Source organism: Castanea sativa, chromosome 1 (assembly GCF_040712315.1).
Source record: "Castanea sativa cultivar Marrone di Chiusa Pesio chromosome 1, ASM4071231v1".
Taxonomy (NCBI): Eukaryota; Viridiplantae; Streptophyta; class Magnoliopsida; order Fagales; family Fagaceae; genus Castanea; species Castanea sativa.
In genome coordinates this window covers 57063028-57207206 of record NC_134013.1, presented here as the reverse complement: position 1 = coordinate 57207206, position 144179 = coordinate 57063028, and the positions used below count along the sequence as shown (strand labels likewise).

General features: G+C 35.0%; 9 protein-coding genes and 1 pseudogene across 15 annotated transcripts; 3 read left to right on the top strand and 7 right to left on the bottom strand.

Moving 5' to 3' along the window:
- Window positions 1-3485, bottom strand: part of LOC142639718 (amino acid transporter AVT6A-like) — a 4181-nt pseudogene extending 696 nt beyond the window's left edge.
- Window positions 3486-15697: 12212 nt separating this feature from the next.
- Window positions 15698-17313, bottom strand: LOC142630550 (uncharacterized). Its single transcript, XM_075804550.1, has 3 exons — window positions 16537-17313; window positions 16006-16255; window positions 15698-15831 (listed from the first exon to the last, which is right to left on the bottom strand). The coding sequence occupies exons 1-3, from the start codon at window positions 17311-17313 to the stop codon at window positions 15698-15700; spliced, it is 1161 nt and encodes a 386-aa protein (XP_075660665.1).
- Window positions 17314-21260: 3947 nt separating this feature from the next.
- On the bottom strand, window positions 21261-21722 carry LOC142630535 (uncharacterized). The gene has a single exon (XM_075804527.1). The coding sequence runs from the start codon at window positions 21720-21722 to the stop codon at window positions 21261-21263; it is 462 nt and encodes a 153-aa protein (XP_075660642.1).
- A 10469-nt stretch (window positions 21723-32191) lies between these two features.
- Window positions 32192-70720, top strand: LOC142613822 (uncharacterized). 3 transcript variants are annotated; one of them, XM_075786335.1, is made up of 18 exons: window positions 32192-32458; window positions 32538-32682; window positions 33782-33900; window positions 37152-37197; window positions 38906-38978; window positions 39100-39157; window positions 51861-51956; window positions 54739-54856; window positions 54932-55198; window positions 57493-57594; window positions 57773-58130; window positions 58228-58341; window positions 58874-59502; window positions 59615-59811; window positions 60687-60909; window positions 65206-65325; window positions 66483-67256; window positions 67404-70720. In XM_075786335.1, exons 2-18 carry the CDS (start codon window positions 32587-32589, stop codon window positions 70470-70472), a joined length of 6459 nt encoding a protein of 2152 aa, XP_075642450.1. In that variant the 5' UTR covers window positions 32192-32458; window positions 32538-32586; the 3' UTR covers window positions 70473-70720. The 3 variants fall into 3 exon arrangements, with proteins under 3 accessions (XP_075642450.1, XP_075642457.1, XP_075642464.1); XM_075786342.1 differs by having other exon boundaries at window positions 32533-32682; XM_075786349.1 differs by lacking the exons at window positions 32192-32458; window positions 32538-32682; window positions 33782-33900; ... (5 more) ...; window positions 54932-55198; window positions 57493-57594 and having other exon boundaries at window positions 57868-57886; window positions 58020-58130.
- Window positions 70721-72031: 1311 nt separating this feature from the next.
- On the bottom strand, window positions 72032-76486 carry LOC142613844 (amino acid transporter AVT6A-like). The gene is made up of 6 exons (XM_075786359.1): window positions 76012-76486; window positions 75462-75904; window positions 75139-75291; window positions 74356-74559; window positions 73263-73728; window positions 72032-72619 (listed from the first exon to the last, which is right to left on the bottom strand). The coding sequence occupies exons 2-6, from the start codon at window positions 75889-75891 to the stop codon at window positions 72481-72483; spliced, it is 1392 nt and encodes a 463-aa protein (XP_075642474.1). The 5' UTR covers window positions 75892-75904; window positions 76012-76486; the 3' UTR covers window positions 72032-72480.
- Window positions 76487-91872: 15386 nt separating this feature from the next.
- Window positions 91873-102480, top strand: LOC142622395 (WPP domain-interacting tail-anchored protein 1). Of its 2 annotated transcripts, none has more exons than XM_075795848.1 (5): window positions 91873-91983; window positions 94818-95405; window positions 95864-96855; window positions 97520-97717; window positions 102057-102480. In XM_075795848.1, exons 2-5 carry the CDS (start codon window positions 94841-94843, stop codon window positions 102231-102233), a joined length of 1932 nt encoding a protein of 643 aa, XP_075651963.1. In that variant the 5' UTR covers window positions 91873-91983; window positions 94818-94840; the 3' UTR covers window positions 102234-102480. The 2 variants fall into 2 exon arrangements, with proteins under 2 accessions (XP_075651963.1, XP_075651964.1); XM_075795849.1 differs by having other exon boundaries at window positions 91904-91983; window positions 94806-95405.
- Window positions 102481-103525: 1045 nt separating this feature from the next.
- LOC142643832 (uncharacterized) lies at window positions 103526-107197 on the top strand. Of its 2 annotated transcripts, XM_075818554.1 has the most exons (7): window positions 103574-103897; window positions 104008-104069; window positions 104174-104257; window positions 105777-105831; window positions 106224-106359; window positions 106697-106747; window positions 106826-107197. In XM_075818554.1, the coding sequence occupies exons 1-7, from the start codon at window positions 103606-103608 to the stop codon at window positions 106923-106925; spliced, it is 780 nt and encodes a 259-aa protein (XP_075674669.1). In that variant the 5' UTR covers window positions 103574-103605; the 3' UTR covers window positions 106926-107197. The 2 variants fall into 2 exon arrangements, with proteins under 2 accessions (XP_075674676.1, XP_075674669.1); XM_075818561.1 differs by lacking the exon at window positions 106224-106359 and having other exon boundaries at window positions 103526-103897; window positions 106826-106913.
- A 1500-nt stretch (window positions 107198-108697) lies between these two features.
- LOC142622936 (F-box/kelch-repeat protein At3g06240-like) lies at window positions 108698-111954 on the bottom strand. Its single transcript, XM_075796505.1, has 2 exons — window positions 110657-111954; window positions 108698-109090 (listed from the first exon to the last, which is right to left on the bottom strand). The coding sequence occupies exons 1-2, from the start codon at window positions 111812-111814 to the stop codon at window positions 109076-109078; spliced, it is 1173 nt and encodes a 390-aa protein (XP_075652620.1). The 5' UTR covers window positions 111815-111954; the 3' UTR covers window positions 108698-109075.
- Window positions 111955-122571: 10617 nt separating this feature from the next.
- LOC142630502 (uncharacterized) lies at window positions 122572-123099 on the bottom strand. Its single transcript, XM_075804500.1, has one exon. It carries the CDS (start codon window positions 123097-123099, stop codon window positions 122572-122574), a length of 528 nt encoding a protein of 175 aa, XP_075660615.1.
- A 2462-nt stretch (window positions 123100-125561) lies between these two features.
- On the bottom strand, window positions 125562-138549 carry LOC142622935 (zinc protease PQQL-like). 3 transcript variants are annotated; one of them, XM_075796503.1, is made up of 21 exons: window positions 138215-138547; window positions 135911-136157; window positions 135713-135838; window positions 135292-135429; window positions 135072-135206; window positions 134683-134940; window positions 134445-134582; window positions 134286-134355; window positions 133963-134176; window positions 133593-133698; window positions 131932-132165; window positions 131595-131759; window positions 131358-131507; window positions 131182-131273; window positions 130597-130678; window positions 130354-130437; window positions 130155-130271; window positions 129955-130065; window positions 129597-129677; window positions 126540-126734; window positions 125562-126166 (listed from the first exon to the last, which is right to left on the bottom strand). In XM_075796503.1, the coding sequence occupies exons 1-21, from the start codon at window positions 138421-138423 to the stop codon at window positions 126089-126091; spliced, it is 3030 nt and encodes a 1009-aa protein (XP_075652618.1). In that variant the 5' UTR covers window positions 138424-138547; the 3' UTR covers window positions 125562-126088. The 3 variants fall into 3 exon arrangements, 2 of the variants coding, with proteins under 2 accessions (XP_075652618.1, XP_075652619.1); XM_075796504.1 differs by having other exon boundaries at window positions 135911-136152; window positions 138215-138521; XR_012841986.1 differs by lacking the exons at window positions 125562-126166; window positions 126540-126734; window positions 129597-129677 and having other exon boundaries at window positions 130155-130257; window positions 138215-138549.
- Window positions 138550-144179: the final 5630 nt, after the last annotated feature.

Genomic DNA, 144179 nt, shown 5'->3' with positions numbered 1-144179 from the left:
AATGTTGAGTCTTCCTTCCTAAGCTCTCTTCTCTTCTTGAGGTGTGTTAAGAAGGGATACAAATGCATACCCTCCACTATAAACAAATTTTGCAACTCCATCAAGTGTTCCAGCATAGCCATTGACAGTCTTTCCTTAACAAAAGAGGGAGAGGGAGAGAGTGACACTATTGCTAGCCCCAAAATGAGTGCCCCAGAGTCCCAGACATATATTGCTATAGATTGTGAAACAAACCCAACCCATCATCTACATAATAGAATACTGCAACAAAGTTATGTTTATTCCTAAAGTAAGATATTCTACTATAGAAAATATATAAAAGTAACTTGCCACAAATTTAAGCTTCAAGAAAAAAGATGAACATACTTGAGACTTATGGAAGCAGGAAAGATGAATGCCAGTAGAACTCCAACAGTTGCTCCAGTGAACTCAAAAGCTACCCATATGGTGGGTATAAATATTGCACCCAAGAGAATAATTACAAGAAGCCCCATGCTGATGATTGCAAATCTAAAGTTGTCTGAAGCCAAGGGCCTGGCTGAGGAGAAAAGGAGACCATCCAAGTTGAGCCTCAATGGAAAGAAGGCATGGGAAATACTAGTATGATATGGCCAGAGTAGCTTATACGAACAACATCGTTAAACAGAGAACTGTAGGGGACACCAAGGTCAGTGTCAAAATTGGAAAGCAACTCAGAAAGAGTTCAATCACCAAAGAGAAGGAACCCAAACAACCCCGTCATTACGTAACCAGTGACGCAGAGAGCAAGTGAAGTCTGTACAACTCCTATCATGTGTAGAGAATCTTCAAGTTCATTCTCAATTGTGTGAACTGCATATATTCAACAAAGTTTATTACAACACTAATGTGATGAAAGCTAAAAGCCAAGATGTGAGAAGCTAGGTTACAGAACCAGACCTCCCAACTCAATAGACCTAGTGTATCATCCAAGCATTCTGCCTTTAATATATCACCCTAGATTAATAGAATTCATATGAATGGTGTTGAATGCATGTTATCCTCAGAAGTCAGAGGACAAGCTTTGTTTTATAGTCATTTTGTATGCACAGAGGAATATGTAAAAATTTTTGCAGGACCGTGATAAAAATACAAGATGTTTTCTGCCTAAGTCTAAAACATGAAAGAAGGGTCCTTGAGCACTCCCTGACCCCTAAAATCATTATTTTCAACCCCAAATTATATGTTTTCTGAACAGAATATAAACCTATATGTTTGACATTTTATCCAAAACAACAAATGAGGGACATATGAGCTTTGTTTTAATTTTCTTTTCCCTAACACAGACCATATACATTACCAGGGAAAAAACCACCATATGTCAGATCATATTATTTGGATACAAATCACAAGCCACGAGTGTACTATCACTTGTGCATAAGGAGAGAGTTGGCTTCTTACCATTGTAGTGGCAGACATAAGCAAAAAGCAACCACAGGGACAGCAGTGAAGATATCACCAAAGGATGCCAAATCAGTGACACTTGGAAACAGTGTTGGGGTCTCTATGCTTCCCATTATCAATTTGTAAATTGTTACTCCAATGACAACAATAAGGAACAAAACTGCCAGAGAAAATGATATGGCTGATGAAAATCTCAATGAATCTGCAGCCAAAATTAATGAATATCATTAGTGGTAGAATCATTAAGGATGAACAAGGAAATTAAATCTTATACCAACCAATACGCTTAAAGCATATCAATGACACAAATATTGCCACAGTTAAGACAATAAGAACAAAGGCACATCCAGTCCACCAGTGTTCCCCAAACCACTCTTCTAGAACACCAGAATGATGAACCCCACTGGAAGTGGATCCCGAAAGCAAATCCTCTGGGCAACAGAAGTACCATCTAGATTAGTTTGGTAATTTACAAATATTTGATATAAGGAAAAATGTAAGGTAATCTACTAGTCCTACCAGACGCTGCTAAATAATGGTGTATTAAGACTAAATTAAGGAAAAGCATATAGGATAAAGGAAAGCACTGAAGTTACACCAATTATTATTATCAAAAACACGATAAGAACACCAATGTTGTTGATGATAACACAGACTTGAAGCAATATTTTCCCAATCCCTCCAAAGGCATCACCCATCAAATCCCCATAAGAAAGTGCTGCCCCAGGCTTGCTAAATCTCACCAACATCTCAATCGATGCCTCAGTCAAGAATGCAGCAACTATAATCAGAGCAACACCAAGGACAAGACCCAACACTTTCAATGTGGCAGGCAAGCTCATAATTCCGGAACCAACGCATAGTACACACCAGATTGAAGACAGAACCATGAAAGGAAGCTCCATGAAATCTACTATACCTAGCTTCTTCATCCTGACTTGTGGATAACAAGGGGCTCTCTCATCACTAACCGGTTCCTCTTTTTGTGAAATGTTATCAAGACTTTCAGTACAGCAAAACCAAGATTGCAGCTCACAGATGTTAGTTTTGATAACCCAATAAACAAAATTTAAAACAGAAATAATTGGTTAATTAAAAATATGAATGAAAACCCAAATATTTCTATAAAATCTTGGATCAAATCTTGGTAATCACATTCCAAAATTCACAAGTTCTAAACAAAGTGGTATAACTAGTATAAAAATTATATATAAAAAAAAGGACTTTATTTACTAAATACAAACGCCCCACAAGGTTTTTCAAGGACTATACTTGAACACTACTGCTTTGGCAGTTGTCACTAAAAGTATCAACTTGAATTAAAACTTAGTAAAACCTCAATTTAAACCTCTTTTGGTATATTTGAGGCCCATAAACAGAAATGAAAACTTTAATACACTCTTTGAATTTTTATAAATAACCAAAAATTAAATTAAAAAAATGGTTACTGCAAAAATTATAAAAAGCTAAAGAAGTCTGAGTAAAGTTGAGTTCACACTGACTGAAATAAATAAAAAAGACTGTCAAATATCAATCAGTGTAACAGTTGAATACCCAGAAACAGACAAAGACCAATTGAACTAATTATGATGAACATAAGACGAACACAGTAATAAGTGACTAGAAAAACAAATATGTAGTACAAGACCAAAATTTGATGGAAAACAAATTCCAATATGACAGTGAAGTTTGGAATTGTGTTCAACTGTTATTCAAAGAGACACATATATGTGAGATGTAGTGACAGTGTAATACCCATTTGAGTTCTGGCCAGAAGGTGAACGCGGGTACGAAGTAGACTCTGTACTGTGCTGTTCCAACTTCCTAGTTCCATGTCTTTTGTTTTTGTTGTGAGGAGTGAGGAGTGAGGAGTTGGGATGCATTGGCTGGGACCAAAGAATGAATGAAAGAAGAAATGAAACAATAAATATAACTCCAAGCCATTGTCTTCAACACATTGCAATTCAATGCAATTAATGATGGTTCAGAAAATCCTTCTCGTTTCTCAAAAAAAAGAAAAAAGAAAATCCTTCTCAAAAAACAAAAAGAAAGACAGCTCAGAACAGCGACGGACCTGCACTAGGGCAGAGGGGCCATGCCCCCAAAAAAACTAATATATGTATATAAGCTAAAAAAAATAGTATAAAAAAATTAAAATTGGCCCTTAAATATAAATATATATATATATTTATTTATTTCTCTCCTTCTAAAATATTTTAATATTGACCTATAAAAAAAATAAATAAATAAAATTCATGTCCCTTTAACTACAAAAATAAAATTTAAAAATAAATATAGACTAAACAAAAATCGCGGACAAAATAAGAAACACTTATTTTGTATGTTATACTTTGTTGATATGTTTTATAATATGAAATGTTTAAAAAATACTTATTTTGTATGTAGTATTTTGTTGAATATGAAATAGATGTTAGTTTTTATTTTCATAATTTTTTTTTTTTTAAGCTTTGGTCCCCCCAGGTGTGAATCTTGGTTCCGTACCTGGTTCAGAAAATCAAGAACTAGTCTTCGCAGAGACTTTGATACGGTACATGACATGAGGAGATGTTAGGAAAGGTAAGTGGCAGTAAAAGAAGAAATAAGTCTTCTCATAAAAAAATAAAATAAAATAAAATTTTAATTACAAATTGGAACCTATAACTTTTCTCTATTTTCATTTTCATCTCTAGTTTTTTTTTAAATTTTTTATTCATTTCAATTCTTTAACTTATCATTAACTTATGACTGTTTTAAGAGTTTTTCAAACAGTAAAGCGTCTTGTAATAATTGTTAGGTCATATTTTCTATATAATTGACTAATTCTTTAACAAAACATACTTTATTTGTATTTGGGCAAATCTAAATTGGGTTTAGTGTGTGTTTGGATACCGCTTATTTTGCTGAAAACTGAAAACAATAAAAAAATATTTTTCGATTACTGTTCATTAATGAAATCATTGTGTATTTGCCTAATTGCGCTGGATAAAAAAAAACAAAAAACAAAAACGCAAAGCAAGAATTATAATTCATATCCAAACGCGTCCTTAATATATAAAGAAGTATGTTGTTCAAACATATTAAGTGGTATCATTAAAGATATGAAGGTTGATCCAAGAAACAAGTGAAGAAAATCTGTTTCATTAAGTTTTGACAGAAGCTCGACAAATGCTGCTATCGAAGTTTAATAGTGAAGCTTAACACAAGCTCAATCTATCGAGATCTATGATTTCAAAATTTTCAAGTTTGAAATTCAGCCCATGATGACTTGGATAATTAGGATTTTTTTTCTCACAACTCTAATCATATATAAGACTTATTTTAAAAGTCATCAAGTACGAAAATAGAGACCTAGAACTCATATACTCTATGTAAAGCTACCGTGTTTGTATACCTTAGGGCTTTGTAACCAAGTGCTTCCTAATTTTCATTGTTAATGAAGTAAAGAACTTTACAACCAACAACAATCATTCAAGTTTCTAGAGTTAGTCATGTACTGGGATCCATACAATATCAAGTCCAATAGGGTATTGGAGCAAAAGTTCAACTGGAGGTTGGTATATTGGGATAGGCTAAGGTAGTGGTAAGATTCCTCAGACTTGTTACTGCTTAATTATTTATTAGTGAATTCTTGGGTATGGTGACCTTAAATTCACCTAGTGAGGTTGTTGCCTTACGAAAGGTTTTCCCCATTTTTTAACAAATTACCGTGTTAATTTATTTTCCACTACATATTAGTTATTTGGTGATTTTTTGGTACCTCCACAATTTGTATGTAATTTGACCTAATTAATCAACTTGAGTAATTGAATTAATTAACCAGGATCAATCTATCTTAACCCAACAATAATTAAATAAAGGATCGAAACTAATGTTGCCTACACTAAAAAGAAATTTATTAATATCTTAGTATCTTAGTAAACGAGTAATTATCATGGCATAAATCATATTATCATTTCTAAAAAAAAAATTAGGGTAAAATATCATTTTCGTCCATAAACTTTCATAAAAGTTCGTTGTTCACCCCTAAATTTTCAAAAGTTTGTTTTCGCCCCTAAACTTTTCAAAACGGTTTACTTTTCGTCCGGTCTATATGCGTTAGTTTATGTCCTACGTGGCCAAATGAAGTGTTGACATGGTATCTAACTCAATGGAGTCAATTTCGTACCGGATATCGTTTCATTTTGATCGAAGGAACGATATATTTCGGTACCGGTCAATACCGGTGTACCGTTTCGAAATTACTGTTTTACACACACACACACACACACATATATAAACTAAATATTTTTTAGAATATAATAAAACATTACAAATTTTATTTACATTATATATACAAATTGATATGACAATTAATGTGATCGGTAATGTCAATTAAAAACATAATAAATAAAATTAAAATCATTTTTTATTAGTAATACTTTAATTTTAATAGTTATATAGTAAAATTTGTAATATTTTTAACATCAAATTTATTTAGATGTGTCACATCCACAACATTTTCTAAAATACTTTTACAACCAATCATAGGTGATTATTTATTATTGGTTTTAATTTAAACCGACCACTGAAATTACTTTTTTACCCCACCAATAAAAATCCATAACAACCTAAAACTTATAATTTATTGTGAAAATGTTGTAAATATAATATTTTTATTTTGTTTTGGTACACGGTATCCCAATTTTCAACTACTATCTGCCAACAAATTGTTTTTAATAACTCAACTTTTTTTTACATCCACTCATCGTCTTTTACTTTTACAATTTATCATTCTTTATTTTTATCTTGATTTTATCTCCTCCACATGTTTACCTCCACTAAGTCTTATCTCATTTCAAATTTCAAAAAGCAAGTCATCTCCTTACTTTTGGTCAGTCATCACATGGGCACCCGAAGCAAAACTCAAACTCTTTGAGAAACAGTACAAACATGAAAAAAAAAATGAAGAAGAAGAAGATTAGAGGAACACAAACAAAGACGATGCAGACACCACAAAGCAAAATGAAAGCTAAGCAGAAAAAAGACTGAGATACAAAAAAGATGCATCGGATCATGAAATTTGTTGAGAAATTATCTTAGGTGAGTGAAAAATTACAAAGGAATCTATGTTTTTGTTTCGGGCCAGTATCCCTTTTTCAGCTGAAATCCGGTATTTCTACCAGTATAGTCGAAATGCTCCCAGTACTGCCAGTATTTAAATCGGTACGAAATGAGGACGTTTTTGTACCATTCCAGGCACCGGTACAAAAAATATTGTCCGTATTGGCTGGTACGGTACAAAACTAACTACCTAGATTTGACTTGTACCATAGTATTTTATTTAAGAAAATCTGGATACATGGCCCAAAGTTATTGGCACTTAAGGAAAAAGATAATATGACAAAATTACCCTTCTCACTTTAGGGTAAAATCTAACCTTTCTCCAAAGCCATGAAAACCCAACGAGTTTTTTTTTCTTCAAAATAACACTAGTTTTCAAACAATTTCGTTAGTTAGCACATTTTCAAAACTATTTAGGAAACTAACATCTTAAGTGTAATAAACTCGAATTTGGTATGCTAAATCGACTATAATGAACTCGATTTCAACAAACTCGAGTCCATTAGACTCGTTCTCTGTCATATTGAAATCGAGTCTTATGGACTCGATTTCTTTTAAATTCCCAGCACTTATACTTCATCACAGTAGCAACTACACTTCTTCCCCTCTTCACTCACTCCATCACAGAGCCTATCTCTCTACGTCTCTCACTCACTCCATCACAACAGCAACTACAATCTCTCACTCATAAAGACAGAAACCCACAAAGATAGAAACTAAGAAGAATAAACCCAAACCACAAAGACAGAAACAACAAACTAGAGAGATCAAACCTAGGTGGCGATGGCAAAGGTTCTAGGAGGCGGCGGTGTTTGAACCCAAGCGGAGGTGGCGAAGGCTCCAAGCGAAGGTTTTCCTCTGATTCATTCATTTTCTTCTTTGGGTCTTTGGGTTTGTTCCTTCATTTTCTTCTCAGGGTCTTTGGGTTTGTTGATGGTTTGATTGAGAGACGTAAAGAGATAGGCTCTGTGATGGACTGAGTGAAGAGGGAATAAGTGTAATTGTTGCTGTGATGGACTGAGTGAGACACTGAGTGAGAGAGACGAAGAGATAGAAGGCTGGGAATTTAAAAGACTCGATTTCAATATGATAGAAAACGAGTTTAATGGACTCGAGTTTCATGCCTACGTGGTGTTGATATCGAGTTCAGTGTATGCTAAATCAAGTTTATTACACTCGATATGTTAGTTTCCTAAATAGTTTTGAAAATGTGATAAATTACGAAATTGTTTGAAAACTAGTGTTTTGAAAGAAAAAAAAAATCCAAAATCCAAAACCCAATGCCCAACGCCCAACGCCCAAACCCCCATAGCAGCAACCTCAATCAACGACTCCAAGGTGGTGACTAGACCGTGAAATCCCCACCCTAAACCAGCTAAAGGTGACCCCAAATCGTTAGGTGATTAACTCTCCATGGTGCGAAGCATGTTTAACGAAAGTGGAAGTGGTCTTCATGTTGTTTGGATCTGTCAATCTATCAACTAAGTCTAGGAAAATACTGAAATTAGTTCAAATCTAGAGTACTCGCATTGTAAGTTCTCCAATTCTTCTGACTTATTGCGGTATGTCCTTGAAGTGTGCAAAAACATTCTAAAGCTTTGTTGGTGCTTGTTGGCTGGCAGAAACAAGATTTGACAAAATCAACCCCATACCGACATACAAGGAACTAAAGTGATGGACTAATGGCACCTTAGTTATTGAGCAACTAAGTTTTCATGAAAAAAAAAAAAGTCACATAAAATCAAAGATGAATTTCCTAAAATTTTATCCAAACTTTTCACAATGACAAAAAGATTTAGATCAGCCATGCAAAAATTAGTGTCGTTGATTGTCGGTTTTGGGGTGGGGATTTCATGGTTGGGGACGCCGATTGGGTTCGCCGGTTGAGGTTGCCATTGTTAGGGTTTAGCGTTGGGATTTCTTAGTTGTGGAATAAGGTTAGGTTTAAGAGGGGCAATTTCCTCGGATTTGTTTTTTCCACGTGTGCCAATAAATTTGTGCCACATGTCCAAATGTTTTATAAATAAAATAGTTTGGTACAAGTCAAATACCACGCCAACACTCCATTAGGCCACATAGGATATAAACTAACAGATAGAAACAGAAGGACGAAAAATAGAACATTTTGCAAAATTTAATGACGAAAAACAAACTTTTGAAAATTTAGGGACGAATAACGAACTTTGATTAAAGTTTAGGGACGAAGATGATATCTTACCCAAAAAAAAAAACATATATATATATATATATATATATATATATATATATATATATATATATATGCAATCCTATTAGCTAACAAGCTGCACTTAAGTCTTAAAAAATAATTTTTTTTTTAAAAGGAAAGATTAAAACAACAATTATTTCTACTATTGATAAATAAAACATAAGATTTTTTTTCTTTAAAAAAGAAGAAGAAGATAACACATCAACATGCTAGCAAATAGCAACAAGTGTTACGAGCTCATCGAGGAATCCATTAAAAGAACAAAACAACAGTGCCTCTTTTTTGATAAACAAAAAAAATAGCAGCACCTCAAATCCTTCATAAAAATACATATTTAGAGTTCATCCATATGAGAAGGGTTATGAAATAATGCTCATTTTGGAATAGTTATGAAATAATGCTTATTTTGTTCCATTTCTTCTTAAGCATTCCAAAGTAACACTTATTCCTTCAATGAAATTGAGGTAAATACCATTTTTATCCCTGTTCTAAAAGAAAATAAATAAAGGTGAATGATATTATAGTAAAACTATTTTTTTTTTCATTATTTTTTAAAACTCCCAAATTCAATAGAGAATATGATGTTCTACTCCAATCCATTATTTTCAACACTCTTAAACATAGTGTTACCAAATTTTTGAGTGGATTTTGGATTCAAATTAAAACTTTTTAAATCAGTACACTTGTTCCATATTATTTAAGAGGGGATGTTGTGTGCTGTATAATTTATTCTACATTCTCTTAAAAGTTACCATGTCTTTTTAATAAAGTTTGTGGTATGTCTTTATGTTAGAATTTTATTCTCGCTCCCTTGTGTGAGTGTGTGTGCTTGTTTCTAAAAAAAACATTGTTTAAACAAAAAATAGAGATGCCATGCAAAGAAAGTGTTTGGTCAAGACCGTCCCAACCTAGAGAGAAAGAGAAAGAGAACCACATGTAGATCCTTCCTAAACCTTCACACACACACACCCACCTCCCCCCACCCTTTCCTCCATAAAAAAAACCCTATATTACAATTGCAACCATCCTCTTCCAAAACCCTAGGCTCAAATCAAAATCCTTGCAACAATTTCCCCCAAAATACCCCAAACAATACCTCTTTTCCCGTCATTGATATCCCGAACCCTTGTCCAAAAATGGCTTGACCAATGACAACCACAATGGTACTGGTCTAAGAGCACTAACTCAAGAAAACTGATATTTTCATTATCATCTAATAATGAATTGTGAGGTGGAGATTCAACTAAGATATGTCCATTTAAGGGTGGAAATTCATGTTCATGTGTCTTGTTTTTGTTGTATTGACTCATATTAGTATTTAACTATATAGTTCGGCATAAAACACGACATGTTTATTAATCGTGTCAAGATCCATCGATTTTAACACAACCTATTTATTAATCAGATTAATACGACAAGACTCACATAAGCTTTTTAATAAATAAGTCATATTAGGGGTGACACAACCCATTTGATGAATAAGTCATGTCATCACATTAACACGTTTATTTGACAAGATTAACCTATTAGTAGTTTTCATATTTTATAGAATGTATGAGTAAACAATTAAATTTCAACACAAATTCACCAACAAATAGAATACAATTACAACTATAAACTTTGAAAGGTAAATTAGTAAAACTGACTTTTAGTAAAACCAAACGGCATGAAACGGGTTTGTGCGTCAAACTCGAATTGACCTGTCTATTAAATGGATCAATTAATGTCAACTCAGATTTTACATGAACTTATTATGCTAAACTCTAATTTGCTAATTTTGTATCATGTTTGTATGTTGTGTACACTAGGGGACTTAGTGCTGGTTTGGTTTAACATTTTTGGGCAAAAAGTCAAGGTAGCATTTTCAAATTGGGGTTTTAGGGAAAGCTAGGCATTTGGTAAAAACTTGCAATAATGTTTTTTGTCCTAGTAAACGTAAAAAATCACATTTTTGCAATCCAACGCAAGAGATACGATACAAAAACACAAAGATCATAGTTGGGATTTTTTAGAGGAGTTGGTTTGGTTCTTGGAAGATGTTTGAGCATGAGCATGTTCGTGTGAATGAAATTAGAGAAAAGGAGAAGCAAAAAGAAGATAATGGTAGATGCTAGAGAAGATAAAGGTGAAAGAAGATAAGGTTATAGAAATGTGTGGTTGAGAAAAAAAAATAAGTAAAAATAATAACTAAATAAAGAAAAATAAAAAGTTTTAAGTAGGCCAAGGGGTTTACATGAATGTTGGATAAGAGTACGGAGAAATTCTAAATTAAAAAAAAAAAAAAAACTTAAGGAAATAAGTTTTGTCATTTAGGTAAGTTACACATCAAAAAGAAATTTTAATATGTGCTATCAAATACTCAACTATTTCAAAACTCATTTTTTAACGGTTTTTACCAAGATCCCTACTTTTTAGTTTTGAGAAAAGCCCAAATTCATAAAGCACTAATTAAAACCATGACCTTTTCAAAAATTTCAAAAATCACAGTTACAAAATATCATCTCATAATATGTCTCATTGTGATTAAATAACTTATAGTAACTTATTTAATTATGTCTCATTGTTAGTATATAATATTAGTTTTTCAAAATATCATCTCATAATATGCTAATATTATTATTTTTTGGCTAGCCTCATTTTTTTATTATTTTTTCTTTGTGTGATGATGCTCTTTCTTTTTTGAGTTTAGTGTAATATTTTTTTTCATCACAATTTGGTTTAAGTGTATGTTCAATCATATTATACAGTTGAGATCTACCAATATATATATATATATATATATATATATATTTTAGAGAGTTTCAAGTTTCAACCTATTACGTCCATTCCTAATATAGCTTTTTATCATCAGACCAAGACACTAACCGGATTTTGGAATAGGCGGGGATTGAACTCCAGATCTCTTATTCAACCATTAGAGATTTTTTACCAGTTGAGCTAACTGGAACCCATAAAGCAAATTGAAATATGATATAAAGAATATGAACCAAATATGTAGTTTACTTTTTTTATGTTTTAATTTTGTTGAATTACAGTTGTAACCTCATTTTTATTTTTATTTTTTAGTAATAAGAACTATCTAGTTAGATTAGAGATATTTTTGACATTTTTTTGAAATGATAACTAACTTTCCTAATCCTAATCTCTCTCTCTCTCTCTCTCTCTCTCTCTCTATTAGGGGTGTCCACGGGTCGGTCCGGGTCGGGTTTGTGCCCAACCCGAGACCGACCCGATAGAATTGGGTTGAACAAATATTGACCCACCGCCGACCGGCGAGGGAGTCGGATCGGTGCGGTCGGTTTTGCACCGGAAGCACGGTCGGTTCGGTCGAAACCGTCCATGGTGAAAAATCCTGCCATAATTGTTGATTTCAGGCGAAAAAACGTCAAATCCGACGGAGACTCACCGGATCTGGTGAGATCTCGCTAGAGCCAGTGAGATCTCACTAGATTTGGACAAAATATCACTCGATCTACTTGATAAGTCACCGAAATATGAAAATCTGGTGCCAAAATCTGAAAATTTGAAGTCGAGATCTGGAAATTTGAGGCCGGAATCTGGAAAATACCACCGAATTCTGGAGAAAGTCACTGGAATCTGGAAATAATTGCTGGAATCTGGAATTTTTTTCTAGAAATACCTAGTACATCGGTCGGATCGGGTTTTTTCGGGTTCTGGAGAGGAAAACCGAGACCGATCCGCCGCCTTCGATTTTTGAAACAACAGACCCGCCGCCGACCGGTGACTTGATCGGGTCGGACGGTTTTCGGGTCAGATCCGGTCGGATTCTTCGGGTGGGTCAGATCTCCGGATTGGATGGACAGCCCTACTCTCTCTCTCTCTATATATATATATATACACACACACACACACACAGCTAGAGCTGAGAGAAAATCCGATTAGATTTCAAATTGAAATTCAATTAGAGTCTAATTTTGCGCTGCATGTCCCATCAAATCTAAATTTTAAAAATTTTGAGCCAACTGAGTTAATTTTTACAGTTTAATTTTGTGCAACGTGTCCCATCTAATCTAAGTATTTTAATTTTTGTACCAAGTAAGTTAATTCAGTATAAAAAATGAGAAGTTCAATATAAATAAACCATAAAAAAGCTAATCATATGTCTAACTCTATATATAAAATTAGAGTAAAAGAGAGTTTAAATGATTTTATATTTATCAGCCATTTTTTGTATAACTAAAAATAATTCAAATTTATAAGTTATTTATGTAATATACCATGACTATATACGGTCCATTACTAACTAGGTAATATATATATATATATATATATATATATATAACTTAGAGAAAATTCAATTAGAATCAAAATTAGATTTTGCTTTTGTTAACTTTACATAAAAATTAAAAATTATAGATTTTTGCTGTTATTTTTTCTCTAAACTAATAAGCATATTTTTTATACTGTTTCTATTAAGATATTTTGTATGCAGAGATCTTGAACCTAAAAAATTGTAATTGTGCTTAATGTTCTCATGCGCTTATCCCCATTCAATTTAGGAGATACTATTGGATCAATCTATTCTTTTTATTTTGTGTTGTATTTAGTAAAATTTCATGTACAATGATTGTTATTTGATACCGTATATGTAGTATCCAATAATGATTTTCAAAATTATGTACATAATAACAATGTAATGAGAAATTTGGCATAACTAATATTATATATGAAAATTCAAGGAAAACCCATTTTAATACGTGTAAATGTTCTAGTTGAACTAATGTTCTATATGTTTAATAATTGAAGCTAACATCAATAACACCACTTCAATTTATCATTCTCATGTGTATACATGTTACCTAACCTTGCTGCCAGCTTCTGGTACTCCTTGTTTAGCTTTTCCTCTAGATTCTAGTGTGCCATCGAATTGGTTTGGTGTGTTGATATTAATGTTAGAAGAAAAATGCATAAATGAGTTTGATGTTGGGTTTGGTGTGGGGTTAAGAGGAGCAATTTCCCCCCTCCTCATCCCCTGGCTTCATCCCTGATTATAAGACAAAGTTACGAAGGTCACAAACTTGCTTTTGAAAGCATTTGAGTCACTTTTTTATTAGTCATCGCCATTGTAACGGTTTCAGAGAAGTACATTTCTTGATTAGTCATCAAGATACAAGACCCAAGTTTCTCGTACTCATGAGTCCGAAATCTTACAATTTTACTTGATCCAAGGAGATTCGGCCATGATCAGGGGCGGAGGTAGTAGGGGACGAGGGGAGGCAATTGCCCCCCCCCCCCCCCCCCCCCTTGACTCCATGAAAACAACCCCATAGTACTATTACTAAGATACATATTCAAATATTCTTAAGCAATTGACCCCTCTAACATAAAAGCAAAAAAAATCAAAGAAGCAGTCCTTAAAAGAAATAGACACCGAAATATAATAGAAAACTTCCTTCACCCACCAAACCAACATATCATTTTTTTAGAATTTACTTGTTACATTTGTTACCTTTGTCACTATTCAAGCATTTGAATTTTTTTTCTTCTCATAAATTAATATATATATATCATAGATTCCTAATAGTAGTTAAACGAATAGTGAAATGCAGTTAAAATTGTTTAGTCTTTTAGATAGAAATAGGATGAAGCTTTTTACTTTTTTCTTTTTTAGAATAAGACAGGATGAAGCTAAATTACCTAATAGCGAAGAACAATTCAAGATAATCTTTTTTTTTGTCATACAATTCAATTAGTGGGTCTCATATATATATATTAAAAAAATATTTAATCTTCTTATATTGTACCAAAAACCTAGAGCCTCCAGCCCTTCATTATATTTTTCTTCTCCTCTATCTCTTGACTTTTTAACGGTTTCAAAATATGAAAATTTTGTTATAAACTCAAATTTTAGATACTTAAAAGGATAGATACATAAATGTTGAATTCTACATATTTTAAGAATCAATCAAGATGGTGAAAAATATATATAATTTTACAGGCATTACTATTTACTATACTCTTAAGACTTTCAGATTTTTAAGTTTATTTTAATGAATCAATTAAATGTCTAAACTTTATGTATTTACATTACTCTCTTCTTTTAATTGTTAATAATTATGAACTTATTTTTGTTTCTATATTTAAATGATACAAAACATATACTTGTAATTACATTTATTTACAATTGTTTATTTATTTTGTTATTGTTAATTTGCTGTTGATTAAAATATTTAGAATATTTTTTTCTTTTAATCTTGCCCCTCTAAACTGAAATCTTAGCTCCGTCACTGGCCATGATGTTGTCAACACTCAATACCTTGGAATGAGATTGTTTTATATTGCAACAATTTCAACAAAATAGTTATATATTGTTTTATATTGCATCAAAATTTTTTATTACAACAAAACTCCGTTGCAGCGAAATTGTTTTATATTCCAACAAAATTCTATTGCAACAAATTTTTTGTTACAATAGTTTATTGCCACAGACTTTATTGCAATGGTGGGCAATGTAAGTTTTTCATCGTAAGAGGGGTTTATTGCAACAAAAAATTTTGTTACAATAAGGCTTTTTTCTCGTAATGATTACACATTTATGTCTAGCTGGTATCTTGTGTAGAATTAATTTTTAGGACAAAAATTATTAAATTTTTTTTTTTAGGAAAAGCACACACTTAATATTAATTAAACAACAATAGAGTTTACATCATGAAGAATTGCTAATTCTAAGAAACTAGGACAATTCTCCATCCACATACACTGATTAACTATGCCCTTGGAATACTTTGCTAACAAATGAGCTGGGGTGTTTGCATTTCGTTTTACATGAGAGAAATAAACATTATGGAATTTTAGAGAAGCTGAGCTAATACCCATAATCACCGCATCAATCGAGGCCAGAACTGAGGAAGAATGATTCAACGCCCTAGAGACAATTAATGAGTCACCTTCAAGAATGAAATCGGAAAAACCAAGTTGCTTCGCGAACTATAAACCAACTTCAACAGCTTTCGACTCTGCTTCAAGAGGTCCCAGTGGTGCATATATTTGTTTGCACATTGCTGCTACGAACTTCCCATTCCACTCACAGATTATGACTCCAACTCCTACTGAATTCAGTTCTGCAAACACAACCCCATCCACATTGAACTTGAAACTCAATACAGGTGGCGGAATCCATCTCTGAGTGTGCTAAACAGACATCTGAGTATTCGGTAATAATTCAATAGCAGCCTGATATGCCTCCAGGTACTGTACTGCCCATTGAAGAAGCAGTCTTCCATTTTTTCACATACCTCCATGTCGAATATCATTTCTGTTACTCCACATCGCCCACGCACAGGTCAACACTAGTTCAATATTTTCCGGTGAACTCATCTCATGCATCATTAAACACCATAACATCTCCTTGAAAGAACTGAACTGATTTATCTCATTGGGAAAAACCAGTTTTGACGAAGACCAAAGTTCCTTAGCTCGGGAGCATTTCCAGAAAAAATGGATTGAATCCTCATCCTCCATATTGCATCCATCACATATAGCCACCTGCAAAACACTTCTTTTAACAAGGTTAGTTTTAAACGGTAGAATATCTCGACAAGCCCTCCAAGCGAAGTGCCTTATTTTGTGGGGCACATTGATCTGCCATAAATGTCTCCAAAAGCACCTTTCTTGGCTGAATCAGAACATGAACCCGAGGATGCAAATAATGACATTTGAGAAGCAACCCAATAGGCATTTTTCACTGAAAAAATTCCATTAGTGCTTCAAGCCCAGATTTGTTTGTCTTCAGCCAGATGAGAACTTATAGGGATTGCTTTTATGACCTCTGCTTCATGCTGCAAAAACAAAGCATCAACGGCATCAACCTTCCATGAAGCTTCTTCCTTTTTTATCAATTCTCTAACCTTCATATCTTGTGGCATAAACAACCTGGGAGATGAAACCATAAAAGTTGAAGGCTTAGGCAGCCATCTATCACCCCAAATCCGAATTTTCTCACCATTACATAGTCTCCACCATAATCCTTGTTTAACTAGAGGTTGAGCAAACATAATACTCCGCCAAGTAAATGATGGATTATTACCCAAAACAGCCTGTGAAAACTCACTTGTAGGGAAATACTTAGCCTTTAAAACCTTGTACACCAATGAGTCATGACTTTGTTGCAGTCTCCACCCTTGCTTTGCCAATAAAGCTAAGTTGAACTCCTTGAGTTTTTTGAAACCCATGCCACCACTACTTTTCAGAGCACACAATTTTTCCCAACTCATCCAAACAATTTTCCTCTCATCATTTCTTTGTCCCCACCAAAAGTTACGAATCATACTCGTCAAATCTTCACATAGAGAATCAGGCAATTTGAAAACACTCATAGTATACGTCGGGATTGCTTGTGCCATAGCTTTTATCAATACTTCTTTCCCCGCCTTAGGCAATAACTTTTCTTTCCAACCAGCAAGCTTCTTACTTAATTTTTCCTTAATTGAATTGAAAATGTTTCTCTTATTTCTTCCCACCAATGATGGCAAACCAAGATATTTTTCATGGTGTTTAATCACTTGAGCCCCAAACCTATCTTTGATGATTTCTTGAATTTCCATAGAAGTGTTTCTACTAAAAAATAGGGATGTTTTAGCACGATTTAACTACTGCCCCGAAGCACACTCATAAACCCTCAACACCCTTTGAAGGGCATCACACTCCTCCAAGGAAGCTCTACAAAAAATGAAACTATCATCAGCAAAGAAAAGATGAGATATTTTGGGACCCCTATGACAAACCACAACGCCCCCCAACCTTCCATTCTCCACCTCTTTCTTAATAAGAGCAGAAAGTCCTTCCACACATAACAAGAAGAGATAAGGAGATAGCGGATCATCTTGCCTGATTCCCCTACTTGGAACAATATACCATTTAGGTTTACCATTAATCTTCACAGAATAAGAAACAATAGTGACACACTTCATAATCAAAGCACACCATTTATCATTAAAGCCCAACTTCTGCATAATTTTTTCCAACCATATCCACTCTATTCTATCATAAGCCTTACTCATATCAAGCTTTAGAGCCAAATCACCCACTCTTCCACTCTTCTTATGACTAATATGATGCATCATCTCATAAGCTACAAGAATATTATCAGTGATTAACCTACCATGCATAAATGCACTTTGGGTATCACTAATAATAGATGGAAGTACTTTTTTCAATCTATTAGTAATGGCTTTTGAGGCAATTTTATAAACCACGTTACAAAGATTTATGGGTCTATAATCAGTCACAGATTTTGGCTCTTTACATTTAGGAATAAGGACAACATGTGTATGATTAAAGTTTGGTGGAGTGATACCTAAATTGAGGAAGGCCAAAACAGTTGAAGTGACCACAACGCCAACTTTAGACCAAAAGTGTTGATAAAACAATGGAGGCATGCCATCCGGTCTAGGGGACTTCAAAGGGTACATTTGCTTCATAGCATTTTTCACTTCAACTTCTGTAAACTCCCTTACAAGTGCTTGATTCATCCTAGGAGTGACTTTAGGTTGAACTGCATCTAGAATATCTTCAAACTCCATAGGATCACTACTAGTAAAAAGCCTTTCATAGTATTGCAACATCATCTCCTCCACATGCTCATCTCCCTCCAACCACCTACCATTCTCATCCAACAAACCCTCTATGAAATTCTTTTCGTACCTTGCAGAAGCTTTCTCATAGAAAAATCTAGTGTTTCTATCCCCATTTTGCAGCCAATTAATTCTTGATCTTTGCCTCCACATATCATCTTCCTTATCCATCCAACAATTCAACTCAATTCTAGTGTTCTTTAAAGATCTTATCAAATTCGGTGTTGAAGGTTGCAGCTCTAACCATTCTAATTTTTTCTGTAATTCAGCCACTGTTTTACCCACATTACCAAATTCTTTGTCATTCCACCCCTCAAGTCTAGCACGACAACTCTCCAAACATCTATTAAGAACATCACCTGAACCTCCATGCAAACCATCATCCCAAGCTTCCTCCACAATAGCCTCACATCTTGGGTCCTTTAACCTCATTAATTCAAATCTGAAAACTCTACCCCTCCTCTTTTTTCTTGGTTTTGCAAACAACTGAAGTATAAGAGGGGAATGATCTGAAGCCGAAGAGGAAAGATGAGTAAGCTTAGCCATTGGGAATAAATGGAACCACTCCACCGTAGCCAAAGCTCTATCCAACCTTTCTCTGATTTGGGAACCATCCTCTTTTTGATAGAACCAAGTAAATAATGGCCCCGTAAACCGAACTTCCTTAAGACCACAACAATTAATGGTGTCAACAAAATACTTCATTTGCTGTCTTTTTTATTACTTCCCCCCTCCTTTTCATCCATGTTAGTAATTTCATTAAAATCTCCAACTGCTAACCACGGCAAAGAGGATGTCCCATGCAAGTATTTGAGTTTTTGCCATGACTCCCATCTCTTGTAAGTATCAGATTCACCATAAAAACCTGTAAGATGCCACCAACCAATACCATCCCCCCCATCTACCCATGCATCAGTATGTGAATGAGAATAAGTCTGAATATCAAGCCTAAGCTCTTTCTTCCAAAATAAAGCTAAACCACCACTACTTCCCCTACTAGGTAGGGGTGGCAAAATTTGACACGACCCGTGAACCCGACACGACACGATACGAAATTAGCAGGTTATGGGTTGAGGCTTAATGAGTTCGTGTCATATTCGGGTTGACACGACTAACCCGTTTAATAAATGGGTTGGGTTAGTGTTGAACACATAGAACCTGTTTGACCCATCTGACCCGTTTAATTAAATGATATTTTACCAATATACCCTTCAAACTCTAGGTATATAAACTTATTAGTTGTTGTGATTTATTTTCTTTGACATATTGTGATTGATTATTTGTGATATTGGGATATGCTTTAATTTTGAATGATTATTTGTGACGTAGTTACTCGTTAGTTCTGAATTTTATATTAAAAATATTTATTTGTTTGTTTTTTCATTAATTTTTATTTTTCATTTTGATAAAATCTGATAAACAGGTCGACACGACTGACCCGTTTAATAAATGGGTCGTGTTAGGGTTGAGAAATCTTGACCCGTTTAATAAACAGGTCGGGTTAGTGTTGACCTATGTAGTCGAATACTCATGACTTGACACGACACGAACCCGACACGCGAACACGAATTGCCACCCCTACTACTAGGCACAATAAATCCGTTTTTATATTTACACCAATCACGGACTTTTAGCATCCACTCCAAACCAGACTTTGTCTCCATTAAAAAGACAATGTTGGGATCTTGTTTATTGATTACCTTCTCCAAGGCACGAACTGTCCAATGGTTCTCAAGCCCTCGGCAGTTCCAACTCAATGGACTCATAATGCACGGTGGGTTGCGTGGCAACCTCCGCCGATGTAATCTGATCAACCCCAGAAAGAGTATGTAAACCTTCATTGTTACTCACCTTAGCTTTCTTTTTTGTATGTTCTGCCTTCTCTGTTTCACGTGAAAGAGCCTTGCTACTCCTCTTTGGACCAAGCATATTAGGAAGATGCAAGTCCAATGATGACCGTGGCTTAAATTGAGCCCGCTTCCAAGTTCCCTTCTTGAGTCCAACATCTCCATCAATAAGTAAATTAGCTTCCTTTGAAGTGGGATTTTTAATCATAACCCCATCTGATCCACTAGAAGATGGGTTGTGTAAGGTGATACTCCTACTCTTAGATCCACTCCTTTTGGGCCTGACTTTAGCCGAATTACTGCCCACTTGCCCACTGCCTTTTCTAACGTTAAAATCACAGTCAACTTCTTGAAGACACGAAGGAACAACTTGCTTACCTGTTGAAACACGGTTACATGCAGTTAAGTCTTCCTCCATCACCTCAATATCAATCAAACCCAAGTAAATATCTGTTTTATCCCTCAACTGCTCCACTCGGATAGATTTTAAATTCGAAAATATCGATTCAGATTGGATAGCTTGATCAATCTCAGAAATTATCTCCTCAAAATCAGAAGGTAGTTTCCCAGTGGATAATGCAACCGTTCCTACCTTCGTAGCCGTGTCTGTCACAGCACCACCCTTGGACGGCCCACCAACAACACCTCCACTGATGACTGGACACCGGTTCTCCTCCAATGCTACGCTCATATTAGTAATCACCGGGTTTACATTCTCCTTGTTCGACAGCATAGACAACCTTTCTCGGCTTGGACCCTTTTGCGAAGCCACCTCTCTTCTCTCAAAGTTGACATCAGTATTTGCAGCAACATAGTTCTTACAAAAACCTACCTTCAACCATTCACCATAAGGAAGAACTTGCTGATGGTCAACTTGAAAAGAACAAACTCTAGCCTCATGACCAATTCGACCACACTTGAAACAGAGCCCCACTAACCTTTCATATTTAAATCCAATAAAGACCTTATCACCTTCAGGAGTTGCAACAACACCACCTCTGCGTAACGGTTTCTCTAATGGCAATTCAACCTTTACTCTTAGAAAACGTGCCTGATCAGATGCAAAAGCTTTCATATCAACCTCCACAACCTACCAATATCTCTCCCAGACTCCACAGACAATAGATCAAAAGGAAGCCCCCAAATCTGTATCCACATTGTTATTGAAGTAAAGTGAACAGAATTTGCAGTCATACCCCGCTCCCACCTACACAACACCAACGGATGATCCTCAAAACTCCAAGGACCATTATCTAACACCCACTTCAACTGGCTTTCCATGGAAAATTTAAATTGAAATATACCATCTCCAACATCAACTATACGGACATCAGAACCCATCTTCCACATAGATCGCCGTAAAGCCTTGGCAGCATGTTGGTTAAAAGACCTATTTGTGAGAAATCTCCCCAAAAGACTGAGAGAGCATTCTTCCAACAACCTATCTCTATGCACTGTTCCAACCCTAATAACCTCTCCTTCATCTTCCATCAACTTAATGTTTTGTAGTTTTTCCACGAAATCTGAATCCATAGTTGAAAACGTAAAATTGAAAGAAATCTAATAAGACTAGATATCAGAGAAAAGACCAACACACTACTACGTCTCATTTTTATAACCATACATTAACATCTAAATCTTTCTAATTTGAAATCAAAATCCTAGTGTTTAACTTACAAGGTAATTTTTAAAGGGAAAATCCATTTAGATTTCAAATTAGAATTCAATTAGGCTGCGTTTGTTTCATATGAAAACCAATTTCGGAAAATATTTTACACAAATGTGTGTGTTTGGCACCAACTGAAAATATTTTACACTTTGACCGTAAAATACCCCTTCCCACCCGTAAAATCATTTCCGTTTTTATTTTTCCTTCAATTGATTTCCACTTCTCACACACTCTCTCAAAGGTTCTCACACTTTCCCTCATGACAGTCCAAGCTCCACCCTCTCCCTTACACCAAACGCAACTCCACTCTCTCCCTCACGCCAGTTCGAGCTCCACCCACAGTCCGACGAGCGCTGCTGATCCACCCACGGTGAGTTTCCTCCACTGTTTGAGATCATTTCAGTCCAATCCATCCTCTACAAAAGCCGATCCACACACCCCCGATCCACACACTTCCGACCCACCTCTACAAAAGCCGATCCACATCCCCTCAAACCCATCTAGCCAAAATCCACCCTCAAACCCATAAACATCCCAAATGCTACTCTCACTATCTCGGATCCAATCTCTCTCTCTCTCTCTCTCTCTCTCTCTCTCTCTCTCTATATATATATATATATAGATATATATATTTATTTATTTATAAAATTATTTATTTAAATACATATTAAATTATTTATTTACTTTTTTTAATTATCCATTTTTTATTTAACTAGTCGCTAACCCGTGCAATGCACGGGAAAGCTATTGGGTACGAAGGTTTAACATTCTCAATTATTTAATAAATGTATGAAAGACAAATTTAAAGAACAAATTATTCAATATTTCTAATTAATCAAGATGAACCACAACAATAGCAAATATGCTAACCCATCCAACAACAAAAATAAAACTCATAAGCTTAAATTATATCCGAACAGAAACAAACGGAAAAAAAAAAAAAAAAAGGTCTCATATTAATACAAAGAGAGAAACAAAACAAAAGGCTAAATGTAAATTAAAATTATAAAACATTAATAGTGGTCGTTGTAAACCACAAAACATATGCATAGCTATTTAAAATCACTACTATCAAAAGAACTGTCAAAAAGATAGCACTATTAATAAAATAAACAATCAATACTTAATATAAAATAATATAAATAATAAAATAAACAATCAATACTAAATATAAAATAATATAAATAATAAAATAAATAATGCAAGCGCATGAAGTTAACACTTGATGGACGTGGCAGAGGCATATACACTTAAATTTGAAATATTCACAGGCTTGATGGAATATATTTTGGTGGTAGATCATTGGAGCCATAGATTGAAGACTTCTTTTGGAACTATGTTAGTTGATGGACCGTTTTAATATTTTCTTAGGATAGTGAGTTTGGCATTTGTGGAACTCTTTGAGATTGTATTTGGAGACTTTATTGTTAAACTTTTTGTTGTTATGGAGTTCATAGGAAAGACTTTAAAAGTTTGAAGTTTATTGTGGATATTTAATTACGCTCTGTTCCATTATACTATTATTGATTATTTATAAGATAGGTTATGCATCTAAATCCTTGGTATGGGTTTGGGGTGTTACAGACCAAAAATGCGTCTGTTGAAAATGAGAGTAAGACATTTTCCAAAACTGATATTTGTAAGTCAAATTTTTTTTTTTTTGGTTAAATACTGAAAAGTTCACACACCATTAATAATAGTAGCAACAATAATAATGAAAAATTTCTTTACATACCTTACAATTGCTATTCTTCTCAGATTTCTCATTCACTTCCCTACTCTTGTCCTTCGCAACATTTTATTTGAAAATGAGAGTAAGACCTGCAAAATAAGTATTTTTAAGTTATTAATATGAAGAGAAAATAATGTAGAATATACAATATGACTCAACCTATTTTATCTTAAAAAAAAAATCAAAGACACTGAAGAGTATGTGAGAGTGGGTAAATAGTTGGTTAAAAAAGGTTTTTTTTTTTTGGGGGGGGGGGGGTGAGATAAGAGGGAACTTTATTGAAAATAACCAAACAATTTACAAATAAAAAGTATACCCTATTCAGCCACAGCCCAAACAGGGGAAAGACTACCAACATAAAAAACAAAAGAACCCATTCATGCCGAAAGTTTTTTTTTTTTTTTTGAAAAATCTTGGTTTGGCCGAATTAAGTTGTTCTATTGTGAAAAGGTTTTTAAATTCCTATACTATTCAAATTTCCCAAGTTGATTCCGTTTTTTCCTTCTTCTTTTTTTTTTTTTTTTTTCCTTCTCCACAGTTTATTAAATCTCTAATCTTTCTCTCTTTGTTTTTTTTTTCTACTCCTATTTTGAATTGCTCCCATCCACACATTTAACGTTTTTTTACTATAATGATCAAAGTATCACTACCTAGCAAATATATAACGAAATAAGATCACTACCTAGCAAAAGCAGCCAAGAAATTTAACTTTATTAATCTCTAGCAGCCAAGAAATATAACTTTATCAATCTCGATTAGTTGAATTAGATCACAAACGAAAGCCTAGCAAATATATTTTCTATTCTTTTTTTCTTTCAAGGATCTAATAAGCAAAAGATGGATTGCAAAATACTTACCATGTGTATGATGTGTGGTAAATCTTGAAGCCATAATTGGGTGATGCTACAGAGCGTTTTTCCTACGTTTGGAGAGAGAAAGTTTGCAGGAATGGTCCGTGAGAGAGGGATAGGTTTGCTAGGGTTTTTAGGTGGGAAGAAAGGAGTTATAACGTGAGTTTTTAAACTTGAGAGAGGGATAGGTTTGCTAGGGTTTTGAGGGATAGTTTTTTGAATCCTAACGTGAGTCTTCTTAATGATTATTATAGTCTAATTAATGATTATTTGAGTGTAAAAAAAATATAAATTAAAAATGCTAACGTGGAAGTGTAAAAAATATATAAATTAAAAATGCTAACGTGGAAAATTGTGGAGCTAGCAGAGCTTCGGTTATATATACATATAGATTATTGATTTAAGAAATTAACTTTTGTTTGTGTTAAAATTATATAGAAATAGAATGCAATGTGATTTGTTGGTGTAAATATTGATTGTAATGATATTATGTTATGTACGTTGTTGATGTTACAATTATACAGAAATATATGTGCCTAAAATTTGGTACTTGTTATCAATGTGATTTGTGAACTGTTGGTGAATGTATATGGCACATTGTGAATATTGTGGACATACTGCCATAATGGTTGTGTTTTTTCCCTTGATCTTGAATTGGGCTTGTTATAACATTTATGTGAATTTGGATGGTTTAACAAACTTTGAGCATGGCTGTATATACTGATTGTGTTAGAGATCACGGGTGCTATGTTGGTTGACAAGGTGTGCTCTGCCGTTTTCTGTTTATGGTTGTTTTTATATACTGTGTAATCACTAGCATGCTTGCTTACGTATCTCTTAGACCACAATATTTGTGATTTTTTAGATGAAGAAAAAAACCAAAGCAGTAGTTTTTGCCTCAGTTGCATCTATCCTCCTTGTGGGGGTTGCATTGGTAAGCAAATTGCAACGTAGACGACTGCCTAGGGCGCTTTATGTTAATCATGCAGCTAAAAGAGAGCATTACATAAATAGTATTTTGCATAGAAGTGAGAGACTTTGTGTGAGTCAAATTAGGATGAAGCTTATAGCTTTCCACCACTTATATCACATCCTCACTGAGGGGGAGCACATACGCCCAACTATTCACATGTCCATTATGGAGCAAGTGCTAATTTTCTTACACATTATTGGTCATAATGTGAGATTTCATGTAACTGGCAGTCAGTTCCATAGATCGATTGAGACTGTTCATAGATACTTCAAGGTCGTCCTTAGGAGGCTCCCGAAATTATATAGAGCTCTAATAAGACTGCCTAGCGAAGATACATCCCCAGAGATAAGGGATAGCAGAAGGTTCTACCCATATTTTAAAGTAAATATTGCGATTATATATATGTGTAAGTTGTGAAGATTTGTGTAATTTTAAACCATTATGTCTGTCGAAATTAGGATTGTGTTGGAGCAATAGATGGTACACATATTCGTGCATCTATGCCACCTGAAATATAAGAAAAGTTTTGTGGTCGCAAAGATGGAACCACGCAAAATGTGTTAGGTGCCATTAATTTTGACTTGAAATTCACTTATGTATTGGCTGGATGGGAAGGCAGTGCACATGATTCACGTGTGTTAAATGATGCATTTGCTAGGCCAGGGGGATCCTCAATTCTCGAAGGTATTATAGGATTACTTCGCCTTTTTGGTTTATTAATTTAATAAATTTTGTACGTTTTTCTAAGCATAGTAGTGATTTGGTTTTATTTTTGAATATATGTAGGTAAGTATTATCTTGGTGATGCTGGGTATGGTAATAAAAATGAAATTTTGTCACCTTATCTGAGTGTGCGATATTACTTGAAAGATTTTAATGATTGTCCTCCTAAGAATGAACAGGAATTGTTCAACCTCCGACACTCTTCATTGAGAACTACCATTGAGTGAAGGTTTGGAGTGTTGAAGAAACGTTTTCAAGTGTTGGATGCAGAACCATTTTGGCCTTTTGAAACCCAAGTGAAAGTAGTGTTAGCATGTTGTGTGATTCATAACCACATTATGGGGGTTGATCTTGCTGACTATATTATGGAAGCTGCAATGAACCAAGTAGAGTGTAATGGCTCCCAACAAGAAACACAGGCATGTCGGGACTCCATTGAAGACAGTAGAGTGTGGAATGCTAAGAAAGATGAGATATGCCAAGCTATGTGGCCTGATTATACCAGGAGTGGAAAGTAGTACTTTATTTAGATTTCTATGATTGTAATATGTACTGTATTTTTGTTTTATGTGTGGACAAGGTATTTATTATAGATTTCTAGTGGTGTAAGGATAATTATTTTCAACATTACATTGTTATTTCCATTAGTTGTTTCGTTCTGTTTTGCACATCTATAATCGTGGTTGTATGTGTGTTTGATTTGTTGTTCATATGCACAGTAATTACTAAATGCTACTCCCATTATTAAATGCTAGTCCCACTATACAATTATCATATGTAGTAATGTCGAAAGGGAAAGAGAAGGTGGGCAGTAAGCAGTTCCAGTGGTTGCCCCCAATGCACATGACCATGTTAACTGTACTTGCCGAAGAGGCCGTGAAGGACAACAAGCCCTCAAACACCTTTAAGGCCAGCTCCTTTGCTACTACAGCCAAGGCTATATCTGATCAATTTGGGTTCGAGTGTCACTCCTCATATGTTGAGAATCAGGTGCGTACTTTGAGGACCATGTGGAGTACCATTCAAACTCTTCGCAAGAAGAGTGGGTTTGGGTGGGACGATAACTTGAAAATGATCACATGTGATGCGAAGACTTACCAGAAGGAAGTTATGGGATGGCTTCCAACTATATTTTCTTAGTATAAATGATAATATATTTTTTTGGCTTTTATAATCTATGAATTGAGAACAAGACAAGGCTGCTCAAGTACCCTCTTTATATGAAATTTATAGTGTCATTCTTTTTAGGATTCCATTACTTTTACGAATTTTCAAATGTAACTTTCATGTGAGTATCTATTGTAAAATCTGGGGTTAGCATTTGTGCATTTTATTTTTTGTTGTTCTTATTTTCTGTTGTTCAGTTCCCAAAAGTATTATAGGATTACTTCACATTTTGGGTTTATTAGTTTAATAAATTTTGTGCATTTTTCTAAGCATAGGAGTGATTTGGTTTTATTTTTTAATACATGTAGGTAATTATTATCTTGGTGATGCTGGGTATGGTAATAAAAATGGAATTTTGTCACCTTATCTGAGAGTGCAATATCACTTGAAAGATTTTAGTGATTGTCCTCCTAAAAATGAACAAAAATTGTTCAACCTCCGACACTCTTCATTGAGAACTACCATTGAGTGAGGGTTTGGAGTGTTGAAGAAACGTTTTCAAGTGTTTGATGTGAACCATTTTGGCCTTTTGAAACCCAAGTGAAAGTAGTGTTAGCATGTTGTGTGATTCATAACCACGTTATGGGGGTTGATCTTGCTAATTATATTATGGAAGCTGCAATAAACCAAGTAGAGTCTAATGGCTCCCAACAAGAAACACAGTCACGTCGGGACTCCATTGAAGACAGTAAAGTGTGGAATGCTAAGAAAGGTGAGATATGCGAAGATATGTGGTCTGATTATACTAGGAGTGGAGAGTAATACTTTATTTAGATTTCTATGATTGTATTATGTACTGTATTTTTGTTTTATGTGTGGACAATGTATTTATTATAGACTTCTGGTGGTATAAGGATAATTATTTTCAACATTACATTGTTATTTCCATTAGTTGTTTCGTTCTGTTGTGCACATCTATAATCGTGGTTGTATGTGTGTTTGATTTGTTGTTCATATGCACGGTAATTACTAAATGCTACTCCCATTATTAAATGCTAGTCTTACTATACAATTATCATATGTAGTAATGTCGAAAGGGAAAGAGAAGGTGGGCAGTAAGCAGTTTCAGTGGTTGCCCCCAATACACACGACCATGTTAACTGTACTTGCCGAAGAGGCAGTGAAGGACAACAAGCCCTCGAACACTTTTAAGGCTGGCTCCTTTGCTACTACAGCCAAGGCCATATCTGATCAATTTGGGGTCGAGTGTCACTCCTCATATGTTGAGAATCAGATGCGTACTCTGAGGACCATATGGAGTACCATTCAAACTCTTCACAAGAAGAGTGGGTTTGGCTGGGATGATAACTTGAAAATGATCACATGTGAAGCGAAGACTTACCAGGAGGAAGTTATGGTATGGCTTCCAACTATATTTTCTTAGTATAAATGATAATATATTTTTTTAGCTTTTATAATCTATGAATTGAGAACAAGACAAGGCTGCTCAAGTACCCTCTTTATATGAAATTTACAATGTCATTCTTTTTAGAATTCCATTGCTTTTATGAATTTTTAAATGTAACTTTCATGTGAGGATCTATTATAAAATCTGATGTTAGCATTTGTTCATTGTATTTTCTGTTATTCTTATCCCATAAATCATGGGTTATGTCTCTTGTTTCTTAACAACTTTTTTTGTTTATCATTGACATAAATCATCTAATGACATTTATATTGAATTGAATATTGAATTTATGAGTGAAGTGATTATTGCATTGTTATTATACGTTCCTTTCTCCCTTACAGGCACATTGTAAGCATGTCGAGTATTTAAACAAAGGAGAGAGATGTACAATGAGTTGGCCATTGTAGTGGGTAAGGATATGACCATAGGTAGATTTGCTAAGTCATATGTTGATATTGACACAGAGCAAGACCATGGGGAGAGCGCTGAGATGGTGGCTGACAATGGGGAGGAGGGTGTAGTGGATAAGGGGATGAATGTGGTAGGATCATCCACCACTGGGTCCACAATTTTGAAGTCCCGCAAAAGAGGCTGTGCACCTCCCTCTGATGATAGTGTTCTGATTGATCTGTCTAATCAGCTTAAGGAAATTGTTGTGACCTTGAAAGAAATCAACTGGGGGCCTGTTGATTACACTAGTCTTTACTCTGAGGTGATGGCTATGGTGGCAGATGGGTATAGTGAAGATATGCTCGCAACTGCCTTTAACTATTTGTGTGAAAATAAAAAGGCAGCTCGGGGATTTCTGGCCAAGAATGCTAAGCTGAGGAAGTTTTGGATGGATAATTATTTGTTCACTCAACTCTGACTTGTCTGTTTGGTGTTGACTGTGATGGTAGCTTTAGGGATTGTCATCTATTGTAGTACTAGTATTCACCTATCATTGTATAATATATGTGACACAATTATATTATCGATAAGCAGGCTATGTATGTATTTCTAACCTAGGACATATGCTGATGGTACGTATATTTTGTGAACTGTTATGCTCCAAGGGGTAACAGTTGCGTACCTTGAGTGTAGGATGTGCAGTCTTTGGTATTATTGGGACGATACAATTGTCTAAGTTATGTATGTTCACTGTAAGCATGTAGGGCACATATGTACTGTTCATATACCGCGTGTAGGTATCATTTTTGTACACCATGGATGTGTAATGCCAATGGCGAAAGTACATTATGTGCGTTTTGATATAAATATTATGAGTATATTCAGATGTTCTTTGTTGATGTTGAAGTGGATGATTATTTTTGTGCTATTATAGGTTATTCTAGGCAATGCAGGTGTTTCTTTGTAAGGCATTTCATATTTTCTGTAAAATGTTTGAACAAACCAAACATGAGAAAATGAATACGGTAAAATGAATTTCGAGGCAGCCAAACATTGGAATTTGTTTTCTGCCCTATTTTCCATGATGCAACCAAACGACTTGAATGTATTTTCTTTACGGGAAAATATTTTAAGCTCAGAATTGACTTTTCGTTGAACCAAACGCAGCCTTAGGGTCTAATTTTGTGCCACATGTCTCATCTAATCTAAATTTTAAATTTTTGTGCCAAGTTAGTTAATTCAATGTAAAAATTGGAATTCAATTAGAGTTAATTTTGTGCTACATGTCTCATCTAATGTAAGTTTTTTAATTTTTGTGTCAAGTGAGTTAATTCAATATAGAAAACGAGAAGTTCAATATAAAAAACTGTAAAAAACTTATATATATATATATATATATATATATATATATATATATATCCAATGCTAAGAGAAAATTTAATTAGATTTAAAATTGAATTTTGCTTTTGTTAGCTTTTCATACAAATTAAATTATTTAGATTATTTCTGTTATTTTTTCTTTGAACTGATGAGCATAATTTTTATACTGTTTCTATTCAAATATTTTGTATGTCAGGATCTTGAATATAACAAATTATAATTGAGCTAAACGATCCCATGTTCCTATCCCCATTCAATTTAAGAGATACTATTGGATCAATTTATTCTTTTATTTTGTATTGTATTTAGTAAAATTTAAAGGACAATGATTGTGAATTAATATTGTATATGTAGTATTCAATAGTGATTTTAAAAATTATATATATAATAGTAGTGTAATGAGAAAATTTTACATAACCAATATCATTAAAATTGTAAGTAAAAAACTATTTTAGTACCTCCAAATGTCCTGGTCGAACTAATATCCTATGTGTTTTATAATCCAAGCTAACATCAATAGTACCATTGTCAAGAACTGTCGTCCATTTGGGAGGCTGACTCGGTATGGTTGTTTCGAAGAACTAAGAGATTTTTGAATTTCTTCGAGCTGGTAAGTTACGTGTTAGAGGAGAAGAAAAACTTGGAACTCTTTGCTACCTTGGTCTGGACGATTTGGTCCTGTCGAAATACTCTTTGGACCAGCAACAAGTCTTTCCCACTTTCTCAAGTGGCACTTTCAACCTCACAAACCCTTCAGAATTTCACCCAGGCCTTACCGATCCCAAAAATGCAGTCATGCGCTTTGCCTAAATAGCGGGTCAGCTGGACTCCATCATCGTTGATGATCCTAAAGATTAACTTTGATGGTGCCCTGTTCCGTGAGACAAATGAAGCTGGATTAGGAGTAGTTGTTCATGACCACCAAGGAAGGGCGATAGCCTCCATGTCTGAAAAGTTTAGGTTACCATCTTCCTCAGATGAAGTAGAAGCAATGGCAGTTGTTAGAGCTATCTCTTTCGCTCTTGAACTCCATCTACCCTCTGTTATTGTCGAGAGAGATTCAAAGTTGATTATCTCAGCCTTACGAAGGGAAGAGTAGTCCTTTTCTTCCTTTGGCCATTCGATTTCCTTAGTTAAGCAAAACCTATAAGCTTTTTCTTGTATTTTTTTTTCGCACATCCGTAGGTTGGGTAATTCATTAGCTCATAATCTAGTTCAGTATGCTAGACACATTAATGCGCTCACAGTTTGGATGGAGGATGTTCTATCACAACTTCGTCATATCCTTGTAACCGATTTTGGATGATTTTGAATAAATTTTCTTCAAGGTCCGGATTCTCAAAAAAAAAAAAATCATTCTATATTAGTTAATATATAGAGATAGAGATCATTATTAGTAAAAATTATGAAAAATCTTAAATAAAAACTCTATTATATTACATAAAATAAGTTAAAAAATGTTTGCAAAGATGGTTCCTATTTAAAAGAAGATATTAAAAAAAAAAACTTATTTTCCTAATCACAATCTAGTAATCTGCCTAAAAAACAGAATAAAATAAACTAAAATAAAGACAGAATATGAACGTGAACCCAACCGGACAGATAATGATTGGAGTAACGAACCCGCTCGGTCAGTCGGGTATCAGCAATCGAGTACGCATCGCATATCTCCAAAAAGAAAAAAAGAAAAAAAAAAGAATATTAATAATAAAGAAAATAAGATAAATTAAAAAAAAAAAAAAAAAGTTTGGGATTTTGCTTATCTCGAAGCTGTAGAGGAAAAAGAAAACAAAAACAGAAGAAAATTGGTAAAAATTGTATATATGAAGAAATGAAAACGAAAATAAGAAAATAGTTTCTGTTTTGTTGTTAATCATTCACCTCCGTCGGTGAATCGGAGGAGGTCTAGGGCTTCGTGCTTGCTACACTAGATCCTCTCTCTCTCTCCAAAATTAAGGGTTCTGCAAATTCGTCAGGTACAATCTCTCTCTCTCTCTCTCAAATTTTGGTTTAAATTTTGTTTACTGATTTTGTATTTGGTTTTGAAAAGTGAAGGAATTGATGAGATAGTGTTGAGTGAATAAAAAACGAGAGAGTTAGGAAAATGAAGGCAGGGAGCGCTGCTAAGTTGATAGTGGACGCCCTTCTGCAGCGGTTCCTTCCCCTCGCTCGCCGCCGCATCGAAACCGCCCAAGCTCAGGTCTCCTCTCCTCTCTTCTCTTCTCTTTTCATCTCTTCTCTCTACTATATGATGAACAACAACTCAACACCACCACTCCATTTCAATAACTCTATTATCATCATTGCTTATAATAACATGACATGTCTATGTCTAATTCACTGTAACACAATGTTTGTATCTTAAAAGCATTAAGATTTGTGATGAATTTAAATGATAGATACCAACTCATTTGGACTAGCTTTCTTAATGCATACTCTTACATCGAGGTGTGGGAGTTAATTAGGTGAGTTGCTTATAGGAAATTCCAAATTAGGCTGTATTTTGATGCAGCGCGCCGCTAGTTATAGGATGCCTCAACTTGTTTTCCTAAAGGATTCATGTTCATAAGATGTAAGTTTTATGCTGATTGTCAAAAATATTTGGAGACTAACAAGTTTAATCGATCATTCTGAATTTTTTTTAAAACAATATGAATAACCTTGTAGTAGGCAGTCATTCTTTTTTTTTTTTTGAGTTTTTTCTTTGATGGACGCTTGTAATTTGGGTTTTTGATTGTTCTTGTCCCTAGTGTATACTTCCTGTATACTTGGGTGCCATGTTTTTGATATTCTAATAAAGTTTTCTCTTTACTTATCAAAAAAAGAAAAAGAAAAGAATAAGCAATTATTATTATGCATTGAAGTTTCTGCAGAAAGGTAAGATTATTCAGATTTTATTTTTTTGGGATTTTATAGCTTGGTCTCAAACCATTATAGAGGAAAAAGTGTGTTAAGTGGGGTTGCAAGAGATAGAGGGTTCAAAACCCACAAGGTACATTTGTAACTTACCAATAAAAAAAAGGGTTGCAAGAGACATAAACCTTAATTTTTCCACAATTTCATGGCATGTTTCCTAGATTTTCTATAATGTGTGTTTGATATAGATACCAAAGATTTTGTTCTCAATGACCATTCATGTAAAATCTTACCAACATTATTATAGAATTGCATATTCTTTATATATTACCCCATGCAAAACTATGACTTTGAAAGCTGGCCTATGCTGTATTGCTAATATAGATTGATGCTCATCTATTGCATTTTGTATTTCTTCTTCTTGCTACTTGGGCAAATCACAGGATGGACAGTATCTTCGACCGTCAGACCCTGCCTATGAGCAAGTACTGGATTCCTTAGCCATGATTGCACGCCATACGCCTGTACCTCTTCTAGAAGCTCTTCTCAAATGGAGAGAAAGGTGGGCCAGATCCCCATTTTTTTTCCCTTGGTTTTCTTATATTTCTAATACAGTCCATGTTGCTTACTTTTATTTTGTATATAATCAAAGGACAAGAATGACATTTGAACTTTCCCCTTCTTCCTTCTTTGAGCTCCTTTCCCAATGAACTCCACTCCCTGCTACACACTACTCCTTGTGTCACTCTCTTGGTGAATCCAATTTGAAAGTTTATTATTAGTTTATTCTTTACACATGTAGATGAAATGGAAATCTCAAATATATTGTAGGTAAATGACCCAATCTACAGCCCAATCACATTTTCAATCAATATTGGCTCATTATTACTCATTATGACCTTTAAGCCAAGTGCACACTCTTGGCGACCTCCATTTGATGTCATTTGTTGATTTTATTGACTCACTTTGTTTGTGATTGTATTCTTTGAAAAGGGATTGTTCACATCTTATTACGTGTCTTTATCTTTTCCTCTTCTATAAAAATTTTTTCTTACCAGAAAAATAAAGATCTTTAAGCCTGTTACTACTTCAAAGCAAAGGATAAAACTTCGTAGAATCGTATTCGTAGGTAATCAGGGTGTTGAGAATTTCCTCACAAAACAATTCAATGTCATCTGTGAAAAGGAAATATGAGATCTTCATAATCCCCATGTTTTGACCTCCTACATTAAACCCAACAATAAAACCAATTTCTACGTCCAATTCGCACTACTCATGGGTTAGTAGTTTTAAAGGCCACTAGAGTAGTAGGTTGGGATTCCTTATGTCAATTTGCTGGCTTTGGGGTTGGAGATGGCAGAAGAGTTAGATTTTGGAATGATATTTGGTATGGTGAGTCCCTTTTAAATAATATAGCATCACATTTACTCTTGTCGATTGGTGTTGCATGTGGAAGGGTAGTGGGTTACTGTGGATCTCTTATTGCTGCATTGTGCAGTTGGCCATAAACTGTGGTCTATTGTCTTCTCTATTTAGGAGTTATTGTGGATTATGTGGTGTGGACACCAAATTTGACCTATTAATGCTGATTGATTTTGTTGGATTTGATTGATACTATTTGATGGATTTGATTCTATTTTATTTTATTTCTCATATCTCTTATGTAATCTTGTTATGAGTTTTTTTTTTCCCAATGTCTAATGCGATTTTGAGACCTGTTTTAAAGTGTCGAAAATTCACTACTGTAGATAGTTGGTTCTGTTTTTTCTTCTAGTGCCTCATGGTGATTCCAAGCTAACCCATTACTTGGTGTTGGTTCAAAGCAACCTTAGGTATTGATTGCTAGTTTTTATTTTCCTCAAACCCTAGGTAGTGATTAATAGTTTCTATTTTTCTATTTTCATCCTTGGTAGTGATTCCTAGGTTCAGCAATTTTTGTTCTTTTTGTTTCCTCCAACTCTAAGTTCCCTTTTAAGATTTTATTGTCCTCCTGTTTTGGTACGTGTGGTATCTGAGCAAACCACGATCTAGTCTCTAGGAAAGTCAAGAAAGCCACCGTAATTGCTACCCTCCTCAAATGACCATCACAAGTTCACAACATAGTCAACCTCCAAAACCTCAAATCAACTCCAAAAACCTATGCAAAAAAAGAAAAGAAAAAAAGAAAAGAAAACAACCCTCAATTACCTCCAAAGCCAGCTCAAATCCTAATTCCCCATAATTCATTAAGAAACAAAAAACACCCTCACCATTGCCAACCCAATCTTGCTGCAACCTACAATAGAGTGGCAAGACCTATCCTAAACACCCCAACCAGAGATTTTATTTGTCACGAATCCAGAGGGTCCAACTGTCATTCAACTGTGAACCAATTAATGTTGAGTACATTACCCACCCAAGTCATCATTGTCAGCAATAAAAACCACAATCCTACCTCAATGAAGGCCAAACCATTTCAAATCACCTTGAACTCGATCTGGCTTCACCAATTGAGCCCAAGACTTTGACAACACCCTATGACCGAATTCCCAGCTGTGAGGTGACTTGCCTCATGAAGCTAACCACCTCTACTCCTATTGTCATCAAAGTCCCATTCTCAATGCCATCTTTGACTTCTTTACAGGAGCTGCCTAGGTCATGTACAAAAGAAGCCTCCTCATTGCAAAAGACAAGCTATGTCACCCTTTGGTTTTGAAGCTGATGGAGGTTTCTGAAAATTTTTTTTAAGTAAGAAAAATCAATTGAGATTCAAGGGAGCAACTCTAGTACATGGAGAATATACACAGGAGATGCCCAAGCAGTTGGAAACAAAAATAAAGTGAAAATATAAGAAAGGCTAATGAAAGCTCAAGGTATCCAGGAACACTAGACAATCCACAATAGAAAAAGTATTAGAAGTCAAATTCCATTCATATAAGTCTTTAAAAAATAAGAACTTAAAGTCCAAATTTAGCTCCTTTCCCACAAATTAGTGAGCATTTATCTCTCCAAAGTCTCCACATCAAGCATAACAGAACAGCTTTTCAAATCCTCCCATTACCTCTCTTACCAAAATGTCCCTTCCAACATGATAATAACTCCATCGCAGAGACAGACCTTCCCCAAGAAACACCAAGTAAGTAGAAAACTAAGACCATAAATCTTGAGCCACTGCACAGTTGAGGAAAAGATGAGCTGCACTCCCATCATGTCTTTTACACATATAACAACAATTCAAAATAATTTTCCCTCACTTAGATTGTCTATAATCAAAGTCTTCCTACACACCATGGCCAGAAAGCCACCCTTGGAGCTATACAAACTTCAAATGCTCTGCCAAGGAAAAGAATTCCCTCCTCTGCTTAAAGCCTTGTGTTGCTTTTCATTCTCCTCCTTGTTTTACTCTTCTAAATATGTTTGATCATTGTATTTGATAGATTGATTATTCTTCTCTTTGAGTACAACCCAGATGTACTTGGTTTGTTTTTTTAATAAAATTTGATATTACTTATAAAAAAAGGGATATCAAATTTACAAGAGATGCAACCTAACAACCCCATAGGGAACCATCCAAGGTCTTTGTTGTCTATATATCAAATAGCGAAAGAATTTGATCGGCTACAATGAATGAGGAATTTTAACCTCTTATGTTATTGTTTTCATCAATATAAGAGTTGAAATATATAGTTGCTATTTTCATTTTTTTTTGGGTTAACATAAAAATGGAAATGGCATCACTCTAGTAGATGATCCTATCACTGTGATCTTATTTGGTGTTTGTATATGGATTATGAATTATTTTTTTTCTTCTGTGGGTTTTTTTATTCATTGCAGTGAATCCCCAAAGGGAGCAAATGATGCATCTACATTCCAAAGGAAGGTTTGTATTGTGATTAGTAGCTTGTAAAATTTATTCCTATTAGCAGACTCATTAATTTTTTATTGTATTTAATGTATGTTGACAGTCACGAAACTGTTTCACTAATGCAGTTGGTTCCCTTAATTACTAATGATCATTTAAAGATGTCATTATCAGAGTAGTTTTTGTAAACTTGTGACTCCATGACTGTACAGAGAGATATTTTAGAAGCCTGAAGAAACTCCCAGACCCGTTGTCTTTTTATATATAAGAGTTATTCCTTCATCACTGCAGTCAATAAATTGGATTCTATCAACTGACTAGTCCTAGTCCCCCCCCCCTGCTGCTCTCTTTTTCCCCTGGGCACTGAACAAAAGTTTGCCACTGGATCAGATGTGAACAATGGAACCAACAAATGCACTTTGAAGATACACAGTTAGAGCATAAACATAATTAAAGGTCGTGATTTAAAAAAAAAAAAAAAAAAAATCTGATAATGCTATTCGCTAATATGGACATGCTTATTTTGGCCTTTTATTTGCCACATAATGTTAACTTGTGCTAGTGCTTTTGTAGCAGTTGTATCAATTTTGTGTAAGCTCATCATATAGGGCACATCTAGTAGTGTTCTTGTCTTTGTGGATAGATTCTTTAGGATTGACTTTGCAGATACACAGTTAGAGCATTAGAATAATTAATCATGATCTTATCAAAAAAAGAATAATTAAAGTCATAAGTTTTCAAAAACTACTCTGATAATGCAATTAGCAGATATGGACATGATAATTTTGGCCTTCTATTTGCTATGTGATTTTAACACATGCTAGTGCTTCTTTTTTTTTTTTTTGATAAGTAACACATGCTAGTGCTTCTGTAGCAGTCATATCACATTAGTGTAAGCTTATTGTCTAGGGGACATCTATGAGTGTTCTTGTCATTGTGGATGGATTCTAAAGTGGTTGATTTCTAGACCTAGATTTTGAATCAAAAGGTTGGGTTTTCATTTTTGTCTTTTAGAGCATTGTTGTCCCTTTGTGAAGCTATTATTATCACCCCTTTCAGTTTTACTTATATTATTTTTCACTTATCAGAAAAAAAAAAAAGATTCTTGTTTGATTTATCATATCATGACTTAGTCCAAAAGTTGGATTTTTGTATTCTATTGTCTTTGTTGCTTACCAGTCTTGACTTTTTTGAATTGCGTGTGCCTAGCTATTAGTCGCTAATAGTTTAGTTTATGATCGAAGAAAGAACTGCTTAAATGCAATAGAGGGAAAAAAATTGGTTGAAGGCAATGAGATGGCTTTATATCCCTGCAAAATCATTTTGGAAAAGGATAGATGTGTGTTGTGTATTCATTTGCTTACCTAGACAATGAGCTAATTTATTTATTTATTAGTTATAGCTATCATGAGTCTGGACATGAAGGCATTTCAATCTAATCCTTATTCTGCACTTTTTTGTCTGATTGGCCTCCAATGGGTTAAATCTGCTAGAATTAAGATGGTGACACTGGTCTTTTTAAAAACAGATAATTGCTACATCTCTTTTCCTTGTTAGGACTATGTTTATAGAAGACATCTGGACAAACCTGAATTATCTTTTGATTGTAAAAGACCTTTTTATTTCTTTTTATTTTATTTATTTATTTTTTATTGCATAATTGTTTCATCCGGATAAGTGTGCTTTATTGACCCCTGATTTTACATTGTCTTTATATGGGTCTCAGCTTGCGGTGGAGTGCATTTTTTGCTCAGCATGTATTCGCTTTGTGGAGTGCTGTCCGCAGGAGGGACTTACCGGTTTGTGAATTTTATATATGTGTGTGTGTGTGTGTGTGTATACTTGGAAATATTATTATGCTGTTTTCCCCTTTAAAATGGTAATATCTTGTTGTGATGTATCGGATTGTGCTTATTACAGAGAAGCTGTGGTCTGGGCTTGAGAATTTTGTTTTTGACTGGCTGATTAATGCTGACAGGTAAGCTGCTTTAAATGGGTGTGGGAACTTATAGAGGTTATGTGCTCATTCTTTTTTCTTGTGTATTAATGACTCTGTTTGTGATAAAACTTTGGACTTACTACTTCCCAAACGAATGTGGTTATTTCATCTTTAGGTTAAATATTCAACTGAGTTTGTGTGAGCTGTATCTACTGTACATATACTAGGCTCTAGCTTTCATTAGATATCAGTGCAAGATTTCTGGACATTGACACATTTAAGCGTGTGAACGAGCTTATTTTCATTAGTTTATTAAGCTTATTTTGTTTATTGTGTAAAAGTATAATTGTACCTTGAAAAAAGTAATGCTTTAAAAAGCTGTACACTGGGCCTTAGTTATGTGGACTATCCAGAGTAAGAAGAATAATTGGACTTTCAGTGGAGTTGGAATTCTTTGTAAAAAGCTAAAATCCTTATTTTTGAAACCCTTGTATGTTTTGATGGCTGCTTTTTGTAGCCCCAACTCCTTTTTAGATTTATGCTCTAATTGAATTTTCACACGTAATTCTGTAGAAAAATCTTGCCAAGAGCCTTATAATAGCTTAAATGACACATCTTGGTGTTTTCAACAGAGACATTAAATGTTCCAAACTGGAAAGCATGAGTGCGCCGACCCAATTGGCGCACCTGAGTCCAATACACACGGACATGCCTTGCGGCCGTGGATGCAGATGCATGCGCGTCTGTGACTGAATTTTTTTTGTTTTCCGATTCGGGCCGATATGATCTGATTCGGTCTGAAACAGGCCCCGAATCAGTCCAATTTGGGCTAAAATAAGTTTTTAAAAAAACAAAAACGTAAAATTTTTTGTCAAAACTTTTGACATCCTATTTTAAAGAAAAAAACCCTAAACTCATCTCAAACTCTCTCTGACTCTCTCGTTCTCTCCGTCTCCTCTCTCTCTCTCTCTCTAACCCACGACTCTCTTGTGGCTCTCAAATTGGTTTTTTTTTTTTGATAAGTAACAAAAAAATATATTAGAGAAGAACATAGCCCCGTACATAGAAAATGTACTAAAGAGGCAAAAACATCAGGAAACCAAATTACAAAGATCAAGCAAAATAGGAAGGGAAAGACAAGAAAAAGATGGTAAAACTAAACACCATTCGAGAAGAGTAAAAAAGAAAAAAGACTTGAACTCAAGAATGGACCGTTCGTGACCCTCAAAGCTTCTAGAATTCCGTTCCCGCCAGATACACCACATCAAACAATGCGGCACCATCCTCCAAATCACTATATTGTGATGACGCCTGGAATTGCAAGCCCAACAATCCAACAGATCCACTACCCTTTGCGGCATCACCCAACAAATACCAAACAAGCAAAAGACCATACTCCACATCTCATAAGCTATAGGACAGTGAAGAGAGTGGCAGTCCAAGAGAAAAAAGCAACCCAAGGGGAACCTTTGATTGCCATATCATTTTCCAAGGGAAGGGAGTGGCAGTGGGGGGGGGGGGGAGGGGAAAGGGAGTGATAATACCCACTCATCTCGAAATCTCGCCTGCTGGCTAGCTTCCAACAAAGCTTGTTAGAACCTACACCCCGCACCTTTGTGGAATAGATCAAAGCCATACACGAATCCAACGAGTGTGACTCTTGATCATTCACAAAACGGTGAAATTGTAGGTTCCAAAAAATTCTCCCATTAGCATAGCACATAGCCTCAGAGACCGAAGTATCCCTTGTCCTACTAATATTGTATAAATCTGGAAATGCCTCCTTAAGAGGACTATCCCCACACCACACATCAACCCAAAACTTCACACGAGTACCATCACATACATCATACTGAAGGAACTTGGAAAAATTCAGCCAACCACTTCTAATGGACTTCCACATACAAACATCATAAGCCCCGGACACAGCTTTTGTACACCAACCACCCCAGTCATTCCCATACTTCGCCCCAATGACCCTTCTCCAAAGGGCATCATTCTCCACACCATAACACCACAACCATTTGGCTAATAGGGCAGAATTAAACCTTCTCAAGCACCGAATGCCTAGCCCTCCATTCTTCACTGGCCTACAAACCTTTGACCAATTTACTAGATGAAGTTTACGTTCGTCACTAATACCATTCCAAAGAAAATTTCTTTGTAATTCCTCCATCCGCTTGGCCACCTTAACTGGGATAGGAAGGAGAGAAAGAAAATAAGTAGGCAAGCTAGAGAGTACTCTTAATAAGGGTAACCTTGCCCCCCATAGATAAATACAATCTCTTCCATCCAGCTACCTTCGCTCCATCTTTTCCAAAATAGGATTCCAAACCGTCTTATCTTTAAAGGTAGCACCCAACGGAAGACCTAAATATTTCATTGGAAGAGCAGACTCTCTATAGCCCAAAATCTCCACTAGCTCATGCAGATTAGACACATCTCCAACTGGAACCAACTCAAACTTTCCTAGATTAATTTTTAGCCCTGACACCTCCTCAAATCTAGAAAGAATTCCATGTAGAGCTGTCATATGACTGCTGTCAGCATCATAGAAAACAAGAGTATCATCCGCAAACAACAAATGAGACACCATCATCAAGGAACCATTTGCATTCCCCACTGAGAAGCCCAAAAACTGTCTTGCTGTCGTAGTAGCACCCAACATACGGCTCAACGCCTCCATGACAAGATCAAAGAGAAAAGGGGAAAGCGGATCACCTTGCCTCAGATCTTTAGAACTCCCAAAAAAGTCAAATGGGCAACCATTGATCAAAATGGAGAATTCAACAGTTGATATGCAACACCTGATCCACCTTCTCCACTTGTCAGAAAAATCACACTGCTGCAACAAAAACAAGAGAAACTCCCAATTCACATGGTTGTAAGCTTTCTCGATATCCAGCTTGCACAACACCCCCAGAACTCCTGCCTTCAATCTACTATCTAAACACTCAGAAGCAATAAGGATAGAATCCAAAATCTGACGACCTTTCAAGAAGGCATTCTGAGATTCTGAAATAATTCCGTGTACCACCCTTCACATACGATTGGCTAACACCTTAGCAATAATCTTGTACAACCCTCCCACCAAACTAATAGGCCCATAGTCTTTGACATCCATAGCATCAATTTTCTTAGGAATGAGAGCAAGGAAAGTAGCATTGATACTCTTTTCAAACACCGCATGGGCATGAAATTTATGAAACACATCCATAATATCTGTTTTCAACAAACACCAACAAGACTAAAAAAATGCCATTGTAAAACCATCCGGACCAGGCGCTTTATCACCATTGAAATCATGGACCACTCTAAAAACTTCATCCTCAATAAAGGGTCTGTCTAGCTAGTTGGCCTCTTCCTCAGAAATGCTAGAAAAAACAACCTCATCCAAGAAAGGTCTGTGGACCTCATTCTCCAAGTATAACTACCTATAGAAATGAGAAATGCTCCCCTCAATGATCCCATGATCCGTGGATAACTCTCCATCCACCATAAGCCTATCGATGGTATTGTGTCTTCTATGAGAATTTGCAATATGATGAAAAAATTTGGTGTTCCTGTCACCCTCCTTAAGAAAAAGAGCCCTAGATTTCTGCCTCCAGCAGATTTCTTCCAACAAAGTTGATTTTTCTAGCTCTTCACGAATTCGATCCTTTTCCATACTTTCCTCTGCTGAAAGAACACGATCATCCTTGATAACTTCCAACACCTTGAGATCCTTCCACAAATTCTGCACCCTAAGGCCCATATTACCGAACTCCTCCTCATTCCATCTCTTCAAATCCAATTTCAACATCTTCAATTTGTTTGCCAAAGAATAGCTAGGAGAGCCTTGGAAATGATAAGACTCCCACCAAGAACACACCCTTTCCAAAAAACCCTCATCCTTTAACCACATGTTCTCGAACCTAAAAGGTTTTTTGCCTCCAAGAAAATTCCCACCCTCCAGTAGGATTGGAAAATGATCAGAGAGCAAGTTGACAAACAAATGGAAAGTTCTCCTCCCAGTCTGCTGACAGAAGGAATCTGTCCAATCTAGATCTTGAAGCAACCTTTCTAGAACTGGACCAAGTGAAATTCCCCCCAACCAGCGGCAGATCAATAAGGCTTTGCTCTAAGATAAAGGCTGAAAACCGATGCATAATAGTAGTGAAATTTACTGACCTAGAACGTTCAGAAGGAAACCGCACCACATTAAAATCACCTCTCACACACCAAGGCACATCCCACCAACTACAAACGCCGGATAACTCCTCCCATAAGAAACATCTATCTCTATCACAATTGGGTCCATAAACACCAGTGAAAGCCCAAACAAAATGATCCACCGCATTTTTGAATTTACAAGAGACGGAGAAACGACCCACCGCTTCCTCCAACTTCTCCACAATCTTGTTGTCCCACATCAATAACACCTCACCTGAAGCACCCACGGAGCCTAAGTAGAGCCAATCCACATGTTGACCTCCCCATAAACTATAAATGACGCCCCTATTAATTAACTCCATCTTAGCTTCTTGCAGACAAACAATATCTGCGTTCCACTTACGGATCAAATTTCTAACCCGAAGCCGCTTATCCTACTCATTCAACACCCTCACATTCCATGAAACAATTCTCAAATTCATTTATGCACTACCACAGCCCGCTCCCTAGTAGCACTCCTGCTCCTTTTTGACTCATTCTCTTCACCCCAAGAACTCAATAAATTTTTTAATTCACGATGGCCTTTATGCCCAGCCTTAACCATCTTCCTCTGAGAGGCTACATCAACCATCCTCTGATTCATTTATGCACTACCATTATATGAAAAAATATGCTTAGCAATATATAGCAAATAAAAATAAAATTTTATTAAATAATTTATTAATAAACGTATCCCGCTGCACCCGCACCCTACTTTTTCAAAAATTGTTGAGTCAACGCACTCGCATCCGAATCCGAATCTGCACCCGTGCTTCCTAGGTTCCAAACCCCCTTCCCCCATTGTTGTAACTATTGAATGATCAATTTTTTTAAAGAAAAATCTCTTCTATCGCATAACAAGAACAATATTGAGTGTCCTTGAGAATCTTTGCTTTATTTTACAAGACTGCAATTACTAATTGGGAAAAAAATGAAAGAAAAACTTATGAGAGGAATATCTACCTTAATCATATCGAAAGAATATCTACCACGATTTCGTCATGATGATTTTTTTTTTTTTGATAAGTAAGAATGTTATATATACGAATGGCTACTCTATGCATGAAGAATGTTGTATATGATGATTTTCTAGATCAAAGATACGCTTTGATGCAATGGAACATATGGTTAGTGACACAATCAAAGAAAACAAGATTAGTGTTTCTGCCGTTATCAGACTTAAACCCACTCCAATGCAAAGTGTGTGATAAAATTAATACTTGGCTTGATTTATTGGAGGTGTCAAGAATGCCCAATACCCTCAAAGGTAAAGCTTCAAGCACGAATTGTAATAATGTTAGGCACTAAAACCTAGTGTTGAAATGGAAGTACAAACAGATATTGCTAGGGCAACAAGAAGAGCATACTGTAGCATTTACAAAACATGCTAGAATAACTGAAGCATGTGTAGTAGATTTGATATATAGCTTGTTGAAGAGTCAGTTATGTTGCTTACTCTTGAGAAGGAAGATTTCCCACTGCTTGATGAGGAGAAAGTTTAATTAGAGAACAAATCATAGGGTACATTTGTTTTGAATAGTGAGAAGATGCATCTACTACTGATCCAGTCTCTATATTGCTTGAAGTTAAAAGGCTTGATGAAGTGGAAAAGATTGATACAATGGTGCTTCTTGTGGCTCAAGATAAGGCTGTATCATTTGCAATGTTGGTTGCACACAGTTAAGTTGTAAAATATGAAGATTTAGAGTAAAATGCGAATAATGAGGAAGAGAAGAATAGTGGGACAAAGAGAAAAGAAAGAAGAGGTTGAGGGCATTACTTATCAAGCCCACACCTTAGCATATATTTATATTAGGGTTTATAACATGATTACAAAAATACCCTCATTAATATGCTTAAATAAATGACAACTAGAACTAACTTTAACACTCTCCCTCAAGCTGGAGCATACACATCAAACATGCCCAGCTTGGAAGACAAACTCTGAAAGAAGAAAGAGAGTGACGATCTGTTTCTTCATCAATAAATCCTAAATGAAGTGACAATGCACCTCAATATGTTTGGTATGTTCATACATCATAGGATTGTTAGCAATAAAGATGGCATCTTCATGAAGTGACAATCCATCTCAATATGAAGGAGAGATTGAACCCATAACATCTCAGATGCAGTGTGAGCCATAGCTCTATACTCAACTTCAGCACTAGAACGAGCAACAACATTTTGCTTTTTACTACGCCCAGTAACAAGATTGCCACCAACATAGGTACAATAACTAGAGGTGAACCGATGGTTAGAACGACTACCAGCCCAATTGGCAACACTAAAACCTGTCACATAAAGAGAATGAGAGGGCTCATACAAAAGTCCGCGCTAGGAGCCCCTTTGAAATAAACCAAAATAGGATAGATAGCTTCATAATAAGGTTGACGAGGAGCTTTCATAAACTGATTAACCACTCTAACTGCATAAGTAATGTCAGGACGAGTAACCCTAAGGTAAATTAACTTCCCAACCAAGTGGCAATATTGACCAAAATCACTAAACAATTCACCTTGCTCCTTATCAAGTTTAATAGTGGAAACCATAGGAGTCTCAGTAGGATGAGCACACAAAAAACCAGTCTCGGTCAAAAGATCAAGAACATACTTCCGTTGAAACAAAAATAAACTTTGGGAGGAACAAGCTACTTCAATCTTGAGAAAATAGCGAAGAGTACCTAGGTCTTTAGTATGGAATTGTAGACCCAAATATCTTTTTAAGTTAGTTATACCAGCGGAGTTACTTCCAGATATTTTAATATCGTCCACATAAACAATCAAAACAATAGTGCTAGTGGAAGATTGATGAACAAAGACAGAATGAGAATGCTAGAAACCATACCCAAGTACAACAACGCTAAATCGATCAAACCTGCACGAGGAGATTGCTTCAAACCATACAATGCCTTACTTAATCGACAAACAAGGTGTTCATTATCAGAAACAACATACCCAAGGGGTTGATCCATATATACTTCCTCTTGAAAGTCTCCATGAAGGAAGGCATTCTTGATATCAAGTTGATACAAAAGGCCAAGAGTGACTAACTCAAAAGATTGTAGGATCCAAACTGAATTTAGGTGTGCCACAAGAGAGAATGTTTCTAGATAGTCAACACCATATGTCTATGTGTAACCTTTGGAAACCAACCGTGCCTTAAGGCGCTCAACAAAACCATCAGGGAGGTACTTAATGTGTACACCCAACGACAACCTATTGTGTGTTTCCCAAAGGAAAGGTAGTAAGTTCCCAAGTTTGATTCTTGTGAAGAGCACTCATTTCCTCATCCAAAGCACGTTTCCATCCAAATGAAGCAAGGCCAGCTTATAAGATGAGGGAATAGAAATAGAGGACATAGTACAAGCAAATGAATACAGTCAAGGTGAGACAAGGTGAAACGCGATGATAGGACACAAAGTTTGCAATTGGGTGTTGAGTACAAGAATGTTTACCTTGTCTAGGCAATAGGCAAATCATTAGTTTCTAGAAGAGGGGGTGGATGAAGTAGGAAACCTCGAATGAAGAAGATGTAGCATCAAGGCCATATGACACAACATGCCTATCTTGAGATCACTAATAAACCTGCAAGGGAGGATTAGGTTGGGAAGCCAAAGGTTTTGGAGGAGGAGAAGAAGGAGGAGAAGACAAAGGTACTGGAAAGTAGGAGATGGGAAGGAAACCTCACCCCATGATTAGAGATAAGATCATGTGACATACATTGACCACGTGAGGAAAAGAATGGTGTGAACTCAAAAAAGGTAACATCAACACTCACAAAATAGCGGCGAAACTTGGGACTATAACAACAGTAGCCTTTCTGAGCAAGAGAGTATCCAAGGAAAATACACTTACGAGCTTGAGGAGAGAGTTTATCTTGACCAGGATCAAGGACATGAACAAAAGCAACACAACCAAACACATGAGGAGTAAGTGGGAAAGGAGAACAGGTAGGATATAAAAGTGAAAACAAAGACTTATGATTTAAGATATTAGAAGGCATACGATTAATAAGATGGAAAGCCATAAGAACATCACCCCAAAAATGTTTTGGTACTAGCATATCATGGAATAACAAGGTGTGAGCAACATCTAGTAAATGACGATGTTTTCGTTCAACCACACCATTTTGTTGGGAGCTACGAGGACAACTAGTTTGATGAATGATACCACAATCAGTATAAAAGGAAATACTGTAACGCATTATCAGATCATATAATCTTGATGCGTTTATTAAACTGAACAAAGATTTCATTATAGAGTGTGCAAAAAATATGAGGTAGTTCAGATCTCCCTTTTATAAAAAACAACCATGTCATTCGAGAATAATAATTCATAAATATAACAAAATAATGGAATCCATTCATAGTAGAAACACAAGAAGGGCCCCATATGTCTGTATGGATTAGTTCAAAGTACTCAGATCGGTGACTATGAACACTACTTGAAAAAGAAGTACGATGATGCTTCCATAACTGACGAGACTAAATAGTTGGTGGAGTTTACCATGGTGTGTGGCTGGTGATTTCAATGCTATTTGCTTTCCCTCTGAACGATTGGGGCTGCAAACTTCACTTATAGTATGCACAAATTTTCTGATTTCATCTCCATTAATGGGTTAATGGATATCCCCTTGGAGGGTGGCTGTTATACTTGGTCCTTTTCATTGTCCAGCTCCAGGATAGACCTTTGTCTCTTTTGTCAAGAGTGGGAGGAACATTATCCTAATATTCATAAAAAACGGATGGTAAGAGTGTTGTCAGACCACTTTCTGATTTCTCTAGAGGGTGGGGATATTCATAAGGGACGTAGGCCATTTCGGTTTGAGAACATGTGGTTTCAGGTGGAGGGTTTTGTGTGGAAGGTAAAAAAATTGGTGGGACTCTTATGATTTCTATGGTACTCCCAGTTACAGGTTAGCTACAAAGTTGAAAGCTTTAAAGGGTGATTTAAAAAAGTGTAATGAAACAGAGTTTGGCAATGTAACCATTAAGAGAATGAAGTTGTGGAATGATTTGAATGCCTTGGATTCTAAAGAGGAGAGGGTTTCCTTATCTGTGAATCAAAAGCTTGAAAAAAGAGAGGATTCGCATGGAAATTGAGAAAACTGCCTTGTTAGAAGAAATTGGTTGGCGATAGAAATCTCGAGGGTACTATGGTTAAAGGAGGGAGACAGTAATACAAATTTTTTTTCACCAGATGGCTAATTCTAATAGGAGGAACAACAGTTTTTGCAGTCTCAAATTGATGGGGTGTTGATTTTTGATCAGGAAGTTATTGAAGAAGGTATTACTCCGTTTTATAAGAATCTTTCCTCAAAAGATAAGCTACATCGCCCTCACCCAAATGTGCTGAATTTTTCCACAATCTCTAAGGATAAGGCTGGCTGGCTGGAATGGCCCTCTGAGGAAGCGGAGATTTTTGGGGTGGTCAAGGTCAAGGATCTCAATGGAGATAAAGCTCCTAGACCTGATGGTTGCGTTTTTCCAGACTTGTTGGGTCATTATTAAAACAAATCTTGTGGAAGTCTTTCAGTACTTTTTTGAGAATGCTCAATTTGAAAAAAGTTTGAATGCCACCTTCATTTCCTTAATTCCTAAAAAACCTGATGCAGTGGATGTAAGGGATTTTAGGCCTATTAGTTTGATTGGGGACGTGTATAAAATTATTGCCAAAGTTTTAGCTAACAGATTGAAAATGGTGCTTGGGGACATTATGTACGAATCTCAAAATGCTTTTGTTAAAGAAAGACAAATTTTAGATTCCGTTCTTATTGCCAATGAATGTTTGGATAATAGGATAAAATCAGGAGTTCCTGGGGTGTTGTGTAAGTTGGATGTAGAAAGGCATATGACCATGTGAATTGGGGCTTCCTCATTTACATGTGAGAGTGTTGTGGGTTTCTTGAAAAATGGAGAAGGTGGGTTTCTTTTTGCATCTCTATAGTTAAATTCTCTATCCTTATCAATGGCACTCCTTGTGCTTTCTTTGAAAGCTCTAGGGTATACAACAGGGTAATTTTGAATTTCCTGGAAGGGCCATACTGTAGCGTTTACAAAACATGCTGGAATACCAGAACTATGTGTAGCAGATCTGATATAGCTTGTTGAAGAGTCAGTTATGTTGCTTACTCTTGAGAGGGAAGATTTTACCACTGCTTGATGAGGAGAAAGTTAAGTTGGAGAACAACAAATCATAGGGTACATGTGTTGTGAATATTGAGTAGATGCATCTACTACTGATCCAGTCTCTATGTTGGTTGAAGTTAAAAGGCTTGATGAAGTGGAAAAGATTGATACAATGGTGCTTCTTGTGGCTCAAGATAAGGCTGTATCATTTGCAATGTGGGTTGCACACAGTTAAGTTGTAAAATATGAAGATTTATGGTTAGAGAATAATGAGGAAGAGAAGAATAGAAAGACAAAGAGAAAAAGAAATAAGAGGTTGATGGTGTCAACTCATCATGGCCACACCTTAGCATATATTTATATTAGGGTTTATAACATGATTACAAAAACACCCTTATTAATATGCTAAAATAAATAACAACTAGAACTAACTCTAACACACACATTGATTTTTTTTTTATATTTTTTTATAAGTAAGAAAAATTGTATAAGGAGAAGACTACTTCGTTAAGAAATGAAGTAGCCAGAAAAAAAATATGTACAAGCAACAAAAAAGAAGAGCAAAATCATGTTCAAGAAGAAAGGAAATCTAAAAATAGCAGAATGGATTCCCTAGAAGCAAATCCGGGCATGAGACCAATCAAACAGATTTCTTGCAAATAAAGCTGGGAGCTGATCCCCAGTAAGCACCAAATCTTCAAATATGTGATTATTATGCTCCCTCCAAACAATCCACATCACATAATGTGGTACCAAATTTCAAATATTTGAAGAGTGCTTTCCCAACCAATTTTTCCATTCTACCAATAAATCAATAACCCTCTTGGGTAAAACCCAAGTAACACGAACCTATCTAAAAGCAAAACTCCATAACCGAGAAACCTCCCCACAGTGCAACAGGAGGTGATCAAAATTCTCCCCACTACACTGGCAGAGGCAACACCAATCCGCAAGTGTAAAGCCCCTTCTCAAATAATCACCTGTGAAAATTTTCCCCATGCAGTCGTCCAAACAAAAAAAGACACTTGCCGTGTAGCCTTCATGCTCCAAATACTTTATTCTTGATGTTGCCAAAGATAACTCAAGAGTTGGTGCAAGTTCCGTGTGCCAAAATCTTATCGTTCAACACTTCAAAACTTTGGGTCAAGTTTTTCCATCAATGTGAAAATGATGCAAGAACCATGATGAAAATTTTATTCTAATTTAGTCTTATTTAATTTTGGAAGTCAATTGTATTTTTATTAGTCATTTAAATTTTATTCTAGATATTAGTAATTGATTAGGTTATTAGTTTTTATTATTATTTAATTTGCTAGAGCCGATGATATTTTTGTAATTCAGTAATTGGAATTTCCCAACTCAAGCATGATTACGGTTTCCTAAGTCAATTAGAATAAGAAATAGGTTTAATTCATAGTCTATATAAGCACAGTATTGTACCTCATATGGAGAAAATTTCCAATTTGATTAATTAATAAACTTTCTGTTGGAAATGGTCTAGTGCTAACTCCAGCTAGTCCTAGGTACCAACTCCTGGTTTGTTCTCTCTAGTTTAATGCCAACTCCAAGCTAGCGTAGGTGTTAACTCTTATGTTATTATCTTTTATTTTCTGTTCTTTCAACTTTATTTTTGCATCCATTTTGGTTTTGATTTTGTTTTGCATCATCTTTCCCAGCTGTTTCTATTAAATTCATCTTTAGCACTTAAGGGTACCTTTCGAAGATGCCTTGTGTGCATAAGGGTTCTAGTTCTACCCTATAATAGAATTTTATCACTTACCTAGAAGAAGGGAAAGGGGAAAAATAGGAGTTGATTGGCTGTTTGTTCTACTGTTCAGATTGGAAGTTTTTTTTTTTTGATAAGTAAGATGAGAATATTATTAATAAGGGAAAAGCGAGAACAATACAAAGAGTTCACGGTAGTGAACAAAGGAAAAGGAAACAAAAAGACTTAAGCAACCCCTAATCTATTCTAATAGAAGAAAGAAAATCCGTAAGGGTAGAACAATTTGAGAAACCCCAACATCGAGACCAATCGAAGAGGGTCCGCTGGCAAGACTCTAATAACTGAACCACCGTTTTCCCCTCATTCTCAAAAGACCGCCGATTTCGTTCAGTCCAAATAGTCCATAAGGATAGATAGTTTTCTATCTCTCTTTCTTTTTCTATTTTTGGTTACTTATCAAAAAAAAAAATCCCACTATTTTTTTAGTGTCAATTTTGAAGTACAATCATGCTTATGAATCTTATGATCTAGACTGAAACTTGTACTGTAGACATTAAGGAACTTGATATTTTCATTTGGTCAGAATGGACTGGGTCATATACTTCAGAATTTTATGAACACATCATCATAAGCCTTGAGAAGTTTATAATGTGCACATATACATTTCTTCTTATGAATTCAGTATACCCTCATTGCAGGGTTGTTAGTCAGGTTGAATATCCCTCGTTGGTTGATTTGCGGGGACTTCTTCTGGACCTGGTTGCTCAACTCTTAGGTGCCTTATCTCGCATCAGGTAACCCAATCAGGATCTTTAGAACTTGAACTTTTAAAGATTCTGCTCTGATTCAAAATTGTTTCACTGTTATGAAAGTTGTTCTGGAAACAGGTAGTCTTTGTAGTGTTTAACTGTTTATATTCCCTCATATTTTAAAATTTTGGCTTTATGAGATATCCAATTATTGCTGCTTAGTTGGATTATTATAAGACTACATAGTTTTTGGCAAACTGAATTTAGTTGTTCCATGATTATGTATCATTGGATGTTGGTCAAGTATGGTATATCTTAGTCTCATCATCTATGGCCTGTTGTGACTTGCTTTTGGGGTAGCTTGAGGAAGAAATTTTTGTTTTCCCTAATGATAGAATTATTGCTTGGTGAATACTCTGAAGTAGCCATTCATACCTTGTATCTGTGATTACATCATTATCATCCTTTTTTGCTTCATTATGTCTGAAATTTCTAAGTTGAGCTACCTATAAATTGCAGCTATTCCTTTTTTTTTTTTTTTTGATAAGTAAGAATGGTATATATACAAAAGTCTACTCTATGCATGAAGAACATAGAGCAAACCCAGAAAAAACAAGAAGAAGAAAACAGAGAAACAACAAAAAGGAAAACCAAACAAGAGAATAATTACAAAAGAGAAAGGAAGCAGAGAAAAGAAGAAGAGAGAATCACTAGTCGTGAGTCCTCAAGCTCGAGACCAATCAAAAAGAGTTCCACTAAAAGAAGCAAGCATCTGATCACTGGAGCTATCCAAGTCCTCAAAAGTCTTATGATTCCGTTCCTTCCAAATACACTAAAGGATGCACAACGGAACTAAGTTCCAAATCTGAGACGGATGCTTCCCCAACCAATTCTACCAGCCAAGAGCAAGTTTGGGATCGATCTAGGTATAACCCAAGACAAACCAAAAGTTATAAAGACAAAGCTCCATAATCAAGAAGCCATCTCACAATGAAGAAGTAGGTGGTTTGCCGTCTCTCCACAATGACGGCACATAATGCACTAATCCACAAAATCCAAGCCCCTCAATCTCAAGTTATCTCCCGTTAGGATCTTATTCCAAGTTACACACCAAACAAAAAAAGCAACTCGCCTAGGGGCCTTTACTCTCCATATAGCTTTCCAAGGAAAGACAGTCGAAGTAGAATCCCTTAGTTTGTTATAATATGACCGGACGTCAAAAGCCCCATTAGGCTTCAATTTCCATCTCATCCGGTCTCCAGCATCCATAGGAGGAGTATTGGCTCCCATAATACGAAGAAAATGCAGCCCTTCATCCGTCTCCCAATCATTAAACTCTCTAATAAAACGAACATCCCAAATTCTTCTCTCCTCTACCCCCAGCCTTAGCAAAGAAGCTTCTACAAAAACCTCCTTATCAGTGGCAATACCATACAATCTTGGGAATGCCAATTGAAAAGGATGATCCCTTTACCACCCATCCTGCCAAAACCTCACTCTATTCCCCAACCCAACAACAAATTGACAATTTTTGCTGAAATCCTCCCATCCCATGTGAATACCTCTCCACAAACCACACCCATGAGCTCCCCTACTCGGCTTTGAGTTCCATCCCCCCCATTCTTCCCCATATTTTGAAGCTACCACCCTCCTCCATAACAAATCCTCTTCCTACCCAAACCGCCACAACCATTTCCCCAGTAAGGCCTTATTGAAAGTAGTAAGTTTCCTTATCCCCAGGCCACCATTGGCTATAGGCGTACAAACTTTATCCCAACCTACCAAATGAATCTTGCTATCACTCCAAAGAAAGTCCCTCTGCAACTTTTCAAATTTATTCGCCGCATGAATAGGAATGGTGAATAGCGATAGAAAGTAAGTAGGAAGACTAGATAGTGTACTCTTGAGTAACATCAATCGACCCCCTTTAGACAAATACAGTTTCTTCCACCCAGCTGACTTTCGCTCAATTTTTTCCAAATTGAAGGGGAATTATGAGAAGCCCCCAACGGTATGCCAAGATACCACATAGGCAGAGTTCCAACCCTGCAGCCCAAAATATCTGCCAGGGCATGCACATCAACAACCTCCCCGATTGAAACCATCTCACTCTTATGCACATTGACCTTCAAACTTGTTACCGCCCGAAAACTAAGTAACAACAACCGAATATGAAGAATTTGCTCCACCTCTGCATCACAAAATATGATAGTATAGCTTATTTCTAAACCACACACAATTAAGTTGTGTGCAGGAACTAGCTTCTCTTATTGGAGGAAACCAATGCAACTTTATGATAATCTGCATTTTTTTGGGGGGCTCGGCGGGGTTGGGGGTTGTGCTGGAAGAGGTACCAAGTTGTTACATGGCTGCCTGTTTGTCATGACAGTTTTTTTTTTTTTTTTTAATTTTCATGGCCTTATATAGTATATGTCTAAATCATGGTTTAAAAATGATTTAGATTACTAATAATAGTATTCTCAATAATTTGATGCTTACCCTCAGCTCCATATTGTCATGTCTGGTAGAATTTGTGTTTTGCTGATCAGACGGGTTGTTCTGAAAGATTTTAAAATATGATTATAAGTAAAGAACTAATTCAGCCAAAATAAAAAGAAGAAAAAAAGAAGAAGAAAGAAAGTAAAGAGTTATATTTTGACCATAGAATGCTTCTACTAACCAAAAGAAATATGCTTCTCGTTGCATACATTAGTTGATTGGGTAGTCATAGTATGAATGTGAGATGGGAGCAACCGTCAATGTTTAGTTCTGTATCTCTGGAGTAGATCATATTTAAATTTATGGTTCTTTCCCTTTCCTATTACAGATTTAGTTCTGTGACTGAGCGCTTTTTCATGGAACTCAATACACGTCGGATTGACACTAGTGTTGCCCGAAGTGAAACCCTTAGCATCATTAATGGGATGCGCTACCTAAAGCTTGGGGTATGTGTAAGGTTTTTTTTTTTTGGTGAAAATGGCATGAAAAAGACAATGCTTTAACAATAAGGTAATTGCCAGGTTAAGACAGAAGGTGGACTGAATGCTTCTGCTTCCTTTGTCGCAAAAGCAAATCCTCTTAACCGTGCTCCACACAAACGCAAAAGTGAGCTTCACCATGCACTCTGTAATATGCTTTCAAGCATCCTAGCACCCCTTGCAGATGGTGGAAAAGGCCAGTGGCCACCTCCAGGTGTAGATGCTGCACTTTCCCTATGGTATGAGGCTGTTGGACGAATAAGATTGCAGCTCATGCATTGGATGGATAAACAGAGCAAACATTTTGCTGTAAGTGGATCTTAGAAAACGTAACTCCCTTTTTTTTTTTTTCCAAGGTTCTGTTTGTTTTTCATCTGAGATGCGGAAATTGCTACCTTCACAAGTTTCATATTCTGTTTAATTTTACTCGTCAAAAAAAAAATTCTGTTTAATTTTACCTTCTAATCAGTTTGTGTCATTAAGTAAAATATGACGTTCGGCAAAAACTCTGATACCAAACTGATGCAGGACAGTAGGCTCATTGTGGAATTTTAGGATAGCTAGGTCTAGGGTTCGTGGTGGGGAAGGCTGGAAAATATTATGAAATTTAGTATTTCTAACTGGGCAAGGGAAGGGTAGAGTTTGGACATGAAACAAAGATAACTAGGGTTTGGGTTGCTGTTCCAGCATTAGGAACTGTGACCCAAGAACAATAGCTGGGTTGGTCTTCTTAGGTTGGATGGAAGTGTTTCATGGGAATGGATTTGAGAGAGAGCTATTGAAGTAAAATCAGGTCTGATACTGATGGAAAATTGCTCAAAGTTAAAAAGAAAAAGGAAAGAGAATATACTGTCTAAACCTCACACGTAGTGATCCTAAGCATCACACCTAGGGCTTCCTTGATATTACACCTTCGATTAAGGTTGCATTACACAAACCGCCATCAAAAGCTTCATAGCTTCTGAAATTTTTGGAAAACATATGCGATGGAAAAGAAAGCATTACAATCTGAATTCTACCCGTAATAGGAATTAGACTTGATGAGCTTAGATCACTAGGTCCAAACTAGAAAACTATAAAAAACACAATGTAATTGATCCAATAGCATAAGAGACCCATTATATAACCCAATATGTGATAATTAATGCCCCGCTAGAAATAAAATTGCAATAATGCCTCTGATTTAAAATTAAATATAAAGTAAAAAAATCAAATTCCAGCATCTTGCATCGTTGTCTTCTGGTTGGAGAAAACTCATGATTCCAATGAATCTATGAAGTCACACATGTCCTGTTTTCAGTTTTGTTACAGTGTACCTTCCTTTTACCTTTCTTAATAGCTTTGATCTTCTTCTGGAGGAGGGATGAAAATAATGGAATTGATTTTCCCTAGGTGCTTATATGGCTAATTTTATATAAATATTTCTTCCAAAACGAGCTTCCTTTAATTACTTTGTAATTCCCTAGGAATCAAAACCTAGGCTTGCTTGGAATCAATACCAAGCAAGAGGAAAAAAACATAGGAATGAACGCCTAGGGTTGGCTTCGATCAGCACCAGACCATTGAATAAATGTTTGAGTGGATAAATGTTTTGGGTTTGTTGTCCTTTAGTTCTTCATTTGAGATTCTTGATAGTTGTACCATCAATGCTTGATGGTGGTGTACCTATTGTATACTTTCTGTATATGTGGGTTATGCCTATTTTCTTTTAATTAATGAAATATATACTTATAAACAAATTCTTTTATTAACTAGTAGGACTAAACCCTAAGTCTAATTGACAATAGGAAATCCCAAATGTTGAATTACACAGCCGAACCTTTGGCTGTGATGACAAGGTGCCTTGTGATTGGCATTCAAGATTGCTGGTGCTTCTTAGAGACCAGTTGCAGGGCTTAGGGGCCTGATTGGGGAGCCCAGTTGGTTGGAGGTGGTGTGGAGGCTTTTATGGCCTTGGTTGAAGGCTTGATTTGACCGATGTGGGATTGTGGGGCTTCCATCAACTTTCAATGAACTCCTGGGTAGGCTCAACAGATTTTTTTTAGGGGGGGGTGGTGGGGGGCTTTGCGATGGCTCAATGAAGGCAACTGGGTGAAGGGTTCTATGTCGTTGTTTTACGTTGGTGAAGAGGGGTTTTTGTGGTTGTGGCTCTTGTGTAACAGTGGCTGTGGTGGATTGATGTTTTCTTAGATATGGCAATTTGATGTAGGACAATAGATTCTAAGATGACAAGTTGTGTTTGGAAACAAAGGAAGATCAAAACAGGATAGGATCTATCACTGAGGGTTTGCCTGTAATCTGCACCAAATGTTGAAAATAGGAAAATAGAACCTAGGAATGAGTACCTAGACTGCTTGGAATCAGCACCAAGCACTAGAAGAAAATTTCCAACCCAAATTTTATAAATCCATCGTCAATCAACTTCAAAATTTATTTAAAGAGAAAAAAACTGATTTTTTTTTAAAGTTCATATCATCTTTTTTTCTCTCTTTTCATTTCTTAATTAATTTGCACCCCCACCCCCCCCCCCCCCTCCCCAAAAAAAAAGCTCCTACTTGTGTTTATAGTTTTTTTAATCCCCACTAACTATTTTTATGTGTTAGGTTGGTTACCCTTTGGTGACTCTTCTTCTCTGTCTTGGTGATCCTCAAATATTCCACAATAATCTAAGCCCTCATATGGAGCAACTCTACAAGCATCTTAGAGTAAGTTTAACTATTTGGCATTTAGTACGGGGGAACAAAGAAAGTGTGGATATGGTGATATGATTTAATATTCTGTGTCCTTCTATAATGTCTTGTCTTGTTTATCTGTCAGCCATATCCATATGGAATTACATTTTGAGTTTTTAGCCATATAACAAAATTTGGGTTAATCATGCAGGACAAGAACCATCGTTACATGGCCTTGGACTGTCTTCATCGTGTTTTGAGGTTTTACTTGAGTGTTCATGCGGCTAACCAGGCCACAAATCGTATATGGGACTACTTAGACAGTGTAACCTCTCAACTCTTAACAGTTCTGAGGAAAGGGATGCTTACTCAGGATGTCCAACATGATAAACTTGTAGAATTCTGTGTGACTATAGCAGAACATAATCTTGATTTTGCCATGAACCATATGATATTAGAATTGCTGAAGCAAGATAGTTCAAGTGAAGCAAAGGTGATTGGTCTTCGTGCTTTGCTTGCCATTGTTATGTCCCCTTTAAGCAAGCGTGTTGGCTTGGAAATCTTTAAAGGTAGCTGAAAAATGGTCATAGACCTTGATTATTGTTATATAGTTATATTTTCATATCTCAAGGGCTGATTGGACTTCATCTGACTTTTGTTGAACAGAACACGATATCGGCCACTACATTCCAAAAGTAAAGGCTGCAATTGAGTCAATTTTAAGGTCTTGTCATAGAACCTATAGTCAAGCTCTTCTAACTTCTTCAAAGACCACCATAGGTAATTTTCTTTTTTGTCTATTGTAGAACCAGTCTGATGCAAGTTTTGGTATCTGGTAACCTTAATTTAAAAAGGACATGGAAATCTTGATTTAGATATTTTGATTTGATCTGCTAAATAATTGTATTTTCATCATGTTTTCTTTTCTTTTCCTTTTGTTAGACTTATTATCATTTTTATTGGTATATGTTTCCTGGGAAAAATTATGATTTTGATTTCATTATAATTGATGAATGTATCAATGTAGTCCATTTCTATCTGATGTGAATGGGCCAAGCCTGAGCTCAATTTGAGGTTTGCAAGCCCTTTGGATGTACATACCCCAAATGGACCAGGTTCAACACAATTTGTTTAATAGAGCTTTCTCACCTCATAGAAATAAATAAAATTAAATGCAAGCGATTCATAAAGCTGTTGATTAAGTGCTTTAAGTTCTTGGTTATCTGTTTACTGTATAGTTATGCTTAAATTGCTTACATTTATGTTTTGGTTCCTGCAGTGGCACATGCTAATTGAATTTTATTCTTTCCAGATGCTGTAACGAAGGAAAAGTCTCAAGGACATCTTTTCCGGTCAGTACTGAAGTGCATTCCATATTTGATTGAAGAAGTTGGCCGAAGTGATAAAATCACTGAGATAATACCTCAACATGGCATAAGTATTGATCCAGGTGTTCGTGAGGAAGCAGCGCAGGTACTGAACCGGATTGTAAGATACCTTCCCCACCGTCGCTTTGCAGTTATGAAAGGAATGGCCAACTTTGTCCTAAGGCTTCCCGATGAATTCCCTCTTCTCATTTCAACATCATTGGGACGTCTGCTGGAACTCATGCGTTTCTGGAGAGCTTGTTTATTAGATGATAGACTGGAATGTGATGCTCAAGATGCAAAGCACGTTGGGCATGTAAATCAGTTGGCCAAGAAGCCTCCTTTCCACCAATCAGAAGCAATTGAGTTCCGCGCATCGGAAATAAATGCAGTTGGGCTTATCTTCCTTAGTTCTGTAGATAGCCAGATTAGGCATACAGCACTTGAACTACTTCGGTGTGTTCGCGCTTTAAGGAATGACATACGGGACCTAACACTACGTGAACAACCAGATCATAGTTTGAAATATGATGCTGAACCAATATTTGTAATTGACGTCCTGGAAGAACATGGGGTGGGATATACTTTTCTATTTCCCCATCTTTTGCTCCTGTATTTCCTTAAATCTTAAGTTTTCCCATATCACTTCCTGATCATAATTCGAACTTGATCTTTGGACATGACAGGATGACATTGTTCAGAGCTGCTATTGGGATTCTGGTCGTCCTTTTGATATGAGACGAGATTCTGATGCTATTCCTCCTGATGTGACACTTCAGTCTATAATATTTGACAGCCCTGATAAAAATAGATGGGCTCGGTGTCTAAGTGAGCTTGTCAAATATGCTGCTGAGCTTTGCCCAGACTCTGTTCAGGAAGCAAAGTAAGTGTTTTCATATTCTTCTCAAGGCTTGCTTCTGCCCAATGCTGACTTGATCTCTTGGCACACGTGTTGTCCTCAACATTAAATCTTCATGATAAAAATAATATTGGCAACAAAGTTTCTTTCTTTTCTTTACTTTTTATTATTATTATTTTTGTTGGCTTGATGTGGTAGATAAGCAGAAAAAATGTTCCTTGTTATACTTCATTTGTTTCGGTAGAAACATGTTTCCTGGGGAAAGTGAATTGTTTTCCTATGTTTGGTTGCAACTTTGAAAAAGATCCAGTGAACATTTTCAGCTACTTGACTTGCATGGAAAATCAGTAATATTTCATGTAGATGTAGTGGTGGGGGTGATGGAGGTGGAGGCACAAATGAATGGAAACTTGTGGGGGCGCCAAAGAATCAGAAGCAGAAAACATTTTCCTCCTCTTTTGGGTTATTTTCTGTTGACTTTGGAAAATTTTATCTGTTGCGACAGATTTCTGACATACTAAACACCAGAAAATGCAGAGAACATTTTTTGGAAAGTGTTTACACTGAAACAAAAGGAGTGTTAAATCTCTCATATTTTATGGGTGGCCTAAAATAAAATTTTTATATGGTTCTCTAGTTTGTGACATTTGGGAACATGTTTTCATGTGTGTTAACTGTTAGGTTCTGTGACTTAAAATGAACAGTTTACAGCAATTAATGAGAAAAGTAATTTGACATGGAAACTACAAAATCTCATGAGGGTTGATTTGCTACTAATTTGTCCACAAAATACTTAGTCTGCACATTTGCTTTCTAGTTTCTGCTCAAGATCTTCAGGTTAAATCAAATTCACAAATTACAATTCCAGGATCTTCTTTTAACACAATCTTTATTTGCAGGAAAGAGGTTATGGAACGTCTTGCTCATATCACACCTGTTGAGTTGGGTGGAAAGGCTCATCAGTCACAAGATGCAGAGAGCAAACTGGATCAGTGGCTGATGTATGCAATGTTTTTATGTTCATGTCCACCAATGATTAGAGAAGCTAGTGCCTTAACATCAACCAAAGATCTTTACCATCTTGTGTTTCCCTCCTTAAAATCTGGATCTGAAGCACACATAGTAAGTACTTAAGATCTAATATTTGAATTTCTAGTAGGAAGTTAACCAGCCAGCTATTTCCTACTACAAATCTGACATGGAGCTCTCAGATGTTCTTTTCTGACACTCAAATATTGACTGGACCATATGTTTAGGAAATTGATCCTGTTTCCTTCTTTCCATCTTAAATTTAAAAATAAATAAATAAATAAAAAGAAAGAGAGAGAGCTTTGTGGTCTGATTAAGACTAATGTCCTATATTCTGATGATAATATATATAAATATATATATACACACACCCACATTAAATTTGAGGTAGCAAGCTTTGAATAACTGTTTAATGGCCCCATTTATGTGGTTGTTTATCCTTTTTTTTTTTCCCTGAATGGAGGAAAAGTGGTGATAATTGATGTAGTCAAATATCTTAGACTTGATCTAATGTGTAATGAGTAATGTGAAATTTTGAGAAGGAAAATTGTAAAGGTGGATGATGCAGCCCTCTAATTAATCTTCCTAGAAAAACCAACCATAAAATCTTTAATGGGGTAATGTTAGGTAAGTAATTAGCTTGATAAACTACCAATTGTGCTAAAAGGTTAAGTTGACATAAATGGGTGAACTCACTCATTTAACCATTATTCTAACACACCCATAGGGCCCCACATGTGAAATTTTTAACTTTTTTAAATGGGAAGTATAGTGGAGATTTGGTTCGAATTTAGGATCACCTGCTTTGATACCATGTTAAACTATCACTTGTCCTAAAAGCTTAAGCTAATAGGAAATGGTGAATTTAATCATTTAACCATTATTCTAACACAACCCTTGATTTGCATATTTTGGGAACTTAAATATATGTGGAGTCAACAAGGATTGGTAGAGTCTTAATTTCATATCTAGGAACTTATGAAAGGAATTGATTTTGAGAACATCAAAATTAAGTTAGGCTTGTATTCTCTATAAAAGAGGAATGAAAATTGAAGAAGGCTGGCTATCTTTGACTAGAAAAACTCTTCTAATTTATAGGGTTATTCCATTTCCAGTGGTTTAAAGTTGTATCTACCGTTTCACAGCAAACATATAATACTTGCAGCATTATCTGACTGCATCAAGTGGTATCTAAGAAGAATGGACACTGACACTAACATGTACACAAAAAAATATAAAACATGGCGATATGGAAATTCTTGAAAAATTAGGACATGCCACAATGAGAATAGGACAAATAATTGATTAATATATAGGTAGGTATATTTTATTTATTTATAGGCATATTTTAGGTTTATTTTGGGTTTTTAAAATAAATAAACACCATCAAAATCTTTAACAGTATATCTAAAATCAAAGGAATATAAAATAATAATAAAAATTACACGTATGGGATTTTGGAGTGTGTGTGCTTCTTAGGGTGGTATCAAAGCAAAATTGGTCTGTGGCTTTGCGTAAAAAATGACTGCAATAGTTGAAGCTCATATGCGGATTTTTGAAAGGAATTGCTTCAATTCTAGTGCTTTCCTAGAATAGCTAGAAGTGAATGGTATAAAATCTCCTGTCCAAGTTTTTGAACAAAAGCATTTTCAAGTTTCCAGTTGGTATTGGTATCAAATTGATAAATTATAGTGAGATTTTCTTTGGGGAGATGGGGAATCAGAAGCATGGTAATGTTTAATCAGGTATTGTTGGGAAATGGCTATGGCGTTATGCAGTGGAGGCAGATGCACTTTGGGGAGGAGTGGAGGATAAAAGGTGTGGAAGTACGTAGGGAGGTTGGTATTCAGATGGATTAAATGGTCCTTTTGGGGTAAACCTATTGAAGCATATTAGGAATGGTTGGGGGAAATTATCTGGATCATTAAATTTGAGGAGTCAATGGCAGTTGCATTTGATTTTTGCAAGGTTTATGGTGTGGGGACTGTTCCAAAGGAGGCATTTGCAGAGTTGTATTAAGTTGCATGGTCTAATGAGCCATTGGTCTAATGGTAATATTCATTGGGTTATATTAGTTTTATTAGAGCCATACACACCACGATTATTTGCTTTTCTATTTTACATACCAACAAAAAAAAATTATTAGTCATAAATGATTGGGAGTTAGAATCTCTAGTTTCTTTTCTTGATTTAATATTCTACGAAGATTTTTTTTTGGGGGGGCGGGGGGTGAGGAGAGAATAGGATATGCTGGACACTTACTGGAGATTGGATATTTGAGGCTCAATTTCTACGAGGTTCTACATTCTAATGGTGATTCACTGTCTACAAGTTGGATTGGCATTTGGAAATTACTGATCATTTACTTATTGTGAGATTGCTTGGTGATTATGGGTACATGGTTTTTTGTCTACTTTGGATTGATTTGGTTATGCCTAATAAGGTGATTGATCTATTGGCTTGTTGAAAAGAAAGATTTGGGTGGAAATAAAATTTAGATATTTTGAATGCAATCCCTTTTTGTCTAATTTGGTGCATTTAGAGAGAAAGAAATGTTCAGACATTTTGTAGGGAATGAGAGAGGAATTTTGGACTATGAAAATTCTCTTCTTGTGCACCATGTATGATTGGATTGCTCCCACTAGTGGTCACTGCTTTTCTAATTTGATTGAGTTTCTTTATTTATATTTTCTAATTTTAGATGATAATTAATTAGCGTATTTTTATATACATCCCTTGTACTATAGTTGTGCCCCTATTTTGCATTTATTTAATACAAATTCTTATAAATAAAAAAAAGGTATTTTAAAATTTGTCTTCATCTCCTGCATTAGAGATTGATTGGAACTTACCTCCAATGTTTTATGATTACTGGAATAACGATTCATTATGGGTGATGGATCTTTTGAATTAAGAAGTAAAGAACTAGACATTATATGTGAAATGATGGAGCTTAAAATTGTAGATGGTTTTGAGATTTATCCAACAAAGTTCTCCTCAAATTATGATGGTTTTTTTTTTTTTTGTGAAGTAATTTTGAAGAACATGGGAAGGAGGAATTGCAGATTTTGTTTTCTTAAACAATGCATTTGAAATCAATGGTCACACAATAATGTTCAAGCAAGATGAAAAATTTTAGTCTTGTACGGTTAAAGCAGCAAATCAATTCAATGTTTCTTTCCTTTTGTCAGCCAGAGTTGTGTTTATTGGCACAGAGCTGCAAGAGATTGAAATGGGTTTGGTGGATTAGCCAAGAGCCGAAGTTAGCAACTGACAAGAAGACAATGAACTCAAGGTTGAGTTCTTGATGATCAGGGTAGACTGATATAGCCAGTTGGTCAAATTTCCTGAATAAAAAGTCCGTGAAATCTGTAATTGGGTATCTGAGTTAGGTTTAGTAATCAGCCCTTGATTTCCATAGTTTGGGAACTCCAACATGAGTAAGTAGTGTGGTCAACATCTCAGTAGGCTCTTAACATCCCATCTAGGAACTTATGAAAGTAGTTAATGGACTGTCTAGAATGTCTATGAGCATTGAATTTAATTTATGCTTGTGTTCTCTTTAAATTAGGAATGAAAATCTGAGGCTGCCTTTGACAGAAAAGTCATGTTAATACTGGGATTATTCCCTTTTCTTTCTTTTTGGGCTTATCTGTTCTTTTACAGCAAGCATCATATTTGCAGCATTATCTAGCTGCATCAGTAGACCTGTGGGTTTGGTGGTGGTGGGTGCTGACTGCCAACCCTTTCTACTTCATATGTTGTGCTCAAGTTGCCATTTGTCTACCTTGTCTAACCTAATCTCTACATTCACTCATACATGTACACACTGTTATAACTTATATATGATATTTTTTCTCCATTTACCTTAAGTATTACAAAATTGACATATTTGCCCAATTGGTGGAGTTCACTCTGCCATTCCCCTCTTCACTGGAAAGCAGCATTGGGATATATATATATATATATATATATATATATACATATATATATATATATATATATATATAATGCGGGATTTACCTTAAGTATTACAAAATTGACGTATTTGCCTAATTGGTGGAGTTCACTCTGCCATTCCCCTCTTCACTGGAAAGCAGCATTGGGATATATATATATATATATATATATATATATATATATATATATATATATATATATATATATATAATGCGGGAGTGATTTAAGACTGAAATTGTCTCTCCCAAATAATATCTTTTTTGTACAATCGATTCTAAATGCTCTAATCCTACAATGTTTTAAATTTTGTGATGCTTGTGCTTGTTAATTGAAAAGGAAAAAGAAATCTATGCAATTTTCTTATTTACGTAAGTCAAATGCTATTAGATTTGCCTCTTGGTTAAATTAATTTTGTCCATTCCAATTTAGCATGCAGCCAGCATGGCTCTTGGCCATTCACATCTTGAAGCATGCGAAATTATGTTTGGTGAGCTTGCGTCTTTTATTGATGAGGTTTCTATGGAGACAGAGGCAAAGCCGAAATGGAAGGTTGGGAATTTGTTTTAATTTGTCAAATGTCCTAAATTTTCTGATTGTCATTTGTATATTCATAACCAGCATAGCATTCTCATCCTAATTGCCAGTCAGTGAACTACGTAATTCTTTACTGGCAAAGGTAAGTTATCATAAGATTACAATAATTTGTGGTACCAACAAATTAATGGACGAAATGGGCAATCTGTTTTGCTACATCAATACTTAACAGTTTTGAGTAATACAAGTATACAAAAGAGGTTAATGTGTTTGGGCCATCTTATTTTCTTTGGCTTATTTTGGTTAAAAAATAAGTTGGGTAAACATACAGTTATAGCTAGAAAAAAGTGTGGCATTAAAAAACTATACCAAGCTAAACAAGCTAGGGTGGGGGAGGGGAGGGGGGTGGGGGACCCCAGCCCAAACGTAAAGAACAAAATCTCTCTAATTTTAAATTGACAAATTATGATTAAATCAATGACATTGTAGTCATTTGACTTAATGAGTGAATGAAAATTGCAAATGCTTTAAGGTAACTGGTAGACACTGTTAAGTGAGTGAATGACAAAAAGAAATCCAAACTATACTGGTGTGCAAGGGCATAGCTCAGATATTATGACATCCAAAAAACTCCCAAGTTAGGAAAGAGACCACCACAATAGAGAATCTTTATGCACACTCAGAGAACAGGACAAAACGAGAACTAATACCTCAATCTCTGGAGCTACCTATTTTCTTGAGAAGGCTTAAGGCTGTGGAGGGTATTATGATGCCAGTCACTTGCATGGTTCTACTAGTTGATCTGTTATCAGACATTGAGATTCCTTTGGTAAATATAAATAGATTTTCCTATTAATTGGTCCTGTCAAAATAACTCTTATCTGACATTTTCTGTATGAATGCTTGTTGTTTTATGAAGGGCGCCCCTCCTAACCAAAAATGGAAAATTTGTTAAATAGCATATTCTCCTTTAGTTCATTTCCAGTTCATTGTCAAAAAATTCTAGGTAGTGTGGTTTAAGAGTTGGCAACAGCTGTTTCTACCTGATTCTTTGAAGAAATTTGCTCACAGTTCCTTTCTTTTGCATTAATAATTACAAAAAAACTTCTTTTTTCCAAATTTTGGATTTCAGTCAAGATGACTTACAAAATATATCACTCCTTGGGATGCAGAGTCAAAAGGCTCGCCGTGAAGAACTCCGTATCCACATTGCAAATATTTATCGGACTGTTTCTGAGAATATCTGGCCTGGCATGCTTGCTCGCAAGCCAGTTATCCGTCTCCATTATCTGAAGTATATTGATGAGGCAAATAGGCAGATCTTACAAGCAACTGCCGAGAGCTTTCAAGAAATGCAACCTCTCCGTTATTCACTGGCTGCTGTTCTAAGATCATTGGCCCCTGAATTTGTTGAGTCAAAATCAGAGAAATTTGATCTTAGAACTAGAAAACAACTATTTGATCGTCTTCTCTCATGGTGTGATGACACAGGCTGTACATGGGGTCAGGATGGTGTTAGTGATTATCGACGTGATATAGAACGCTACAAGTCTTCTCAACATGCTCGGTCTAAAGATTCTGTAGACAAAATATCATTTGATAAAGAATTGGGTGAACAGGTTGAGGCAATTCAGTGGGCCTCGATGAATGCTATGGCTTCACTTTTATATGGACCTTGCTTTGATGATAACGCAAGAAAAATGAGTGGGCGGGTAATATCCTGGATCAATAGTTTGTTCATTGAGCCTGCACCTAGGGCTCCATTTGGTTACTCGCCAGCTGATCCAAGAACTCCATCTTATTCCAAATACACGGGTGAAGGTGGCCGTGGAGCTGCTGGTCGTGACAGGCATAGGGGCGGTCATCATCGTGTTTCATTAGCAAAATTGGCTCTAAAAAATCTTCTACGTACAAATCTGGACCTGTTTCCTGCCTGCATTGATCAGGTAATAATGTTGCTCTTTGATTGTTGTGCGGCACTTTCCAGTTAGTATGCATATTACTGTTTGATAAATTAGTATGTGAGATGTTTGTCAGTTACTTTACGAGGAACTAAATATATATATATATATATATATATTCTTTTTTACCAGTGCTACTACTCGGATGCTGCTATAGCTGATGGTTACTTCAGTGTGCTGGCTGAGGTCTACATGCGCCAAGAGATACCAAAATGTGAAATCCAAAGACTCTTGAGCCTGATCCTCTACAAGGTGGTGGACCCATCTAGACAAATTCGTGATGATGCCCTTCAGATGCTGGAGACACTTTCTGTTCGTGAATGGGCTGAGGATGGTATTGAGGGTTCAGGAAGCTATCGAGCTGCTGTTGTTGGCAACCTGCCTGATTCATACCAACAGTTCCAATACAAGCTCTCATGCAAACTTGCCAAAGATCACCCTGAGTTGAGCCAGCTCCTCTGTGAGGAAATCATGCAGAGACAACTCGATGCTGTTGACATAATTGCACAACATCAGGTTTTGACATGTATGGCTCCATGGATTGAGAACCTTAATTTCTGGAAACTCAAGGACTCAGGTTGGAGTGAAAGATTGTTAAAAAGCCTTTACTATGTGACATGGCGACATGGAGACCAATTCCCTGATGAAATTGAGAAATTATGGAGCACAATTGCTAGCAAACCTAGGAATATTAGTCCTGTTTTAGATTTCTTGATCACAAAAGGGATTGAAGATTGTGATTCAAATGCTTCTGCTGAAATAAGTGGTGCATTTGCTACATATTTCTCAGTGGCAAAGCGTGTAAGTTTATATTTAGCACGGATATGTCCTCAGCGCACAATTGATCACCTGGTATACCAATTGGCTCAGCGTATGCTGGAAGATAATGTGGAGCCAGTCGGGCTAAGTACAAACAAAGGTGATGCGAATGGAAATTTTGTGTTGGAATTCTCCCAGGGGCCTTCGGTGGCCCAAATTGCAACAGCTGTGGACAGCCAGCCACACATGTCACCATTACTTGTCAGGGGTTCCCTTGATGGTCCACTTAGGAATGCTAGCGGAAGCCTGAGTTGGCGAACAGCAGGTGTTACAGGACGAAGCGTCTCAGGCCCGTTAAGTCCAATGCCTCCTGAGTTGAGCATTGTTCCAGTAAATCAAGCCCGCTCAGGCCAGCTTCTTCCCACTTTAGTTAACATGTCAGGGCCTTTGATGGGGGTTAGAAGTTCAACTGGAAGTTTGCGGAGTCGCCATGTTTCTAGGGATAGTGGAGACTACCTCATTGATACTCCTAACTCCGGTGAAGATGGATTGCATTCTGGGGTTACAATGCATGGCGTTAATGCTAAAGAACTTCAGTCGGCCTTGCAGGGTCATCAGCAACATTCATTGACTCATGCAGATATAGCATTGATTCTACTTGCAGAAATTGCATATGAGAATGATGAAGATTTCCGTGAGCACTTGCCTCTGCTCTTTCATGTCACGTTTGTTTCAATGGATAGTTCGGAAGACATTGTGCTTGAGCACTGCCAGCATTTGCTTGTTAATCTGTTGTACTCGCTAGCAGGCCGTCACTTGGAGCTGTATGAGGTAGAAAACAGTGATGGAGAGAACAAGCAACAGGTTGTGAGCCTCATCAAGTATGTCCAGTCGAAGCGAGGAAGCATGATGTGGGAGAATGAGGATCCCACGGTAGTGAGAACTGAGCTTCCCAGTGCAGCACTTCTCTCTGCATTAGTCCAGAGCATGGTGGATGCCATCTTCTTCCAAGGAGATCTGCGTGAGACCTGGGGGGCTGAGGCACTCAAATGGGCTATGGAGTGCACATCAAGACATCTTGCCTGTCGCTCACACCAGATTTATCGTGCTTTGCGGCCTAGTGTCACAAGTGATACATGTGTATCACTCCTCCGTTGCCTTCATAGGTGCCTAGGGAATCCAGTTCCTCCAGTTTTGGGATTCATCATGGAAATCTTGTTAACGTTGCAAGTAATGGTGGAAAACATGGAACCAGAAAAGGTGATACTCTACCCTCAATTATTTTGGGGGTGTGTAGCTATGATGCACACAGATTTTGTTCATGTCTATTGCCAGGTGCTGGAGCTCTTCTCACGTGTGATTGACCGTTTATCATTCCGAGACAGAACAACAGAAAATGTGCTCCTTTCAAGCATGCCTAGGGATGAGCTTGATACAAATGTTGATATAGGTGACTTCCAGCGGGTAGAATCTAGGAGTGGCTATGAGCTACCACCATCTAGTGGGAATCTGCCAACATTTGAAGGGGTGCAACCTCTTGTGCTTAAAGGACTCATGTCAACTGTTAGTCATGGTGTTTCTATTGAGGTTCTCTCACGTATCACAGTGCACTCGTGTGATTCTATATTTGGGGATGCTGAGACCAGACTCTTGATGCACATCACAGGCTTGCTTCCCTGGCTCTGCTTGCAGCTTAGCAAGGATCCACTTGTGGGGACTGCTTCACCTCTTCAACAACAGTACCAGAAGGCCTGCTCTGTTGCAGCCAACATCTCCATTTGGTGTCGAGCAAAATCATTGGATGAATTAGCTACTGTATTTGCAGCCTACTCCCGTGCTGAGATCAAAAGCATTGATAACCTTCTTGCATGTGTTTCACCATTGTTATGCAACGAGTGGTTTCCAAAGCACTCAGCTTTGGCTTTTGGGCACTTGTTACGGCTACTGGAGAAAGGGCCAGTTGAGTATCAGCGAGTGATATTGCTCATGCTTAAAGCCTTGCTCCAACACACCCCCATGGATGCTGCACAAAGTCCACACATGTATGCAATTGTGTCCCAGTTGGTAGAGAGCACTTTGTGTTGGGAGGCACTGAGTGTGTTGGAAGCCCTTTTGCAAAGTTGTAGTTCGCTGACAGGTTCTCATCCACACGAACCCGGGTCATTTGAGAATGGGCTTGGTGGCCCTGATGAGAAGTTGCTTGCTCCTCAGACCTTGTTCAAGGCTCGCAGTGGACCCCTACAGTTTAGTATGGGTTCAGGGTTTGGGACAGTTCCAACACCTGCACAAGGGGGCTCAACTGAATCTGGAACGTCACCTAGAGAGGTGGCTTTGCAAAATACACGTCTAATTCTTTGGCGGGTGCTTGACAGCTGTGCTCTAGGGAAGAGAAGGGATTACAAAAGGCTGGTGCCTTTTGTGAACAATATCGGGAACCCATAATCTGCAAAAGCCTGTTTCTTGCTTTGTATCTTGGGTGGAGCATTGGGGAAAGTTTTAGGTGATGAATATGTATATAGCCATCGTAAGTAGTGATTTTTGTAGTTAGGGTTGTAAAATGTTGTCTAGTTCCAGTATTTATGATCTTTTACGGTAGTCTGCTGTCTTGTATCTCCTCTATTTATGTTAATTATAATAATTTCTTTTTCTGTTCTCAATGGAAGTCCTGTCAATTTTTTTCCCTCTTCCAACTGAATGCACTGTGAGTTTAGATCACTTGACCAAGTTAAAACAGTTTAGTTGGATTCATGGGATACTGCGATTCTAACGGACTTCAAATGTACATAATTTACTTCATTGAATGATATCGGTTCTCATGCTCGTGGTTCATCATCCAAGTCTAGGAGAAATTCGGTGGGACTTTTCCAAGCTTGAAGATAGTTCTATGGGGCTTTCAACACCAACCAACCAAAAGCTTCACAAAACATCTCAACAGAAGAACAGGGGAGCCTTTTTTTTTTTTTTTTGAGGAGAGAAGGACAAAGTCTTGTGTGGGGAAAAAAAAAATTTATAGAACACAAGAGTTTGCCACCACAACGGGCCCATGATTATCATTTTCGGATATTCCACTTCAACGGGGAACTAATATTACTCCATATATTGGTTATTTGAGGTTAATTTTATGTTTTACATGGTATTTAAGGATTTCTTTAGCATGAAGGGGATTTTTTGTTGCAAAAATAAATGGGAAGATTTATCTAAAGACAGTTTTAAAAAAATAGAAAGACAGTTTTTTTTTTCTTTTTTTTCTTTTTTCTTTTTTTTTGAGAAGAGAAAGGCAGTCTTGTGTGAAAAAGAAATAATCCAAAAACATATTTCTTTTAACCAAAACCACAATATTTCCCCCCCAACACAAAATCATGATTCAAAACCCCCAATTGTCAAACCCGTCCATTAAAAATGGAAAACCCTCATATTCTCTCTTCACCTTGCCAACAGGGTTGCTGATAAAGGCTTCATATGACTTGAGCAGCGGGTCGCAACCGCACCTTGATCATGGGTTGCGATGATGGATTGATGGGTTCAAAGGCTCACAACAAGGTATTATTATGGTTGATGGGGGTTGCCCTATTTATAATTTGCCACTGCATCAATTAGAAAATATAGAAATGAAACTGAAAATATCTTCTTTTTTAAGACATGATTTTAAGATGTATTTTTTATAAACATTCAGCCAAACAAAACTTCTAGTGGATCCCATGGTTGTTTTTAAGCATTGGAAACAAATTTATAGGGTCACAACATATCCACAGGACCACAGCCATGCAGCTGCAAAACATGTTTAAACTGGTCTGACTGAACTTTTAAGTCTTAACAGATATTCATAATAATATATGAATTGGCTGATCTACGAAAATTAAATGATGAATACAATCCATTCAGTCCTAGTTATGTCAGTTAATATGTATCATATGAAAACAGAAATTAGTAGTTAAAAGTAGAATTAATCCATAATTACATATATACCAAGTATCAAAACTTTGAATGTGCCAGCAAGCCAGTTGAGAGTTGGGAATTATGGCATCATCAATATTATTATATAAGGCAATTTGTGTTCTTTTGCAACTTAAATTTCCCATCACATTCATCGGGGAGAAGGGATGACACACAAACTGATAGAAAGAACTATGCAAGACCCATCTAGGATATGCACTAGCATTTCTATGACTTAATCCCAGTCCCTCACAAAAAAATCTAATAACCAGCACAAAGCAAGACAACAATGCACGCCAATATGCATATACACCTTAATACACTTCTAGCAAAGTACCTTTGTACATTGAGCAAGGGTCTTTTTATTACCACTATAATTCAACTCAAGCCCTCTTAGAAAACCTTGATTTTCTTACTGGCTTCCAAAGGATCCCGCCATGACATTCCTTCTCTGGAAGCATGACCATACCTCCTGATTGGGCATGTCTTCAGATGACAAATCACATAACATGAGAGATCATTCACGGGGAGATGTATTCCTTTTTATCAAGGCATAAGCATCACTGTATATGGCCACCAAGTTTGAGAAGACTGCAAGGACTATCATAAAAACAGCCAAGATCTTGTCCTTCTTCGTTGCGATGTTGTGTCGATCCCTGAATCACCAAGGAAAACAATTTACAACAAATTAATGATTTATTAGCAATTCCATCCATAAATTCATTAAAAGTAAAAATAAAAACGCCAATGACAGATCCTGAATAATCCCCCCATGTTAAGTCACAGAGAACAATAAACAGCAGGTGGAGAGAGTAGAGAGTATGTTTAACATTAAATAGTGGCAACCATTCAGAATTCTTGATATCAATTAAATAAAAGGGCTAAAGAGTCACAGTGGTCCATCATTTCTATCAAAAGGTTAACACATTTTCCTTCACAGGAAATCAGTCCTAGAAATATCCATAAATGCAAATTGAAAGGCCTTAATATTGAATTTTCCTTGCCTAAAGAATAAGTTCACATAAGCTAATCAACCATGAATGCCTAGACCATACCATGATCTTTCTGCATTTTTTATTTATTATTTACGGGTAGTCACATACGCACCCAAAGCCCCACCTCCACCCCATTCTTATGGGGGGGGGGGGGGGGGGGGACATGCCAATTGAGCAAGTGCTCATTGGCTTTCTGCAAATTCCAATATCCAAATATTGAAAATGAAAATAAAATTTTACATTTGAAAAAGTTAAGAGAGAAATAAAATGCCTTTCCACAAAGTAAAAATGTTGGGAAACTCACTTAAGAGTAATGGCAGCAGGGAAAATGAACCCAAGGCAGACTGCAGCAGTTGCTCCAGTGAATTGGAAAGCATCCCAAATGCTAGGTATGAAATTTGCACCTAAGAAGATAACAGCGATGAGCCCAATTGAGACCAATGCAAACCTAAGATTGTCCAGAACCAGAGGCCTTGATGTGGGAAAGAGAAGGCCATCCAAGTTGAGCCTCAATGGATAGAAGACAATGGGAAACACAAGCATAAGGTGAGCAGCATAGCTAACACGGACGGCATCATTAAGCAAGGAACTGTAAGGAATGCCAAGGTCAGTGTCGTAGTTGGCAAGCACATCATCTAAAGTTGCATCACCAAAAAGAAGGAAGCCAAAAAAGCTTGTCATTATGTACACAGATGAGCACAGAGCAAGTGAAGTTCGCACAACCCCTTTTATCTGAGTAGAGTCTTCAAGTTCATTGTCTATGCTGTGAACTGCAAATGAAGTGCGCAGGAGTTAGATCCCCGTTATTTACATGCTTCACAATTGAAAGGTGAAAGAACATGAAAAAATGAAACCTCCCATCTCAATCAAAACAACTAGAGCTTATTCCAACCCTGGAAACTTTAACTCAAAGTTAATAGGATGATCCAATGTACAAACCAGAGCTAAAATACAGATACCAAACATCACTTTTTAAGTTGGTTCCTTTTATGAAATTGCAAAGCCCATCATGGAAAAGGAAAAGATCAAATACAGGGAACACTGATTTTCATCTTTCCTTGTCAACACAAAACAACCTGATTGGTTAAAAATGTTATTCACAAGCTCAAAAATCAAAGACAATTTTAATATTAGGCTGCATTCAAGTTGCAGAGAAGCAATGCCAACTAATCCAAACTACAGTCAGTTCAACCAAGTTGATTCAAAATTTTACTACTGCTGACTAAATCAGTAGTCTTGATGGTGAGTTTTTCTTCATCCTTTTTTTATTTTTTTTATTTTTTAGTGGGGAGGGGGATGTTTACTTCTATTTCATCCAATTACAACAGAAACACCAGAATGAATATATATATATATATATATATAGATTCCCATAAATGAGTAAACAGCTTCCATACCGTTATAGTGGCAGATATATGCAGTAACAAGGACAGGGACAACAGTGAAGAGATTGAGCAATGATGTCAGATCAGTAACATCTGGTATCAATCTAGGCATCATAACACCTCCACTTATCAACTTGATGATTGCAATTCCAACAGTAATAACAAGAAACACAACTGCCAGGCCGACGGATAAAGCAGATGTAAATTTCAATGAATCTGTCACCACAGAAAGAAGACATATAAGATCTCCACAGCAATGCACAACAAACATAACAAGGCCAAAGAATATGAAATAAAGCCCTGTGGCCAAGCTACACAAAGGTTGTTAAGAGGGATATAAGCATTTAAGAAACCAATGCACAAGCCAAGGTATGAAAAATTAAAGCAAGAGAAGGCCTTTGAGATATGGTGAATTGCTGTTACACCATATTCAAATCACCCAGATGTCACAATACTTTTCCAATTTGAGAAGAGCAATATACCAACTTATATGTTTTATATTCTTGCAGGGGCAAGTATCATTGATCAAATCCAAAGAAAATAGGGTTGTCAGGCTGCAAATCTCTATGGCTAGTTAATTGCTATGTAGTAGAAACTACTAGTACAACATGCACATACCAATCAATTATATCACTTATGAAAAAATAAAGAGCTAGTATAATAGTTTCAATAAAACATCAGAGATTGATAGATCTGATTTAGTGTTGTACTTGAGGTAAAAAATTATAAGTTAGATGGAGTAGTTCAGATAGCAGCTGATTAAAAAATGGTTTATGAGTAAGGGATAACACTAACCAATTCGCTTAAAGCATGCCAACGGAGCAAATATACAAAGAGTTGTGACAGAAAGTACAACGGCACGCCCATTCCACCATTGGTCTCCAAACCAGCCTTCAAGGACACCAGCATGGTGAACTCCACTTGAAGATGTTCCAGAAAGCACATCACCTTCAAGTAATATAAGGATAAAAATTTGCAAAATTAATCAAACATATTTATAGCTTTCCCCAAAAAGTACAGGCAAGCAAATAAATCTACAAAAACCTTCCCTAGATAAGGTACCAATAACACAAATGAAACTGAAACAGAGATTTGTAGGAATGAAATATAAGTCATACCAATAATAATCATGTACACAATGAGTACACCAATGTTGTTAATCATAACACATATCTGCAGCATAATCTTTCCATATTTTCCAAAGGCATCCCCCATAAGACCTCCATAAGAAGATGACTTTCCAGCCCGGCTAAACCTGAGGATCAACTCAATTGAAGCCTCAGTCAAGAAGGCCATGAAGATGATCATGACAATCCCAAGACCAAGCCCCAACACTTTCATTGTTGCCGGCAGCGCCATGATCCCAGCACCAACAATTGTGGTAGATAAGTTGAACACTGCCCCAGTAAAGGAAGCACCATTGAACTCATCAAACTCAGCACCATCATCATCTTGCCTCTTAGGCAACAAGGGTGCTTTTTCATCAACAATTGATTTGCTCTTTCTTGACTTCCTCTCCTTCTTAGGTGCAATATTTCCAATCGTCATCTTCTTCAATTATCTTCAATAAAAATTTAACACCAAATATGATTAGCATCTAAACTGTATAATTGTTGTGAGTTTGAAATCAAATTCAAGTAAATTTGTAAACTTTCAACAAATACTAACCTGTAAAAATGGAAGAACTTCAACACAAAAGAGGCAGATCTTTTGCAAATGGTTCCAAACTAACAACAAGAGGGCTGATACTAAGAAACCCAGAAGAAATTTCAAAACCCCAGAAGGGAAGTATTGAAATTATTTCTGGGGTTTTGAAATTAAGCTTGGAATTTGGCTAAATTGTTTAATGCACACAATTGATGATGAAGAAGATTCAAACCCAATTCCACAAACCCAGAAGGTCTTGTCTCTTCAAAGATAAGCAAAACCCCCCAAATCCAAACAAGACACAGAGATTTCTGAAATAGAAACCACAAACTTGAAAACCCAAAAAGCAGAAATTAATAAAAATTGAATCTTTAAAATTAAAACCAAGAATTATTGGCTCTAGGATGAGATGCTTGGCTATAAATTTATAGAGAAGGTGAGAAACAGTGAGACAAAAGCACACGTCATGTATTGTACGTTTGTGCAATAAAATATTAAACTACTAATACTTTGGTATACGAATTGACTGATTCATGAAAGCAAATTATGACTATAAAGACAAAGAAATTTCAGGGATTGGCTAATGCAATATAATGGTCCAAATTTCAATCAATCTTTAAATTTATAGAGAAGGTGAGAAACAGTGAGACAAAAGCACACGTCACATGCAACCATTGACGTCAGCATCAACACCTACATTAACAACAGGGTCTGGTTTTTTTTTTTGATAATTCAACAACAGTGCTTGGTTTGGTTTTTTTGATAATTCAACAACAAAAAAAGCTCAAATTATTGAATTTGGGATTTGGGGTTTTTATCTTTAAGGCTACAAATTGAATATTCCCAGAGGCAGAAAAATTCAGAAATGAAATGCACAAGAATCACAAGATAAAGGTACCAACTTAGATATTTATGTTTTCTAACTTTTTATTAAAAAATATATATATATAAATAGAAATAGAAATAGAAATAGAAATGATATGTCTACCGGATTTTCATAACAAGCCCTAAGTAGCAGGTTGTTACCGGTTGTTATTGTTGGGATAAAAAAGTAATCTTAGTGTTAGGTTTAAATTTGAACCAATAACAATTAACTACCTATAATTTATTGTGAAAATATTGTAAAAATATTACAGACGTAATATCTAATGCAATTAGAGACTAATCACTAATGTGTTTTTCTTAGATACTAATTTAATGATTTATTTTTGGCCAGAATATAGGAAAGTAGATCGTTAAGTAAACATTACCGGCTGAGATTCTCAATAGGGTATTTTGGAAAACTTTAACTGTAAACTTGTTAGAATCTTTAACTTTAGCTATTAAATAAGAGGTTCTGATTCTCCTATATTATTAGTAATGTGCAGATTCCAGTGACTTAATCTAATGCCAGTTTGATTCGGTAGTAATGTTTTCTAGAAAATAAGTCATTTTTTCAAAAAATATTTTTTATAAAATTATTTTATTTTTTTATGTTTGGTAACAATTAAATGAGTTGATAAATAATTTCCTAACTTTTCTTATTTAGTTTACTGTAAGATGACATAGAGTTGTTTTCCAAAAAAATTTAGTGGAAAATTTTTTATAAAAATAAATCATACTTTTTTTATTGACCAAAAATTGTTTTCTTTTGACTCATTGTTTCTAATGCTACCAAACACTAAAAAATAAGAAAAATTATCCTTACACAAAGTGTTCTATCTAAACGAATAAAGCAATAAAATTATAAATAGTGTTGCCAGCACAGTAATTTCACAATAAAATGCTTAGGTGGCAAATTGTTATTAATCCTTATCTAAATTTACTAAAGCGTATCTTTTTTACTTACTATTAATAATTTAACACGTAGACTTTATCATGAAATTGTTATGCTTATGCTTTTTTAAAGCTATTTATTTGTCATGGAATAAAGTATACCCGATATCCTTTTTAAAAATAATGAAAATTAAGTTATTCTATTCTCTTAGCTACAAATATTTAGAATATTACTTCTTTTCAATGTACAATTTAGACAAACCGGGCTTATTTCTTATTTAGTTTTTTGTTAAACCAAGGAACTTAGATTAAATTAGACAATAGAGTTTGGGCAAAACCTCTCAAAGTACATGCCAATAGCATCAAAATACAACAAAAAATTAAGTAATATTAATATTCACAAGTGGAAAAAATGAGAGGTGAAATATTTATATCAATTATATACACAATTATCACACTTAATTAATATTTATTTGAATATTGATGGAAAGACAAAATCTAAAAACTCATTTAACAATTGAAATTTTACTCTATGATACTCTAAGTAGTGTTATGAGCATAATATTTTTACAACAATTTCTCAATAAAGCCTTTGTGTCAACTTGCTTAAAAACTTAAAATAAAAATATTTGATAGATGACATGGTTATTGATCTTTGATCAGATGAAAATTTTCAAATACGTAAAATATAATATAAAAATGTAATCAACAATGAAACTGTCAAAATTTACGTTCAAAAAAAAACTGTGAGTAGTATAACATTGTTTAAAGTGTACCTAACTCTCTTACATAAAAATAGGAGACAACAAAAGATTTTACCAATTCAACTAACTAAAATCTATCTTCTCAAAAAAAAAAAAAATCTAGAATCTATAGTTTACAACTTTACATACTATGTTTAAGTGTTTATTTAAAATTTATATATGACAAAAGATTTTACCAAATTCAACTAGAATCTATCTTCTCAAAAAAAGAAATTATAAAAAAAAAACCTAGAATATATAGGGTCCGTTTGTATACAGCTGAAAACTAAAAACTAAAAACACTGTAGCAAAATAATTTTTAAATGTGTGAATAGTACTACGGGTCCCATTTTTAATTTAAAAAAAAAACTGAAAAGTACAGGAACAGTGCACCACTGTGCAGTTACTGTTCACGCACAATGGTGAACAGTGCATCATGTCTCCTATTGAAATCTGTGTGCAGGAAAAAAAAAAAAGGTTTGAAACGTGAAACGCAGACGCCAACCTCCCTATCCAAACCCACCCATAGTTTACAACTTTACATGCTATGCTTAAGTGTTTACTTGAAATCTATATATGGGATTAATAGTTAACACAAGATATTCCTTAATTTATATTTGTAAATTCAACTATATCTTCCATACACACGTGTGTGTCTATATATATATATAGTTGGGTTCAACTATATCTTGCATCTTACTATGTTTAAGTGCTTATTTAAAATTTATATATGACAAAAGATTTTACCAAATTCAACTAGAATCTATCTTCTCAAAAAAAGAAATTATAAAAAAAAACCTAGAACATATAGTTTACAACTTTACATGCTATGTTTAAGTGTTTACTTGAAATCTATATATGGGATTAATAGTTAACACAAGATATTTCTTAATTTATATTTGTAAATTCAACTATATAGTTGGGTTCAAGTTACACATGGTATAACTCTAAGCAATGTTACACCACCCAACAACTTGTTATTGAATTTATATTTTAAAAATCTCACCGTTGAATTACATGTTCTATATATTTTTAATATGCATGTCAAGTTTTATATCAATCAGACATTATTTATTATTTGATCCATAAACTCATATATTATGTAATATTTTAAACTACAAAAATTTGAATTTAAATAATTGATTGATGACATGACTATTGATCTTTGATTACCTTGAAACTTTCCAAACATGGAGAAATATACAAAGATAATGTAATCCAACGGTTAATTTGTCAAAATTTGCATTCAATTAAAAAATATTGAATGGTGTACTATTACTTAGAGTTATACCGAGTATAACTTGAACCCAATCCATATATATATAAATTTTTGGCATCTATTTCATTATGATGACCATCATGCCAAAATAATAGTCTGTTTGGATGAAAGGGAGAAGAAGGGAGAGTGGAGGAAAGTAGAGTAGAGTTGGCTAAAAATTAGCTACTTTTGTGCTAAATCTACTCTACTTTACTCTACTCCCCCTCCTTCTCCCTCAATCTAAATGGATCATAAGAGTCGACAAAATATTTTACCAATTCAACTAACTCAAATTTATAGTTTACAAATTTACATACCATGTTTGTACATTTGCTTGAAACCTATATACGGGATTAGCACAAGATATTTCTTAATTAATATTTGTAGATTCAATTATATGTTGCATCTTGCCCAAATAATATGTTTATAGTATATTTATTTGTGTTTATTACTATTTATTAACAGGAGGCCATTTTTTTCCTATCAAATAATAGATTTCTTACGACTCAACTAGGAGATCTATTTGTTAGAAGTATGTGGTTAAATAATTAAAAAGGTCCTAAGTTCGATCCATAGCTCCTTCACTCTATCCCCCATTTAAATTCTCACGTGTTGGGCCTTACCTATTAAAAGGTAGTTTTGGCCCACACGTGAAGGGAAGTGTTAAAAGTATATAGTTAAATGATAGGTAGTTTCGGCTTACACGTGAATGGGATGTTAAAATATGTGGTTAAATGAGATTTACCATATCTCAACAGTTTAAACTTTTGAAACAATCGGTAATTTAACACTATTACTGAAGTAGAGGCACATTTTATTTTATTTTTCTTGCTAAATATGAATTGGAGGAGCATATGATTAATGTCGATCACATGTTTTATAAATTAGTCAAAGTGGATGTCATTCAAATCCCCATGAAATAACATATACCAACCAGGTCCACAAGTCCTTAAGTATCTTCCAATCAGGTCAAATGGCAGCTAATTAAATTTCTCATTATTCCTGTTGAAAATTTGTGGTGTTTATTTTTTTTTCAAAAAGTTTCAATTTATGACGTCCGCTTCTAATAATAACTTTTTGTCATCGGATCAAAACACCAATCAGTTTTTGGTATAGGCGAGGATTGAACCTCATATATCTTATTCAGTCATCAAAGACTTTACCAGTTAAGCTAATTAAAACCCACATTTGTGATGTTTATTTGAATTGTCTTTTTGAACAGCAAGTCCATAAGGGCAATTTGCTAAAATGAAAAAACTATAAGGTGGTGTGCCACAAATTATATTAAAGCCACCACCACAGAAGTGTGAAAGCCAAAACTAACATAAGGACAAAACTATAAACAATGCCTGTGGTGTGCGAATTGCTAATTGCCATTGACCCTTTCATAATAGAAAAAAAATAAATACGAGTTTGTTTAATTGTATACTATATTTTTGATTATATGTTATTGTGTGCTTTACGCATTAGACCCATAACCCGTGGTCAAGAATGAAAATTTGGACTAAAAAGAGGCTTTGGGATTGAGCAGAGGAAACATTCAAGCAAAAAAAAAAAAAAAAAATCAGGCAAAGATATTATTCACAGACACCCTTTGATGTCAACATCAACACTAGCATTAACAGGGTTTGATTTGTTTTGTGTGAACGATGGAGAGAAATTTAACCTAAAAAGCCCAATAATTGAATTAGGTATTAAAGATATATTAGACATATTAATCCAGTATAATAGGTTCAAACCCACTCTTATTTGTACTAATAGTCTAGGGTTTAGTCGCCTATATATACTCATGTTATAGTTTATTGTAACACAGGTTATTATATTACACTTTTACATAATAAAGACGTAGTCCATAAAGAATTCTTCCATGGATGTAAGTCTACAAGACTGAACCACGTAATTCTCGTATTTTCGATGTTCTTATTCTATATTTTTCCTTCCACACTCACTCTAGCATATTTAACACGATATAACACTTCGCATTGTTAATATATATTCAACATTGCAGATTTTGAAATTTTTAGTTTTGAAGGCAACACACATTGAATTTGCTCAGAGATAGAAATTCAATGTAATGGATATTTGGACGGTACCTACTTAGATATTAAAGTGCTTTGGTTTGTTTTGGTTGACAAATGCAGAGAACCTTAACCTAAAAAGCTATGCATGAATTAGATTCAAAATTTTATTATTAGAAGGAGGAGATACTCCCGCAAAATTGTAACTGTCATTGAAGCTTTTTATTTTTTGGGTAAGTTTTGGTTTAGTAACTCATACAAACAATTTCTTCAATAATTTTTATTTTTATTTTTAAACAAACTATCGAAAAAGTAAAAAGAAAGGGACTTCTCAATTTTTATGGTAGTTTTACTTTTGGAGAACGCTCACACAATTGCTGAACAATATTTTACCTGGGTAATGCCCCTTAGAACCTTATGAAAAAACAAAGGTAAAAATAAAAATCACATCATTTATGTTTAATCAATTGTCATATTGGTCCAATATGTTTCATTTTTGTTATTGTAAGTTCACATTTGCTGCCACCATTAGTCACTATTAAAAAATTTACCTTTAAAAAAGGCTAACAATGACAACAAATATGAATTTATAGGACCAAAAAAAATAATTGACCAAAATTAAAAGGTGTAATTTGTATTTTTGTCCTTTTTTTAATAAAGAAATTTAATTATTTTTTTAATTATTTAACAAAAGGTATTGACAGAAGTCAAAAAATGAAATTTACAGGTTTAAAATGAGAATTGACCAAACTTAAATGGTGCAATTTGTCTCATCATTCCTTAAAAGTTATCATGACTTTTGAGTAGAATTTATGGTATACCTTTAAATTAGAATCACATTTCATTTCCCTTGTGCATGTGTGTGTTTCTTAAATAAAAAAAAAAAAAAAAGTAATTATCCCATATTGCTTAATGATCTGTTTGGATTGAGAGAGAGGGGAAGTAGAGTAGAGTAGATTTAACCCAAAATTAGCCTATTTTTAAGCCAACTCTACTCTACTCTCCTCCACTCTCTCTCTTTCTCCCCTCAATCCAAACGGACCCTAAGATAATATGTTATATATAGTATAATTTGTCTCACCATCTCCCTTAATAGTTACTATGATTTTTTATTAAAGTTTATAATGTGTCTTTGTATTAGAAGTTAAAACCGCATTCTCTCACTTCTCGAGGTATGCTTTGAGAGTGTGTATGTTTCTCAAAGGGGTCTTCTTCTTCTTCTTCTTCTTTTTTTTGGCCAAAAACAAAATAGAATTGATGACTCTGCGATCTTGAATCCCATCACAGAATAATGTAACGTAATTGTTTTATTCTTCTTATCCAAAACAAAATGATAACTATGAAGTGAATTATTAATATGACACAAACTTCTTTTTTTTTTTTTAGAAACACGCACAGGCACATATATAGGGGAAGGAGGATGAAATAAGAGAATATACTCACACACCAACACCAAAACTGCATGTGGCAGTTAGTGTCGCAGAGCAAGTGATAAACCCTTTCTCAATATTACACTTTACCGATGTGACACAAACTTGAAGCATTCTTTATACTCTCTTTCCAACTGCACATCATTTATATATTATATTATATTATATAATATATAATAAAAGTTGGGTTTAGAAGCCGTGATTGCGCCACGTGGCTTCACCAAATTGCAGAAATTTTAATAAATTTTTTAGATTTTAAGAATAGATATATGCATATTTTTTGGATAAATATGACAAATCCTAACAGTTGTGTCTATCTAAAATGTTATCAACAGATCCTAAAATCAATAGAATAGAATTAGCTAATGATAGAATTTAAATAAAAAAGTGAGATAAAAAAACGTAAAAGAAAAAAAAGATCGAATTTGCATTTTTTTTCCTACGTGTCTTTAAAAAACGTAAAAGGAAAAAAAGATAGAACTTGCATTTTTTTCCTTGGGTTTTTTTTTTTTTTGTGGATAAATTTGCATCTTATGTCATGTTTTTCCTAATAATAAAGTTTTTTTTTTAAAAAATTATTTGAGTTTCACCTAAACTACTTCTTTTTCAATAGAATAGAATTACCTAAGGATAGAATTTAAATAAAAAAGAGAGATAAAAAAATGTAAAAGAAAAAAAAGATCAAATTTGCATTTTTTTTCCTACGTGTCTTTAAAAAACGTAAAAGGAAAAAAAAGATAAAACTTGCATTTTTTTTTCCTATGTATTTTTTGTTTGTGTGGATGAATTTGCATCTTATGTCATATTTTTCCTAATAATAAAGTATAAAAAAAATGTATTTGAATTTCATCTAAACTACTTTTTTTTTTTCATACCATCTTCTTCACAACCTAAAATTCCTACTATATATACATAGTTTTTTGGTGTTTCATTATTTCTATTACTGTACTTTACAATTATTTGCTATATTCTTCCTTTCTCAAGAAAATTGATGTGATTTGTTTTCCTTGCTTCAAGGGATGCAGTTATACAGAGTGATGGAAAGAATGTGGTCCCTGAGGTATGGAGTGTTCTAGACAAGATCAAGGACTTCTCTGAGAGAGCCCGCAGTGGTTCTTGGGTAATATAAAGCTAATATTAGTATCTAATTTGGGCATGAAATATGTGAAGTTTTGGTAACTGGAAAATTTTGGTAGGTTGGAGCCACAAGAAAAGTACTAAAGGATGTTGTTGCCGTTGGCATTGGCGGCAGCTTCTTAGGACCTCTATTCGTGCACACTGCTCTTCAAACAGGTTGGGTGTTGCAGTCCCTTATGTGCACCACCTCTATGTTGTCCTTTTTTTTTGTGATAATGTTATTATTTTACTACTAAAATTTTTGAAGCCTGTCGTACAAAAAAGCTCAGTCAACATGTTCATGGTTTAGTGGTTGCATCTTACAGATCCAGAGGCTATCAAATCTGCAAGGGGACGCCAGCTACATTTGTGTGTGTTAATATTTCACTATGATACCATAAGTAATGAAGTATTCAAATTCTAGATGTAGATCTTCCTTTTGAGGTCTTACTTTGTTATATATAACTTTTCGTTTTTGGTTTTTTTTTTCATCAAATTGAATAGATTTTGTGTATTCATTGCCTTTTTATTATATACTAGCCTCTAAGCACACACTCACGCGCGTGCTCAAAAGCTCTTCTATTTTTTATGTAAATTTTAATAATCTAAATTCATTATAATTTGAGATTATTACATTTTTCAATCACAACAATACATAGTGAAGATAATGGGGAGATTTAAATTTATTGGTTGGATGTTTGAAGTAGTTTGTGTGACTAATATGTGGGTGTATGGCTAGTTTTTTTTTTTTTCAATAATGGTAGACGTTTTTTTTATTTTTTTATTTTATTTTTTTTTTATCAATACAGCATATGTGTTTCTATAAAGAGAAGTGCCTTTGTTTTAATTTTAATTTTTTTTATAAATAGATAAAGCAATTTGAATATCTTTAGGAGAGTAGTCCTATTTTATAGGCAACTTTTTAATGGGAGTTAAAGATATATCTACTTATATATTATAAAAAAAAAACGTGTATATATCTATTTAGTTTAGTTTTTTTTTTATTAACTTATTTTTCTATTAAAAAAAAAATGTATAGTTGCTTTGAAGATGTGGGTTAGTGAAAGTGTTCCTATTTTGTAGGCATTGTTTTAGTACAAGTTAGACATGTATTTTTACCAGACTATCCTTTAGTTTTGTCTCTACTTAAACCTAGTGGTGTAGAGGTATTTTGGAATAATAAAAAAATCCGGTCTAAACAGGAGAAGTCCCTTAAATAGTAGTATAGATAATATAATTTTTATTAACAAGTTTTATAGATAGGTTGAAATTCTATATTTGATCACACCTTTTAGTGTTTCTTTTAGAAGTCAATATAGCAAGCAATATATTTGTATTTTTTAATTTCTTATTACATGATTATTTGTTATTGACATCAATATTTTATAATGGATTTAATTTGTTATGGCTTTTGTTTGGTGCTTTGTTCCATGTAATCTATATTTTTTAATTAAAAGCAAAATTGTCAAACATGAAATTGGATACGAGAGAATCCATTTGTCCAAATTTCTATGTAAGTCTATCTTTACTTAACTTTGTTTTTTTTTTTTAAGCTAAAAAATTTGGATATTTTTCATTAATGAATTGAGGTTTTGACTTAATTTTTTTTTCAATCGTTTCAATTATTGAATTCATTATCTTTTTTCATGTGTAATATTAATATCTGTATTTTTTATGATAAAAAAAATGTGTTCGTAAAGGTTAAAACACAATACAATTACAAACATTACTTTAAGTTAGGGTGTTATATTTAATTATTAGTAAGTTAGAATGTTACATTAAGTTAGAGTATTATATTTTTATTTATTTTTAATTTAGAATGTTACATATGGATACATATGTTGATTTAGGGTTGATATAACTTATAACCACTTGAATGAAATCAACACTAAAACAAATGATTCAAATATCAAAATAAGAAATAAAAATTAAATTTCTTTTAAATGTACAAGTACAATTTATTTTTTAATCTTAAATTTTGAATTAATTATTTTTTCATTTTATTTGTTATTAAATTTAATTATATTATCAAAATATTTTTTATTAAGACGTGCATCGACGGGCATAATATTATATAATAAAATTTTTCATCATATACTATATAATAAAAGTTGGGCTTAGAAACTGTGATTGTGCCACGTGGCTTCACCAAATTGTAGAAATTTTGTTAGTTTTTAAAAAATATATATTATTTTTTTTTCTTATCTTCTTCTCCTATAATTTCTAAGTTGATAAAAATTTCAATTTGAATACAATCCAAATTCTTCATCTAATCCTTTTATTATTAATTCCCTTATCTCATCCCCCTTCCCCTATATATGTGTGTGTGTGTGTTTCTAAAAAAAAAAAGTTCTAGCATTTCAAGGGATTAGAATTTTGGTTCACACTAATTGTTCATATCAACATTAATTAAAAAAAAAAATCATGGTACACGTATACAACTACTAATATCAACTTTTAATTCTATTTTTTTATTTTTTTAAAACACCTCATGGATAGACACAAAATTATAATTGTTCTTATTGATTTTTTCTATACATCTCTATCAATTTTTAGATAAATACAAAAACTTAATTGTTGTTATCTTTTGTTTAAGTTACATATGATTTTAATTAATCCGTGCTTCGCACGGGTATAATATTAGTATATAAATAAAGTTTAGTTCTTTATAGAGGAAAACTTGGATTTGAATTTCCTTCCTCCATTTGTTATAAGAAAAAAAAGTTATTATTCTTATTTATTAAAATTATGAATAAAAATAAAAAGAGACATGATGATAAAATTATATAGTTATTTTATTTTTATTATTTTTCTTGTAAAACTTTATTTTATATTAAATAAAAATTCTATTATAGATTAATATAAGTGTATATATGTGAGAAGCTTTTTTCTAGATATTTGAACTCCAGCTCTTACCCTCTACTTTACAAGAATTTTATATTTGTAAAGTAACTATCACACTAAAAGTGCATGATAATTTTTTGTAAAATTTTCAAACACAAAAAAAAAAAAAAAAAAACTAGAAAAAAAGGGCATCACATTTCTTTTTTATTCTATTCAATTCCTTAATTACCTATTTATTATATTCTATACATTCCCTATACAACATGTTTGAAATGTTACATTGAGATCATTATATAGAGCGGAGCACCCAAACTTCCATGGCCTACCCTTATGTATAATCTAGGCATGGTAAGATCTGTTTGTATTGTGATTTGACTAAATTAATTTAAAATTGACATCTTCGTTAAAAACACCAAAAAGTTCCAATCAATTAAACTTAATAACATTTCAATCGATTTAACATTTCAAACATAGAGCGGAACACCCAGAAACACCAAAAAGTTCCAATCAATTTAAAACACTCTACGCATTATTTATAATTTTATATAGTCTAATGACATTAGCAAATAGTAATGCTACAGTAATAATTTAATGAATGAATGACAGTGGTTGATTATTCTATAATAAATATGAGGCTGTGGTTGCAAGAAGTTATTAGTTGCTGAGGTGTGCCTGGCCGACGAAAGGCCATGGCAATTTGTTGGACATTTTATCTCTAGTTTAAAAAGACTGGGTCCCTCATTGGTTAATTTTAGTCACTCGTGGACAAGACTCAAAGATTATTTTATGGAAAAACAGAAGCTAAATTACAAAGGATTTGCAACTTTATTAAAAGTTGGGGTGACCTCATTAGCCAAAAGATGAATCTCAGTCACAAGTTTTTTCATTTTTTTGTGTGACATGAATCATGGTGGATAGTGAATATGATGGAGATGGGCCCATGAGCCCAATTGCTCACCAAGAGTCACACTCACACAAGGCACGCGACGAGGCACAGTGTTCAAATACTAAATAAATAGATAAAATATACAAAGATTTCACCATAAATTACTAAGTCTATTCACTTGGACGCGGAGACACGCAAAATGGACACATTTTTAATGTAACTATGTAAATAACTGGGTTTGTAGTTTGACACGAGCTTGATTTTTATTGGGTTTCTTACTTGTTTATAACAAAATTGATGAGATTGGATGGAGATAAACTATTTCAATGCAAATTCAAAAAGAAAATTGGTTCCATTTATCTAAACCACTATAATTTTCTGTCATTACAAATAAAAAGTTTGAAATTTAATTCTCATTTACACTAAAAATTAATTGATATCATAAAATGATAATAAAGAATAATAATTATAGAGCGACGTCACAAGTTAAAAATTTATCATATTTATATGAGAAATGCTAACGAATATTTTTACGATATTAGTTAATAATGCATTTAAAGAAAGTTTTTATAGGAAAAGAAAAAAAATTAGAATATGTTTGATAACTGTTTTTTCCTTTTATTTTCTGTTTTCAAAAATAATTTTCTATTTTTGAAACTAAAAAACTTGTTTGGCAACCTAAAACGGACCGAAAACAAAAATTATTCTCAAAACTCAATTTGTAAAGGAAACTAAAAACATGCAAAATGCTGTTTTTAGTTTCTAATTTTCAAAAGTCAATAAAAATACGCATTTAATTTAATGAATCTAACTTATTTAATGAGTTATCATTAGAGTTCAAATCTTAATAACAATATATTTTAGTATTTTCTATTTTTTTCTTCAAAAAACTATATTTTTAATTTCAATAAACTAAACATGTTTTTTATTTCAAAAATACAAAAAAATTATTTTTCTTTACATTCTCAAAAATAAAAATTTGAAAATAAAAAACAAAAGCTGTTACCATACATAACCTTACATTTGTGGACCCTAGTGGAAATGGAAAATCCAAAGTGAAATCAGCATAGAAGACATGACAAAGACGTTCTTCCAACTAAAGAAGTTCTTAGCCATCAACTTCACCTAGAAAATGATGTGTGTGCCTTTTTTGTAACCAACAAATTAAGACTCTCCAGCACATACTTTATATTATGTCCATTTGTGCGTGGTCTCAAAAAGTGTGGCCTATTAGATTTAAGAGGGATGCGATCATCTTACCATTACCAGTACTCTATCTCTACGCAATTTCGGGGAAACCAGAAATTTCTGAATTATAGCTATTATGAGTTATGACTGTATCTAAAGATGTAAAAATGAGATTGTCTTTGTCATTGGCAGTTTTCGATTAGTAAAGTTGGCGTATGAAGAACATGTAAAAACTCGGGATTCACTTAAACCAAGCTTTAGAGGAAACTCAACCCACCCTAACTCCCTCTTGGATGAGTAAGAATAAAGTTTGATGTGGCAACAAATTACTACTACACGAGTCAAATTGGATTTGACTAAAATTTGATGCAACAGCAAACCATTATGTTCTGCATCTTAACAAATGAATTAGTAGTATTACAACTATGAGGCAAGAAACTCTCTAGAGCAACAATGGGAGTATAACCTTGAATGAATTGATTCCCCCACATAATTTACTCTAGAATCCTGGCTCATAATAAGTGTTCTTGTAGGTGGGATAAATTGTATGGTGATTGGGTGACGGGTATTTGATGGAAGCTCTCACAAAAGAAGATCTAACTCTCTAGTACCTACACACAATAAACGCAGCACCGTTGTAGGAGGTGGTAGTGAGCAGTCTCAAGATTAAGTTAGAAATGTGGAAGATATAAAATCTAATGGAAATCACCATTGCCTTCTCGTAATGTTTTTTCACCGAAGTGACAAGTTCCTGTTTGTTTTATTGGTCTGGATGTGTGTCCATAATAATTGGGACTCTCACTGAGAGGACAGGTCACATCGCATTAAATGTTGAGTAGGTGGTTAGATATAATAAATGTGATTTGACTAATTTTACAATTTGATTTGTTTTTCGAGAATTACCTCATGATAAGTCTTGGTGAATGATACATTGAGCCGATTTGCATGCTAGTCTCATATACCGACCTCCCACCTATTAACACATGTTGATGCTGAAGTTACTATATCTTGGCCTTGAGTCATATATTAACACCCCCACAATTCCATTAGACACAAATTTATAAATAATCAAGTGAGCCACGATTTCTTGCTGATCCTTGGCAAAATGCACAATTTCATTAGACAAAAGTTTATAAATAATCAAGTGAGCCACGGTTTCTTGCTGATCCTTGGCAAAATGGGCCTGTCTATGACTACCTTAACTCTCCTTAGCATCCAAATCCTTTCATTGTCAACACTCAACACTCAAACCCACAACACACCTTAGTCCTCCAAATCAGTATTAACAACACTTCAAAATCCTTATATAAAAAAAAACACTTCAAAATCAATTTAGTTTTAATTCATGCAACAAATAGTTAATAATTCCATGTGCCTCTATGCCAACTTTCATAACATTAACAAGTTTTCTAGAGCAATAACATAATCCATATAAAATTAATTTTGACAGGAATAAAAATTTAGATGATTAACTAAAAAAAAAGCAATTCTAATAGTATCAAATACAACTGCTAGATAACCAGTTGTAAATACAAAAAAATAAATGAAAATTTATGACATCCAAATTCATTAAAGCGATAGTATATACTCTTTTCACACAATTGTGGGTGTCGCATGGTTTTATTAATTACTATGTGAGGAGTTTTTCTCCAAACCAATTTAAAAGTAAATTTTTTCCTTATAAAATTGATAACTTTCACTGCCTCCCTCCTTCAATGAATTTTTTTTTTCCCTCCGTTTCTTTGATTATATTTTGTTTGTTCATTTAAGTAGTTATTTATCAATGATATAATTGTTTTAAATATAACTTTCACTTAAAACTTTAAATGTTCATTTATGTAAGAATTTTCAATTTCGGTAATGTTTTAATAGAAATAGTTAATTTAACACCCTTTTTTTTCCTTAAAGTAACATATGATTACTTTCTAGGTAATTTTTTTTCAAAGAATTAATTTTATTTATTTATTTATAATCTATCTAAACCAATGAACCATGTCTCAAATGACACATCCTTATCATATAAGAATGAATGGAAGATGTGATAATGAATTTAAAACTCACTGAGTGCATGTATAACTTGTAAATAATTCTTTTAACTAAAATACAAAACTCACTTTCTAAGTTTCACCAAAATTTATTTTAGTCATTTAATTTTGCTTTCATTCATTTTAGTCTTCTAAATTTCAAATTTATTCAATTATAATGTTAAATGAGATAACAAAAAAAAAAAAATCGCAGTAAATAATCCAAAGTTATTATTACCTATAAATTTTGAGTTTTTTCTTTGTCTAAATTTGTTTACTATTTTATGTTATCTCATAAATTTAAAAATTTACGGAATCTAGAAAGTCTAAAACAGACAATCTAGTTCAAAACCATATCCATTTGACTTGTCGAAAAAACCATATCCATTTGAAGAAATACACTAGTTGTATTAAAAAAAGAAGAAGATATAATAGACTAGTAGACTGTAGACTAGTCGCCTTAAAACCAAGACTCTCGACGTAATAGGTTCACTTCGTTTTCGTAATAACAAATATAAAATCCACTACTACAAAGAATTTATTACGTCAAAGTGGGCCCTCACACAAAAACGACGACGGTTGTGTCTTATAGCTATTGACTAAAAATCAACGTCCTATTTATAGTATTGATTAGCTAATTGCCTATTGGTAAAGCGAACCAATACATTTCTGTTCGGTGCTCCGGTTGTTTTTCACCTTGACAGTTTTCTTCTCGTACTTTCCTTCATAAGGTAACGCACTCTCTCTCTCTCTTCTGGTAAATTCAATGTTTTAACATTTTCCTCATTGATTTTTGGAAAAAACATGTTGGAAAATAATGTGGGTTGTTTTTATAATCTCCAATGTTTGGTTTCTATGTGTCATCAATGTAAATCATGAGATGGGCATTTTGTAGTTTCTATGTTTGGTTAATGAAACTTCTTTCTTCAATGATATATGGGAAATTTAGGATCTGGGTGTTTCAAATTTTTATCTATTATGGATTATTATTAGCTATATAAAGGTTTTTTTTTTTTATAATTTTTTTATGGCTGAGATTATGTGGCATGTTGCTATTAGAAACTGAACCTTCATGGGGTAATCTGTCAACTTTTTTAGATGGGTGTTTAGGAATAAGGATTGTTCATTTATTGATTAGTTTCAAGTTTTTTTGTGGAGGGATTCTTTTGTTGGTTTATGGAGGTAGTTTGAGATGTTAGAAGAGAAATTTGGATTGGTTTGAGGTAGGAAAATGGTTTCCTTGTTTGTGTTTTGTGCATACGTGCAGGGGTTTTGATTAGTTCTACTTACTGAAGGGTGAAACTTGGATTGGATTTCTAGTGAGTGTTCATTTATAGTTATAACTTATATATAAGTTAAGTTGTAAATTTCAGTGAAGATATTTAAGGAAATTACTGAGTTTTTATTTTTTTATTTTTTATAATTGTTTTAGTAAAATACACACCCAATGGCTCTTTGAACTAATCACCTCCATGTTCTTATAGGGAATCACATGTCATTTGAGGTAAAGCTTATTGACTTTAGAGTTTTTGTTTAGTGCAATTATTTTCTTTTTTGCACTTGATCCTGTTCTACCATCTGAACTGGGAGATCTTACTATGTATTGAAATGGCTTTGGGAAGAAAATTTTTTGCTTTATATGATATGGAAGTGAATCACTAAGACAGCTTTGCTGAGACATAGTCAAGGGAAAAACTAAGATTTCAACTTTGGGGGGCCAAACCATGAGCCAAACAAATTTGACTACTTAAGAATAAGACATATATTAAAATGCAAACCTATATTAATATATGAAAAATAAACTAGAATTTATTTATTTGTTTTTTTATAAGAACTAGAATTTATTTAGTAATAAAAAAATATGAACAAAATAAAAGAAATAAAATAATTGTTTCTTAATACATTTCAACTCAATCATCTATGATCTATCAAAATAATACTTGATGTTTTATTCAAATCTTGAAAGTCATTTATGATTGATTATGATCCTAATTTCGTAGCAATTTCCCTTTCAATGCACAAAATCCAGGAATTTTTTAGAACATTACCTTCCATTTTGTTGTTAAGCCTAGTTTTGACAATGTTCATGGCTAAAAATGTTCATTCCATAGTTGTGGTTGAAGCTAGAAGAGCAATTACAAGTACATCTACAAGTTGACAGTGTTAGGCTACTGATTTTCTAGTCCTTATAAGCCATTGGCATAATAAAAATAATATTTGATAATCTTTTGAAATAAAAAAGCAAACTTACATTATGCTTATGATGATGAAGTCAAGCAGATAAATTTTTTTGACCAAAACAAATATAATCAATTCTAAAAGATTTATGTGCCTATAGAGGAACCATAGTTGAGCTAAGAATAAACATCTTTTCATCTTCACTAAGCCAAAGATTTTTTTTTTTTTTTTTTTAATTTAGAATCTATTGTAGCACAGAAATGTCTTCTTTAATAATGATGCTCAATTCAATTGTAATTTATAAAGAAATCTTGTTGATGGTGAGCTCGACCTTGTCTCTCAACATAAGGAGCATTTGTATTGGGGAATTTATGTTACGTTCCTTAAAAAATTATTTCAAAGTGGTAAAGTAAAAGCATCTCATCCATCATGTCTGACTTCTTTTAACTAAAAAAATATTTAGTTTTACCAAGTAAAAAAAAAGTGTGGGTTCCAGTTAGCATACAATCTCCTGTCGTAAAATACGAGATCTGGCATTTGAACCCTGCCTATATAAAAAACTAATTAGTGTCTTGGTCTGATGATAAAGAGTAATCATCATGAAGCGAATGCCATAGGTTGGAATTTTATTGTATTTATCAATAAATAAATAAATAAAAACCCAATTGTAGGCAAAAAAAAAAAAAAAGGAAAAGAAAAGAACCCAAGCAATCCTTTAGGTGGAGCAAAACAGCATTGCAGCACCCAAATCCCAAATTCCCAAAATTTTTAACATTGGTCATAAAGATAAAATAATCTAAGTGGCATGCCAAACACATATATAGGTTAGGTGGTGAGGTGGCTATTTTATTTTTGGGTTCTTGGCCAACTTTCAATTTTTTTTTTTATGGGGGGGGGGGGGGGGGGGGGGTTTGGGAGGAATAGGGGAATATAAATTTTTTGGGTTCAAACTTTCGAATCTTATATATACTATTAAATAGAAATCACATTCGCGGGGGGGGGGGGGGGGGGGGTTGGCTTGGTCTAATAATATTTTCTGTAACTGGACATAGCTGAGGTAGTGGTGGTGCTGAAATTGATATGGCAGTGGCAATGTCAGTGGTGAGGATGATGGCACAGTGGTGTTGGAGGTGGTGGTGAAAGGGTGGCAGCATTTGTGAACTGATGGTAGAAATAGTAGTAGTAGTTTCTGCCATTTTCCTTCTTAACGAAAACATGAAAATTTGCTTCCTCTATTCTCTGAAATTCTATTTCTGTTTCCCATTATTTGGAAACAATTCTCCTTAGCTAACTGTAGTGCATTAATTTTCATGATATTTAGATAATTTACAACTGTTTTCCTTTACAACTTGCTCTAATTTACTTATTCTTTTAGTTCATTTTCCAGGTTTTAAGAGCTAGACAATTGCAATGGAAACCGATGCTTTTGATGAAGCAAGTGTATCTCATGATGATGTTGATACTGGTTATCCAGAGACAGAGTCTAATAAAGTTGACTTACTTGAAGGGAGTTCATCTAATGGAGAAGTTGTTGGAGAATTAGGAAATGCTGGGGAGTTTCTAACGAGAGTTGAATTAGATTTAGCATGTTCTTCTGAAAAATTGGTTAACCTAAGTGTCCTTATGATGCAAGTGGCAACCAGGGAAAGTGACTATGAGGCCTTTGTGTCACGGGGAGAACGCATGTTGGGTAATTCTTTTGAGAAGGCGATGGAATTTGATCTCTTATCTGGAATTTTAGATTCAGAGGTGCAAGAAGTGGATAAATTCATGTCTACACTTCAAGCAGATGTAATTAGTGCCCATGAGATAGTATCTCTATTCAAACACTTGGGAGAAACTTTTGTGGAAATGGAAGGAAAGTTGTGTGATTCTGAACTATCTTTGAAGCAGTCGCAAGATCAGGTCTCTGAAATTAGGATGCAATCTGCGAAGTTCCAGAGGATCTTGGCAAGTTCTAACCGGGATGAACATTGTAAGCTATAGAAAGTAAATGTAGTTTATAATAACAAATAATTGTTATCATCATCATCATCATCATAATTTTTAGTATTATGGATTAATATGATCATAATATGAGTGGTAGCTGTAGAAATTCATGGAGTGGAACAGGTTTGTTTGTGCTAAAGAAATGTTAAGTTGACTATAAGCAGTGAAAAGGCTTTTTATAATCATTCTTTTAATATATTATAATATATATTTTTTATATTTTTACCACTCAAATGGCTGAAGCACTATGGCAGCTGTATGTGGGAACTGAACATCTTCAGATCGTTTTTATAATTGAATGGCTCAATTCTGTTCTTCCTAATGAAGATTTGTGACAGATTAAGTTTTTCTCTTTGGTGCTGTTATAATTTAGTGCAATATTAGATGAGAAATTTTTTAATCGTTATGTTGGTATCTCAGTTTCTAATGAATGCATGTTGACAGGGAATAATGATAAAGGTGTGGACTTTCCGGGGGATGATCAATTTTTGGATACCTATGCAAATATAAAAATGCAAACTGCTGAACAACAAAGACATATTCTCAGGCTGCTGGAAAAGTCTTTGTCCAGAGAGATGGATCTTGAGAAGAAGTTGACCGAATCAAGGCAAATTGAAGAAGAATTGAAGCTGAGGCTACATTCTTCAGAGCAAGAAGCATTTTTCCTAGAGGAAGAAGGAGCAGATATTTGGGAGAGATGGTTCCAGGCAGATAATGCTTCAGAAATTCTGATGGGAATTTCAAAAGAACTACTGGGTCGTCTCCGTATTTTTCAGTTTAATTTGAATGGTGCTGTTCAGAGGGAAGCTGAGCTAAGACGTGAGCTTGAACACACTACAGAACAGTTGAAATCCAAAGAAATTAATTTGCACAAGCTTGAAAGCAGTGAAGTGGACAACGTTATTGTGGGTCTGAAAGAAAAAATATCTAACGCAGAAAGTAGGGCAGAAAGCGCTGAAGCCAAGTGTAAATTATTAGCGGAAACCAATATGGAACTTAAGGATGAGCTGGGTCTTCTTAAAGACGGTGGTAATATCTCTGAGAAGGTGACTTTGCTTGAGAGGCAATTGCAGGAATCTGATTATCGGCTACAGCATGCAATGGCATCTGCTGAAGCTGGTGAGGAGAAGCAGAGCATGTTGATATCTACAATTGGAGACATGGAGAATCTGATTAAGGATCTGAAGTTGAAGGTTTTAAAAGCAGAAACTCGGGCTGATAGTACTGAGGAGAAATGTATCATATTATCCGAATCTAATATGGAGCTACATAAGGAAATGAGCTTTTTTAGTAGCAGACTGGAATCCTTGGAGGCATCTTTGCATCAAGCTGAGGAAATGAAAATAGCAAACGCAAAGGACATTGCTATCCGGAAAAAAGTTATTACAGATTTAGTCATGCAACTGTCAATTGAAAGAGAGCGCCTTCATAAGCAGGTATGGACCAATTACATGTGTGATTTGATTTTTCAGATCAAAAGCTAGTTTTATCTATAAAATGTCCCTTTTTGTTGTCTCTTTAGCATTTACCTCCTAAATTTAAGTATCATTTGAAGTATATATTTAATATCTGCATATCAAAATTAAGCAAAAGTATAAAACTATTCAATAATCAGCAACTTGGTAGTTACTAACTAAAAACTATGATAAAAGATTCTTTGTCCCGACAGTGTCTCACTTCAATCCAATATAGAAAAGCCTTGATGAATCCTATATAAAAATTTAAGAAACTAAGTTATGAGTGATCTGTTTTCTTAAATGAAAAAAGTTGTATGTTTTTGTGTTTAAAAAAAATTAAAAGTGGGGACTGCACATGACTCACAAATTATGCTTTTCAATTATTGGATTGAGGCATATTTTTAGTCTTGTTTTTGTGTAAAACTTTTAGTGGAGTTTAAGAATAAAAAAATGTAGAAATTTGGTTATGGTAAGAATAACACCAAGAACAACAACAACAAAGCCTAAATCCCAAAACTTTGGGGTCAGCTTTTTGGTTGTAGCAAGTCTTCAATATGAGGGTATGCTTCTAAAGGTAAAATGGAGTTTTTCTGAACTCAGCACAGTTCCTGCAGACTCAAGATATTTTGTGTGTTATGTGCAGATATCTACATTGACAGTGGAGAACCACAATTTGCTACTGAAGTTACAGCAGATGAACATGCACCGCCCTGTAGATATTGGCCTTAATGGTCGAGGGAACAGTGAAGAATTTTCATTGCCCAAGCATGATTTGACTGATGTTACTTGTGCAAGAGAAAGTAAGGAAGAAGTGACTGAGTTGTCGGCTACTGGTTCCATGGTAGGTGCTTCCTATTCAGTGGGTCGATTTCTTTTAAGCAGGTTTCAAGCTGCCTTATTCTTGTCAGGGTATATAAATTTGTCATAGATGTTTGATCTGCTAACTGCCTTTAACACTTGTTTTCAAGCCCAACCCCTCCCCCAAAGACTTAGGGAGACAGATCTTTTTTGATGACATGGAACCTCACCAAGGCAAGGCCCTTTGGATCTACTTTTGGGGAGTATACCACAGATACATGACCTCGCCTGCCAGAACCGTGTATCATGTAATCCAAGGGAACTCCTAGTGGGGATCAAACCCAGGATGTTTGGGTCTACAACTCATCCCAAGCCTTCAATCACTAGGCTGCCCCACACCACTCCACAAGTAGGAATTGAAGAGCCTTTCAATGTCCTTGATCACCTTTACAGTAAAAAAAAAAAGTGCTTTTCCAATACACTTGAATGCCAAAAAATAAAAAACAGATTGTATAAGCTGCAGTCTTCCATCAAAAAGACAGCCTTCTAGCAGACCATGTGTTTATCCTGGCAGCAATCTTGTTAGCCAACAGTTTACAAACTGTAGGAACCAATGTACCAGAAATGAGGGGCAGGCCCAAGTACTTGACAGGTAAAGAGCCCTCTTTAAAGTTTGAAATTGTCAGAATTTTCTGCTTCATTTCACTGGTAACAGCTGAGAGAAAGACCTCAATCTTTGATGGATTAACAGCTAGGCCAGAAGTCAGTTTGAACTGAATAGTAACATTCTGAAAGATTGAATGGAGCCTTCCTTTGCAATAGCAAAGCGCATCAAATCATCAGCAAAACAAAGACGAGAGAGTGCCACCTTATCACACCTAGAATGATACTTGAATCTGTTCTTTGTCCCTGCCAACCTACTCATCATTTTCAAGAACACCTCCATAGCTATAACAAACAGGTTGGGTAAAAAAGGATCACCATGCCTAAGACCCCTTCCACCTTTAAAACAATCCACCAAGGGGCTATTTATTGCCACTGAAAACTTTGGTTAAGTAATACAAGATTCAATCTAACCAATGAATCTATGAGGAATACCAACAGCGGCCAAAGTGTCGAGTAAAAAGCTCTAATAAACTATTATGGGCCTTCATTGGATCCACTTTTCTTGTGCATCTCAGTGAACCAAGATCCCTGTGGTAGTTCCTCACCAATTCCTAAGCTAAATGCACATTCTCAGTGATGCTTCTTTTGGGTATAAATGAAGTTTCAGTAGGACTAATCAGATTATGATGAAAAGCCTTTAATCTGTTAGCCAAGATCTTTGTGGTACACTTTTTAAATTGTATTGCAACAGGAAATTGGTTAGATTTCTAAATCAGATTTACATTATATGCTTCATTACACCTTCATAGTCAATTTCTGCCTAACTCATGATTCTCATAGTTATTCAAGAAACTCCAATTGGGGAATAAAAGAATCCTTAATTTTCATAGAATTTTCACCCTTAACTCTAGTCTCTATTAAAAAATACTAGGTTTGCCCTATGGATTTAAACCTCTAACATTCTTAACCTCTTCTTGTTTGAAAGGGTCATTTAAACCTCTACCATTCCAGATAACAAGCTTCATTGGCTTGTATCAAGGAAAAGGAAATTATCACTCTCCAATTGGAGAAGCACATGATAAATCTTCCTGATCCACATAACCAACATTTTCCTTAGCTTTCCTAGCTATCTTCGGCTTTAGTTTTGCACCCAGCTTCAAAGTTGCATCTAAAAACTCCTGTTAAGTAGTCTGTCCTCTAGACCTTGTCACAACTGCTATAAGGACCTTCCACATCCTTGATCAGTATCCTTTTTCCAACGGCAGGTTTAGATCTCATAACAGCATCATCAGAGTGAGCAGTTCTGGCCCCTGGAACCCTCTTCCAAGAGGAATTTTTTGGGGAAGCAGAGCCCGCAACTTGATAGCCTCAAGGTTTTTCTCATCTTCCCACTTTTCTTTAGACTTTACCTCCAATTGAATAGGAGAATACTACTTCTAATCGATTCTCATTTTACACCTTTACTTAATACCAGACTTTTTTTTTGTTGTTGAAAAGTACCATTCTTTCATTAGTTTTCATTGATCTAGAGAAACATACAATAGGGTCCCTAAAGAGGTTATGTGGTGGGTTTTGGAAAAGAAATGAGTTCCTATGAAGTATATTAAGTTGATCAAGGATATGTATGACGTAGTGGTAACTAGTGCGAGAACAAGTGGAGGAATCACAAGTGAGTTTCCTATCACTATAGGTTTGCATCAAGGATCACTATTAAGTCCATATTTCTTTGCACTAGTGATGGATGAGCTCACTAAATCGATCCAAGAGGAAGTTGTTGGTGTATGTTTTTTGCAAATTATATAGTTTTAGTGGATGAAACTAGAAGTGGAGTTAATGCCAAGTTAGAAATTTGGAGAGACGCTCTAGAATCTAAAGGCTTTCGATTAAGCTGGACTAAAACAAATAACATGGAATGTAAATTCTGTAAATTTAGAAACACAAACAATGGGTTAATAAGACTTCACGATCAAGAGATACTAAAGAGCGAAAACTTTTAATATCTTGGATCAATAGAGAAATTGAAGAGGATGTGAATTATAGAATAAAAGCAGGGTGGATGAAGTGGAGAAGTGCGTCGGGAGTGTGGTGTGATTGTAGAATATTTATTAAGTTAAAGGGAAAATTTTATAAGACTATTATATGACCAGTTATGCTTTATGGCACTGAATGTTAAGAAGCATAATATTCTTAAAATGAGTGTAACTGAAATGAGAATGTTAAGATGGATATGTGGAAATACATGGAATGATAGGATTCAAAATGAGGAAATTTTCCTAAAGATAAGGGTAGCCTCTATTGATGGAAAGATGAGGGAGAATCACTTGAGATGGTTTGGTCATGTTCAGAGGAGAGTGACTAATGCAACAATAAGAAAGAGCGAGTTTATCCAAGTTAAGGGAACTAAAAAAGGTAGAGGAAGACCAAAAATGACATTAGTAAAAGTAATAAAAAAATGACATGTCAATTAAGGGAGTAACAAAGAATATGACTTTAGATAGAATAATGGAGAAAAAGAATGCATATGATTGACCTTATAACTAATATGTTGATGATCCATAGCTAATCCCAAAATTTTGGGACTTAGGCTTTGTTTGTTGTTGTTTTTGTACCATGGCTTCATACCAGACTTTATCCTCTTTCTTTGCTCATGCTCTGTTAGAAAGACCAAAACACCTTACAATGAAAAAGTATAGGTGGCTTCCGGGGGTATTCTATAGAGGCCTCCAGAGTTGATACATCAAGTAATTCAACTAGTAAATAATCTGGAAGTGCATCCTCAAGCCCAAATTCCACTCAAATGTTGGCAAACCCGAGCCTCTTCTGCTGATCAGTGATAGCATCAGCAAAAAGGGGCTTTTCAATACCACTAGTAATATAGCTAAAGCATTTAGGAGCCCATAATTCAATTGGTAGATGCAGAACTTAATCCAGATTGGAATCTTATTAAATCTTATCTTTTCCATCTGCAGCCTGGGGTTCCATTCTCTTAATTGCTTATTAGCATTAGCAACATGCCACATTTTGGCCTCCAATCAAAAGTGAAAACCTCCATCCCACCAAATGATAGTCACAGAGCTTCAACAGACTTCTTTACTAGATAAAAGGGGATTTGTGTCCAAACGCTGTCCAAGTAGCAAGTAGACCATTAAAAAATGCTTTATTCCCCAATCTCCATATTTGACAACAATTCCCCCATTCTTTTTAACAGGAGCATGGAATTTCCTCTGCCTCTCCCCTTCATCTTCCTCATGAGTAAATAAACACTAATTAAAGAATTTAAAGATGAGAATTTGGATCAAGAATCACAGAAATCTCAAGAATTTTCAACTGCGCATAGCATGCGTGATTCTAACATGCACTGAGAGCATCCTAATCCTAGCTAACTAACTGCCTCTCTCACAATACCAATACTTGTAACAAATGATTTACTTCCTGGAATAGATGTAATCTTTTAGTATTCCAATTTTACAAAAGCTTCAAAAGCTGTCAGCTCAAAGCTCAAAAGCTGTCCTAAAATGCAGCCAACCCTAACCGTTTTTTGTTTTTTTGTTGTTTTGTTTTTTGTTTAAAACTCCATAGAATAAAAGAATAAAGTATGTTTGGGGAGGGGGGGGGGGGAATAGAATAATTTAATTGGTAAGATATCGGAAATATCCTCATTCTCCATCATTACCCCTTTTTCTGTTTGAACTCTGTTTTACTGAAAATTATATTTTCAAAGTATTTGGAATTGAACCTTGTTGTTATTGCTGTCTTGCCTATTTCTTTGTTTCCAGTTGGACAAGAATCAGATAAGTGTTCCAGTTGGTATGACCAAAGTGGTGTCTGCAAATTCTACATCAGAGCTTGAGTCAGTGAGAAGAATAGATGCAGGGCTCCTGAACTTTAAACATGTTTTAATGGCGATCATCATCTTACTCATTTCAGTTGTAGCTTATTTAATTCAAAAATAAATTTCCTTCTTTTATTTTATGCTTGTCTAAAGTTTTGTCATCGCCAATAATAGAAAAGTTTTCATTGGTGCTTTTCTTGGTGTGAGCCCGTTTGGTAATGTTGTTCTATTAACGTTGTTTAAATGTTGTAAAAATACGTGTGGATGAAAAAATGTTGTGAAAATACGTGTTGTGTTGTTTAAACAACAAAAACTGTTGTTTAAACAACACTAACAAACAGGCCATATCTCTCTTTTGTAGTGCATGTTATTTCCCTCCTATGGTAGTTTTGTTGTTAACCAGGGGTTTAGAGCCTCGAAAAAAAAAGTGATATTTTTCTCAAATTTTGTGAGAAATGCAACATATTGTGCCTAAAGCACAGATTTTCATCAGCTCAATAACTGAATACTTACAAACAGAAGACATTGAGTTTGAAGATAATAGGATGAGCTTTGTTATGTAATTATAATATGGTTGGGAACCAAGTGAGAATGATATCTTGCCTGGACTTAAGACAATCAAGAAGTTAGCGTGGAAACTGGAAAGTACCCACCGTTTTTGAAGCTCAACATTCTGGTCTTCTGCGCTACACGAGTATTCTTGACAGGTTTTTAGCCTCCAATCCATGATATGGTTTTAACAAATGTTTAAAATAATCCATTTATCCCTCAAATAAGAAGGAAATAAATTTTCTGGAAAAAAAAAAAAAGCTTGTTATGGAAATTATCTTTCCTGTAATTGTGCTTTGATATAACTTATTTTGGTGAGGTGGAAAACTGAAAATAAGCCGAGGTTTAACCAAATTTACGGGAATTGTTTATTTCTAGTAACTTGTTCTTATAATGCAAGACAAAAATTTAAAATGTAGCACGTATTCTTTAAAAGCCGAAAGTTAGATTATGTGAAATAAAATTGAGACAAAAAATTGTATGTAACTTGCAAACAGTATATAAAATAAGCAAAAAAAAAAAAACTTATAATCATTCCCCAAACACGCATATAAAAAGTGTAATTTTAAAAAACTTGTAACTATGAGAATAAGGTGATAATCACATCATATGAAGGTGGAGACAAGTTCAGTGCTATACCTATAGCCAAATAACTTCCAGAATATTGCTATAATTCATATATACATATGTATTGACAATTTTTGTTTATTGTGACAAATTCACAGTGAAATACTTAAACATACAAAGAATGCGCCATTGTAAATAATTAAACCTCAAAGTTAAATATCCAACCTGTTTATACCTGACCAAAGCGACATCGGTTAATTCCATTGTTTGTTACTTATGACTTTAGCAAAAATTGAGGTTGAATTTGAAACATGATGCGAATACGAATACGCAGTCAGTCAGGTCAAATTTCCGAAGCAGTCAAAACAACACAACAGATGGGAAAGCGTCAACAACGTTGTTTTGTCTGTCTGTCTGTCTGTCACACAAAACACAATTTTCTTTTCCCCAACATAACATTTTCCCAACATTATTTCTTAAACTTTCTCGGGTACCGAACAGGGGAAAAGCTCTCTCAGCGGCCACAACGAAAACGCGCGGTTCAGAGACAGAGACAGAAGAGACAGTCGAGGATAACCATGAATAAGCTGACGAGAAAATGGCGAAATTCTCATGACGATAGATTCTCTCTTCCTACTCTCGACGATTCTCGCCCCATCGACACCCAAGGTCTCTCTCTCTCTCGCTGTGTGTTTGGTTACTGAGAAAACGAAGGTAGAGAAAAGAAAATTCAAAGTTTGAATCTGGAAATCTTGTTTTTCTCTTAAAAAATTTTGCAGAACAGGAGGAGACGATTCGATCCTTTGAAAAGACACATGCTCAACAGAGTCGTCTATGGCGGGTAGTTATATTTGACTTGCCTCTCAAGCAACAAAATGAGTTCCACTTTTTTTTTCGTTCAAAAATGAAATCTTTTTTTTTTTTTTTTTTTGGGTTTGTTGGCAGAGTGTGTTCGCAGCAATGCTGTTTTGTTTTGCAGTATTTCTATTGTACTCAATCTTCCAGCAAGCTTCATCTCCATGGGAACTGGTACGGAAATCCTTAATATTGCTATTCCATGGTTTTGGCTTGGTAGTATTAGACAAATTAGATCTTCTAGGGGTAATTCCATTATGGAGTTTCTAAAATCCTATCCATCATCTATTTTGAATTAATTTGGTTGGATTATGTCACATTATCAACTATCACCATTTTAGTACCTGTTTAAATTATTGGTGCTGTTGCCTGGTTATGTTATCTAAAGTGGTAAACTTACTTAATTTGTGACATTTGTTAGATTAATGATAGAATGATTAAATTAATTCATTTTCATTTTACTTTATAGTGGTAATTTATATGGTAGAAAAAAAAAGGTGGTCCTGAGTTTGAACTAATTGCATTTATGATTTATCTCCCATTTAATGTTAGAAATTCCTCCTTTTGAAAACTACTTATTGAGGGGGAATCTGGAACTACTTGTACATAAGGGGAACAAATAATGTATGTCTTGATGTAAGGACGTTGGGAATCAGTCTCTCCAAAACAAATTGGGGGTAAGGCTGCCTACCATGACCAGTCCTAGACCCGCAAAAAGTGGGAGCTTTGTGCACTGGGAATGACCTTTAATGTAAGGGTGTGATTTGTAATAGGTAAGACAGTCATTTTGGAGATGTCCTTAATCATATTTTTATTGATGAATTAATTGAATATTATTTCACAAAATAGTTCACACCAAGAGCCCAAAGGCCTAGAAATACAACAAACCATGGGTACACCTCTATATCACCCAGCACCAACACAGTACACAGCCATAGGCTTAAACCAAAAACAGAGCAAGGTACTCTGCCACAGCTCTAAACTACAAGTACAGTAATATCCTAAACTATTGCAGAACCAATATAGGCCATAAGGCTATTCAGCTACACAGAAAGGAGGTTGGGAAGTTTTGCAAAGAATAGCAGGATTTATGTCCCATTTGCAGCATAATATCCGTTAAGAATTAATTCTTCTGCTCCCCTTTTGCTCTCTATTCTGCTTTTAACATCCTTCTTAATAACCTTGATGATTTGCTTCTCACTCTTGATCCTCTTTGAATGAACAATAGCATTTCTCTGCTGCCATAAATGATAGACAGCAGCCCACCAGGCTATCTTACAAATGGTAACTCTAAGACTATGCCCTACTAGATCATTAACAACCCAATCACTCCATTCCTTCCATCTGCTTTCAGAATCTGAGATCAATCACAGCTTCGTTACACTAGCCCAGATTCTACCAGAGAATGAGCTTAATCCTTTATCCTGATATCTTGAGCTTAGTATGTTTTGGTGAGCTATTGTAGGATACTGAAATCTTGGCAGAATGCTGTTATGTTGATCATGGAAAACTCTAGAAAATTGAGACGTGTAATTCCTGGAATTTCTGGATAAATGGAGCTTGTTTGCTTCTGTTTTGTGGCATTACATCAAGTTTAGACTAGGGGCTATGTAATTGCATACTGTATCTCATGACTATTTCCTTTCAAAATTTGTGTTTTTTCAATTGATTGTTTAACCTTTTTAATGAACAGCGTTATCATGCTTACTTCATGGAGGAGGTTGACTCATGGATGGTTATATCTGCAGGTTCATTTTTTAACTTATATCTTCTTCTTCTTCTTCTTTTTCCATTCATTTTGGGATGATTGCATGTCATTTATTATTAGACTATTGTAGCATTAATATCAACTGTTCAACTAGTCTTCTGTAATCAGCATTTACTTTTGGCCCTTTCATATATGGTTCTTGTAATACCTTCCTTTGTCTTAATTATCAATCAAATTATTTGTTTCATGAGAAAGTACCTGTTTGGTGGCCAGGCAACAGCTTTTTATATGATCTTTAATGTATTAGTTGAGTTTTATTTCTTCCAATTGGATTGAGGAATTTTGAAACCAGATGTTGTGATGTCATGTTTTTTACACGGTTGGTGTTGTTAAATTCATTTCAGATATAACACTGGTTTTAAATTTGAACAGATTGGCTAGCTGTTTTAGCATGTTCATTTGCCATCATAGGGCTACTTCATAACTCAAAGTATCACAGGCAATGGATTTGGTACTCGTGCTTAGCTGGAATCATACTGGCAATTTTCTGGTTATATAACATGTTAAGGTATTTCAAGTTCTCAAAGTTACCTTTTCACAAACTCAAACAAGATAATATTATGAATATATTACACACGGAGTATGTTGATATAAAATCTCTTGGTCTCTGTCCTCCCTCATTTCTTTCGCTTCACTACATTTCTTGGTCCCTGTTCTAACATGGTACAAATGCAATTATCTTGAGTTGAGTTGCTGATTACATTTTCAATTTGATGCCATCTTTTTCTGCTCTTTGGATTCTCTTCACATAGTGAAGTGTGTTGTAGTGTTTATATCCTGCTGGATGTTCTAATATGTTAAGTGCAGTGATCTGTTTACTTATTTGATACTTCTTTGGGTGGTAGATTGCCAAAGTTCCGGTGGGATGTTATCTGGCTTCCATTTGGGCCACTTGGGTATGTTATTAACTTATTTGTCAGCATTTTTCTATTACAATGTCTTCACTGAGAAATAACGCATGCATTGAATTGCAGCGGAGCTGGAGTATGTCTCTATGTAGATCATCTACTATTGGAGTCATCAGAAGAAATAAGAAAGCTTCGAGCCTATACATATTCTTACAAAGCCTATTAAAAGGGAATTTTGGTCATTGTAGTGGGGTTTGAGTTAGTTTTTAAATACAGAGGAGACTGACGAAGAATATGTGCTCCGGTGGTGTTTGTTGTTATCAAATACTTAATTAAGTTCTTGATGGGAATGTACAAAATCATAGTGTAACAGTAGATAGAACTTCTCTGGAATTTTGTCTACAAATTTTGTGATTGAAGACTATTGGCAGTAGAGATTGTCTATGTAATTTGTTAGTTATTATCAATGGGTGGATGAATTTTTTCTTTTGTCGTTTATAACAACTGGCCTCTCTTGCATTCTCTCAAAATGACAAAAATACGGACTAAATGGCATAGTTTTGTTTAAGGATTGTGTTAACGGGCACTTTCCGGTGCCCCGTTAATAACAATTTTTTTGAAACTTTATGACAGCTTTTTGCAGCCTTTGACAGTTTATATTTTTTTTAGTAATTTTTTTATAACTTTTTTCACTTTTTTTAAGTAAGACCCATATAAAGAAACATTAACAAACACCTCTGGTGCTTGTTAACAATAACCAGAATCATACCAGAAGAAACGACTACCAAACATGGGCTACCAAGAAATTCATAAGCAGACAAACAAAGAAACAAGTAAAAACTTTTAGGAATGGTCCCTCTTTGTTATTTGAATAAAAGATGTTTGACACTGCAACAAGGGAATATTTGGCGGGTATGCGGTCCTTAATTGCAAAGTGGATGAAACTGGACTCCGTGAACCTTATCTGTGGTAAATTGACATTTGGGCAATAGGCAGCAACACAGACTTCTTGTATTTAAAGTGGTTCGTATATCTAATATTATGTATTTAAAGTGATCTGTGTATCTAGTTCAATGATATTATTGTACTATATGGAAGAAGAATCAAGTAGAATCTGTATTTCCTCCGTTTCTTTTTATTATTAGACTATTGAAAAAAAGAACCAAGGAAATACAGATCCTGCCCAACATTTTGGTATGTCCATAACATCTAAATTTCAAATCCACTTTCCCCCATTGTAACTATTGAATTGCTATTAAAAAAAAAAAAAAAGTCCATAACATCTAAAGTTCAAATCCACTCTCCCCCCATTGTAACTATTAAATTATTAAAGAAAAAAAAAACAATATTATAGATATTATTCCAGTCCAAGGATGTTCAGGAAAAGCTGATATGTTTTTTAGTCTACAAATTCATATGTTAAGCCCTTTGAATTTAACGTAAGTTTAAACACCACATCGACAACCAGACAGTCATTTAGCACCCAATGTAGCATCTTTTGACATTTTCCTTTCTGGCTATTGTTTTTAATCATTTCGGTTTTGTGTTGCTACAGCACAGACATGGCATTTAGCATCCTGTCTTTTCATTGATCTTTCAACATTGATTAAATTTTGAATAAAGCATAATACCTAAATAAATATTCCAAGTAAATACATTATTGATTCATCAGATGTAAAAAATGCCAACTTGATCCTTTTCCCAGTAGAGCCACCCCCTACAACAAAATTACTTTGGTGTCAAATAATCTGGAATGCATCTAAATTTTTAGCCATCTCACCGTGTACGTCTAGAGAGTCTTTGTTTGTCATGAAGTCCAGATGCCTCAAAGAATGTCACATTGTCTGCCGTAAAGACAACAACAATGCTAATCCTCCAAAGGGAGAGCAAAAGGAAGACAGTTCAGCAACCTTTTTACTAATGGGAAATGAATATCCAGCAAAAGCTAGCTGCAAGTCATATGCGTCAAAAAGGCATACGCACACTGTCCAAATGAAATTTTAGTCAGATATCCTTTACTTGTATTTATCAGTCTGCCACCAAATCCAAACAGCCATCAAACAAGTGGAATTCTTGTAAAAAACTTGATCAGACTGTGTAGCATTAGAATTAGTTCTAACTACAACCAAATAAAAGTGCCAAAAGCCAGCAATCTAAAGATTAATGATGCAAATATCTGAAATAACTTGCTACTCAATACTAGCCTAAGTTTTATCCAGCCTATGAAGGGCAGGGTTTTATTTAAAAAGATAAAAGACTCTTCAATGGGGCTGAATCTGTACAATCACTACAGTGAAATGTAATCACTCTTCCTTTGCATTTTTCGTCATCATCTTTCTTTGTCATCATCTTTTTTGCCAACAACGCTAACCTAGGTCAAACCTCTCCAACCTGTACCCAAAAGAAAATTAAATAAAAAGGTAAAAATGTTAATAAAAAGAAGTAATCCTCAAATTCAGAGTAAGTTTATAGTTTAAACTTGACAGGCTAATTTCTTTAAAAATGAGACTATGCATGTAATTACATTAAAAAGAAACAAATTATAAAATGAAAGATAAATTGCTATATAAAACACTATAGGTAGACAGATTTCTTTCTATCATGCTTTATCTCAAAAGTTTATATGAAAGGGCATGGATTAACTTTTAAAACTCCAAATCTGCCTAGAGATTACAATTCCCGAATTCTTTTTCCTCTTTTTCAACTGATAAAATGAGAAGAAAGATCAATCCAAGTTTGAAACAACTTAAAACACACTTTTTGATAATTTTAAGCTGCCTAAGCATCTACACTATAACAATGCATATAAAACGGTACCTTTAATCTATACTTGGAAAGTTACTAACATGCGCTGGAAAAATTAGTAAAAAATGGGATAGCAGCATCTTTCTGCCATAATAATGAAAAAGTGGGATGCTTTGCATTGTCTATAGGTAAGTATGAACATAGAATGAATGCTTCTTCTCATCAAAATAAAGTGATCAAAATAAAAATCATCGACACAATATTCCTTTGCTCATAAGAAAAATATTCCTAGTCTAACTAAGCATGAGAACAAAGTCATAATAAAAATAAGATTTTGATAAATTAAAATTTTTGTAAAAAAAGTCCTTGTTAAACTCATTAACCCATCAATAGCTTCCAGAGACTGCAGAATAAAGGTCATTGCAGCAGGCCACTATGCTAAAAATGCACCAAAAGCCTCTATCTATAACCACAGTGACTACTCTTTTTGCATTATTGCTGTGTTGGCTGAAGAAAACAAATAATTAATAGCCATTCAGTCATGTGAATGTAGGAACATCTCCGCGCAAGTGCGCGCACAGACAATTATATCATCTAGCATCTGTTATATCAGAAAACAAGAAGGGTTTTATCATGTCAGGCTAAAAAAAAATAAAAAACCAGACAACAATCCTGTGGAATTAAAAACTTAAAAAATTGCTGACCTTATCTACTACCTAGTTAAGAATCCACTATTTCTTTTTCTTTTTCTTCTTTTTATTTTATTTTATTTTATAAATAGTTAAAATTCCACTTGGTTGCATAGCTGACCAACATCCCAAATGCTAGGTGAGGAAAATCGCATTGAATTCAAGATCAATGTACCTTTTTCATCTTAAGTATTTTATCAAGTGACATGAATACCTCAGGTCAACTTAATCTCTTGATAAGCAAGTGAACTGGAATTTCATCTTGATACACCTAAAAGGCCCTCACTGTGCTATGTAATTGCCTTTGAAAGTTATAAGAAATTATGGAAAACTAGAATACCAAACAGGGCATTCTGCTTAAAACAAAAGAAGTACGGTAAACTTGAGAAGAAAGTTATCTTATCACTCAAAATAGAAGAATATATCAGTAATAGTGGAACCAAACCCATTTATGAAAATTGAAATGGAATATAGTATGGGATTAAGAACAAATGGAGATAGAACATAACATAAAATGTTTTACCTTGCTACTCTCGACCTTTTCTTGAGCATTTTCTCCAATTCTTGGAGACTGCGAATGAGCACCATCATAAGCATTTGGTGAAACTAAACTTTCCACATATAAAGTCCCATCAAATTCACAATGACCAATAGGGGAAATGTATATCCTCCTATAACCATTTTCCTTCAAATTGTAGGCATCCAATTGCAATCCACCTTTGAGCATTATCGCTTCACCATTCTTTGCAAAGCATAATGGTACCGAATATTCACGAATATATTCCGGTTCCATCTCTAGCGAAACAGTGGCGAATTTAATCCAGGACACCTTAGCTCCCTCTTCCTTCATTGTCCATACCTCAACATTCTTCCCAAACAAAGAACGACATGCACAGAGAGACTCTCCTAGAACACCCAACAAAGGCCCTTCAGCAAACTTGCTATCAGGTTTTGGCAACTCACGAAATTTCTCCTTCACCAAATCAAAGGAAACAATAATGAATTTTGTCTCTTTTGTATCTTCCCGTTTTGCTTGCCAATAAACAGACCCATTTAACAAGGTCCCCAAATCATCGACAAGATCAAAACTATGACCACCATAACAAACCCTCCTCCAAGAATTGGTTTTGAGTGAAAAGACATCTACACAAATCTCATCAGATCCATTTCTTGGAATTACTTTAACTAACTTGTAATCATCATTGCAACAGTCATAACCAAAACCATAAGAACCTAATCCAGTGGGTTCTTGTAATCTCTTGTACTCTCCTATACATGGGTTCCACATGATAATGTCATTGTCACCTATGCCTAAACTCAACAAACCATTACAAGAACCAAGAATCCTAACCCCACGCAAGGAACCCATTGCAACTGGGAGTTGAAGATTCTTTACAGCAGACTTTTCATCATCATCACCACTAACTAAGGCTTCATAGTCTAAAGATTGGATTTTGAACCAAAACATGAAAGACATAAAGAGTTTGTGTGACAGTCTTTGTTTAAGGTGCATTTTGATGAAGTGGGGGTCAGAGAGAAGAGAAAGCCATGGCTTTGAAACGCACCTGAACTGACCCAGAGACTTAACTGGCAGTCTTGAAAGTATCTCTGCTATGACTTCGTTTGGAATGGTCGGAATAGCCATGGCTTCAGTCTTGTTTGCATGCCTTGTTGTCATCATCACCTTCACCGGTGTTGTGTTGTGTTTGCCAGTGCCACAGTTTTCTTGACTTTCTTTCTTCACACGAACACAGCTTTGTGGCCTTGTTTTTGTCTCATTGTCTGGACCAGTGTGATCTCATCCAAATCCAGTTATATCCATATCACTTTTTGTACACTGCCTTTTTGTAGCAGCCTTTTTTTCTTTTGGGTTTTGGATAACGTGAAAACCGCTATGCTGAGTCATGTATTAATGGAAAGCGTTATCTTACGCACCGTTTTCAGACGAAAATACCTTGATTCGGTACAGTCAGCGGTGATTTGGAAGATCTTATCTCGGACACGAGGATAAGAACAAAAATTTAATAATTACATAAATAAGTCCGCTAAGAAAATTTGCAACCGTTTGTACAAAAATTTTATGTCTATTTTAATATAAGAATGTGTGTTTGTTTTTTTTTTTTTTTATATACTCAATTTTTTAGAACATCTTATATGAATATTTATTATACACAAATTTATTTGAATGCTCTAAATAATAATAAGGGAAAAAAAGTGATGATTTTATATGAATGCTCTAAATAATAATAAGGGAAAAAAGTGATGATTTTATGTAGAATTAATAAGTAATTAATTACAGAGAGCACGTAATTGTGACAAAACTTTGTGACATTTTAATGGGGGTATTATAATTTGATGATGTAAGAAAAATTAGTAGACTGGATGCTTCAGGCTTCAAAGGGTTAGCAACTGATTGGAAGGCCTGAAAAAAAAGAACACACAATCAAAGGTGACCGAGATAGACTGGCCAAGAATCTTTTATGCCAAAGTTAGTTTCTTTCTCAATATCTATGGAATTCCAACTTCTCAGGAGTTATGTCTATAAAAAACTTACTTTCACTTTATGTGAATGAGTGTTTATATAGTATGGTCTTGGAGTGGTTACTTGTCTCATAACTTCCCAAACAAATGAGGAGGTTAGAGAGTTCAAGGTTAACTTCCATAACTGCTATAGGAGTTAGAATATTTTATCTCCTATAACTGTTATGGAAGTTAAGTATTGCAGAGGAAGTTATAACGATGAACCAAGACTTAACCCATGCCTCAGAATAGTGACACGTGGTCCAATTTAGCTCTTGTACAGCAATTTCTGGAATTATTCCCAAGTGTCCGAGGTCGTCTAGGGGTTTTCCTTATGGACGACCCACATGCCTATGGACGATTGTCCTGACAGGGGGAGTCATTCTTGCCTTCTTGACCTAGACGACCCCTATAGACGAGTCGGAGTCCATTTTACTTTTGGTTCACCATCAGTTAAGGGTCATCAAATAGCCCACGGCCCATAACCCGACCCAGAAACCCGATGGCCCACCAGGTTAATGGGCAGCCCGGCCCATTTTTATTGAGGCTCATAGGTAGCCCACTAGCCCAGTGAGTTAGGCCGTGGGCTAGTTTTTATGCCCATGGGTACCTGGTGGGCTAGCCCAGTAGCTCAACCTGTTACCCAGCCCATTGGCCCAGCCCAATAACTCATAATTCATAACAAAAATACATAGGAAGTGTATGAAGGATTAATCTTGAGATATTATAGAGGAATTTCTTAAGAGATCTCCCTCAACCACTAAGATACTCAAAGTAATTGTGCTAAACTTAGTTTACTAAATATATATTTTTCTAGTAGTCTAGCAAATTTGAATTAACCATTTGACATTTTTTTTATTAAAGATAAAATAAAAAACTATTTAAAGCCTTAATAAAAAAAATTAAATAGGTTTCCATCAACGAAACAAAAAATTAAATAGATTTGAAGGTAAAAAAATTTGTAATTAAGTATTAAATTCTTTATTTCTTTCCTTAAAAAAAATAGATTGATTATTCCCTTATAAAAAATTGATTCTTTCCTTATAAAAATAATAAAATAATATGCTAATACAAGTCTATGGGTAGCCCATTAGATCCAACTCGATAGCCCAGCTCGCTAAAGACAAAATGGGCATTGCCCATGGGCAGGGTCATGGGCTGAGGTTTTCTTTTTCGGCCTAGCCTGACCCGGCCCATTAACTAGTTAATAGCCCATTATACCCAGCCTATTGTGCCCCTAGGCCAAGTAAAAATGGGTTGGGCCGGCCTGACCCAGTCCATTGGCGACCCTTACCATCAGTTGCCCCCTTGTCCAATAGTTGTCCAAAGCATTGTTGGATTTACTATTGTCCTTTAGATGTTTTTTTTTTTTTTATTTTTTTACATTAGTAGTTTGATGTCCTGCCACTTGTCATGACCTCATTAGTGACTAGTCGCATCGATCTGCATTTTCAAGGAATATGCCACGTTGTTTTGTGGTTGGTTGCGTCGTTTTAGATGCCAAATTTCACTGCCTATAAATAGTGGAATTTCTCTCCTACCTTTCGCATTTTTCGAATTTTCTCTCCTGACATTCGTCATCCAGAGCCTCGTCTAGAAATGTTTCCTCGTCTTTAGTTTTCCTTCATCTAGAGCCAAGTATTTTCTTCATACTCTCTTTAGGTTTTCCTTAAGTTTTCTTCGAAATGTTTGAAATTGTCGTCTCTTCGTCTAGTAATAGTGTTTATAAAGAGATAGATGAGTATCACGATTTAACTAGCTATAGTGGCTCTAGTAGTATTAGTAATAGTAGTAGTGGGGGAATGATGAGAATCAACAAGCATTCAAGGATCCATTGCATGTTCCAGTTGGGACTATTATAAGAGCAAGATCCAAGAAAATCAAAGAAGCACTTAATGGGCTGATTCAAGATATTTGGGCTGATTCTAACGCAGGACATTCCAAGCTTGGCCCAAAGGAAGCTGAAAACGAAATAAATTTAATTCAAGCTATTTAGGGCTGATCTGGCTTAATTGCGAGTGATTTATGGCATGAATTAATGACTGATTGACTTTCCAGCTCTATATCAGTGAACACAGATTTTTTCCTATTTTGGATCTGCTAATTTCAGACCAAATCAACTTTTATTTAGGGTTTTATTATTTAGTACGTTTTTTAGGTATTTTCCTTGTTTTAAGGTGCATTTAATGCTTTTTAGGTCAAATTTGATTCCTGATATGGCAAGGTATCAATTATGCGCTATTTTAGAATATATTTCCTTGTTCGTCAAGTTTTATGGAGCCCGTAAATAGGCTCTGAAGTTTGTAAACATTTTTCATAATATTATTGAATAAAAATCAGAAAAGGTGAGCCTTTGCTCTCTTTTGGTTCTTCAAGAACTGTGAACTTATCAAGGATTCTTCCTTGTGGCGTTCAAACTTTATACTTTTGGTTCGTGATTCTTTATAATCATTGGGTCAAGGTCAACTTATACCTTTGGTTCGCGTTTCGATTATAAACATTGGGTTAAGGTTTCTATCATAAATCTGAATTTTAGCTATCCTGGGTAAATATTCCAATATTTTTGATGGGTCTCAAAGTGTGTCGATTGAGGTTCGCATCAGAGAAACACCACGGACGAGGAATACACCTTTAAGTTCCTAGGGTTCCCTTAGAGGTCTTTCAGGAACAGCTTAGGATGAGGGCAGCGTCTGGGTCTGGGGCTGTTCCTTTGAGTGCTCTGTCGTCCACTCCTCAGGACGAGGTTGAGACAATATATAGTTATGTTGTGGGAGTCCACTCTAGGACTAACGAGAAGAGGTTAGCATCCCTTAGGAGTTGGTACCAAATTCCAAACAATTTGAACCCTAGGTTGGTTGTTCGTGGGGAATGGTGTTGCTAGCCTCGTTTTGGTGTAGGTGTTTATGAGGCTTACCTTTTAGGAGGTCTTAGGTTACCTCTTAATACTTTTGCTAGGGAGTTACTCACTAGGCTAGGTTTAGGGGTGTGTCAATTTAACCCTAATGTGTGGAGACTAGTCGTCTCTGTGCAAATTTTGTGGAGAGAGGTGTTTGAAGGGGATCGTCCTTTTACCGTGGACGAATTCCTCTATTGTTACAAACCCTCTGAAATTAACCAATCCCTTAGCTTTTATCAATTCATAGCCAGAAGGAAAGATTGTAGATTAATAGTCTCTTGTTACGTCAGATAGGAACTGGAAGACGGAATTTTTCTTCGTCTCTGGTTTTTGGGTAGGACACCCTGTTGAGGTTGACAATGATCCATTAGCCCCATATATTGGAGAATTAGAGAACCTTCGTCCTGAGGGTATGTCTATTATCATTATTTTATTATTTTTACTATACATGTTGCTTTATAATTGTCTGACTATTTATTTATTTATTTTTTTTGCAAGTGTTAGACAACCGTCCTTGAGCAAGCTTTATCTTGGACGTATCCAGAAGGCTCGTCTACACCCTGAGAGGGATTTCCATTCCCTGGTCACTCTTCAACGTCTTGCAACGTGGAGACTTGGTCCTAAGCCCTCTCCTGAGGCTATAGCCCACGAATTTACAGTTCGTAGACGTAAGTTTTTACTTAGAAAAAATTTATTTTGATATCATCTTTTAAATGATTCTAACATTTTCTTTTCTTTTTCTTTTTAGGGAAGGCTACCATGAAAGAAAACAAGGGAAAAGAGGTCGTGAACGAGGCAACTAGGCAGGAGACCTAATCCTAACCTTGTATTGCCGTTGGAGATAAACGAAAGAATTTTTCAAAGGCAATTGACTTGGAAAACCTTCCAAGTCGTTGCAGGGAGAAAAGGGCAAAGCACAGGTTGTCCAAACCTGGGGTGGTCAAGTCTGGCCTCCCTACTCCTATCTCTCAACAGCCATCTGTCTAGGTCAATGATGTGGACTCGTCTGTTCCCTTTGAGGTCACCCCGTCCAAGACCACTGCACCTGCCACACCCCAGCCTTCTAAATGGGTTCCTATGAACCTTCTTGAAAATGAAGATTTAGCCTATGAAAGGTTTGAGAAGGCTTTGATTGACGAGGACGTGGCTGCGTGCTACGACATGTCCTTGAAGGAGTTAGAACATTTTGCTGTTCATGATCTTTTCAAGGTATGTACTTATTTTATCTCGTCTTGCTCAGTAATATATGTGTATATATATATATATATATATATATATATATATATCTTTCTAACAATATCTCTAACCATTTGTGTAGGCGATGTCGAAGTTCATTGCTGCGTCTAGGCAGGCCATAGAGTTAGATAGGAAGAGGGTCTTGCTTGAGACGATGGTCAAGGAGGTCAAGGACGACTGCAAGGGGTGGGCTGAGGTGGCAGCTAAGGCTAAAGACGAGGCCAAGGAGCTGCAGAACTTGGTTGAAGAGTTGAGAACTGATATTGTTGAGAAGGATACTCGTTTTGACCATCTTCAAAAGAGGAATGACGAATTGAGTACCCTTCTTAACAATGCAAAAGAAGGCGCAGTAGTGGAGTTCAAAGCTTCCAAACAATTTATTGACTTGCTGGACACCAACTATGTGGCGGGCTTTGAAGATTTTCACATGGATGCTATGGAAAACTTCCCTGAAGTTGACTTTAGCTCCATTAAGCTCAACCTTGAAGCTGCTACAAGCTCTCTTCTCCAGATGAGCTCTAAAGACATTAACATTGAAGATGATGCCACCACTCAACCCACTTAAGGCGAGCCTAACATTGAAGATGACCCCCCACAATGAAGATAAAATTTGTCTTAATTTCCCTTTGTCTTATTATTATTATTATTATTTTATGAGGTCCATTGTTTAGGACCATTTGAAATCATTCAAGTACATTTTACTCGTCCATAATACTTAGGACGAGTTTCCAAACAATTGCCTTTTAAGCTTTTATTTTACAAGGGTTTTTGGACAGTAGTCGTCTATCATTTTCGAAATTTTGATGAATGAATTTTATTTCCATTACTTTTTTATCTACTATTGAACATATTATTGTATGGACGAACCCCCATCTTTTTTTTTTTTTTTTTACATCATCCATTATACTGGTTCTAAGTGTGGTCCGTCCACTCATGAAGGCACTTGGCTCGTTTATATTGAGAATTCTCTTATGTTCAACATTTTCATCATCCTTTAAATTTTGTAAGAATAACTCGTCTTGCGAATTACGAATGGCACTGGTTTTACCAGTTTTAATCATCTAGAAATTTGATAGTTGGCTCTATTTTTAGTCCACAGGACTCATCTCTAGGCATGACGTTTCTAGCTTTTTACTCTTCCAAAGATTGGATTGTTTTTGCTGGTTCTATTTATCCATGGATTTTGAATATTCTTTCGTGCACTCATTTTCACGTCCATTGGTAAGACGAATATGCTTCGGGCTTTTTCTCGTCCATTGTTTAGACGAGCGTACCTTGACTTATTTTTCTTTGCTTTATCCCTTTTTTAGGGAAAGCTAATGGACGTTGCCTCCCTGCGTCCAGAGAGTTTATTTGACTTAGACTTTTAGTCTTTCATGAAAATTAGAAATTTATGCATCACATATATTGGAAATCCACACTATATATAACATAGATATCGTCCACGAGCATGGCACATGCCCTAGGGAATTAAAATACTTATACAAACCAAGTATATGATTTCGTCCTTCACAAATTAGTCTGTAGACGACGCAAAAGTTAGGAACTAATGCACTTTTTATTATTTAAAAACACGTAATAATAGTAAACATGAGTAAATATGTGGTAGACCACATAACTTCACCCCCGTCCGTGATGCTCGTCCATGGTGATTCTTGTCCAAGTTAACCCTTCATTGATAGTATCTTTTTAGATGCTCAACGTTCCAAGAGTGTTTAAGCTTCCGTCCATCTAGGGTTTCCAAGTAGTATGACCCTTGCCTCTTGCAGTTGATAACCCTATAAGGTCCTTCCCAATTAGGCCCTAGTTTTCCATGAGCCGAATTTTTGGTTGCCAAGGATGCCCTTTTAAAGGTCCCCAATGTTGAAACGTCTGGGTTTCACCATAGCATCAAATTGCCTGGTCATAAGATTTTTTGTATCTTGCTATCCTTTGCTCTGCATTCATCCTCACCTTGTCAATAAGATTGAGGTCAAGACGAAGTTGTTCTTCATTTTCCTTGTCTTGATACTTTATCACTCGGTGATTGGCCATATGCACTTCTGCAGGTATGACTGCTTCGCTTCCATAGGCTAGCTTGAAAGGGGTTTCTCCTGTTGGGGTCCTTACAGTCATCCTGTAAGCCCAAAGAACACTTGGTAGCTCGTTTAGCCATACTCCCTTTGCCCCTTCTAGCTGAATCTTGATGATTTTCAGCAAGGTCGATTTGCTACTTCTGCTTGTCCGTTCTCTTGTAGGTAGAAGGGTGAGGAATAGTAATTCTTGATTCCAAGTTGCTCACAAAAATTCCTAAAAGGTGTGTTATCAAATTGTCGTCCATTATCAAACACTAGCACCCTAGGTACCCCAAACCTGCATACAATGTTCTTCCAAATGAAGTTCTTGACATTCTGTTGTGAAATTTTTGCTAAGGGTTCAGCTTCCACCCATTTAGTGAAGTAATCGATTCCCACCACCAAAAACTTCATTTGCGTAGTTCCAAGTGGAAAGGGACCTAAGATATCCAATCCCTATTGCGCAATGGGCCACGGGGCCATCATCAGGGTAAGATACTTCGACGGTTGTCTAGGGACATTGCTGAAACGTTGGCACTAGTCACACACCTTGACATAGGCCTTAGCATCTGCTTGAATAGTCAGCCACTAATACCCTACACGGACGACCTTATGGACCAATGCTCTTGCTCCCGAGTGATTTCCGCAGGCTCTTTCATGAACTTCCCTCAACACATAGGTCGACTCATCTGGAGCTAAGCACCTTAAGTAAAGCTAAGAGAAGCCTCGCTTATACAGCACCTCATTTATGAGGACATACTTGGCAGCTATAATCCTCAATTTCCTAGCCTTGTCCTTATCTTCTAGAAGCCTTCCATCTTTGAGATAGTCTGTTATTGGAGTCATCCAATTCCCTTCTCCTTCAATTTGTTGTACCTCTGGAAGGTCTATGCTTGGCATATATTGGACTTGATCATAGTCGTCCATGGCTCCCCCTGCTAATGCTGCTTTTGCCAAAACATCCGCCTCTGCATTCTCCTCCCTTGGGAGTTGAAAAAAAATGGCTTCTTTGAATCCTTTGACAAGCCATTTTACCTTACTGAGGTATTTCTTCATTCGATCTTTCTTGGCTTCACATATTCCATTCACTTGATTGATGATCAACTGAGAATCTCCTTGGGCGACTACTGACTCCGCCCCTAAGGACTTAGCCATTGTAATCCTTTAAGGAAAATTTTATATTCGACTTCATTGTTTGTAGTTTAGTATTGTAGTCGGGCTGCGAACTTCAACTTATCTTCCTTCGGGAATTTGAGTATAACTCCAATCCCTCCTGCGTATAACGTGGACGAGCCATCTACACTGATGATCCACCTCTAGACTCTGTCCCCTTCGTCTAGCTCGTTCTGGCTGGGAGTGAACTCCGCAATGAAATCTGCCAATGCTTGTGCTTTTATCACGCGTCTTGGTTAGTACCTAACATCAAACTCGCTAAGTTCCACGGCCCATTGGATTAGTCGTCTTGCGGCTTTCAACTTGTTCATCGCCTTCTTTAGTGGATGATTTGTTAAGACATTAATGACATGAGCCTGAAAGTAATGCCTCAACTTCCTAGAAGCTGTTACCAAAGCAAAGGCTAGTTTCTCCATCATTGAATATCGTCATTCCGCTCTCCTTAGCGCTCGGCTTGTATAATAAACCAGCTTATGTATCCTCCCTTCTTCTCTAACCAATGCCGAGCTCATTGCATGTGAGGACACTGCTAAATACAAATATAATTCTTCACCTGGTACGGACGAACTTAGAAAAGGAGTTGTAGTGAGGTAGGTCTTGAGGTCTTGGAAGGCCTTCTGGCACTCGTCCATCCACTCAAATGCCTTCTTGAGAACTTTAAAGAATGATAAACACTAGCTTTTAAGACAAACCTGTCAAAGGCGGCAATTTGTCCAGTGAGAGATTGGACTTCTTTGACATTCCTTGGTGGCTCCATGTTCAATATTGCTTGGATTTTATTGGGATTTGCTTCAATGCCCCTATGTGAAACCATGAATCCAAGAAACTTTCTCGACGAAACTCCAAAAGCACACTTGCTCGGGTTCAACTTCATGTTATAACATTTAAGCATATCAAAGGTTTCCTAAAGGTCATCCAGATGTTTTTTCTCGTCCAAACTCTTTACCAGCATATCATCTACATAAACTTCCACGTTTCGCCGAATCTATGGACGAAACATATGGTTAACCAACCTTTGATAAGTTGCTCCCGCGTTCTTCAAACCGAAGAGCATCACTTTGTAACAAAACAAGCCTTGGTTGGTGATGAAGGACGTCTTTTCTTGATCCACCTCGTCCATCCTTATTTGATTGTAGCCCGAAAAAGCGTCCATGAAACTTAGCAATTTATGACCCGCAGTCGAGTCCACCAGTTGGTCAATGCATGGCAACGAATAGCTATCCTTGGGGCAGGCTTTGTTCAGATCAGTGAAGTCCACGCATATTCTCCACTTGCCATTAGCCTTCTTGACCATTACCAAATGAGCCCACCAGTTCGGGTAATAGACTTCCCGGATAAATTTTGCCGTGGTTAATTTTTGGACTTCCTCTTTAATGGTGTTGTCTCGCTCAGGGGCAAAAAAAATTTTCTTTTGACACAGGCTTGGATGAAGGATATACGTTCAGACAATGGGTAATGATGCTTGGGTCTATACCTAGCATATCCTCATGACTCCAGGCGAACACATCAGTACTCTTCTTTAGAAATTGGACAAGGTCTTGCTTTGTCTTTCCTTCCATGCTTGCTCCTATTCTTGTAAACTTTTCAGGGTTACGCTCGTCCAAAGGAATGTGTTCCAGCATTTTTGTGGACTTTGCGGTAACCCTTCTCTTATCTATGCTTATTGTCTGTACATGCTCGTCGATAGCCAACATGGCTAAATAGCATTCTTTAGCGGCAAATTGGTCTCCTTGCACTTGACCTACTCCATACTTCGTTGGAAACTTGACAAACAAATGGTAGGTAGATGTCATTGTCTTCCAACTGTTTAATGTCGGTCGTCCAATGATAGCGTTGTATGATGATAAACAGTCAACAACAAGGAAGGTTACTTCTTTAGCTACCTGTTGCGGATATGCCCTTACCACCACATGTAACGTAATGGTACGGGTTGCACCTTCATCCCTCCAAACCCTACCAAAGCAGAGTTTACTAAACGAAGTTGATCTCGTCCAAGCCTTATCTGTTGAAGGCAGGATAATACAAGATGTCCGCTGAACTTCCATTGTCTATCAACATCCTTCTAGTTGTGTAATCAGCAATGAGCAAGGTGATAACGATCGCATCGTCATGTGGGTGGTGGACTCTTTTAGCATCCTTGTCCGTGAATGTAATGGCTTGCTTGTTCGTTCCTCTCGTCCTTGGAAACTGTCAAGACAGTTGGACGTTTTGGACCACCTTTAGGTAAGTCTTTCTTGACTTGGAGGATTGTCCTGTTGAAGTTCCTCCTATAATAACTGTTATTTCTCCAAGTGGAGGTTGTGACGACTCTTCTACCTTCGCCTTCAACTTATCGTCCTTGTTATCTCGTCCCAAAAAATTTCTCAATTTTTCTTGTCTGATGAGATTCTCTATCTGCTATTTCAAATCAAAACACTCGTCATGGTCTCTATGGAAGCGACAATACTTGTTCCTATTGCACTTGTTGGGATCTCCTTTCATCTTATCTGGCCACTTCAAGGATGGTTCATCCTTGATTTGCATAAGCACTTGTTCAAGTGGCATATTTAAGGGCGTGTACTATTGACTCCTTGCTAAGGAATTTGCCTTTTTGTTATCTCTGTCCTTCTTCTCCCCTGTCCGGGCCTTCTTTAGACGAGGACCTTGCTCAGGATGGCGCGGGAAATCTGCTTCCATGCATTTTGCTCTCTTTCTCTTATTGGCTATGATTGCATCCTCCGCATTCATGAAGTTTTGGGCTGAATGGACGAGTTCAGCCATGGTTTGTGGCTCTTGCTCATAAATCTTATGAATGAATAAATCGGAGTTAACCCCATTATGGAAGGCTACCATTAACAACTTGTCATCCATCTCATCCACCGTCAGGGCTTCCCTGTTGAACCGGGTAATGAAAGACCGCAAGTTTTCATTTTCCCCTTGCTCTATGGTTAACAGGTTGGACGAGGAATGCTTGTGCCGTTGTCCTCCGATAAAATTGTTGACGAACAATTTACTCAATTCTTCGAACGAGCCCACAGTGTTTGGAGGTATCTTGTTGAACCACACTCGCGCTGGTCCCTTGAGGGTGGTAGGGAAAGCCCTACACATAATCTCGTCTGAAACCCCCTAGAAGTGCATGGTAGTCTTAAAGGTGGCGATATGATCACATGAGTTGCGCGTTCCATTATATGAATTCAAAGAAGGCATAACTTTGGAGGCAAGGGGTGACTGTTGATGGAAGTGGTGAAAGGGGAGTTTGTTCGATGAACTAAGTCATCTACGGGATTCACCCTTCTCATATTCTCCCTCATTTCATCCATAGCCTTCCTCATTTGGTCCATCTCCCTTTCCAAGTATGACACCCTCCGTGAAGTAGTTCCCTTTGACTGGTTCTCAAGCTCAGCATGTTCTCATCTATCTTCTTGACTCTAGGCTTGTCCTCTCGCGTGTCTTTCATGGTGTTGCCTCCTTAGACTAATCTCCCTAGTCAACTCTTGGTTCTGAAGAGTCAGTTCAGCTATGGCGGCTGTCATGGACTGTATGTGTTGAATGGAAGGCGATTGCACAATAGGTGCTGATTGACGATCACAGTGGGGATTACTAGAGGCATCTCTACTCTCCTTGTGGCCTGGGCTAGTGGCTCTTGATCTTGTCCGAACCATGCAGCCTTTTGTTGAAGAAAGATAAACTGCAAAACACAATCAAACATTTCCCACAAACGGCGTCAACTGATGATGTTAGGAAAATCAGTAGGCTGGATGCTTTGGGCTTCAAAGGGCTAGTGACTGATTGGAAGGCTGAAGAAAAAGAACACACGATCAAAGGTGACCGGGGTGGACCGGCCAAGAACCCTCCGCTGCCAAAGTTAGTTTCTTTCTCAAATTCTATGGAATTCCAACTTCTCAGGAGTTATGTCTATAAAAAACTTACCTTCACTGGATGTGAATGAGTGTTTATATAGTGTGGTCTTATAATGGATACTTGTCTCATAACTTCCCCTACAAATGAGGAGGTTAGAGGGTTCAAGGTTAACTTTCATAACCGCTATAGGAGTTAGAATATTTTATCTCTTATAACTGTCATGGAAGTTAAGTACTGCGGAGGAAGTTATAACGATGAACCAGGACTTAACCCATGCCTCAGATTAGTGACACATGGTCCGATTTAGCTCTTGTACAGCAATTTATGGAATTATTCCCAAGTGTCAGAGGTCGTCCAAGGATTTTCCTTATGGACGACCCACATGCATATGGACGACCATCCTAACAGGGAGAGTCATTCTTGCCTTCTTGACCTGGACGACCCTATGGACGAGTCAAAGTCCATTTTACTTTTGGTTCACCGTCATAATTAATTCTTAAGCTACCATAATAAAGTAGCTTTAGCTTTATGGTAAAAGTGAATTCCATGTGATCTTTTCATTTTAAAAGGAAAGCTTACGTGCCACATAGTCAAGCTTATCCCATTAGATATATTAATAATATCAGTCCTGATAAGAGGAAAAAAAAAGAAGTCATAGTCAAACGTTTTTTTCCTCTAAACAAGTTGTTGTTTTTGTTTTATACAATATTGAAGTTCTAATTTAAATGTATAGGTATGTAAAGTTCTTTTTTGAAGATTTGAATCTTGATTTTTACTCTCTAACCCTACAAACACAACACTTATACTTGTGAAGTAATGATCATACTAAAGTGTGCGGTGATTTTAAACAAATTCAAGACCTAATAAATTTCATAATATTTTTAATAACAGTTAAGATAAGATATCATGTTGTGATCAATGTACAATAAAAATTATGTTAATAATAATTTCATCTCATATAAAAATGATATCATATTAATTACAATCTTCTACTTAAAATATTATGTAAAAAAATATTAAAATTTAGTGTATTTTATCTTTTTACTCATAATCGATAAATGAACTAATTGGTATTTCCTTTTTTTTTCCTTTAAAAAAGTAGTCCACTTGTTATATAACATCTCTCACACATTGTGTGAATTCCACATGTGAATTGGGTCCACACAATATGAGAGAAATGTTGTATATAACTTATACTTAAGATTTTTTTTTTCCACATATTGTCTTATACTAGCCACTAGGTATTTGGGTTAATTGCAACTTCTTTTTTCCTATAATTAGTAATTTTCCACGTAAACTTCAAAACTAAGCAATATGCAAGTGTGCACTCACAACTATTGGTAATAAGCCCTATTAAAAAATATTGGCAATAAGCATTTTACTCCCAATTATTAGGATTTTCTTTAAATTGAATTGATTAAAAAAATTTTCAAAACATATGATCAACAAAAGTTTAATTGGGATGGGACGATGTGCTAAATAACAATAGCGAAGAAAGGACATTAGTTGCAAAGTTTATGAGACATTGCCAGTAACAAATGCACCATAATAAATGGGAAAATAATATTTGCCCAACTTTTTACTTGCAAAGTTTATTTTGTTTTTTCATTTTTATGAGCTCGGTGTTGTATTTTGGACCTACCCAAGCGGACCAAGCCTCAATATTTTTGAATTATGTATTTTAATAATTTAGACATGACAATTTCTAATTAATAAAATCGTCAAATAAATGACTTGAATTGAAATCCCATCTATAACTAAAAGAAAACCAATTAAAAACCAATTATCATGAAACATACGTCATGAGTTTCAAATTCTATCATACACATGCGAACCTATTCGACACAAGGGGAAACCCCATTAGAGAAGCCAGGCCGTGCTAATCGAACAAATTATCAGCATTGTTTTGGAGTTTCCGACAAATTTCACAAGAACTATTTTGTTTCACAATGTAATCTGTTCAGAAATGAATACTACATTGCGTATCACCCCTAGAAAGTGGTGCATCCTAGCCTAGCTGACCAGATAAAAAATGGGTATACATATATGTTACAAGCCTTCATTGGGGCCATATATAAATTTGTAATGTAGTTCCTCTTACTGTTCAAATTTCCAGCTCTTGTGAAGGTAATATGCACCACCTCACATCCATCTACAGTGAAGAAATAATCCATCCTGACTTGTGTTGGAAACCTTCATACTTCTTAACTATATTTAACTTGGCTAAGTACATCTCCTAAGATTTCAGGGTACTCCTTGAATATCTCCACAAACTAAGACCTATGACTGCCATACCAGCAATGCCTGCTAAAATCTGCCACAACAAAATAGAATAACAAAATTTGAGATACAAATTTCCAAACAAAAAAAAAATTATACTAGAGCGCACCCTCTTCAAGAGATAACAGGGATGAAATGGATTAGCTTACATCTTACCCCCCCCCCCCCCCCCCCAACCCCTTCTCTCCCCTCCAAGAAACGAAGGGTAAAGCAATACACATCAGGGGCAGATATAGTCAAATTAGGAATTTTGCTGAAATTTGGAACGAATTAACAATATACACTTTGAGAATGTTGTAGAACTTCTAGAGAATATTTAGAATGTTCCAAAAACTCTTTAGAGAATAATGGCATGTGCACAGTGCACTAGATAGACAAGTGGTAAAACACACATAATCATGACTGACCTTTGCGTCTCTGTGATAACTGGTCTTAGTAGATCGAAAGAATGATTTCAGTATCTTAAAGCGAGATGTCTGGGGCATTAGAATCACTGCAGTGTACTGCTTTTTGCAAGGATAAGGTAGTATCCTCTGAAGTGCCAACTTTGCTGTTTCTGGCGTCAGAGATATTCTAACTTTGGACCGCCCATCATCTATAATCTGCATCAGAGAAATAATTACATATTTAAGTCTTCAAGATTTTTTAAAAAGTATAATACACGTTTCTACCCTACTGTTGTTACTAAAATGGCAGCATACAAATGGAGGCATGGAAGTGAAGATGAAGTGCTTGCTGAGCTGCCATTACATGCCCAAGCATTACATGTTCTTTCTTCAGGTAAAAGATGAATAGAAACATGAAGGCATGATGGATACTTAAAATCGTGACTATTCAGCTAGAATGTTACTATCATTGCCAATCCTCAGTAGCAACATTGTTTAGAGAAGTATCCAAACTATTAATTGCTTGGAACTACTTTTATGTTAACCAGGTCAACTGTATTTGAAATTTTTACAAGCAAAGAAAGATTTAGGCAAAAATACAATTTTGAGGTCACTATTAATTTGATCTCTAAATTTTGGTAGCTGTCAATTTGGTTTTTGCTATTTTCAACTTGTAGTCAATTTCCACTAGTGAGTTAACCATAGAGACCAAATTAACTACTACCAAAATGTATGAACCAAATGGACAGCGGACTAAAAATGTAAGTACCAAAGATTTTTTTTTTTTGCTCACTAAAGATCTAAGAACACAATATTAAACTTGAAATCCAGAGCTCTATGCATAAAATAATAAAGTAATGGTGCAATAAATACTAAGAATTCTTATTTGCTACACTTCAGAAGCCAAGAAGACAGTTAGCTGTATGCATCTCTCACCACATATTGTTATTCTGAATATTCGTGTACCTTAAGGGTCCATTTGGTTGGAGGGGTGTAAAAGTGGGAGGATAGAAAATGGTGGGAGGATGGAAAAGTGGGAGAATAGAAAAGATTTTAATTTCTCTCCTTTTTGTTTGGTTGGGAGTGTAAAAATTGAGGGATGAAAAAAGTGAGTTTGTATAAATTTACGCGTATACCCTTATTAAACAATGATGTCCAATTAAAACAAAAAAAGTGATAAACAACCAAAAAAAAAATCAATCACTTAAATTTATTAAAATATAAAAAACATGTCCATAAAAAAATCACATCTAAACAAAAAAAAAACACAAAAGAAAGCAAAAAAAAAAATACTGGACAAGCCTGCCCAGTAAATCAAAAGAAAAAAAAAAAAAAAAAAAAAAAAGAAGAAGAAGAAGAGGAGGCAGGCAACGCCTGCCCAGTAAATCAAAAGAAAAAAGAAAGAAAAGAAGAAGAGGCAAGCAACGTCCAGGAAAAAAAGGTGTGAAGAAAAGTAATGTGGATGAATTTATTGCACATGGTCATTTTCGTCCAAAAATGATGCACAATTTCTCTCTTTAGTTTTTTCTCCATTTCGGGGAGAAATGGAGAAAAAAATCAATCAAAAAGTGATAAACAATGATGTATACATTTACGCGTATACCCTTATTAAACAATGATGTCCAATTAAAACAAAAAAAGTGATAAACAACCAAAAAAAAAATCAATCACTTAAATTTATTAAAATATAAAAAACATGTCCATAAAAAAAATCACATCTAAACAAAAAAAAAACACAAAAGAAAGCAAAAAAAAAAATACTGGACAAGCCTGCCCAGTAAATCAAAAGAAAAAAAAAAAAGAAAGAAGAAGAAGAAGAGGAGGCAGGCAACGCCTGCCCAGTAAATCAAAAGAAAAAAGAAAGAAAAGAAGAAGAGGCAGGCAACGTCCAGGAAAAAAAGGTGTGAAGAAAAGTAATGTGGATGAATTTATTGCACATGGTCATTTTCGTCCAAAAATGATGCACAATTTCTCTCTTTAGTTTTTTCTCCATTTCGGGGAGAAGACTTTTTGGTGGGCCCAGGAAGAAAACACATAGGCCTACCATTTATTTTCCATCCTCCTCACCCAATCAAACACACTCAAAAAAATTTTCCCTCCTATTTTCTCTTCAAAGTTTTCTATCCACCCTATTTCACCTCCAAACAAACACACCCTTAGGAGTCTATTTGGTTAGGGAATGGAAAAGTAAGAGAATAGAAAATGGAGAGGAGATGAAAATGTGGGAGGATAGAAAACTTTTTTGTTTAGTTGAAAAGAAAAATAAGAGGATAGAAAATGTAAATTGTATAAATTTACTCCTATGCCCTTATTACATAATATATATTAAGTAATTTTTTTACTCACTAAATAAAAAGATATAATTTATTATTAATTAAAATTAATTTATAAAATTTAACATATTACACATCTTATATTAATTTTCTGTTATTATAATTTATATATATAACAATTATTTTTTTATTTTTTAATAGAAACACTATAACGGAAGTGTTTCCAACGTTAAGGGGAAAAAAACCAGGACAGAGACGTTGTAGTGGACAAAGAGCAGAAACATTGTGTTTGAAAGAGAAGAATAAGATAAGATTTATTTGAAACAAAAAAGAAGAAGATAAAGACGTGTGGTTGGTAGTTGTAGTTGACATTATACTGAGGGACAAAAATGTAATTGCAACAGGCTGAAGCAACAGCCAGTACAATCACCAGAGTTTTCTCTCCAAATTGAAGAGATTACATTTTAGTGGGCCTAGGGAGAAAATACTTGAGCCCCACCAAAATCTTTGCCCTTTAGCCAAACCAAACAACCCAAAACACTATTTTCTCTTCCCCATTTTCTATCCTCCCTGTTTTCCACCCAACCAAATGGACTCTAGGGCCAAATAGAAACATAACACATTGCCAATGAGTTTAAACTCAAATGCCACCTCCTCCCACATAAGAATGGGGTAAAGAGGGTAAGGTTGTGGGTTCAAAAACCATTGGGTACACTTGTAAGCTTATCAATGAAAAAAAAAAGTGTAACACTTGTATGCAAACAGCAACGTAGGCTGGTACACAAACACAGTTACAACCACCAACCTCAAAAGAAGTGCCAACATCACCAGAATAGATTCTTGACTGGTAGCTGCGTAAAATCCTGTCAAGCCAGAAGTAATTCTCCTGAAAAAGCATAAGTAAATCAGCATCAGGAAATGAATGGTAGTAAATTGCTCTCATTTCTCACACCCATGACCCTTAATGCTCTGGGTGATTGCCAAAAACAGATGAGAAGAAAGTCAAAAAGTTTTAATGCAAAGCAAGTTGAAATGGTGTGTCTAAGAATCATATAGCTTTTTCTCCATCTTTATGACAACCATATTTTTTTATAAATCATCTTTTTGACAACCATATGGACCACATTTTTATGAAACACACAGCTCTGTAAAGAAAATCTAACCTGAAGCCCATTTTCATGGGCTCTTTGCTCAATTTCAAGGATTGTTGAAACATCCTCATCTGTAGGTCCTTCCTCTTGAAGAAGTAATATCTCATCCAGAGCAAGATCAGCCTGTTAAGAAATATACCAAGAGCTAGAAAGTGAGCAGATAGGCCACTGAATTACTAGACCAAAAATAAAATACAACTATAACAACCTACCAGCTTTGTGGAAATTGCTGGATCACAAGAGAAATTTATGCTAATATCACCACGAACATTACCAGTTCGAGAAGGTTTATTACCGCCAAGAAACACTGAAACACTGGCAGAGTAGATCTGAATGCAGAGAGGCAATTAAATAAAAACAAGGCCAACAAATATTATGATCAAAAGAAAGATAGATGACATGCATGCAGACCTGCCCATGCTTGAAACGCAGAACTTGCATTAATTTTGTCTCAAGAAGTTTGCTCAGGAACCCAACAAAGTGAATCTCTTCTACCTGCCATTATTATTATTATTATTTTTTTTTTTTGGGTTTAATTTATTCTATTTCACAGATAACTCACTTTAAACCATCAGTAAAACGAAAGCCAAGAAAGGCCTGATGGCAATCCATTACAGAAGTATTTAATTGATAGATCTAAAATTAGACACATACCATGGTTCCATTTTTCAGCTCCACAGGAAAGCATAACAGAACTGAACATTGTGCTTCCACCATCGGGCTCCGGACCACTTCTCTACAAGCATATCCAATGGTTAAAAGGGATTTGAATTCTAAACAAAATAGAAATGGGCATCCACACTGGAAAATTCCAATGATGTTTCAAATGTCAACAGAAGTGTATGGAAGCAACAACATTCAAAGATAATAACAAAGAGGAGGAGGATTTAAGAACGGGTGTCTTGTCAGAGAAAAAAAAGTGGAATGAATAATTCCTCCAAAGAAAGAAGATGAGAAATCTTCACTGTAAAGTCAAGGATAATTCAGGATCATTAGCTGGTCCAACTGAATCCATAGATGACCCTACCCTTCCTATTACAGTCCAGAAATATGTTCTACTACCACCATAACTCAAAATTATATGGCTGTATACGAGCATGTGTGTGAGATTGCACACATTTGCTGATTACCTATACCCATCCTATTACATTCCAGAAATATATTCTACTAGTACCATAACTCAAAATTATATGGCTGTATACGAGCATGCTTGTGAGATTGCACACATTTGCTGATTACCTAATTATGGTTGATGGAAAAGTGAATGGTAAGCCTTTGAGGACGTCACGGTTAAAATGCATAATAGGTTCAGGAGGCCTTGGTATTCCACCCTGCATGCAGAATCACAAACCCAGTTAACATGGAATATTTACCATTCCATGACTAACTAGAAACAAAAAGAATCTATTACTTACCAAATACTGCATTACTAAGGGAAGTGCAATCGTCGGAACAATATTCCCTACAATCACAACAGTAAAAGTTGATGGATCTTTGAAACACTTGTTGAAATATTCACAAGCTCTTAATGGATCAACTTTTCGAAGGTCACTTATTTTAATGGGCTACACAAAGAAGAAATTGACAGCAAGTTAGAAGGAGGGCGCACCCATCTTGAATCAGTAATTTTTAAAACAGGATATCGGGCACACCTTAAAGAAATAGGAGTTTCCATAGTTGAGCTCCTTCACACGGTTTGCAAAAGCAGTGTAAGGATCCCTCTCTTGAGCACGAACTGCTTCTTCGGCCATTTGCATCACTATTTTGACATCTTCTTCTCCTGGTGTTACATTTGTTGTAAATAGTTGATAGACAAGCTGCCAGAGCCAGAACAGCATAATTAGAACTGAAAAAGCCATGAACCCAAATAAAATCCAGATCTGGTAGGAAGGAGTGACAGGCACAATAGGAAGCAACAACTTTGTGTACACTCCCCAATATGCAAGCTTAAAAAGTTCTAACAAATGAGACTTTGGACATGAAACAAACCTGCAAGGCAGTTTCCAGGTCTGATGGTGAACAATCACCATAGAAACTTCTCATGTATGCTCCAAGATTCATACCGACTTCAGCTCTCTTGCCAGCAAGCATGTCCATTAATACTGATGGTCTATAGCCAAATACACCAATTTCTCCAGCAATGGTTGGTCCCATTGAACAAGAGAAATATTCACTCTCTGGGAGTTCTGATAAACCCCCATATGAGAAGCCTGTAAAGATAACCTGTTGGAACAAAGAGCCAAAAGAATTATATATAGCACCTGAAGTCATGCTCAGGTTTAGATCATGTATTCACTTTTTTTTGTTTATAAGTAAGTGAATCTTTATTAAAAAGAAGCTGCGAAAGTAGCCACAACAGCCAAAGACTACAAATCAGCTGAACAGCACCCAACCACAACAAGACAATCAGCTGTAACAAGATCAGGGTACAAAGACCCAACCTAATATACCAAGTGCAGAACAAACCAAACACCCAGCTCAAAACCACAGCCAGGATACAGAGGCAAAACCATACATAATAATCACTTCTGTAGGCCAAAGAATAATTTGCAGCCAAAAAGTATAGAACAAGAGCCCCTGTATATTTGAGGTAACGTCAACAAGAAACAAGTTCTACTCTCAATGAGAACAGGAAACAAAAAGGAGAATTGATAAATGCCCCTTCACAAGAGCCTTCAAGTAATCAAGTTCTCTCGATAATGATTAGTCCCCTTTAAGATGCACCAGGGAATATAATAATAATAAATAAATAAATAAAAAAGAGAGCATAAAAAGAGGAGAAAAATAAAAGGAAGTTCCTCTAGGTTTCAAACTTGACCTTCAGTCTTGCAATTACACACTATAATAACTCCTGCAAAGATTGAACCTAATTTGGATTCAAGTTCATATCCCTCTGCAACCAACACTTAAGCATGTAATCCTAATCCCCAAAGTCCACATATAAGGCAATCTATGCCCTCCAGATATGATAGACCAATTTCCAGATTTTTCGTGCTTCTGCTTACAATATTGAAAGTTAAAACATAAAAATGCAGACTTACTCCCCAAATGACTGGAAAGGAACCTAGCAGAACCTTGATCATATCACATATAGGAGTATTTCAAATCCATTTCTTTCTAAGATCTAAGTGCGAATTTTATAGCCATATAATTAGTCTTAAAATGAAATTATATGATATGAAAGACTGAAATTTACAATAAAACTAACCTTTGTTAGTTGAGTTTTAGTTCTCTTACTAGTAAGCACTCATTCTTCCAATGATCTGTATCATTTCATAGTTGAGCAGGCCAATCCACTAATTGTTTTCCATTGGAAATCACAATACCTTTGTTTATATTCCTACAGTTTTCATGGTTGTTTCATCTCACACCCAACTTAAGAATACTCATCCATTAATTCCTACCATAAAAACTGTTAATCTTATGCACAGGACTTCAAAATGCAAGATTTACTTCTATGTTTCTCCCAACTCTATCCAATATTTGTTTCTATGTAAGTTCAAAACTTTAAGAATAAACAAATACATCAGACCAACAAAAACTCAAAAATATAGCAAATTGAGGAGGTAATGTAATGAGATTTTACATATAATTCCATTAGATAGTTCTTTTCACTACAGATATTCCAATACCTATAAGGTTTTATATACCTGGTCATCAAGAAAGTCAGTACACTTATAGCAAACTCGCATGCCATTTGATAGAATTAATTCAGTAGCTCCAACAATTGGATATTCAAACTGCTGCACAATATTCCTGAGACAAATTATTTGCAACAAAAAAATTACATTCATATAATCAAATTGCAAATGTGATCTGTTTTGTAGATTCAGATCCTCCTAATTAGCACAAATGAGCTGTCTCATTGAGCTGGTAAGGAATATAGAAGAAAAAAATGAATGCATCATGTATCAAACTACATCCAAAGACAAATAAAAGCTAGTCAATGCAGATAGGGAGAGTAGTATACAAAAAATAAATATCTACAAAATACTAATCTGCAAAGTGGTCCAACTTTACCCCGAATTCGGCTTTGAACTGACAATTTCTTCTGGAATTTGTTCATCATCCCAACGAGAAATGTTTCTCTCTTCCTCAAGAATACTGATCCTCAACACTACATTCTTCAGATCATCTACTGTTGCAGAAGCTCGAGGCTCAATTGTCTTTATGACACAGCTGCATGATGTTCTTAACTTTTCTGAATACTTGGATACCTCTGATGCCGTTATATCTATGCATATAAGAGAGCACGGTGAGAACAACCATGTATATTTCCATACTTAGTCTTTTTCAGAAATCTTAGAACCAGTGCATTTATAGATACAACAATATTTACTTACAAGGTAGAAGAGTTTTCTGGAGTTGAGCCTCATATTCAATCCCAACAACAGGTTCATTGCGCAGAAAATGCTGCAAAAAAAAAAAAGGACAAATTTTTATAATGACTAAAAATTCGAATTAACAATAAGATGTCCCAAGAAACTACAATTGGGATATACTTGTAAATATTCATCCCGCAAGCTTGTTGATTGCATTTGATCACGCTCCAAATAGGCAGATTCAATCTCTGACATCAGTAAGGCTCGAACAATTAATATTTCACGTTCTGAAAAACCATGTTGTCGTACCCTTGCAACCTGAAGCATAAGAGCTGTTATTAAAAACGTAAACATTTTGAGAGAGAGAGAGAGAGGGAGGGAAGATAGAGGAAGTTCTATAAACAGATAAAAAGCAGACCTCAATCAGCATTGACTCTAGGGCCTCAACAGTCCCTTTTTCTTTACAAGATGAAGTCATTATATAGGCCTTTAACGGACGCACTAGAACATCTGCAGCAGCTGAGCATGAGAAATAGGGTGGATCCCTTCTACGAGAGATCTTAAAGAACCTTTGGTTTAGAGCATAAAGAAACATGGATTCTGCAAGTAAATCCCTATAGTCCTTCACTGTTTTCAGCTGATCCGCTTGCATCTTATAGCTGATCATAACTGCAGACTGTTTTTGAAGAAAGTCAAGATATTGCTATTAAAATTACAATTTCCATGTGAAAGCCTACTACTCACATGCTCTCAAAAATGTGCAGAAATATTTGTATGAACCAAGACTAAAATTTATTCTGTACTAACCCCAGCAGCTTCAGATTCAACAAAACATGAAAAACGTGGTTCCTCATGAGATGGAACTGTAAATGTTGGTATAAGAGGAGGCTCGGGTGCTGAACTCTTTTGTCCAAAATGAGTCTTTATCAACTCAACTACACTCTGTGAGAGAGAGAGAGATTGTCAATAAATCTTAACCAGAAAACCTAGGGTCCAGTGTGAAAATTTATACATAAACAATACAAACCTGCGTATTAGAGAAATCTCCAACAGCTATCACTGCCATATTAGATAAATGGTACCACTTCCTATAGAACTGCTTCACAGTCTCATGAGACACCGTCCGAATTACCTTCTCTAATCCAATCGGTAAGCGCTCAGCATACTGCAATCAATCAGAGGATTTAAGAAGCAACATGAAATGATAAAACAAGGAAATTGAAAGGCCAAAAGCAGTTTGTGTATTATGGTGCTGCTATATAGAAGCATTATGAGAGAAGGCTAGTAAAAGTAAAACATAAGTGCATGTACTCATCAGGATAGCTAGGAAAGAGAAATGTTTTAGCTTTTAATGTAATAAATGTGCAATTCTATCAGCAAGAGAGCCTCAGCAATGAATTGATACAATAATTAATCATTAACAAATTTATTGTATTTAATATCAGTACCCGGGAACCTTCCATCATCAGAACCCAATGTGCATCCTGCATTCTTCCAGCAGCATTCCGATTCCCTCTGTACTCTTCCATTACAGCTCCTCTTTCCTTTTCCAAATCATCTTTTGAGACTCGAACCTGCATGGAACAAGTAAATACACGAAACAAAGTAAAAATTTCAAAAGTACCAAACATGTTGGATATTAATACCTCCGAACTAAATTCTGCCAAGACTGACATGGCTTGAGATAACAGTTCAGGCTTGTCAACGGGAACAAACAACTCATATACAATGTCATCAGCAGAAGTTACTGCATTTTGACAAGCACCAAATTCTGCCCCAATACTTTCAAGGAATTTGATAATATCATGGTTTGAGTATTTCGTAGTGGCACTGAAGGCAAGATGCTCAACTATGTGAGCAACTCCACGTTCATCCTCCTCTTCCAAAACTGATCTGCCATGAAACCAATAAATTAGCTTGTTTGACATTCTTTATATAAATAGTGAAATTCAAATTACACCTAGTTTAGTTCTTCTTCTTCTTTTTTTCTTTTTTTTTTTATAAGACACCTAGTTTAGTTCTTTATTAATACTACACCACTTAATAATTTTTTTTTATTGGACAAATATTTAGAAAATCAACTACTACACATTCTCTTTATTCTTGAGACACATGCCAAATTTCCTGTTAATTGGATGTTATTTACCATCTAAATAAAAAAACTCATGTTTTATATATATTTTTAAAATACAAAAAACTTGAAATGTAAACATTCTATAGATTGTTTAGTTATTGATCTCTAATTATCTTGATATATTGCAGGCATGGAAGATATAAGGAGACAATCTAATCCAACGAAAGATTTGTCAAAAAATATATCCAAAGAAAGTTATTAAGTGGTATAGCATTGACAAACTAACACCGGGTATAACTTGAACCTAATATATATTTATATATATAGCCTTCAACTTAGATATGAAACCTATCTATTACAGTGAGCTAGCTTAAACCAAACACTCTATATACCAGGTAACACTTCTTCCAAAAAGGAAAATTTATTAAAGAAAGGAAAACTCAAATAATAAAGCCTCCTAAAGAATTACAGTTGTGGTTTAAGAGATCCATGACATCAACTAAAGAGTTACAAGATACCCCAAACATAGTACAACATTTAAAGAAAAAATGTAAGAAAATATGTATGATCCCAATTACAGATATTTCAATCCTTTGAAAGCTCAATTATTCTGCTCTCTCCACAAATTTTCCACATAATACAATGAGGAGTCACATTATATTTTAATACACAAGAGATTACCAGTACAGCAGGTGGATGAGTGACAAATGTCCTTGTTCTCCTTGCTCAATGCCTAGGGTTTGAATCCCACTATGACCAATGAGCTATAGCTCAACTGATAATTCCTCCTCCCATAATAATGGGATGGAGGGTGAGGTCATAGCCCATTGGATGCATGTGTAACTTACCAATAAATAAATAAAACAGTACGAATCCCACTGTGCTTATTTTGCAGTGGATGATACCTACACTTATGGCTCAGTTGAGTATAACTTTCTAGTCAGTCCCCGCCACGCCATCCTACCCCTTTTTCCTAAGTGGGAGAAAAAACCCTCAAGAGATTGTGATTAGTGACTTTTTATGAGAAATCTAAATAAAATTTTACATTGGGTGTTTTTCATTTTCAGAAGGAATATATCATAAACCAAATTTGAATTGCATTTGGGTAACATACATATTCTATAATCTCATGGTAAAAGTAACTTTCTCTACCGTTCTCTTAGCTCTTATAGAGGATGCTAACATGCCATTTAGTGTGCGTTTGGGAATTGATGAAACAAGTTTTGCTTTTTGCTTTTCGTCTCAGCGTTTTTGCAAATAATCTAGCTTTTAGCTTTTTGTAACACAATTAACATAAAAGTTACCAAAAAGGCAAAAACTATATCTTTTGATGAACAATATGCAAATAAGCTATTCGAAATAAGCAATTCTCAAACAGACACTAATTAATTGTTCACAACCCAAAGCATAATTCACACTGCTCCACACATTAAATTGCTCATCAAGTCGAAATTTTGCCAGGTGGGTCAAACCCCATACCCCATATTCTTGCAGTACACAACAGATTCAAACAATTCCCCATTTGAAATAGCATACTAAACTACTATCAAACTCACCAAAACTCAAAACACAGCCGCATATAATCAAAATCAAACCAACCCAACATACAAAAACAACTGTTGGGCACATGCATATATAAACAAAGTACAGCACCCAAAATTTTGGGGTACACTATGGACCCTCAATAGCTTAATCAATGTCTCCACCATTCTATCATATATATATATATATATATATATAACATCATAATCAATCTGCATGTGATCTTTTACTGATTCTGCCAATATTATTCTACATATAAAGCCAATATATGTAAAGCACTTTAAAAAAGAAAAAAGAAAAAAGTAAGAGATAAAAAAGGGAAAAATAAAATTACCCAGCTTTGACAGCAAGAGCAAGAGCAGCTCTCATTCTGGGTTTAGAATTGGAACGGACATAGTAAAAGAGACCATTGTCAAGCCTGCCATAGTGAACACCAACAGGTTCTTGAGCAAGGACTTGGTCCATGTCCACGTTCACTAGCTTCAGGGACCTGAACCCATGTTTCTTTGGGATCTGTGAGTTCTCTGCCGGAAGTAAATCCATCCCAGATAGACAGACAGATGGTATAAACCCAAAGAAAGAATCAACTGTTGGAAAATTCTGTGTGTTTGTGTGTTCGTACGTACCCAGTAGGCTCTTCTAGTCTTCTTTATAGGCAAACAAAAATAAATAAATAAAAATTTGGTTTTAGCAGCAGCCAAAAAGCTTCTTTTATATTTAGTCTACTCCACCGGCTAAAAAACCAAATAAGATTAATTTTGGCAATGTCCTGGTGGTGCTTTGGTACTTTACTCAACTGGGTTTTGATCTTTGAGCATCATTGTGTTTTTTTTGGGTCCACTCTATCACTTTGACACGCTAAGGGGTCATGTATATGATTGTGAGTTTGCAAAGAAAGAAAGACTATCAATGGACCTCACTTAACAATTATATTATTAGGTCAGGTTAGGGATAGCCGGAGGATAGGTCTTAGTCTTTTCAAACTATAATGAATTCCTCACATCCAAAAAAATATTATTTTTTTATATGAGAAAATTACAAATTTCCCCCTTCTTAATCATAGCATCACAATTTTTATTTTTGGAATTTTTAATGGCAATGTTTGATTAGGAGTGTTCATCAAACCCATTAGCTCAACAAAACCTACCAATCTAACCCAACTTGATGCCTCTGGTTGGTTTTATTGAGTGGTTGAGTTGGGTTGAGTTGAAATTTTATTTTTAATCTTAGGTAAGGTCGAGTTCAGGTAAATGGTTTTTTCAACTTATCTGACTCATCATAACTCGTCATGTATGTAAGTTCATTTCATTACCATTATTTTAATTTTTTTAGTTTGATTTATTTTGGTATTTTGAGAATTAGTTTTAATAAGTTTGAAGGTATATAATTCAAGTATATTATATGAATGATAATAATTTATATAAAACAATATTTAAATAATTGATGAGAGCTTAATCTCTCTCTCTCTCTATATATATATATATATAATAGATGAACTGAGAGAAACTCAAATTCGAATTCCAATAGAGTTTCAATTTTATACCATGTGTCCTAAATTATTTATTATTAAAGAGTTTTATTTATTAATTTTAGAACAAAATATAGAATCACATCATAAATATTCATGCAAGTGAGTTATTAAGTACAAAAACCAAAGAGTCTAAAATAAATGAACCCTAAAAAAAAAGTGTTTCACAATAATTTAAAAAAAAATGGAGAAGTACCACCGCACACCCTTGGTGCGATGGTCACTCCACAAGTATAAGTGCTTGTGGAGTATGGGGAGTAAGGGTCGGGGTTCAAGTCTCCAGGAGGGAGCTTCACACACACATTTACACTTAGATTAGGCTAGAGTAGAATTCTATCTTGTATCAAAAAAAAAATGGACAAGTTACATTTTATACCTAATAATATCCGCACAAAATTTTTCAAAGAGTTAAATGACTATCAATAGTATTTAAATTATATATATATATGAATTATATTATGCATCTTATTGTATATTTTTAAGTGTATCTATATATATGCATGGGGTTACAAATTAGTTTTTAGTAAAGCATAAAGCATGTATGCACAATCCATCAATCCAACACAACCCAACTTGATCCACGTGAATTGAATTGGGTTTAAAAAAAAAAAAAACCTTCCAACCTGACCCATGGACATCCCCAAATTGATCTCTTAAAATTTGGATTAAAATTAAGTAATCAAGAGTTTATCCAAATTAATATATTTCACATTTTGAATACATATTTTCAATTAAATTTTAATTCTTCTAGTTTTTTTATATTACATTTTAGTAATTTCTTGTAGTTTTGTTCTATTATAACTTAATATCATAATGATTCTTTTTCTTTTTCTTTTTTTTGAGATAGAATATCATAATGATTCAATTGTTACGTTTTAACCATCTAAAGTTCGGGTAAAAATGAATTTGTTAAGAGGTCTTTGGATAAAATCCTAATGATTTTATTTTGGTCCAAACTTTGACATAGTCAAAGGTAACAAATGAAAATTTATGAATTAATTGAGATAAGGTCAAGCCACAAGTGGAAAAATTGTAGTTTCTAACTAAAATATATTGTATACAAATCGTGTGAAGTTTATAAACTTTATTTTATATTTAAGAAATGACCGCCCTTATACTACAACTCTACAATAAATTATTTTTCTATCATATTTTTTCTTACAACAAATGGAGAGAGAGAGGGGGATTTGAACACGTGTTCTTCTTATAATTGGGGGAATCGGATAATCTATATATATAACCAAAGCTTTTAAAACTCCCACAATTTTTCACATTAGCACAATATTTAAATAAAATTGTCATTTTATTTAAATAAAATTATTTTTATTTAATGAACTTAACAAGGAATGAAACTCTATCTCTATAACAAGTCCAACTTAAACTCAAACTCTTCATTATTATTTTATTTAAATAAAATTATTTTTTTCCCTAGAACTCTTCCCTATGCAAGTCATCTTTGTTTTCCCATTCACAATACGTAGGCTAACCTACACAAGCCATCTTTGTTTTCCTATTGGACTTTGAAGACCTTTGCTTTATTCCTCTGATCTTTGTTTTCCTATTTGACTTTGTAAATCATCGCTTTATTCCTCAGAGCTAAGGATGAGGAGCAAAAGAAGAAGATCAATGCTGAAGCATAACACCCAAATATATATATTTTTTGCTTTAGTCATATATATATTTCTCTTTTGAATAGTCATATATATATATATATATATATATATATATATATATATATGACTACATAATAGAGAAATATAAGAGAAAATTTGATTGTCAAAATCTACCAATCATGTTCAAATATTGCAAAAACTAAAGCAAAATTCAGATGCTACAATTTCTAAAATGCCACACACACACAATTAAAGAATTAGAAGATTTAAGAATTAGAAGATTTAGAGCCTAGAAGTTATTGAAAAAATTGTAGCATCTGAATTTTGCTTTAGTTTTTGCAATATTTGAACATGATTGGTAGATTTTGACAATCAAATTTTCTCTTATATTTCTCTATTATGTAGTCATATATATATATATATATATATATATATATATATATATATATATATATTTATTTATTTATTTATTTCAATAATCTATAGGAAGTGAATCTTATGATTCTTTGGCCTTTCAAAAGTTTTAATATCTGGATTTTTTTAGTTATATTTTGCAATATTTAAAATTAGTTGACAAATTTCAATAACTATATCCATGAATTATTCTTTTGAGGATAACACATCTTTTTCTTATATTTTCCTATTGTGTAGTCACATAATACTTTTTTTTTTGGTCTAGAATTTGTAAGCTCTAATTTTTTTTTTTTTAAATTTACACCTTTTGGAATTTTTTAACATTTATATTTTTCAGATTCATATTTTTGCAATATCTGAAACTATCCGGTAGATCTCAATAGTTATAGTCATGAATTATTCTTTTGAATTGAATCATTCTTTCTCTTATATTTCTTAAATAATCCATTTGCAATATTTGAAACTATCCGGTAGATTTTGTTAAATAATATTTGAATATTTGAGTTATTTTTTGTAAGTCATTACACGTTTAAACAATGATTTCTTCATCAAATTGTAACACAAATTGAAGTTAGATGAGTCTACCACACAAACAAGTAGGTTCCCGTACATAGCACAGGTTTGCGACTAGTGTGACTAAGTTACAAGATTTTTTGGTTATAGACTTATAGTATTGTAAATCATTCAATATTAAATGACATCTCACAGCAATAAAATAAAATTATTCAATGTTAAAAACATTATGGAAAACATTTTTGGGATTTTTTAAGAATATTAATTTGGTCCTCAACTATTGGTAAAGTTCAGGGTGATTATCGAACTATTAATTATGATAATTTAGTTTGACTTTAAAATTGGTTAACAAAATTAGCTGATGTGATAAATGTAGCACATACAAAAAGATTATTATGAAAAGTGTTTAAAAAATTTAATCAAGTCAATTTCAATTATTAATTTGATCAAAATTAAACATAAATGAGATTCAATGATGGCATTTACTTTATTAAAATTTGAAGTTTGAAGAACTAAATTGACACCAAAAAAAAAATCAAAAATTAAACTTGACGTGATAATTGGTTTATCGAATTAGTAGTTTTTCTCTCTTTTTTATTCCTTTCCTTTAAATTCCCACAAGCCTAAGTGCATAAATATTATTCTAATGACATTTTTTTTTTTTTGCTTGAATGAAAATGATTTATTCAAAACAAGAGGATTACAACAAAGGGCCATCATCCATACAAACACACTAGAAAGATGAGGAGGCCCAAAATTACATCAAAATGACCAACAAAAGCATTTATCATTACCAGCTTGTTAGTCATGGGAAATTCAAGGAACTTGACTCAAAGGAACAATAAATATTAGAGATTTCCTCAATTAGATTGGATATTTGCCAAGAAGGAGCAATGGCATGAAGACTTGCATCACAATTAATTTCGATTGAGTTTTTGGGTGGATTGGTCCATTGGGGGTCCCTCTTGTAGGTAGTTGAGAATTGGTTCTTAGCTCTGTGGTGGCTTTGTGCTCTTGGAACCCTAGGAAAATGCCTCTTTGAATTTCTAGCATAGATGGGACTAGGCATTAGGCATATAAAAGTATGCCTAATGACATACTTTTATACCACATACAAAAGTATAAAAAAAATAAATTAAGACTAATGGCATACTTTTATACAATATACAAAATTAACAAAAAAAAATTAAGACCAAAATATCTTCAATGATTTTAAAGGGATCAAACTTTTAAAAGTTCTCAATAGACATGAAAAATATGTCATTAATCTAGATATTCCAAATTCCATTTACTTTAGAATCAAAAAATTCCATCTACTTTAGTAATATACAAAAAGTAACAAAAAAAATGTTTAAGACCGAAATATCTTCAATGATTTTAAGGGGATCAAACTTTTAAAAGTTCTCAATAGACACCAAAGATAATAGTCTAATCAAAAGTTGTGACTTGTAACACCAATTATACATATATAACAAATCACACTCAACAAAAAAGTTAAAACAAATTATTAACTAACCAGATCACATCTTCTCCCAAAAAAATAAAACTAACCAGATCATTAATTTGAATGAAAACCAATATAAATCATCATTATAAATACTTCAATTACCTTTCCGTCGATTATTTTTTTGTTAAATGAGACAAATAGATAAAGCTCATAAACAAAAACTATGAGCCTACCAATACATTATATCAATGTTCCATTTGAAAATTAGGTCTATTTGAGATCCGCTTATTTTGTTGAAAGTACTAAAAACTTTTTGCTGAAAGTACTGTAGATAAAAGTAAAAGTTAGCTAAATTAATATAGTGGGACCAATGAATAGTATCCAAAAGTATAATAGAGCCTATAAATAATAACAAAAATAAGCTGAAATGCTGAATAGTGTGAAAATTATTTTATTCCATATGCAATTTCTTTTCCTTCTTTATTTGTAGACCGTCTTTTGTGCTATGTTGAGATGCTTTAATTAGTTTACGCTTCTTTAGCTTATGCTTCTTATTGTTCCAAAACAGTTGAAATTTTTGTCATAGTTTGCGGCGGTCTGTTGGTTCCCATTCTTTCTTTCTTTTTCCCCTAAAGTTTAAACACATATGAATTCTTATTCTTCAAAGGTTAAAATTTTTATAAATAGAATAAATAAATAAAAATAATGGTGGACAAAGAGCTTTTAGCTTATTTGAAAGTTTTAGGTGTGGAGTAATGTTTTAAGATTCTTGAGAATGTTGAAA

Excerpts from the sequence above, each read along its gene's own strand:
- LOC142630550 (XM_075804550.1), bottom strand. The coding sequence starts at position 17,313 with ATGGAAATTCAAGAAATCATCAAAGATAGGTTTGGGGCTCAAGTGATT. Across the intron at positions 16,256-16,536 it reads TTTTGCAGCATGAAGCAGAG|GTGGCTATATGTGATGGATG; the intron begins GTCATAAAAGCA and ends AGTGTTTTGCAG. Across the intron at positions 15,832-16,005 it reads AAATGATATTCGACATGGAG|AACTGAATTCAGTAGGAGTT; the intron begins GTATGTGAAAAA and ends TTGTGTTTGCAG.
- LOC142630535 (XM_075804527.1), bottom strand. The coding sequence starts at position 21,722 with ATGGATTCAGATTTCGTGGAAAAACTACAAAACATTAAGTTGATGGAA.
- LOC142613822 (XM_075786335.1), top strand. The coding sequence starts at position 32,587 with ATGAAGGCAGGGAGCGCTGCTAAGTTGATAGTGGACGCCCTTCTGCAG. Across the intron at positions 39,158-51,860 it reads TGGCTGATTAATGCTGACAG|GGTTGTTAGTCAGGTTGAAT; the intron begins GTAAGCTGCTTT and ends CCCTCATTGCAG. Across the intron at positions 67,257-67,403 it reads TTCCTGCCTGCATTGATCAG|TGCTACTACTCGGATGCTGC; the intron begins GTAATAATGTTG and ends CTTTTTTACCAG.
- LOC142613844 (XM_075786359.1), bottom strand. The coding sequence starts at position 75,891 with ATGACGATTGGAAATATTGCACCTAAGAAGGAGAGGAAGTCAAGAAAG. Across the intron at positions 73,729-74,355 it reads ATATATCTGCCACTATAACG|TTCACAGCATAGACAATGAA; the intron begins GTATGGAAGCTG and ends CTTCATTTGCAG. Across the intron at positions 72,620-73,262 it reads CCTGCTGCCATTACTCTTAA|GGATCGACACAACATCGCAA; the intron begins GTGAGTTTCCCA and ends TTGGTGATTCAG.
- LOC142622395 (XM_075795848.1), top strand. The coding sequence starts at position 94,841 with ATGGAAACCGATGCTTTTGATGAAGCAAGTGTATCTCATGATGATGTT. Across the intron at positions 96,856-97,519 it reads GAGAGCGCCTTCATAAGCAG|ATATCTACATTGACAGTGGA; the intron begins GTATGGACCAAT and ends TGTTATGTGCAG. Across the intron at positions 97,718-102,056 it reads TGTCGGCTACTGGTTCCATG|TTGGACAAGAATCAGATAAG; the intron begins GTAGGTGCTTCC and ends CTTTGTTTCCAG.
- LOC142643832 (XM_075818554.1), top strand. The coding sequence starts at position 103,606 with ATGGGAAAGCGTCAACAACGTTGTTTTGTCTGTCTGTCTGTCTGTCAC. Across the intron at positions 105,832-106,223 it reads ATGGATGGTTATATCTGCAG|ATTGGCTAGCTGTTTTAGCA; the intron begins GTTCATTTTTTA and ends AAATTTGAACAG. Across the intron at positions 106,360-106,696 it reads TGGTTATATAACATGTTAAG|ATTGCCAAAGTTCCGGTGGG; the intron begins GTATTTCAAGTT and ends TTTGGGTGGTAG.
- LOC142622936 (XM_075796505.1), bottom strand. The coding sequence starts at position 111,814 with ATGATGACAACAAGGCATGCAAACAAGACTGAAGCCATGGCTATTCCG.
- LOC142630502 (XM_075804500.1), bottom strand. The coding sequence starts at position 123,099 with ATGTGTAGGGCTTTCCCTACCACCCTCAAGGGACCAGCGCGAGTGTGG.
- LOC142622935 (XM_075796503.1), bottom strand. The coding sequence starts at position 138,423 with ATGGATTTACTTCCGGCAGAGAACTCACAGATCCCAAAGAAACATGGG. Across the intron at positions 135,839-135,910 it reads TGGCAGAATTTAGTTCGGAG|GTTCGAGTCTCAAAAGATGA; the intron begins GTATTAATATCC and ends TGTTCCATGCAG. Across the intron at positions 134,941-135,071 it reads TTGAATCTGAAGCTGCTGGG|TCTGCAGTTATGATCAGCTA; the intron begins GTTAGTACAGAA and ends CTTCAAAAACAG.